Below are 144,179 nucleotides of genomic sequence, written 5' to 3'. Positions count from 1 at the left end.
AATACAGAACATGATTAATAGTCCACTTTTAAGTAAAAATAATAAAAAGTAGTAATAACTTTATATAGCTGCTTCGAAAATATCTTAGAATGTCCAGCTCTCTCTCCTAACAGATTTTCTCTGATGTGTCAGTATGATATTGTAAGGATGGAAAAATTTAGCCTAACTCTCCCTAGACTCTGCCCCCTAGCAGTGAGTAGGCAAAAGGTCACATTCTTGACTGTTTACAACAGGGCGGTTTACCGACAGCACCTGTGAATGAGTGAACACAAGAAATGAGCCTTGTCACACTACCCAGAAGCCCTAGAGAAAGCAGACTTCCTGGGCTAAGCGCGGGCTTGGATAGTTCAAATTGATTGGTCCACACTGAATGCTATGAGATGATTGGTTTGTGATGCGCGGGCTTTGTTGTAATCCTATAAAAGCTGTCTGAACCCTGTACCCATGGTTCCCAGTCCTCTACCCCACATGGAGTATGGCTGCGGACTCCAGTGCACTAGAATATAAAAGACCTCATGCTTTTGCATCAAGACCGCTTCTCATGAGTGATTTGGGGGGGGGGCGCCTTTCCTGAGTCGGGGCGTGAGGGCTCAACCCTCCGCGGGTCTTTCAATATAACTCTGGTGTATTTGCCTTGCAGAGTGTGAAGCTGAAGAGTCTAGTTTCTTTCTACAGGACAGTTTGGATTGGTTAAGTAGTACTCCGGAGCTTTGGTACCACTTGCTGATGCCAGTATCCTCTCTGCTGGGTCCAGAGCTCCTCTAGGCAGGGTGAAACTTATTTACTTTCTGATGCTAAAAACTACAGGTACTCTCTGGTAATACAGTAAGTAGCAAAGTTTGCCAATTTTCTGTCATTAAGGTAGCTGCATAATATTCTTTAAGAAATAATTTTATATTAATAAACACATAACTAGTCACATTTCCAGGTATAATATGAATTTTCAGTTCATATAATGTGTATTAAGCAAATCAAGGTACTGGCCTATCAACCACTTCAAACAGTTATCAACGCTTTGCTGGGTTACCGTGTATTGAAGCTATTTTTCTTCTCCACTAACTGAAGAATACTTTTACTAACAGGGCTGTCCTTTACTTCAAAGGCATTATGCAAGTGAGATTTGAAGTAGGGATTCTAAGAACAGGCCACATGGATCTCAGTGATGCTTCTGTTCTCTTCCCATTCTGACTTGGTCAGCTTCCAGTCATGGGAAATTAGCTTGTCTGAATATCACCATTTTTGTTTGCAGTGTCCGCTACACCTGCTTCCACTCAAGCATGGTGTAGCTTAAGGAAAGCCATGGAGTCGGTGGCACTCAGCCTTGACTCTGGTGGAACACAATCGTCCTCAGAGAGGCTGCCCTTGACCGATTTCCTTATAACCATGTGGAAATCTCACGGGCAATGAGCTACCCACCACCTCAGGGTGGTTCCTAGTGATATACTTCTAACCATGTTCTGTCTACAGCCTGATACCTTACCAGACTGACATATACAGTCAGAGGCTGAACAGTCCCAACATGATCAGCTTCAGACTGGAAAGCTGGGAAACCAGTAGTAACTCAGTGCTAGAAGCTGAAGCTTCAGAACCAGAGGGACCAGTGAAGTCCCTGGTGCGAGTCTGGGGACCTGGAAGCAACCCAAGGTTGCTGGTACAAGTCTGTATTCAAAAGCTGAAGAATCCAGATGATCCATGGGATACGAGAGCGACGCAAACCACACCTGCTCTGGAAGAGGTTAGCATGAGTGAAAACTCTCTTTGGTACACTAGAGAGTGTCAGCACATTTCAGAGAATATCTTCCCCACTTGGCTTTCTGACTTATACATTAACCATTTCTGGAAATTCTCTCCAGAGAGTGGGCAGATGGACAACCACTCTGGAACACTGAAGCCAGGAGCTTCCCTGTTCTTCTCCAGAGGAGACTTACATCCAGGACTCTTTGCTGCTGTCACCACCATCTAACTAGAGGCTCCGGACTCCAAGTAGAACTATAGTGATGATTGCTGTACTCTCTCGTAAGTGTTATGTTTCTGTCTTTATGCTGTAGCCATGCCTTCCAGAATGATCTTTCTGACCAGCTGCACTTAACCTTGCATTACATGGACTGCAGTTGTAAGATGTTTGCTTCCAGAGAATATTTGCATTTAGTCTCAAACAAACATCAAACTCAAAGCAAAAGACAGTTTCTCCCTTGGGATGTGTAATATAATGATTTTGAAAATAAAAGTGATAAGATGGAAATCTTTCAGAGTACAAGATATAACATCAATTTTGTATTTCTAGTTTATATAAAACTCATTAATGTCCTATTTTCCTGTTCTACCTGGGATCATAAAATTCTTAGCATATGTAAGTACACTGGAACATTAAAATATACTTCTCTGATGGGCATGAGGAGCTAAGACTGACTAAAAATTACAGCCTATTGGTCAGTGAGGCCATGGGAGAGGCAGAATAAGAAATGGAAATAATTTCTCCCATCAACTCCGCAGGATGTGTAATCCATTTGCAAGCTTCCTTACTTCTGCAGCCTAACGAAACGTCCATTCTACCACTCCTTCACTCTCTTGGGAAGACTCACATTCTCAGCAATCTTGCTCCTACCAAGCTGCTTGGCTCATCCAAGGGACAGGTCGAAACCCACCCACTGTCTCTCAGATAAGAGCTTTGTTCTCAAGCAGCTTGTATTGGAAACCACTGGTGTTACTGCTTATCTGTCTGCCAAGCCCAGGCAAATTGCTTACAATATTGCAGTGCAAATATCTGGTAAATACAGTTTCTGACACATCACAATTGCTCAATAATTCATACCTGTCATATTACAACCTGATTTTGGAATCCAAACGAAGCCTGAGATTCTGGAGCTGTTGATAGGTGCTCAGTCATGCTCAGAATTGAATTACGGATTGAGTCACCTGCTTCGCTTTCTGTCTCTCTAATCATTTAAACACTGTTCATTTGTCTCCACCGCCCAATGCACAAACTGTGCTCTCTTACCAATTTGCATAAAGTAAATTTCCAATGTTTCCTAATGTCTGCGCTAGCTGTTACTAGGGCTCCATTCATTGGAATATATCCTGTTATTTCAGAGAAACAAAAACCATCCCAATTCTTCCCTTAAGTATTCATTCAGTTCCTGTGAAAAGACAAGCTAATGGGACAGAACGAATAAATCCCGGACATAGGACTGGTGGTGCAATGTCCAGCTCCTCCTCAGAGAGAGGCTCAGAGGCCACAATCAGGTCCTGTCCAAGTGAGATAGTAAAGGTCACCCTTGCCTATTTTTGCTCTGTCAGAGAGAGAAGAGGCAGACCTAAATACACTCAAAGGCTCAGCCCAGCACGAAGTGGAGAATGTCAGGATTATATGATTGCTGCTGTCTCAGAGTTCCACTGGATTCTAAACAGAGTCCATCTGTAGGAAATGTTGAAATTCCACACTGAGAAAAGAGGAGGCACAGCACCCCAGACTGGGAGGGAGGCAGATCAAATTCAAACAAGGCGGAAGCAGGGTGCATGGCTTTGCATATGTAAATATCACTTGCACATACTCAGTGAAACAAAGAACTTCCTGAGCCCAGCACCAGTGTGAGCCCATTCAGTTTCCGCCTGAAAAAGCACAGATAAGTGACCACTGAGCTGGAATCTCAAGGATACATTTTTATTTCATATCCATTTATTAGGGTTAGGAGACGTTATCCCTTCTCCAGGGGACCATGTATGTCTCTCTTAGAGTCCTCCTTATGTCCTAGTTCCTCTGGTGGTGTGGATTGTAGGCTGCTGATCCTTTGCTCTATGTCTAAAATCCACACATGAGTGAGTACATACCGTGTTTGTCTTTTTGTTACCTCACTCAGGATGGTTTCTTCTAGTTCCATCCATTTGCCTGCAAATTTCAAGATTTCATTGGTTTTTTTTTTCCCTGCTGAGTAGTATTCCATTGTGTAAATATACCACATTTTCTTTTCTTCATCCAGTAGCTGATGGAAGCGGAAGCAGAGATTCATAGCTAAGCACTGAGCCAACCTACTAGAATCCAGTTGCAGAGAGGGAGGAGTGATGAGCAAAGTGGTCAAGACCAGGCTGGGGAAACCCACAGAGACAGCTGACCTGAACAAGGGGAGCTCATGCACCCCAGTCTGACAGCTGAGAAACGAGCATAAGACTGACCCAGACCCCCTGAGCATGGGTGTCAGTTAGGAGGACTGGGCAGTGTGTGCAGCCACTGGTAGTGGATAAGTTATTTATCCCTAGTGTACAGATGGAATTTGGGAGCCCATTCCACATAGAGGGATACTCTCTCAGCCTACACACAAGGAACAAGGCCTAGGCCCTGCCTCAAATGATGTGACAGACTTTGAGGATCCCCATGGGAGGCCTCACCCTCCCTGGGGAGCAAAAAGGGGATGGGATGGGGGTCAGTGGGGAGAATGGGAGGAACAGAGGGAAAGGGAACTGGGATCAATATGTGAAATAAGACTGTTTCTAATTTAAATTTGAAAATTGAATAAAAAACAGAAAAAATGTAATAGAGAGAAGAAGGGAATTAGGAAACTTTAATATAAACAGCGATTGGTTTAATGTGTGAGAAACACGCACAGCGGTGTGATGGAGGAGAAGCTGCGTCTTCAGAGACTGGTGAGTGCTTGGAGGGCACTGCAATGCTGCAGGCCGAGGGGAAGTCACTTCATCTCCTCACCAAAGCCTGGCCTCACCCGCCACAGCAGCCACCCCTTGCCCACCTCCCTGTCAGACTGGCATGTATGACCACAGGCGAGGCTGCTCTCTTGACAGCTTCCACCAAACCAAAAGCTAAGAGTGTCTATCACCTGATCATATTTAGGAGCCTCTATGAAAGCTTCCCCATCTTGCTGTAACCACCAATGTGTTTTAAACTTCCTTGAGTTGTGACTTTCTTTGTTCTGTTAAACTATAAAAAGCCACGAAACTGCTTCAAAATTGGCACACGGAATTGGGGTAATCTAAATAAATGTTCCTGCGCGTGGCCACTCAAAATGGCTGCAGAATAAACTATCTCTCATTTAAGATGAGAGCTGAGGTTCTCTGTATTAACAGGAGTATATTTCTCTGTGTCCTGGACATTGTTGGAATACCTTGCTCTGAGGACTGGAAGGCTAGAGGGAATGTGGTTGCTCATCGCTCCAGCAGGAAATAGGGTGAAGCCAACCAGTTCTTCAATATGGGTGGGAGAGAGGCTCATGGGGGCCTACCATTATATGAGAGGTTGATGGCTATTGTGCAAGGGAAAGCCAATTTCCTTCAGTGATGTGGTCACCCATGGGTTGGCTATTCATGTTCCAGTGGCTGACTTTACAGCGATTATAGCAATTAATTAATTAACTAAAAAAGGAAGTGTCAGGAGAAGATGGTAAGGGTAACACTCTCTTAGATCAGTGTATAAGCTGAGCTGGTTTGTTTTGTTTTGTTTTGTTTCCTGAGCAGGGTTTCTGTGTGTAGCCCGAGGCAGGGATCCTGAGTGCTGGGATCAAAGGTGTGTGCCACTATAGCCTGGCCTGCTGGTAGACTTTTTACTTGAGCTTTTTCCTCTCCCTCCCCAGCTCTAGGTCCTTTAGGAGGAAGAAGGGATAGTAGGTCAGAGCCAGATGGATCAAAGAGAGCTTGGAGCAAGGGGAAATGGTATGGCTGCAAGCAGTTGGGAGCACTTTACCATGGGACTTCCAAGGACTCTGTGAGTGATGAAGAAAGGCGAGCTGGGGTGGGGTGGGGTGAGAGGGTTGGAAAACCTTTGCATTCCCCTGAAGACCTCCCTGGAGGGATGCGACAGCAACGTGGCAGTCACTTTTCCACCACTCTCTGTCTGTATCCATCATGAGACAAGGAAAGTCACCCTTGAATCCGTTCTGTCTTGCTGGAGTTTAGGCTGTGAGGAGAAAGGGTAAACAGAGTGTGGGGTGAACACTGTGTTTCTGAGAGCATCATGTGTCAGTGATCTGGCTTGGACCAGTATCGGGGAGGTAGATCACCAAGTTCTCCTCCTGCAATACCCACATCTTGGAAATGAGGTTTACAAGATATTTTTATTGGACACTTGGTTTAATTACAAACTTCATTTTGTTCAAATGGGGTTGGCAGAGAGTAGGAATGAGTTCTAGAAAGATTTATTGTTAGCTTATGTAATTATAGAGTTACAGAGACTTTAGAAATCAAATAACTCAACCTTTTCATTTCATAGTAGCAAGAAAGAAGTCTCAAGAGATTAAAAGAGACAGATAAAGGCACAAATGGATTCATTTATTTTAATGTATTTTATGGTCTTGGTATAGTAGGCACATGTGTCAGACAGTGTTAGAAGAACCCAGATATCCTTTCCTCTAAGCCACGGATATCCGGTAGGCGGCAGAGCCTCAAATCCTGAGGTCCCACCATCTCCCTTACAAGAAAACGTTTCCAAGTATGTCTTTGATGCATAACCAACTGATCCACTTACTATCTATTGGACAAACTGAAGGAAGCCTGCACTGGATTATAGCAATCCACTACGAAGGTCTAGCGTGCCCAAGCTGGCTCTTCATCAACAGTGAAGATGAGGAAAATGTAGGTGAGTCCTGTAAGCCTCATTGCCAACTCTGCTATGGCAGAAGTGTTGAGTACCTGAGCTAGCTACATTCTTGTGCTGGCATAAGTCCATGCAGAGACAAACTTGATGCTGACAATGTGTATTAGGGACTATGGGTCTCTGAGGTGTCTGCATGTGTAGGGAAAAGGACACAAGCTGAAGGGAAAGTATACACATGTGGTTGAAAAATGATAACAAGAAAATGTAGAAGAGGTTCTGAGCCATGCTGAGGAGCTTAGTTTTATTCTGCTCAAGAAAAGGATTCTTCTTCGATGACTCTAAGAGATCTCAACTCTAATGTGATATAAAGCTTAAAATTGAGCATTGAATTTCTGCAGTATAATAGGCAATCATTAGCAGCAAAACATGGGAGCATGGGCTTCTGGCAAATTAGAAGCACAGGGGCGCTTATAGTGGCCAAATGATAGGAAGGTGATTAGAGATTTTGGTGGGTTTCAAGAACTTCTTTAAAGGAGTCCAAAGCTTTCGGATCCAACTTTGAGTTTCCATAAGAAACACTTAGGCTCTTCAGTGTCACAGTGGGGGGAAAATGGAAAAAATCTGTGGGAAGCCACAGTTCTGGCTCAAGTTCAAATAAGTTTAATGTATGGCAAGCAATGGGACCTCAGCCAACAAAGTAGGTCAGGGACACCAGAGGGTAAGGGTGCTTACATCACTCTGGGGGAGAACTCTTTTGGTAACTGCCCCCTAAGCTGTCAGGTGTATGTTTTTTTGGGTGAAGAATTCAAGAAGGGGGACATTTGAGATTCTCTGCCTTGCTGGGACTCTGACGGTCATTGCTCACCTGAGTCTTTCCTCAGAAAGAGAGGCTTACCTCACAAGAAAGGCTCTGTGTGTGTGTGTGTGTGTGTGTGTGTGTGCGCGTGTGCGCGCGCGCACACGCATGAGTGGCCAAGGGTGGCTCTTTATAGTTGATTTATTTTTCTGGTGAGATTGTCAGAGCTCAGGACTCCAGGTTTCAGTAGATGTTTACCCTTTCATCCCTGCTGTAAGGGTGAATCGGGTAAACTGGAATCAGACTTTATATGTATGTTTGGTACTTTGGAAGCATCACAAAAGATATCTGTTACCACTTAAAAGAGGGAAGATCCATTTTGGCGGAAGTCTCAGAGGTTGCTTAGTCATGGTTGCTTGGCTTTATGGGCTTGGACAGAACACTACTGAGGTAGGAGCATGTGGCAGAGGTGCAGAGGTCAGCTGTTGACGTCACCACAGGCAGGAAATGATGGGGATATTAAAGCCTCCAGCCAGGCCCTACCTCCATTCCCACAGCCTCCCCAAACGATGCCACTGTCTGTAGAATAGTATTCAGAACAAGAGTCCAAGTGACACCTCTAACCCATAGCACACATTTTACAACTGGATTGAGCAGTTGTATTTAAAGAGTGCCCATTAATTTATGCCACATCTATCTGGCCATAGGTCAGATATTAACATTTGATTTTACTTACATCATAATTTTGGAACTCATATTTCTATTCATCCTCAGCAAGTTTCAAGGCTTTTTTCTTCATGCCTATCTTCAGGCTACATTTTTTACCATAGGAACATGTGCTTGAATTTATGAATAACCAGATCACAGAAAATGAATGGAACCATAAATATCACTCTTAGTCAAGAACAATAAAGCAATATGTGGAATGTTGTGTTGTTTATAAAATAACATTTATATTACACATGAAGATATTTGTCAACTGTTGTTAGGTTAAAAGTGAGATACATAATAGTGTATAGTATATAAATACACTACTTTCTTAAAATGTTATTTTTTTGTTTGAGACCCATTTTCATGCATCTCAGTCTGGTTTTGAACTCACTATTTAGCTTAGCATGACCTTGAACTTCTGCTCCTCTTGCCTTCCTCCCTTCAGTGCTGGGATTGTAGGTGTGCACTGTATCACCTAGTTTATGTGACTCTGGGGATAAAAGCATTGTGTCAACTTAGCTCCATCTCAGGAAAAAAACAGGACATCTTTATTCAAAAGATATATCAACTGCTAATACCCATTTCGGAATATATTACTGTGGTTTTCTCCTCCTCCTTTTAAATTTTTTTTTTTTTTTTTAGTGTTTTACTTATTTGTATCAACATAAAAACCTACCCTGTAACATAAAAGGGAAATGACCATGGTGGTCATCTAGATTAGAAAAATGTCATGTGGGATTTCAACAGACTAGTTCACAATTCCAGGTATTTTTCTTTCAAATTTGATGACCTTAGCAGGGACCCCAACATACACATCATATTTATACATTCGACTGTTTCTCCAGTTAGGGCTTGCTGTCTTCAATGTTCTGTGTGCCTGGGAAGGAAGGTAGACAGGGCCTTCTGATCTGATATTATACTTACCACTGGGAGCATTTTTGGGAAAACAATTTTTTTCCTGAGTTTTAAAAGTCTACTAAGATTTTGGAATAAATAATAAATATAACCAAATTCCATGAAGGAGAATGTGAAGAAAACTTTGAGTCTAGACACCATTCAAAGAAGGACAAGAGAGGAAGACATCTCAGGAAAAGAAGGTGCATTTCTCCCCAGAGTGAGGTGGCCCCTTTTTTCTCCATCTCTTTCTAGAAACGTATGTCCCAGCTGTATTGTGTTCTGCAGAATCCCAGATTCTCTCATGCTATCTTTCTTTGTGCTAGAGTTTGCACAACTCTATCTAATTCCAGTTTCCCCTCTAATACTGAAAGCAGAGCCGGACCCTCAGCCATTCATTCCCGTGCTGTTTGTGTTTACTGATACCCTATGTGAATGTGAGCAGTCACCCTGCTCCCAGGGCCCAAAGCAGGGCGAGCTTCTTCTAACTGGTGCCATAGAAACGGCACCTCATCATCCTCGCTGCCTCCTAACAATGCCAAACACTAAGCAAAATACAAACATTCAAAAAAAATATTATTCAAGCAGTGCTATGCTAACAATCTAGCGCTGGAATTCAGGAGGGTGTCAGAGATAGCCAGAGAGAATTTACAAGCATCAGTCCCAAACAGACCCAAGCCAGGTGTGTGTCTAACCTACCTGCTTTATGACTCACAGAGTCCGTATCCTGGTGGGTCTGCAGGAAGGCAGAGCAGGTACCCTGGAGAAAATTGCCATGTCGTAGGAATAGACCGTACCCTTTCCTAGTTTCTCTTTGATTGACAGAAGCAGAGTTATCTTTAGAACATACGACTGTATTAAATGTATTTCAAGACTATCTCAGTACCATTAAGCTGGGAAAAGAGGAAATTCTTTCTATCCATTTTCCCTCTAATTCTCAAGGGCCTACTAGGACAGAATCACAGACTAAAAATAGCTTAGACTAACTTAGGCCCAGTTAGGCAGGCTATTTCTCCTGTTATACATAGCTTGTTTTCCTTTTTAAAAATCTAGTTATTGCAAATGCCATGAAAGCATGTCTGTGGTATGATCAAGGCAGACAAGGCTACTCGCAGCACTGCACTGAGTCTCTTCTCTGCAATCTGATCTCAGAATTCGGCTTTGGGCGAACACACGATGTTTCTCTCCAATCACGTGACCACACATCCACTTACCAGCAAGTCCTTTGTCGTCTGTCTGACTATTGACAGTGCAGTCAGCTTTGCAAACAACATTTTTCTCATCATCTAAATATTTTCATCATAAATAAAATTTTTAGGCTTTGTTTAATTTCCATATTTTGTAGGTCACCTTAATGTTGAATATTTCATAGTACATTTAATAGCACACATTTGAATGTTTTTTAATTATTAAATATTTTATTTTTTTATTCATTTTACATACCAACCACAGTTCCCCCTACTTACACTCATCACAGTTCACCCCCCCCCACTTCCCCAGCCCCCCACCTCCTAACCACTCCCCAGAAAGTGTAAGGACTCTCTCATGGGAAGTCAGCAAAGCCTGGCACACAAAGTTGAGGCAGGACCAAGCTCCTCCCCTCTGCATCAAAGCTGAGCTAGGCATCCCACCATAGGGAATGGGCTCTAAAAAGTCAACTCATGCATTAGGGATAGATCCTGGTCCCACTGCCAGGGGCCTCACAAACAGACCAAGTCACATAGCTGTCACCCACATTCAGAGGGCCTAGTTCAATCCCATGCAGGCTCCTCAGAGATCGGTCCAGGGTCTTTGAGATCCCATGAGCTCAGGTCAGATGTCTCTGTGGGTTTCCCCCATCATGGTCTTGACCCTCCTTGCTCATGTAAGCACTTTTTGCTGTCTTCGACTGGATTCCTGGAGCTTAGCCCAGTGCTTTGGATGCAGACACTGGGTTCCATCTGTTCCTGGATGGAGGTTCTATGATGACAAGTAGAGTAGTCAATAATTGTCAGAGGAGAAAGCCAGTCCAGGCACACTCTCCACTATTGTGAAGATTCTTAGTTGGGGGTCATCCTTTTGGATTCCTGGGAATTTTCCTAGCACCAGTTTTCTCCCTAACCCAATAAAGGCTCTACCAAGATATCTCCTTCATTGCTTTCTCTTTCTGCCTTTCCCTCAACTTGCCTATCCCATCCCCCCATGTTCCCATGCCCCCCACGCCTCCACCCCCAGTTTACCCATGAGCTCTCATCTATTTCCCCTTCCTAGGGGGTCCATGTCTCTCTCTTGGGGTTCTCCTTGTTACCTAGTTCCTCTGTGGCTACGGATTGATGTTTGCTCAATTATATTCATAGCAGCATTATTCGTAATAGCTAGAACTAGAAACAAGCTAGATGCCCTACAACCAAAGAATGGATAAAGAAAATGTGGTACATTTACACAATGGAGTATTACTCAGCTGTAAAAACAATGACATCATGAGATTTGCAGGCAAATGGATGGAACTAGCAGGGTAACCCAAAACCAGAAAAGCAAACATGTTACTATCAGTTTTTCCTGCCAGCCTGGTCCAAGTGCTGTACCAGCCCCAAATAAGACACAGAGAATCTGTATTAGATATAAAGCTATTTGCCTGTTACTAGCATTTCTTATTGGCTAGTTCTGTCTTACATATTAACCTACTTCTATTAATCTAAGAGTTTCTATGTGGTCTTATCTTACCAGAGAGAGGGTCCAGACCTCTTCTCTCCAGTCCCTACATCTTGACTCTCCTTACTACATCTCCCAGAATCCTCCTTGTCTCTTAGTCCCGCCTATCTTGCCTTCCTATTGGCCAACCATGCTTTGTTCATTAACCAATAAGAGAAACATGTTTACAGACTGACATCTCCCATCACTCATATTGGATATTGGATGTGTTTTATTTTCAGATATGCATTTTTTCATAACTTTCACAGCTATGATGCTTCCTTCAACACAAATGCTGCTACTGCTTGTTAATACTTTATCTGGGGTTAGACTTATTATTCATTGACACTTTTAAGTTCTTTTTTAAAGCACTTTCAATTTCTGCCAAATATTTGTTTTGACCATTTCTAAAAGAAATGAAGACTCAGTGTGTGTACATAGTGGAGAGAAAAACAGCAACTGTCTTTTTTATCACCTTAAGTAAATGGTGCTGAGCTAACCATTCAGCAATTTCTGACTTCTTCCTTCACTGGCTTCCCTCTCCCCATGTGTCTCAGGTTCTTCTGAGTGATGTTTTTCACTAAATGAATAAAGAATGGGATAATTGAACCAGCAAGATCCAAAGGATGGTTTTGAAATGTCAAAGAACCATCCAATATTATCTGTGCATTAGACACTTTTCCAGGTGCTGAGCATTCATTGGGGGATTGGAAAAAGTCTCTCATAGCTCTCATAGCTAATAAGGAAAGACAAGACAGCAAGTGAACAGTTCTGCTCCCATCAAGTAGTGATGTGTACAAGAAAACCAGGATACCAGGATACAAAGTTGTCTTGATTTCTTTTTTGTTGTTGTTGTGGCTGGTTTCTCGATAGCTTTGGAGCCTGTCCTGGAATTCACTCAGTTTGGCCTTGAACTCACAGAGATCTTCCTGCCTCTGAACTTCTTTCTCAAGAAAGCATGGTTTATCTTGAATACTCAGGGAAGCCATCTGTGATTAACATGCTGCAACCTAGAGTCATTTGAGAAGAGATCCTCAGTTGAAGAAGTCAGGTTGGTCCATGAACAGGTCTGAGGAGGACTGCTTTGATCATTAACTGATGTAGAAAGACTCAGACCACCATTGGTGGTACCAGTATGTGGGTATGGTGTGAGAAGGGTAGGTATAGCAGCAAGCAGCAGTGTGGGATCATTCCCTTTTCTCTGCTTTTCACTAAGGATGTGGTGTAACTAGCTGCTTAAATTTCTGCCTTGGATTCCCATCAATATGGACTATAACCTGAAAATGTAAGCTGAATAGCCCATTCCTCCCTCACACTGTTTTTGGTCAAGGTATTTCATCACAGAGACAGACATGAAATCGGAATAATAAAATGATGGGTACTACATGTACAGAGACATAACCTAGGACAAAGAGCACCACAGATGTCCATTGGGAGAGAACCTCTCCAGATCAAAGAGCAGGAAGAAAGTGGGTTTCACAGCAGAAGCACCTTTGGGGTGTTTGAGAAGCAGCAAGAGGGGTCCTGTAGATGCATGGCCACAACTTTATTCAATTCACTTAAAGAGGATGTTGGAATGGTTGTGAAAAATCAGAAGCTAGAAGGATGCCTTGTATTTGTATATGGGTACTCAATGTTATAAAGACTGTATTATAATTGTGACCACTGTAAAAATGCCAACAAACATTTTTTTCTGGGGTTAAAATAATAAAAACTCAAGTTTGTATGAAACTTGTCACAAATATGTTAAAACTGCTCAATAATTAAAAGTGAATAAGCACATCATTTATTTAAAACAGCATATCTAGATATAAATCCATGAGTACTTTTAATGTAAAATATGGTAAGGTTTATCTAAAAACATTGAGATGGGAATTTAGTTTTTTATAAAGACTACTGGATAAGTGAACAGCTATTTATAAAAAGAGAAAAGTTAATCCACACCAAATACATTATTAAATGAACCAGATATGTAGGTTTAAAAAAATAAAGTCTCATCCATACTAGGAAGTATAACTTCCCCCAACCTAGGATGTAGAAATAAGTAATAACTCAATACTGAGTCATGATAAAATTTACATAAGTTATACTGCTGTTTCTTGGCCAACCAAGGAGAAATCAATGGGTAATTGACTAGTGAGATTTAAATAAGTTATACACTGTCTCTTGGCCTTATTGGCTAATTGACTAGTAAGATTTAAATAACTTATTGCATTTCTTGGCTGGCCAAAGAGAACTCACTGGATAATTGCCTAGTGTCTCAATCCTGTGAGTATGATATATCATGTTTTGTGAGCTTTGCTTTGAGATCATATCCTTCTTGTCTCTGGTTTTCAGCAGTTAACTAGGATATGTCTACAGCTAAAAGGAAAATAAGATTTGCATAAGACTTGCCATGTGGAACAGCTCTGAACTCTGGAAAATATACACAACAGTCATCTGAGCTTGAGTGAAAATAGGCTCACCCTTGACCACATGAAGGAAGTTCATCTTTTATAACTCTCACCAGAGGACAGGAGAGGGTGCAAGTCTCTAGTGGAAATTCATCATTGTTATGGATCATTGATGACTGAACAAAATTCGGGGAAGTCCCAACTTCTGTGAAGTTTAAAGGTCATCATAGTAAGATGAATAAGCTTGGGCCAGTCTCTGGCATGAACTGTGAATAAGCTTGGGCCAGTCTCTGGCATGAACTGTGCCTAAATGGGGCAGACTCCAAGCATCAGTGCCAAATATGGAAAGATAGGATTGAGATTTCCAGTCAAGAAAAAATAGTTTGCAACTTAAGTTCAACCAAATTTCCTTTTTTATGGGGCTGGAGAGATGGCTCAGGAGTTAAGAGTCCTGGCTGCTCTTCCAGAGGACCTGGGTTCAGTTCCCAGCACCCGCACAACAGCTCACAACTGTCTGTGGCTCCAATTCCAGGGACCTGACACCCATGGAAAAGCACCAATCTACATAAAAGAAACATAAATAAAAATAAGCAAAAATATTGGACATTTCTTAAGTCTCTAAAACAGGGCAAGTTAATTAATGAACAAATAACAAGGAAGTTGTGATCTATTTTTAAAGAAAACAATCCCAACACTGGAGAGGTGAGAACAGGGAGGAGCTCTGGGGCTTGTTGGCCAGTCATAAGAGTTAAATTAGAAAATGTTGGGTTCAGTGGAGGATCGTATTTCAAAAAGTACAGTAGAGAGTGATGGAGGAATATGCCTGACTTCAGTCATGGCATGTGTACCCACAAGCTCATGTACATACATACACATGAATATGTGCAACACACACATGTATGTACATAGACACACAGGTAGAAATCAAGGTTAAATGGTCTTTTTCTTCTATTTTTTATTATCTTCTTTATTTAAAAATCTATTCAATATTTATCTCCATTCCATCCACATCTCAATTCTTTGTGTGACCTTTTACTAACTCCCAGTATTTGCATCTTGTGGTCTAGCTAATTCACAACCTTTTATTTACATACACAGAAAAATGAAATTTAGGGTCTGTATGTGAGAGAGAACATAAGATTGTTGTCTTTCTGAGTGTGGGTCTCCTCACTTATTGCTCTGTAGTTCCACCCATTTTCTTCCAATTATCAGAACTTCATTTTTCTTAGCACTAAATAAAATTCTGTTGTTTATTTTGCCATATTTTCATTTCCTGTTGGAGGACATCTTGTCTGGGCTGGATCCCTTTCCTGGCTGCTATGGACTAAGCATCAGTAATCTTGGATGTGCAGCCACGTCTGCATAGGATACAGAGTCCTTTGGATGTATGCCTAGGAGTTATTTCTATAGCAATTGCACTTGACACCTTAGCTGGTAGTGGGAGGAGAGAGCAAACAAACAATAACAAAATTTGTTTGAGAAATGCCACAATGAAGCAACTCTTAAGTAGGCTTAAATAAAAATTAATCAAGTATTCAAAGGAAACTATAGATGTAACAGAGCAGTGATTAAAATCGACAGTTCTGCTAAACAGTCACAACAGTGACACCGAGCAGTGATAAAATCGACAATTCTGTTAAACAGTCACACAGTGACACCGAGATGACAGAGCAAGACACAGAACCTACGCACAGACCAGAGAGAAAATGTTTAATATGAAAAACAGAAACAGTTTAAAGTAAATATATCATCAACAATCTATGCGACTATATTTAATAAAGCAATGGGTATGTGTTTGGACTTTGAGCAAGAGACGAGGGATGGATTGACAAACTTCTGAAAGGACACTGGCAAATTTTGTTCAAATTTAACAAGGGACAGGAGTTTCAGATATAAGAAACCTTGCATGTTCTGAACCTGTCGGTCTTACTCCTCAGATTTTACTCCAAAGATGAATCTCCAACAGTGAGACTACATACTCACAAAGCCATCCATCCTCTATTAATTCATCACTGACATCAGTAATAGGTCAAGTCTAATGGATAAACCTACAGTATTAGTACTTTAGATATTGTTTTACAAATTGTGGTTAATTTTTTTTACCCACAGACACCAAACTTCTCTTAATGGACCATGGAAATTCTGGTCCACATAGTTTCTGTTGCAATTACTTAACTTTGTGCTTGTACCACCATAATGGACATACAAATAAATGTGCATAGCTATGTAACAATAAAACTTTATTTAAAAAATAGATGATGCATCAAAATTTTCAGGTTTTAACTTGATAACTTCATTTACTGAGTGGAAAATTATATATTAGAGAAATTGAGGAGGATCTCAATATACTGACATGGAGTGATTTTTTTTTGAGGAAGATTGAAAGTATCAAATCTAGAATCATTTGAACATCAAAATAATCCACGATGATAGTGGATAATCTTCTAAATAAGGAACATATATTCATGATGTCATAATGAGTGAATAATAAATGAATAAATCATAAGGAAAGGAAAGTCATCTTCTATTACAATAGCTAACTAACAAGTGGATACAGAAGAAAGTAATGAAAGGAACTAAGAAAGAAACACCACTATTTTTCCTTGTCTTGGCTGTTATGAATGGTACAAATACTAATTTAAAAAAAGAGTCAGATGTGGTGGATCAAACTTGATTCCAGTGCTTGAAAGACAGGAAAGATGATTATAAGTTTGAGACCAGCCTGAGTCCTCAGAAAGAACAGACACAGTTTGGGTTGCAGAGTGAGACCCTGCACCAACAAATGAACAATCAAACAAACAAATGAATACACAAACATTAAAATAGTAGTAAGAAAGAAAAATCAGCATTTTGTGACTCTTAATATTTCTTGATTCAGGCAAGATTACCAATGGATGCTAAAACTAGAGGGAAAAGTTACGTGAGAGGCATAGACTCAAAGTATTATCTCATAAACTGCTTATCAGTCACAAAGACTGATGCCTTCAGAATGCTCCATCTTAACCATGTGACTAATGTAAATGTTACTAAACACAGACAAAGCTGATATCCTATGCTTTATAACATGAGTTATGTGATATCTCTTTCTAGAATGCAAAACCTCAACCTAATGATAAAATATCAAACAAACTTACCTAAAGGGATCCTACATAACAGTTGACCTGAACCCTTCAAAAATGCCAATGTTGCACCGAAGTAAGATAGGAAAGTTCCAGATCAAAGAGTCATGGAGGCTAAAGACAATTTACTATCCTGGATATATTGGACCAAAGGTTAAGGTAGTTGACAAAGGCACTATTAGAACATTTTGTAAAATAGGACTTGCACATGCAGATGAGATACTACAGTGTGCTGGCTTTGATAGTTATACCTGATTATTCTTTTTTAAAATTTTAATTTGTTTATTTTATTTATGTATGTGCTCTATCTGCATGTATCTGTGCATGCCATTTGTGTACATTTGTGTATCTTGTACCCAAAGTGTTCAGAAGAAGGTGTAGGATCTCCTGAACTGAAATTACAGACAGCTATGAGCCTCCATATGGGTGCTGGGAACCAAACTCAGATCCTCTAGAAGAACGGCAAGTGCTCTTAATGCCAAACCATCTTCCTAGTCAGTACTTTACTATTCTTGTTCTTAGGCAATTAAGCCTTTCAAGGTAAAAGACTTGATATTTTCTGTTTACTATAAAATGAGTTGGAAAATAACCAATGTAACTTTTTTGTAGAGACATGATGATATGTATTTATGGTATAAAATATAAGAAATTTGGAGGTTAGGATGAACAGTATGAATTCCTTTTATTTTCTAATTACTTATCTACATTTGTCTTTGAAATTGTTTTAGAATAGAAATTGGGAAAGAAATAACACATCAAACACCTCCTACCCCTGTCACAGCAGGAGGTTCTTTGAGAACCTGCCCACTTTTCAAAGACAAATTTACTTGTGATTTTTGATGAACTTACACTAGTTGTATTTGAAACTAGAATAACATAGTCATCAAATTTAGGCATTTCAGAGGAGAAAGGCCACTGTTCATTTCTCATTTTATTTAGCATGACGATCTCTTGTTCTACTCCTCCATCTGCAGACAGTATGGCTTTGCTCTTCTTTAGGGCTAGCATCTCAGTCACTATTCTATTGCTGCGAAGAGAAGCAATGATCAAGGCTACTTATAAAAGACAGCACTTCATTTGGGGATCATGGCTCCCGAGTGTTGTAGAGTCCATGACTATCATGAAAGTAGGCAGGCAGACATGATACTGAAACAGTAGTGGAGTGCTGATATGATGAGGAAATAACCACAAGGCAGAGAGAGAGAGAGAGAGAGAGAGAGAGAGAGAGAGAGAGAGAGAGAGAGAGAGAGAGAGAGAGAGAGAGAGCGCCAACCGGAATGGTGTTGGCTTTTAAACTCGTTCCCCATTGACACACACACACACACACGCACACACACACACACACACACCACATTTCCAAAGTCCATTCATGCACAGAGGAGTATTTAATTGATTTCATGACTTGGCTGGTGTAAAGAGCGCCACGATGAACTGGCTGTGGATGATTCTCTAATGTACATAGCTTTTGATGCACTCAGGAGTTGTATGGCTGGACTGTGTAGTAATTTTACTTTTAGTTTTTGAGTGACTTTCATGCTGATTTCCATGAACTGGATTACATTGCCACTAACACTATTTTGGGTTTGGGGGTCCCTTTCTTCCTTTTCTTGTTTTCTTGATGACAATCTTTGCCACTGTGATGAAACAGGACTTCTGTGCAATTCTGCTTCCTGTTTTACTGATGGCTAAGGAAGTTACATGTTTTTCTCACTTACCTATTGGTCATTTGCATTTCTGCATTTCAAAACTTTTCAGTTCAATTGCCTGCTCTTAATTTGTATTAGTTGTTCTTTTGATGTTTATGTTTTTCAGATTTTTATGTAGATGAATACTTGGAAAAGATATTTTCTCATTCTGGAGACTGCCTCTTTGACAATTATTACTATTATTTTCTTTGCTGTAGGAGTCTATCCAGAAAGACATATGCTTAAGTTGTGAAATATTTCTTCTATATTTTTCACTAGTAATGTCAATGTTTCAGGTCTTGCATTAAAGCCTTTGATTCCCTTTGTTTGAGATAAAATAGATTTTTTTCCAAACAAATACCATATTAACCACTTTTAGACCATTACTGTTACATTGGTACCATTTATATTTGGGTTCTATAATCAGAAATTAGTCTTTTACATATTGTTTGTAGTTGAGCCTAAAATAATACTTAAACATAATTATGTATACTATTCTCTGATATTATATAGGATAAGACACATGAAGAAAACAGTATACCATATATTAAATCAAACACAGAAGTAAAAAGATTGATCTATCTATCTTTCTATCTATCTCTCTCTCAACAATTGCTCAAACAATATAACATTGTACTTTGTTCCATATTTCAACATGAATTTCATTCACTTCTCCATTATTGTATGTGTATGTGAAATTAAGTGCCAGAGCCTGTAAAGGGCAGGAGAAGGTGTAGATACCACGGAGGTGGAATTATAGTGGTTGTGAGCTGACCCATGTGTGTTTTGGGAACCAACCTTGGGTCCTCTGGAAGAGCAACAAGCACTTTCCACCTCTAAGCCATCTCTCTATCCCTGAAATATCAGTTCTTGGAACATCAATCAAGTAATGCAGATATGTGTATAGAGGCAATGTTTCTTCTCAAGACATGTAGCTCATATTCACCTTCATGTTTCAGAATTTACAACCTATACATACCAGATGAAGCTATATGCTTGAATTACAAAGTCCAACTCTGAGAATGGTATGTTCTCTCATCCAACAGTTTTTAATCTTGAAAGCTGTTTCTGATCCCACCTTCTCTTGTCTTCCAGATCTGCTCAATACTGCACATGTGATTCAGGAGTGCATGGAGGGGAAGGCATCATCTTTTGTTTTTTTACTGGATTAACTACTACACTACATACATGACTATAGAACACAGGACTGTTATGAGTAATGCTTTTTCCTCCTTCCTGGTCCCACAGCTACATCAGCCCCAAATAACACACATAGATACTGTATTAGATATAAAGCTGTTTGCTAGCTCTGTCTTAAATATTAACCCATTTCTATTAATCTAAGTACTTCTACGTGGTCTTATCTTACCAGAGAGAGGGGCTGGCATTCTTCTCTCTCCGTCTTCCATCTTGAATCACCTCCCTACTCCTTCCTCTCTCCTCCTTATATCCTAGTCCCACCTATCTTGCTTTCCTATTGGCTAACAGTGCTTTATTCATTAACCAATAAGAGAAACATATTTACAGAATGACATCTCCCATCACAGGACATCAGAGATAGTGTTGTCTCAGTAATTATATCTCCTCACTCCTGAATAACATTCCATGACCTAGAGACAGCAAATGATATCTGACAGCACCCAGCTCAGTGAGGCTGAGTCACATGTTGTGGTGTGCAGCTGCATTCCCAGAACTAAAGTGATTGTGGCAGGAATATTGTGAATTTGAAGCCTTTCTGAGCTGTCTAAGTCCCATCCCCACAAAAAGAACAAATAAATTTAGGCTTTTGTACTTCCTATCTGCTTGTCTGTGTCAGACTTTGTGTTGCTGGGATGAGGTACTCATGTGAATAAAGAAGAGGAAAGCTTTGTTTCTGTCCATAGTATTACTGGTTTCCATCTACTTGCTGTGGCTTATTCGGTTGTCTCCACGCCTACGATAAGGCAGGCATCGTGGTCATGAAAGCATGTGGCAGGAGCTGCTTATCTCATGGCAGACCACAAGAGCAAGCAGAGCAGAATGTGAGTGGAGAATATGCAACTCCCCAAACAATGCTCTCCTTTCTCCAGCCAGGCTTGTTCATTGACTTTTCACTCTTTCTCAATAATGCCATCACAGTTTGCATCCACTGAGGGGTTAACCTACTGAGTAGGTCAGGGGCCCTAGAATGCAATCATGTTCCCCAAAGTCCATCAGCTGTTCACAAAGATGCCAACATATGAGCCTGTGGGGATATTTCATACCCAAACATCATATGGTCCTACGTCAGCATGTAAAACTCTCAGGGATCTCAACTCATTTATATACCCTGCTCCTCCTACCACAGCAAAACCTTTACATTGATCTATGCTAACTATATCTCATAAGAGGAAAAATGATATCTTGTTCTACCAAATGATAAATTAAAGTCACAGTATAAATTTAATAACTTTGTTCAGTGTGAAGGTTGTTATGTGTGAATGAAAAACAGTGTCGAGAAAAAGCACAAACAGCTCAACTAACTGCAACAACAAAACAAGTTCCCTGGGAATTCTTTCAAAGCAAAAAGCTAACACTTCAACAACCAACACGGATTTTTCCTACTTTTTTTCAACTTACAGAGTTTGAGTTGAGTAGCATATGTTTGAATCTTACATCAACAACTCCATTGTTTCCCATTGTAGTGTTCTAATGAGATCACCTGGACATTGTTTAAATGAAATATTTATTCATTAATTTATTTAAGTTTCAACGCTGTTGAGTACTCACAAATAACAGTGATCACTGTGTTGCTTATTTTTTGTCAATTGACCCAAACGAGAGTCACTTGGGCGGAAGAAACCTCAGGTGAAGAATTTTCTCCATAGGATTGGCCTGTGGGCACCTTTGGGGGCATTTTCTTAATTAATGACTAATGTGGGGGGCAGTCTCTGTGGGTGGTACCATTCCTGGGCAGGCAGCTTCATACTGTATGAGAAAGCAAGCTGAGCAGGCCACACAAACACAAGCTATAAGCAGTGGTCCTCGACCGCCTCCTCTGCCTCAATTCCCGCCCCCAGGTCTCTGCTAGAGTTCCTGCCTGAATTCCCTCAGTGGTGCACTGATGCAGAAGTGTAAGTCGCATATGTCCCCTCCCCAAGTTTCCTCTGGTCACAGCCCTTTATTACAATAACAGAACAAACTAGAATAACCACAACAAACCAAGATGCTTCAAACAGAATCTTTTAGCTGGGTATAATAACCATGAAGTAGGAACACTCTTAAAACATGATTTCACATATTAACAGGAAGCAGCTTTAAGTTAGTTTCTCAGGGTAGGCAAGACTTTTGAGGGTGTGTTGGTCAGCTTTCTGTCACTGTAAGGAAATACCAGAGAGGAACAACTGAACAGAGCAAAGACTCAAATTAGCTTCCTCCTGAGAAGTTTCATTTCGTGAGAGCTTTGTTCCACGTCTCTCACTGGGCAGTGAAGCAAAGGCTGCTAAAACCATGAAGAAAAAGGAGCAGAGCAGGGAGAGAAAGGAGGCGTGTCCAAGACACACCCTCAAAGGCAAGCTCCCACATACCACTTCTTCCGACCCAACTCTGCCTGAGGTTTCCAATGCCTGCCAGTAACCCTCGCAAGTCACAAGGTCATCCTTACACACACACACACACACACACACACACACACACACACACACACACACTCCAGGCCAGACTCTCATGAGCCACTTGTATCCCAAAGCCCCGCCTCTGAACATTGCATTGATTACCAAGCTTTGAGAAACTTATTTTATTTGTATGTGTGTGTGTGTGTTTTGTGTACATGCATGTTTGTGCAGCACACACAGAAGGCAGAAGAAGGCATTGAGTCCCCTGGGTCTAGAGTTAGAGGCAGCTGTGGGCTGCCTATGTGGATGCTGGGAACTGAACCCTGGTCCTCCAGAAGAACTGCATGTGCTCTTAACCCCTGAGTCATCCCTCCTCCTACTCCAGGTACCAAGACTTCTAGCCTGTGAGCCTTAGATGACTCTAAGATCCAAGATCTTAGGTGACATCTTAGATCCAAAAGGCAGTTGCCAAACACAAAGCTAGGTCCCCAGGATCAGTTCCTTTCCCCTGTTCCCCTTAGCGTTTGGCGAAGCCATTGGTTGTTTTATTTATAACTCTTCTGGCACCTCTGCCTTTCAATGCAATTGAATTGCTGTGACTCCCAGCACTCATTTCATTGTCTCTGGAAAGCAAAGCTCTTTCCTCAACCCAGGTGTGTAGGAGTATGGTTTTCCTGCCCACCACTGGTCTTGTCCCGCAGCTGTGCCAGCCCCAAATAACGCACAGAGACTCTGTATTTGATATAATGCTGTTGGCAAGGTACTAGTTTCTTATCGGTTAGCTCTGTCTTAATTATTAGTCCATTTCTACTAATCTAAGAATTTCCACGTGGTCTCATCTTACCGGAAAGAGGGGCTGGCATTCTGCTCTCTCCTGTCTCCATCTTGACTCCTCCCTACTCCTTCCTCTCTCCTCCTTGTCTCCTAGTCCCGCCTGTCTTGCTTTCCTATTGGCCAACGGTGCTTTATTCATTAACCAGTATGGGAAACATATTTACAGAATGACATCTCCCATCACAGGTGCAATGCACATCAGTTGTTTCCATGGCAAGCTCCTCACCACCTGAGTCTCACATCAATTAGCAGCTTCTCAGAGCCATCTTCTAAGGACCACCACATCAACCTCATTTATTTCTGTGAATTTTAATTGCCTTTAATTTAAATATATATTTGAGGCAGAGTCTGACTCTATAGCCCAGGCTGGCTTGGAACTCATATATAGTCAACCCTTTCCAGTCTTCTGCCTCAGGCTTCCAAGTAGAGGCATTAGAGGTGTGAGGGACACACTGCTTATTTAACCACGTGTGTCCTTCATGAGAGCACTGTGGTGACATGCATGGGCTTTAACTGTTTCTTTGACCCTGAATCCTAAAATGATAATTGTTATACTGGTGAATGAATGAATGGATTCTTAACTGACTTCTCTTAAATGAACTACTAAATATACTGGTGTGTGTGTGTGTGTGTGTGTGTGTGTGTGTGTGTGTGTGTGTGTGAAGTTCCGGCACAGGGAGGCTCTGAATGCCCGGGTGGAGTTCAGAGGTCAATTAAGTCTTTCTCTGGGAACTCCACTGGACATTTAGAGGCACAACTGAACCTGGAGCTTGTTGTTTTGCTAGAGTAGCTGCCAGCTAGCCCCAGAGACCCTTTTATTTCTTCCCCAGCACTGGAGTTATAGATGTCCTTCACTACTTCACTAAGGGGACTGCTATATGGATTCTGAAGACGCCGATTCATGTCCCCATATTTTTGCAATAAGCACTTAACCTACTGAGCGGGTTTCTATCCTATCCGTTCCTGTTGAGAAGGTTATAACTTGTTAAATGTATGCCAATTAATCAGATTTTGCAAGTCTTAAAGTAGTCAGGACGTGGGAGAAAACACACCAGGCATTGGGATGATGGAGGGAGGATTTTCCCTAAAGCAAGCGGGCATCATGAGAAAGTGCCCATTTTGTTGTTGGTTTTCTCAGGAATTAGGAACATTCTGAGGTGAGAACGCAGACAGTTCTTCATTTCAAAGGGAAGTCAAATACTTCGGAGCTTGGGAACAGGAAAGCAAACATCCTCCCAAAACGAAGGCGGCGTGGAAGGAGAGGAGCCTGTCTTCTGAGTACTGCTTAAAAGAAACTTCCTAGAAAGCCCTCCCTCGGCTTAGTTAATAAACCCACTTTGGGAGCAGTTAGCCCTCCCAACTCCAAATACAGAGCGTGCCTGGCTCCGCCTAGTTTAGGTTAATTCTGGCCCTGCAAGCTGTGGCTTCTAGACAGGGGTCCGCGAGTTTCTAGACGGTCCCTTCGATCCCTTTAAAGGTGGGGACCGTGACGAAGGGTGTGCCGGGGAGAAGGCGGGAGGCGAGGGCTGGAGAGTCGCGGTTGACATAGTAACTCTTCAGCTGCTCTCCCTAGCGGCTGCCTCCGCGGCCCCGCCTGTGCCCTCTGCCTGGGAGCCCGGGCCGCCTGTTGGAGCGGTCCAGATGCTCTCAGGTCAAGGTTCCCTTGGCTGTTGATCCCCCAAGCCCCTAAGTAGTTGCTGCCACCCTGGCGGGCAGGGAAGCCACTGGCAGAGCCCAGGCAGGCAGGCGTCTGCATCCCTTCCCTCATCTGCCCCTCCCGGGCATCGCTTTGCTCTGGGCCAGTTCGGTAGGTGACACGGCCCCTTCTCCCCAGGTCTCCAACCGCGGCAGCTGGGTACAGGCCGGCTGGGCGCTGTGCCATGAGCCAGAGCCCCGGGTTCGTGGCCCGGAGGGGCGGCTCTCCGCTGGCTGCCCCTGGAGCCAGCGCGCGGCGCAACGAGAGCCAGGACTATCTGCTGATGGACGAGCTGGGAGACGACGGCTGCCCGCAGCTCCCGCTGCCTCCTTACGGCTACTACCCCAGCTTGTAAGTGCGGGCGCGGGCGGCATGGGCTACAGGAGTGGGTACCGCGTGTCCCATCAGCGTGTCTCTCCAGACACCCAGACAGCCAGGGCCGTGCGCGCCCGTGGGACTGGGCTGGCTGCTGGTGAACACTCCAGGGGTGCGCTACCCTCAGAGTGAGCCTGCGGGGTTCCCGCTCCACCGCGGGTGGTGGGGTGCCAGGTCACCACAGGGGACCTGCTGCTTTCTCACCACAGGGGACCGACTCTTTGTTTGGTCAGTTTTTACAACCCTGCCACCCTGCAGCACTGCTCAACAGGCATGGTGGAAACTCAGAATGGGTTCCAGTTTTCTCTCCAGTGATTCTGTCTGTGTGGCTGAGATCTGAACTCTCTTTGAAGGCACGCTGGGACAGGAACTCGAAGAGTGCTCTCTGGCTCTGCTGCTCTGGTCCTGTCCTCGGGTCTTGTGCAAGGATTTCTTAGGGAGAAAGCGAGGAGGGAAATTCTGAGGCCAGACCTGTCCCGTATGCCCCGAGGCCTCTTCCTCACTCCGGAAATAGACCCACTCAGGGTTTTGTACCCAAGCAGGACACTGGTGAGCCCGTTAGGGGACAGACAAATAGGGATCAGCTCCTTACTAGCTCCTCTCAATAACCAATAACTGGGAGCCCTTATTTAAAAAAACAACCAACAACCCCCCCCTCAAGTCCAGGTTGGTGACGTGGAGGTGTGGAGGGACAGACAGCAGAATGGTGAAACAAAGTCTCCATGACTCCCTTGCCATCGTCCCCCCCCCCCCTGCCCCAAGCAGCGCAGGCCATGTCCACAAGTGCTATAGGCCCATAGAATTTCTGGCTCCTTGTACCTTTGCTTAATCTCGGGTTTCCTGGCCTATCACAGCCATCTCAAGCTGTTACCCAGGAAAGCCTTTCTCAGTTGGGTGGCCCCTTCTAGTGGAGGAAGGGTTCTATTCCTTCCTGGGGGCTGGAAGACCCTCATGACAGAGACTGGCTTTGGGGCGGTGACCAGGGCTGAAAGAGTCAAAGCCGTCTGTCATTTACTTTCCTGGAGAGAACTCAGCCCCAGGAAATGGGGCATCCACATTTTTCTCCAGTATGAGAAAAAGTTGGAAATGGTTCCATTCATCTGAGCTGTGCAAGTCCAAAGCATCTATGATAAACTGCCCTCTTTTCATTTCTGAACAATTATGATAAAATTCAGGCAATGCAAATTCATGTCTTGAGTTGTATACCATGTAATGGTCATATTTTGCAGCCACCGTTAATAGCTGATTTCAAGACATTTTTTGTCCTGTTATATTTGCTGCTCAATTATAAACCTCTCTTTCTCTCCCCATGCACTCCCCCTTTCCCTTACTTCCATGCGTGTACAGGGGTGGTATACATCTCTGAGCTCGTGTGTGTGAGTGTGTGTGTGTGTGTGTGTGTGTGTGTGTACACGCGCTTGGCCATGGTTGGTGCTTAGAGGCCAGAGATGGACCTACAGCTCTCTATATCATTTTGGGGGGGGGCAGGGTCTCAGTGATGTTTTTCTTAGACTGGCAAACATATGTCACTGAACCAAGTTTTACATGGGCACTGGGGATCCGAACTTGGGTTCTCAGGCTTGTACAGTTTGCACTATTCCTCACTGGGCCATCTCCCATCCGGGAAAGTTCCATCTCTTAGGATAGACAGACTTCTCACAGTTTGATGGGTCATATGCCCCATCATATGAACATAGAGGATTTGCTAAGACTCCAGTTCCTGGGTCTTAGGCACAGCTGAAAAGTCTGCATTTCTAAGTCTCCTGTGATGCTATATTTGATTGTTGACAGAGTACACACTAAAAACAAGAAGATGCATGGCAAGAAAAAAAAAAGATAGAAAATGTTGCCATTGTGAACATAGCTGTTTGCAAATTTGCTTTGAAGCTGGGGTAGGTGGTACACATCTATGATCTTAGCAACTTCAAGGCTTCAAGTTTGAGGCCAGGCTGGGCAGCATAGGGAGACCTTATCTTTAAATCGAGTTTCACAAAGTTCTAATGCTATTTAGTAACATCACCTGTTGGCTAAATTAAGTGATTTGATAATTTATCTGCATCTTCAAAAAATTAAATGGTCTCATTAACTAAACATTTGTATTTTACAATCTATTGTAATTGATTGCTTTGTCTTAAGGGAAGTGATTTTGCTTTAAAATTTATGGTTGTATTATCATCAGTGAGATTAAACAAAGTAAGAATTCCAAGTTGTTTGAACACTTTTCATAATGTCCTCCAATGTGATTTAATGTGTAAATCATGTAAATCTTTAAATTACCGTTTTATATATATAGTATAGTAATTTATATGCAATTACATGTTTAATAATCATATACTTAGAGAACTCTAGAGATATCCTACTTAGATGAGGGCAGGGCAGGTGAAAGACGGGATGCTGGGAAATATGGCGATGGACTTCAGCTGGTGAGGGCACCCCTTGTTGAGTCATGGCGAGAATGAACCACATGCCGGAATTAAAGCTTGTCTCCTCCCAGCCTATCGTTTCCCAAAGACTTCAGGGTTACTTTTCATCCAACGTGTTTTCTGACAAAGATTTTAGGTTTTGCAGTTGAATAAAACAATGCAGGCAGAAAAGACTTCCCTTTGCTGCTGAGTACAAATGAGCACTACATGAACTTTGAAATTTGTGATGGGAGTGCTTTTTGTTTCCTTTTCCAGAGTGGAATGTGTACCGGTATGTCTGTGGCAATCACTGTGACACCTTAGGCTATTTTCTCAAATCACTGACGTCCAGAGTTTTGTCAGTGGCCATTTCTGTGACATAAATTCACGCATCCTCACTAAGAAATTCTCTTTCATGTTTCTCTTCTTTAAAAGAATGTTTTTACATGGGTTGTGGGAAATTATCTCATGGAAGACCAATTGCACAATCTCAGGTCTTGGTAAGTGTGAATATTTTAAAGATGTTCCTTTTGAAAGAAAGATTCACAATTTCTTTCTTTCTTTTTTTCCTAATATTCAATTAGAAAACAGATGATATATTCTAATCAATTTTGACTGATGAATAACAAGACAGCCCCATATCCTGCCAAGACCCCAGGAGTTCCCTTACTTAAAGAAATGTCTCCAGTCTGTGAGTCTGAGCATGAGGGAGAATCTTATACATGTACACACATGTTAAGGTTTTCCAAAAGCAGTAGAGATTGGTTGATTTATTTCCATTAACACTGAGTAATAAACTATTGAATTGTTACTTATTACTGTTCGGATCATGAATAATGACATGGTGTGACAAATCAAAGCTACAGGCAACCTGATTAAGTGAGTAAAAAGCAATAGCAGAAACTTATGGTAGCATAGGGTAGGATAAGGGCACTTGCCTTCTGAGTTTTATCCCAGGACCCATGTTGTGGGTGGGGATTGGGGAGGAGAACTGACTCTAGAAAGATGTCCTGTGACTTCTGTATGTGTTCTGTGGAGTACATGAACCCCCAACAAATAAATGTAACAGCACCCTGTGGTAGCCAGCATATCATAATAATGTATTTAAAAATGTTTGAAAACATTACTAATTTGGTGACTGGGGAATAGCTCCACGGTAAGATGCTCACCAACATACTCAAGGCCCTGGATTGCTACGTGTCAGGAACAGAGATATTAAAATGTGGGAAAGGTCTTACATGCAAATGAGGCAGAGAACTAGAGCTGAGAAATAGCTTGAACGAAACCAGAACTTCTCACAATATGGAGAAGTTAGGCTAAGAAATGATGCCCACCAGAATAGAGTAAGGGAAATGCCAGGGAGAAGACAAGGCCCCTAGGAATTTCAATTTACTGGCCTACATACCATGTGAGCTTTTACTGTTTGTATGCCTGGTTGACTCAGAGATCCTTAAGCCTTGGGCTCTTAATATAGTAAAACACTAAAGCATGAAGAAGGAAGCTTCCTGTTCATGTTGACTACTCAGGAGATTCATCCAAGATCAAGCCTGCTAAAAATAGGCTCACTACAGCCAGTGACCGAGCACACAGGAAATAGTTAACTGGGAGAGAGTGAGCTAACAGCGGAATCCACTATACAGCAAACAGGATGACAGCATGAGGTTCTTAGGAACTTAGGGTACCACTGTAATCAGGGGGAAGGTGTAAAGCTGGCATGTGTAAAATGTCATGGTGTAGATAGAACCAAGAGGCTCCAAAGGACAGGGACAGGGATAGGACAGGACATCTATATAACAGCGGCAGAAAGCATTGCAGTTCCATTTTTAAAAGTTTTTAAAATCACAATTATTGGTTTATTTTGTGTATACATACACAAAAAAATATGTATATGGATACACCCATAAAAGAAAACAAAGTAATTCTATTTTAAAAGTTAGTTACAATTTTTTGTGTATGTGTGTATATGAGTATATGTGTGTGTGAGTATGAGTGTGTGTTTGTTTCTATGTGTGTGTAAATGTTTGAGTGTGTTTGTGTGTGTATGTGAGTGTGTGTGAGTGTGTGTGTATGTGTGTGTATGAGTGTAAGTGAGTGTGTGTATGTGTCTGTGTGTAACTGTGTGTGTAAATGTGAGTGTGTTTGTGTGTGTAAGAGTATGAGTGTGTGTATGTGAGTATATGTGTATGTGAGTATGAGTGTGTGTATTTGTGTGTATGTGTGTGTATGTGTGTGTAAATGTGTGAATGTGTGTTTGTGTGTGTAAGTGTGTGAGTATGTGTATGTGTGTGTGCATGTGAGTGTGTGAGAGTGTGTGTATGTGAGTGTGTGCATGTGTGTGTAAATGTGTGAGTGTGTGTGTGTGTGTGTGAGTGTATGTGTGTGTGTGTATGCATGTGGTCAAAGGATAATTACTTGGAGTCAGTTCTTATCTTCCACCATGTGGGTCCCAGGAGTTGAACTCAAATTGTGAGGCTTGATAGCAGGTGCCTTAACCGATAGACCTACATCACTGCCCTCCCCAACCCCAAATAATGTAATACTTGATGAAAAAATACCAAGCTGGAGGAATATAATGCAGACTGTCTGTAATATAACGGATGCTAATATTCAAAATTGAGAGACACAGCAGGCAGATGTCTGTGAGTTTGAGGCCAGCCTGGTCTATAGAGCAATTTCCAGGACTGCTAGGACTACAGAAAGAAACCCTGACTTTGAAAAACAAACAAACAAAAAAGACACAAATAAATAGGTAAAATAGAGATTTATTTTTCCATGTATTGGTGTTTTGCCTGCATGTGTGTCTGTGTGAGGGTGTTTGATCCCCTGAAACTGGAGTTGTAGACAGTATGAGCTGCTGTGTGGTGCTGTGTGGACTCTGGGCCCTTGGGAAGAACACCCAGTGCTCCCAGCCACTGAGCTGTCTCTCTAATCCCCCCAGCAGACTTTATCAAGAGTCATAGAACAAGGAAGGAAGCACCAACATTTGAATACATATAATGGGCAATAATTTCCAGAAATGTCCAATTGTTCATCAAGTACAATAGTAGCATTTCACAAAGAGCAGACAAATAAAGTCTGTCTTTTCAATTGCAAAATGCCCATGAAAGACAAAAGCAAAGTAAAATTAAAAGTTAATGAAAATATAAGGACTTGAAGTGAGTTTAAATTTTAAAATATTTACAATGGAATTCTCCCACAATGTGTTTGATACATAGGTGTAGGTGATATGTGGCTAATGAGAGCCATGTTTCTGTTTTCATTTTTTTCCACATAAAAGACATCATTTACACTTTACTTGTGATGCTTGTGATCACTATGTTTCATGTAGTTAGTATTCAAGGCTGACAGACTCTTTTGGAGCATAATTGTGGACAAAATATTTTTAAAGAGTAACATCATTGATTCTCAACTTTAGGGAAAAAAATCCAAAGAGATTTTGTGGTGTGTGTGTGTGTGTATGGTATGTGTGTGATGTGTGGTGTGTGAGTGTGTGTGTGTGCATGTGTGTGTGTGTATGTGTGTATGGTATGTGTGTGATGTGTGTGTGCGTGTGCGTGTGTGTGTGGTGTGTGTGTGATGTGTGTGTGCGTGTGTGTGTGTGTGTGTGTGTGTGTGTGGTGTGTGTGTGTTTTGTATGAATGGTGACTGCAGATTTGTACCCTGTGAGTGTTTTCCGAGGACACAGCAGGACCCTGAGTGTCTTTCTGATGGTTCCTTTTCTTACTGACTCTCACAGTGAGACAGGCTGCTCCCTGACCCATATGCTAGTCTGTTAGCTAGCGGGTTGGGATCCGCCTGTCTCCACCTCCTGATGTTGGATTTTGGGCTTACAGGTTCAGGCAACTATACCTGTTTTTTGTTTTCCTTGGGTTCTGGGGAATCTGAATTCAGAACCTCACATTTGCAGAACAAACACTATACCCACTAAGCCGCCTCTTCAACCCCCAAAGAGCCCTTTACATTCTATTGTCTATGAAGGAAAGAGAAATAAAGTAGTACTTGCTAGTGCTTGCTTTCAGTGAGAATTCTAATATCTGTTCTGTCCTTTGAAATGGTATTAATAACACTAAAGTCAAATCCTGAACTTAAAATCAGGCAAATAGATCATCTATCCTTGAAAACTTTAATTTCTCTTTTATTCCTGAGATAGAGTGTCACTGGGCTATCCAGGTTAACCCTGAACTCACAATGTAGTGTAGGTTGAACTCTCTGCTTCAACCTGCTGAGTGCTGAAATTACGGTTGTGTACCTCCATATCTGGCTGAAAAAATATAATTCTTGAAAAAACATCCTCAATGGAACAATTAAAAATGCAATTTATATATAGCATAACTGATAATACCCCAAATGCAGATATAAAAATAGTGATGAATATCAAATATTATTTAATGGTAAAATTATACATTCTGAAGCTGCATCTCAAGGGAAAAGCAGGTGTGGAAATCACTGTTGGTTTGGGTTTCCCAGTCTCATTTAGAATTCACCACCCACTAGAGCAGGGTCTTACTTTTGAGCTCATCATGAAAGATACAACTATTGTTTCAAACCTTCCCATGGCTTGAAGGAATCGATATCCACTGGGAGACTTGATCATTGTGAAACATGTCGTTTGGATGCCAACACTGTGGATGAATGATTCTCAGATGTGCTTAAAGGTTTATACTCATTAGAGTGTGGCTTACTTCTAAGAAAGCAGTGCATTGTTTTCTCCACACAGTTATCTTCCCTAAGTCATTAGAAGTAACTTCTCAGGGCAATTTGTCTTTTAGACAGGAAAAAAATCATAAAAAGGACATTCTGTTGAGTTCACTCTTTCTTTTTTTCTTCTGTTTCATTAAAATGCTAGATATAATTGGATTCAGTGAGTTAAATTGCCATTTGATTGCTCTTTGTTTAGGAGTGTTCTGTTGGTTTCAGTGTAAGGGAATATCTTCATTTAGTCACCATACCTCATTTAAAATTTGGTATGCTTCTCAAGACTCAATCCATTGCAGTCAGCCGAATCACATTCTTACACAAACAAGTGTCCCAGCTCTTCCGTACCACATGCTTGTGACACACTGGCTTCTGATTCAGCTAACTGAGGCTCCAGGAAGAGGAGAAAAGATACTAAGAAGAATTATATACAATGCAACATTTTTCTCTTTCTACAGACAACTAATCCAAAATATTTACATACATCTGAGGATCTAACATTTTTGGGATACCTACTCTGTAGTAAGTTTTTTTTTTTTTCTAGTTGTACAAATGTAATTTTCTCTTGAAAGCAGCCACTTGTCTATTTTTAATGTTTGTTTTATAAACAATGATGCTGAAATTTACAGATGTTAAGCCACTAGCAGGAAGTTGCAAGGCTTTAGGTTTTCACACGATCCCAACCCAGTGCATCTCAAAAGTACATCTGGACCACATGGCAGAAGGGCTGGCAGCATCCTCTGCCCTCTCAGCACCTCACATAATCATCCTTGTACCCATATTGGGGGCTTAAATGCCATCATCCCTCCATTCTGCTCCTCCCCTCATGCCATAGATTTGGAGAGCCACATGCTGGCTCTGATATATTGAGCCATGATCCCTGTGCTAGGCTTATTATAACCAAGTTATACCCAGGTGAGAAGAGAAGACAGACAGGAGGAAAAATGCCAGAAATCTGGACAGCACTGGGCATCTTTGACTTTGCTTTCTCATTCTATCAAGGTGTTCCTCATCTTTGAAGGTCAGGGTCAACCTGTTTATTCGCATCCTTTAATGGATTTCTGAATCTATCTAGTCATCGCTGTTAGCAAGATATGATCATGTCTAGTAAGGAGAATTTGTTGTGGATTTTTTTATCCTTCAGAGATACTAAGTCATTCAAACTGAAAAAAAGATGTGAGGTGAGAGCATTCAACATTCTTGTTTTACTGATATGAAAAAGATCCACAGATAAGAGGTTGATGGATGTGCCCGACATTACACAGCTTTCAGTTGGCAGGATGGGAATAAAGGGAGGACCCAAAGGCTTTCATCATTGGCTCCATCAGCAGTGAAATGAAGGTTTGGAAGATTGCCAGTCTTTTTCACCAAGAAAGACCAGTATACCAAAATAAGTGTTCTGTGAATAACTTGCAAATTTAACCAAAATCCACAAACTGATCATGACTCTTTAAAGATTATAGATGTTGTGTATACACAGTACATACATAGCTTAATCAAAGTTTCACATCTGAGTTGACCATACTCCCTCTAAGAGCCAAAGGCCACCTAACAAAAATCCCCAAAAGTAGGCTTGAGAAATCCTCTTTTGCTACAGGGTTGTTCAAGAGACTCCCCAAACACACAGGATATTACTATTGCCTTTGTTTACCACTCCTGCCCCTACAGGTGGAAGATAAGTTCTTATTGCTGAAGACATATGTACTTCAGACACAGGGCCCAGACACCCTTGAGCTGGAACTGTCCTGAGTGCCTCCTGCCTAAGGACTAGCACTCCTGGTACCAGCAGGCGCCATGCAAGCTTACAAAGGAAAGAGGCAAACAACAGTGTTATCCAGATATGATGCCTATGAACCACAACAATGACCAGCATAGCATGATAACTCTAATGCCGTTTATACCTTGAAGGTGACCAGCGGCCTCTAATTGGGCTTAAGATCTGCTCAAATTGGAGGGAAATCATACCTTGTACTGGAAACTTAGCCAATTAGCAATTGGTGAAATCACGGATCTTGGAGAAGAACCTACAATCATCACTTCACTAAACCAACATAATCCCTAACTACACTCTAATGATTTTTCCCAATACAAACAGAGAAGTGTAGCCTTTATCTCTCATCAAAAAAATTTTTTCTTTGCAACATGACAGAAAACCACAACCAATAAAACTGCCGAGTTGTGAAGCCCAATTCCAATGACTATGTCTACAAAACACTCCCACATAAGGCCCAGGGAACATTTCACAAGAGGGTCAGGGAGTTTGCTGTGAGACTGTGTCTCATAGTAATGCCAGAAGCTACACCCATAAAGTGTCACCAACATGGCTGCCTATCATAGGCTGAACAAGTACAGCAGCAATAATCATGCCAAAGGGGAAGTCCCCAAGGTCCCCGCCCTACACACAAAACCGCATGTACCCAAGAGCGAGAGAAGCCGTCCTCCCCAGGGAAGACCACACCAACTGGTATCCAGTACCAACTAGCCAGTCCTGGAAATGCACATGTACGCAATATTATACAGACTGAGAAGATTATATTTAGGTGTTTGCATAAACGACTACAACAACTATGAAAACAACAGGCTATAAATTTTAAAGAGAGCAAGTAGATGTGCATGGGAGGCTTTGTGAAGGAGGGAAGGAAGAAAATGGAGGATTTATCTTTTAACCTTAAAAACAAAGTGATAAAAAAGAAATTCCAGACATAAGTGTCCTTTTTCTAAAATGTGTATAAATTGTTTCTGTGTTAGAGAAACTGGCCTGTATGGCAGTGTGTGAGGGCTGGAGAGGTGGCCTGACAGTTAGGAGCTCATTCCACTATGGAAAAGACAGGAGTGTAGTTCTCAGCCCCTCAGAGGGCTCAGAACTCAAGCTCTAAGGTATCTGTTGCTATCTTTTGGCCCTCATGGGCACCTACACCTACATAGGCACATACCTACCCCCCTTAAAATCAAAAATACAATGAATCTTTGAAAAAAAACAAAAAACCAGTGTGGACCTTTAATTTACTGCAGTATTTGCATAATTTAAAAACTTTTTATATATTTTGAAATATATGAAGTATATTTTGGTCATTTTTTTCCTTTCTCCTAACACCTGCCAGCTACTTCCTACCCAACTTCATATCTTTTCTCTTGTTCTCAAAACAAACAAACAAACAAACAAACAGGATGAACAACAAACAACAACGACAAACTAAAACAATCAGTAAGACAAAAGAACAAACACCTCAAATCCAAAACCAGATTTGCTTCCGTTAACAAAGAGTTTGTGTAGTATTTACTTGGAGGCGTGTCCAGCCCCAAAGTCAATGGTCATGTGAAGATTGACTGCCTATTCTGGGCAGATTTCATTCCAGAAGCTCTGATTTTAGTGCATGGAGCACCCTGTCCTGACATGACCAGGACAAATCACACACAAATCATAGGAGGGAGAGCACCCCCATGGGACTTGCTAACACAAATTCCCCAAATTACCATAAGAACTGGAAATGAGGTGAGATCTAGGGGTACTGAAACTTCTCTCAGGGAGTTAAGCCGCTACAGATAAAACTCTCCTTCTTACTGCAATATTAGCTTTCTTTAAACAGAAATTTGCCTAGTCTCTGGGCTGTGTGAAATTCCTACGCTTATACGGTGCTGAGGGAACTCCTTCTGTAGGGTCTGGTGCATTCAGGGCTGGTCACTGCTCCAAGATAAAAAGGTCATTAGTTTATTTCAATAGTTGTTTAAAATTTTTAGATTCATCAGGAGCTGTCTTTGAAAACCATGACTACCACATCTCATTAATTCTCAGCCACTGTGATTTATAGCCCACCCTTCTAATTCACTTATTTTCAAGAAACAGTATTTTATATTTTATTTCATATCTGCTGAAATGGCTTTCAAGTCTCAGTTTATATGGATATGTCTTATGTATAACTCAGGAACACATAAAAAAGAGCACAGACATAAAAGGAATTTGTTACAGGATCATGAATGCTTCACATCCCGGAAGTGACTCTCTTGAGTCCCATTTCCACTCCGAATCTTCAATGCCCTTGTTTTCCACAAAGCTCTGCTATAAATGGTGAACCGAGCATTGGACTAAAAGCCATTTTATAATGTACACACATGCCATTGGAGACAGTGACAGGATTTAGAATGTCCACTGCAATAGGAGTTGCAGGCTGCTGGGAGCTGCTTGATGTGGGTCCTGGGAACCAAACTCGAGTCCACTACAAAAAACAGCAAGAACTCTTAAACACTGAGCCATCTCTCCAGCCCTTAGAGTAGCTTTCCCCCTCCCCAAGAATTCAAATAATGCAATTGATTGGTGCTATGCAATTAAACTGCTTCATAATTACATGTTTCCAGAATGCTGTTTAAGGAACCTGATTCACCACTGTTCCTTATGGACTCCCTACAGTCTGTGACGTACACACAAACACACATTTATTTATTCCTTAGGCCTGAAAAGAATTCTTCACACTGTTTCTAGGATTTATTTCTGAACCACTTCCACCCACGCTGAACCTTTGGAGGCTATTGCCTTTAATGTTCATACATGCACTAGTGATTAAAATTATGTCATGGCAATGATTGACAGCCAACAGAGCTACAGCAAGAAGGCTCACAATATAAGACATATTCAATTTTAGGGAAGCTAGATTAGAGAAACAAGGAGCTCATCACAGGGAGAAGCCACTCTCCCAGCAGTCATCAGTCACCTGTAGTTCTCAGTCCGGGATCAGACTCCGAGGAACTTTCTCTCCACATTTGTGTATCCACTGATATTGCCACCGTTCTGGCCTTTTCTAGAAGAGACACTTTCACAGCAAACGTCTTGTTATTATGGCTCTCATAATCTTTCTGCCCAGACTTCCATGATGTTCCCTGAACCACAGATGCAGGGCTGTGGCACAGGTATATCCATTGGGGTTGGGTCAGGTTCATTAAGCAGCAGTCTGGATGGACCCCATGGTCTGTTGGTCTTCGATTATGTCCAGTTGGGGTTTTCTGTAATGATCTCCATTTGCTATAAAGAGAGACTTCTTTGGTAAAGGGTGATAGCTACACTTACCTGTGGGTATGAAGATAGGGTTAGGATGTAGTAAGGAATTACACTCATCTAGCAAAATAGTGATTCTTTCTAAGGCCGGTGACCGCGTTTACTCCAAGAAGCTGGCTGGTTTTCCAGTACCAGGCATAACGTGGCTCTTGCTGAGTGGGTCTGAAGACCAGTTAGAGAGCTGATGGTTACTGGGACATGTGAGTACCATTTATGTACCTTGATGCCACCCTGGTCATTGTGATTCATAGATGTTGCCGCTGAATGGAACTGGCTCCCTCCTTTAGCAGCTTGCAGGGTATTTTTACTACTATGGAAGCTAGACTGAAGGAAGGAGGCTTTCAGGTTAGACCTTGTTCAAATCATCCACGTCCTGTAACCTAAGTGTGGGGTCTTCAGCAATGGGGGCTTACCCTCAACATCTGCGAGTCTCCTGACCAACTCTTTGAAAGATTTCTCATGCCTGTTGCTGCTGGCGTTTTTGTTAGTCTGTGGTTCTTTTGGGGACCATTGCCATATGTGTGTATAGATAAATACATGTTTATATATATATTTGTATAATTTCTACTAAATACAGAACACTATGATTCCTCGAGGCTTTATCGGATACGGGTACTATTTGCTCCATCTCCTGCCTCCTCCTTCTGTGTTGACCTCCTTCCTGTCCAGGAGGTCCCTCTGCACTTTTCTATTTCCTGCTTCATATCGCCTGTATCTTGCTATTTTCCTTCCAAGATTCCCACCCTGCTCTGCCCTGCCCCGTGGCTTTATCCTTCCCTGGTTTCTGTGGTTACTCCATGTTGTATGTGCATATCTAAAGATTTGGAACCCAGGACTGCAGATGAGAAAGGACATGTGGCATTTTACCTGGCTCTGGGTTACCTCACTCAATATGATCTTTTGGTGCCTCCATTTATCTGCAAATTTCATTATATCGCTTTTTTTTTCAGCTGAATAATACTCCACTGTGTGTATGTTCCTCATTATTACCACTCACTCATTGGCCCTTTTGTTTGTTCTCCAGGACAATGGCCAGCTCTGAACTAACAAGGCAGACTCAGCAGGCTGCATGCATGTATTTGTGCATTTGTGTGTGTGTGTGTGTGTGTGTGTGTGTGTGTGTGTAACTGATAGTCAAGGAAAAGGAAGCTAGCAGCTTGAGAGTTGTGGGACACAGGACCGGAGGAAGGGAGGGTACCCAGAAAGGGCTGGATGGGGGAAAGGGAAGGCAGAAAATGATTTCATTTTATTTTAACTAAAAATGTATTTAAAAGGAAAAAATATATGTCTTGGAACTAATGAAATTTGATGGCCAGTGGCCACTAGAGGTATAAGGAGGAATGAAAGGTTACAGGGGACACCGTTTTCACAGTCTGTACCAAATTCACAGGGGAACACCGTTTTCACAGTCTGTACCAAATTCACAGGGGAACCCCGTTTTCACAGTCTGTACCAAATTCACAGGGGAACCCCGTTTTCACAGTCTGTACCAAATTAAGGGGCTTGCATTTCATATTTTCTAGCCGGACCTTAAAATATTGCTGGTTCTTTGCTTTATTTACACGAACTCCTTTGAACCTCACAGGAAACTCAGTTGTAAGCATGTGGGAAGTGGGTATATGATTTCCACGTGTAAAGAGGGGGGATTCAGAAGAGTCAAAAGTCCTTTAGCTCTGCTTTTCACAGAGTTTATTATTTCACATGTGTTTCTTTAAAGTTTCACAAAGTGGCCCACATAAAATTTAAAACAGAATTGTTTTTAAAAGTTAGATATGTTTGTTTTATTTTATGCACATGAATGTTTAACTCGCATGTCTGTGTGTAGCACATGCATTCCTAGTGCCCTTGGAGGTCAGAAGACGATGTTGGATCCCTTGGAACTGCACTTACCGATGGTTGTGAACCACATGTGGGTGCTGGAAATGGAACTCAGGTCCTGTGCAAGAGCAACACGTGCTCCTAACCAATTATTTTGACGTGACTTACTGTAATTAACAATGGTAACGGAAATAACAATAGCTAACCTCCATATCTCATGTGCCTGGTGCAGTGTGAAACACTTTCCGTATATGAACTTATTCAATGATTGCAGGGCTTCCCAAAGGGATTCATCGCCACCTACATTTTGAGATGAAGATCTGATGTGTGTGGAAATTAAGAAACTTGCTAAAGATTTCAATTAACAACCCAATGCTGATCTTAGGCAGGGAGCCTCCACCGTTAAGACTGCTTCGATCAAACCCCAGTATGTTTGATCAATACTAGTTTATTCACTGTTTGGTGATTGTTGGAAATGTGTCTTTTGAAAAGGTGGATGAGAGGCTTTTGCTGCCCTGGTTGAAGGAGTCTTAGTTTGAGCTGAGACATTCCTGGCTTGAGAACCAGTATGGCATTTTGATGGAAAGAAATCTTAGTAAAAACTGTGGATATTGTACCTCTTGCCCCCGCAAAAGCCTACACTTGGAGGAAAGGCCATCGTCTTGGGTGGAGCTTCTTAATGGCGTTCTTTGATCATCCTTTAGGAGATTACTAGAAACCCTGATAACCAGGTCCTAGATTCCCGAATCAGAACTCCAAGAGATTATGTGTCACCTGTTGCAGAGCAAATCAGGAAGTTCCGGAACAGTGGATTTCTCATCACAGTCCCATTTGTAGCCTCTCTCGTGGGTCTTTCCTGACCCATTTATGGTTATTGACAGTTGCTAACACAACATGTAATAGTGCCCCCTGCAATGATGGAAAAGTTCTGGATCTGCTCTGCCCAATATGGCAGTCCTCTGTGGTATGGAAGACTTGTAATATGACAGTAAAACTGAGAAATTCACTTTTTAGCTTCATTTAATCTTCAGCAATTTCCATTGTGTAATGTGGTTGAGATTACACCAGGGCCAGCATGCTGATTAGTTTCTTGTGGACCTGGAAGAGGAAACATGACTAAAGGATGCTTTGTGTCCCAGGCAATAGTTTAAGCATTTTGTACACACAATTTTTTTTTTTGGATCCCATAGCAACTCTATGAAGTAGGCTTATTCTTTCTCTCCATGTTACAGATGAGTAAAAGAAAGTCTAAACTTAGGAAGTAACCCTTCAAAAGTCAGTTTTCAATTAGCAGAGCTGTGGTCCAAACCCAAGTAGTTTGATGCTCTCTCTGTGCTCTTGGGTAAGTAGGTGAATTTTATATTACCTTCTAAACCCAGATCAATGGGGTCAGAAACAAGGGTAAAGGTCATTTCCTGCTTGTTTTAATTCATAACAGTATTCTAAAATTGAAAGTTTTACATAGACAGGCATTTTCATATGGTGCAATAAATAAATAAATAAAAATAAAGAGAAAAGAGAAAAAGATGACAGCATGGTTTGCAAAGAGATTTACCCTGGGAAAATTCTTGGATCCAGGATGAGGTCATAGTTCTCTTGAAGGATGGAAGTTCCCCAACTGAACACTGAGTACACAAATCTCACTTAGGTTCTTACAAGTCCGGTTAAACGGGGTGACTTTCTGTAGGTTCCCTCCATCCTTCGCATACTTCTCTTTTTAGTTGTAGTCTTTATTTCTACATGTCTTTTCCTTTTATCATTTTCCTAGGATAACTAGAGGAAGAAGATATACAAGCACTAGAAACAGACAAGATCAAAGTATCTTTGAGGCTTTAGTATCTCAGGACATGCTTTGCTTTCAAGTGCTTTTTGTTCATTCAAGCAACCAGCTCAGTCCTTCTGTAATATGGAGTGCCTCTGGCCTTTGGGGGTGTGTCCCAGGTGATATGTTAATATGAATTTAATTTTTTAAAATACATTTTTATTTAAATTAAAAACAACCTTATTTTATGTACTCATCCCAGTTCCCTCTCCCTCCCATGGCCCCCACCAGCCCCCACCCCGGCTGCCATCTGCTCCCCAGGGAGGGTGAGTCCTCCCATATGGGATCATCAAAGTCTATCATATCATTTGGGGCAGGGCCCAGGCCCTCTCCAGTGGATATACTAATAAGAATTACATAAACTTGAAATATTATTTTTCAAGTAAGTTTTCGTGCATGTAAACATTGAATGCGTATATTCACATATATATGTACATAGTATAATGTGCACATATATACTTTCCTATCTTTCTATTCATGTGTTATGCAGTTATACATGTTTTAAACAATGATGACATTCTTACTTATACTTTATTTTTCCATTTAACATTATTATTATTATTATTGTTGTTTATAAGTTTTAAAGTATTTAAATTTAGCCTTAGAACTCTCTGAAAGTATTCTTATATTAAAAGAGAGAGAAATTGATATATGTATACACACACATAGAGAGACATATATATATTTCCCAGTTCATACCATGGCAAAAACCTTTTCTCTCTTTAGATTTTGGCCAGGTCATATATAGTATAAAAGGATTAAAAATAAGAATCACTCCTCCTGAACATACTTCAGTTTGCCTGGAAATTTAAAATGAATGTGTTATTTTTTAAATTTTTGTATAAATATTTGTATACATATTATTCTTGTTTTTGTATAAAAGAAACTTTCAAGGAGTTCATGTATAGAATTTACAAGTGGCCATCTTAACCTAAACCAGACTGTTTTTCTCTATTCTCACAAATTTTGTCCTGTACCAGAAACAACAAATGAGAAGAGACAGCCATTAGGACTTTGTAATTTTCGTTGCTATCAATTTCTCTAACTGGTTATGTAAAAGATGAGCTACTCAAACAGAGGTTATAGCATAGGAGGGAATGTCCCATAACTGCCAAACCCACTTAACATGACGATATCTTGTTGGCAGGTAGGTATCATAATTGACATTTATAAGGGTACCCTGTAGCCATCAAAATGAACTTGATCATTGTGAGCATGGATTATCAAAGTGGAGATGTACGCAATGCATTTAGAGAGGGTTTAAAATCTAATTCATTAAGTTAATAAAAATGTTCATGCATTGAGATATGGTAATAGAATAGAACATTCCTTTCTGTGGGGTGACTCATGGGCAACAATCAAATCAATGGGATGCTGCAAGGGGAACCAGTGCTGTCTACTGACTCCTGTCCACTTTGCTGTCTTGGTCTCCAACATCGGCTCTCCTCATGTTCCCAGTCTTTGTGTTTATCCCTACTGCTGCAGCTCTTCTCCTCCCTGGAATGGGCTATGCTTGCCTTGTTTCCATCAGGATTGCCCCCCGCCCCAGCAAACTCTCCTCTGCTTTCTCTGAGCGCCACATTGCTTCTTCCCCCCTCGTGCTTTGGAGAGACACCGCAGTACAAGGGCTCTATGCTTGAGGTGTATGGATATGGAGGGCAGACTCTTGGGCTTGGTACTATGCCCATAAGTTTAAGGACAATGTGATATCTAAAATATGCTTGATGCATGGGCACATGGGTGATTGAATCAGTCTTGCCAACTCAACATCATATGCCAATAAAAAGTAGGTAAAGAAATCCAATGTGAAGACAGGAAAGGTAGGGGACATACTGATGTGAAGACAGGAAAGGTAGGGGACATACTGACTTTCTGAAGCTGCCCTTTACGACAATGGCAATCTCTTTTTGGCTTTGATCAATAATTGCTATGGAGCACTATAGCCTTGTGTTCTTAAATTCTACCATTGTTAAAAGAGAAGCCAGAAATAAGATTTCATGTGGGGAATGTTCTGATTTGTCAAACATGGAATGATCCAAAAGGACAATAGACCAGATATAATTCCTAGCCTATAATTTTTAAAGACCTAGAATGAGCAATAGGTCAGTTTCCATGAGACTATAATTCAAGGATGAGTAAATTCTGTTCTCTCAAAGGCTAACATAATGAAATCTGTGATTCCATCGATTCGAAGAAAAGCAAAGTCACATCATCCCCATGTTCTACAGGTTTGATTTTGTTTCTGATGCTGGGCACACAACTGTTCATTTTTCACAAGATAGAACTAAAGAAAAAAAAAGATATTGAATTAAATGTAGATAACTGTAAGTTTACAGAGAAGTAAATCTTAAAACATCACTTTGATAAAATCCTGTTCATATCATCAAGAAATTTGCTAAGTTCCCTGGAAAAACATTCAAACAATGTCTCTAGCAGGTCATAATTATTAAAGCTAAAAGTCTATGCTCATAACTTCATGGGAAACCATTCCAGAGGACTCACTGAGGTAGAACAAGTTGAAGATTTACAAATGAAAATTTATTTATATAAAATTCTTAATGCTTTATATCCACCCACTACAGAATTAAAATGACTTACTCTTGTAGAAATCTGGTACAGCCTGCTGTAAGCACAAAAATTCCTTGATGTTTGTTTTATATTAAAAGTTTGCATCTGATTCCACAATGTTCCCATGCTAACTTCTCCCAGAGAGATGTAATGTGTTTATCTATAAGTTTGTGTGTCATTAGGCTGCACCACAAGCTCAGGGGTATTCGTTCCAAAATAGGGAAAAGCCTATGACTCACACTGATGACTGTGAACAGAAAATATCAACTTAACTACTCTCCAAGCTCAGACCATGAGCAAACACACAGCCCAGAGGACCCCTTCCCAGACAGGAAAAGGAAGTTATGGGAGCCAAGAGGAAGCCTTTAGAAGCTATAGAATGGTAGAGAGGGCCAGTGCTTGCTGAAAGACTAGGATGCCATGTCATGGAGTTGAAAAGGAAGATATTTTGGAACGGAATAAATAATACAGAGTTCCCATATGGCCCATGACCAGCTGACCCCAAGCCTAAAGCTTCCTGCCTTTGAAGAATAGAGGAGAAAGGCTTATTTCACCCAAAAGGGACTTAGTACATAGGTCACATGACAGAGAATGAGCTCTAAAACCTGCAGTTCCTCTGCTGTTGACTATGTTCCTGTGGCTTAGCACAGTGTGGGCTCAGAAACACAGACCAACCTGGAAAGAACCCGAACTATGGAGTAGGGCCATGATGGCTGTTTCCAGTCTTTGAAACCGAGCAAAAGACAAGTTTAGGAAAGGAAGGATTCAAAAGGGTGATGTACAGGTGCTTGACAGGAGGGCGGACTAGGGTAGGGCAGAGGGCCGATGGGGGTGGGGCCTAATTCTGTAAGGCCAATGGCTATCCATTTCAGCCGGAGTTCAGAAGATCTTTCTCACTACCTTCTAGTTGATTTGCTGTTTTTCATGTTGTTCTTTGATTTCCTTCCTTGTTCGGTATGTGAGGGTTCTGATTTGCCTCCTCTCCTTGCTTGGTTCTGGGCAGCCACCACCTGAAGAAACAGGCCAGGGCTGGGAACCGATGCTCCTCACTGTTGCTAGGGAAGCCCGCCCATCATAGTCCCAGATTCTTGCAGGTCTGGTAAAGTGGTAAACAGCACACCAGGCTGTTGTTCCTTCTGTAATGGGCTCAGTGTCACTGTTACTCAGCTTGTGAGTAAACACCAGTGTCCAGTCAATCCAACCAGCACAGCATCAGTGTAAACAAAGGCTTTATAAACAAGAGTGTGTAAGTACAAAACTTTAAAATGCTGGCTCCACTTCATTGCAACTCCCCAGTTAATGAAAAGGCAGAAGTAGAAAGAGGAGGCTTCCTCTTTTAGCTCTTCCTGGCGAAACCACACAGGACACAGCATGCTGCTGTCTCACACATCCATTGCACGGCACACTGTGGTCTGTCTGACTGCAATGAGGATTTCTGCTTATTTATAGAATCAATTGCATTGGTCGCATTAGTTTAGACTTCACCTCCTCCTAAGTTGAGTTTAGACAGCAGCATTTCCAATTCTTTATTACATGTGCAGCACACATGCATACTTTCCCAACATTTCCCTCTACTTTATGAATATTTGCAACAGTGTCTGGTACGAGGCAGGCACTTCACGTCTGTAGACTGCATCCTGGTGAGTCTCACACATGGGTGCTTGTGGTGCAAGTCACTCCTCAGGGCTCTGCTCTGATGCTAACTGTGGAGCCAAAATGGGTGAATAGAGGCCCTTTAGAAAGGTGCAGAATACTGTGTAGTTTTAGTGTCATGGCAGGTGTGTGCTGAGGCATCTGCAGGTGAACTGGCTGAGGGCAAACATATCCTGGAAATCTCTTTAAAAAGCTCTTTTATTGACTCATACTTTTAAATATCTATGCAACAATTTTTGTCTTTTCAGCCCACATCTCCTCTCTCTCCTCCTCCAACTGGAGGCTTTCTTCTCAACAAGTCCCCTTCCCTTCCCTCATGGCTTATTGTTGTCGCCCTTTGAGTTTAATTGGAATTTTTTTTTGTCTAAGTATGAACAGGAGGCTATCTACTAGAACATGCATAACTTAGCAGTGACTGACACCGCTACCTCAGCAACCATTGATTGCTAGTGTTTCCTAAGGCAGGGGTGAGGCCTTTATAGGCCCCTCACTCACCCATGGTGAAATGTTGAGGGGCTTAATTTTGTTCAGCTAGCCACAGGAAATTCTTAGGAGCATAGTGTAGGTGGATCCTAAAGTATTTTCCTGGAGGTTAATGTTCCAACCATGAGGTGGTATTGCTGTTTTAGACTAACATTGGTGTCAAAAGGAGCTGAGCTGATGGGTGGGCAGGGCAATAGAATTTGGTGTGCAGTTAAAAATTTGTATTCAGTCTGTGGTGGGATCTGTATGTTTTGTTCATCCATTTTGAACTGGAATACTGGCCATGACAGAGGTTCCAAAGAAGGATGACAAAGTCAAATGCAGAAGAAACAAAACCAACATTTAAAACAATGTGTTAGGGTCAGGGCATAACTCGTGTCCCTTGTGGGCTGGAGCAACTGTGGCTATCTAGACCTGCTCGGGTTCATCATTCTGACTTGGCCAGGGCAGAAGAATGGACACTATTTCCTTTCGGCTGCCCTTTATTCCCATTGGAATCCACATCTGGAATTTCTGCAAACCCAGACATAAAGAGTGTTTCTCTTTTTACATGAGTGGAATAAAAACATTTTCCAGTATCTAATTAAAAAACACACAAATGTTTCCTTGGTTCTGATATTCTCATTTTATATCTGCCATTTGAAACAGAAAAACCATTCTGAATAAAGTCTGATGGGATTCATTATTGCCCTTCATAAACATATCCTGTCATGTTCACATCTGTTATTCTCAGCCCCCAGAGTTAGGCTGAACACTGTCCACTGGGGTAAAACGTCTTCTGCACACCAGCAGAAAAGAGCAATGGGGGAGTTCTGTGCAGATGCACAGAGTTTGAGATATTTACATGTCATAAGATATAGATTTTATAAAATTGCACAATTTAATAGAGCTGGAACTTCATTTCTTTTAGAATTTCTTGTGGAGAATTAAATGATGTTTCCCCTTTCATCTGGACAAAGAATAAACAAATATAAAAATGAGAAGAAAAATCCCCAGGGAAGAACATGTTGTCTGACTTGGTGGCTTAGGTTTCTGTGTAGTCTTGAGAATGTGTGTATGAGTCCTTTAATTGTTTGGTACACATCTTTCCCAGAACATTTTTTCCCTCTTGAAATACAAACTATTGTGACAGAAGGTGATAAATATGTTGAGAGCCAAGTCATTCTGACAATTGTGAAAGTTGGCCTCCTGTGGCTGTGTCAACCTATAATTCAAACAGGGTAATGCTGTTTTCCTTTTATCCACTTTCTTTCTTATTTATTTCTGATGTCCAGAAGTGACCCAGACTTTGACTTTGTTGATTTTGGTTTTCTTATAGAAAATTGTAACTTTCTGGATCCTGTGAATAATGAATGAATATAGGTAAAGTCTGCAATGTTAGGTGTCAATCATGATAAATGGATATAGATAAAGACCGCAATATTAGTAGTGTCAATCGTGATGGATGGCCTGGGATTTCCAGTTGAATACCTACAAGATAACCTGTTATAGTTTCATAGATGCTGGGCAAAGACACTTAGTTACTTCTTGGTCTCATATAAACAGGTTTCTATTATAGTGATGGCAGCAGCCTGTTATGAGTGGTTTTTACACCGGCCTGGTCCCACAGCCGTGCCAGGCCCAAGTAACAAACAGAGACGCTGTGTTAGATATAAATCTTTTGGCCAGTTACTAGTTTCTTATCGGCTAGCTCTGTCTTAAAAATTAACCCATTTTTAGTAATCTAAGTATTTCCACATTGTCTTATCTTACCAGAGAGAGGGCCTGGCGCTCTACTCTCTCCGTCCTCCATGTTGAATCTCCTCCCTACTCCTTCCTCTCTCCTCCTTGTCTCCTAGTCCCACCTATCTTGCTTTCCTATTGGACAACAATGCTTTACTTATTAACCAATAAAAGAAACATATTTACAGAATGACATCTCCATCAGCAGCCAATGTATTTTCAGTTCTGGAATGATTCCTCATTCCCTGATTTCCTCAAGGAGACACATAAGGATGAGACAGTACACATTCCTCCAGAAAGGAGTGTGACAGAAAAGTTCTGTGATTAATTTACCTAAATTTACTGCAATGAGTAAGGATCTAGACAGGTTTTCTGCTCAGAGGAGGGGCATTCTACCTTGCAACACTGCTTGCTGAATGAACCATCCTTGAAGACACAGTTTGGGTAAAAGAAAAACACCGCCTTGCACCAAAATATGTAGACTTCAGACACATGTGTAGATAACTGAATCTTTGGGATTTGAGTTGCTAATTTGTAGGGCTGTTTTACTGGAAGAAGGAGCTGGGATTACTTGCATAATACTTGCAGAAGATCAAACCATCCAAAATTCTAGTAGATTGTCTCCAGGCTCCACTCAACTGAAGCTATAGAATGGGTGCCCTTCCAGGTAGAGACTGGTGTTTTCCAAGAACAACAAGGAAACAAAGCAGGATCTCTGGAGCATAGCAGAAGGTGGTGAGGAGTGAGCCATGCACAATCAAGCTCTAAGCTACCTATTTAGTTTTCTCCTCATAAACCTTGTAAAATGATTTTTATATAAAGTGATTAGAGATTGTCTATCTTTTACCAAGGAAAATTTACAGTCTTACTTTATATTTTGAGAAAAATAGAATTCTGAGTAGGGGATAAGGACAGACACTAGAGACCTGTTAGAGGACCTACTGCTGGAGAACATAGCGGCGGTGGTGGTAATACGAACCAAAATTTTGCATGATTAGATTCCAGATATATGCAAGACCACTGGGAAGCTGTTGTATAGATATTAGCTGTAGGGAAAAGAAAAAGAGATCAAGACTACTCCAAATCAGAATGTGGTGACCATCTGCTAAATTAGAGCAAGCTGGAAAATAAGGGAAAATGGAATCTGAGTACCACTTTGGACATTTAAATTGCAAATGCTTTTTAGATTTCCATATAAGCTCAGAGCAGAAGAGTCAGCAAGGCCTTGTGATATTCACTTATTTATTTCAAGTCGAATATTAAATGGGTTTTGGAGGCATGAGTCAAAGTAGACTAGACAGGATGCCCATCCTGGGACAACAATCAAAATAGTAATTAATTAACTGGCCATTGACCCTGCAGTATGAAAGTCAGTAATAACTTTGATCAAGTGTTCAGTGGCATAAAACATGGCCTTTCTGATAAAATAACTTGAAGAGAATTTGGGTGGAGGGAATGGAGACAGTTTTGAATTTTTTTCCTGTCTAGACTCTGCTTTCTTCTTTCCTCTAATATGGTCTGTTAAACACTATTGAGTCCCTTCTAACAACATCAGTAGGTAAGAGTTGAACTGATGCCTTTTAACTATTAGCATTTGTCGAAAACAGTAAGCTGAAAGTGTTGATTATAACAAAGAATAATGAAAAATGATTGTCTAAAATAAGTTTATTAACTAATAACATAATTAAAACTATAAATTAAGATAGACCTACCAGTGTTTTGATGTAATGTCAGTATTTTTCCTTGAGTCTTCTGTAGATTTTGTATTAGCATACTAATTTTTAAAATCTGTCTTTCACCAACCACACTCAATTGCAACATCTTTGATTTATACAATCAATCTTTCGATTGGGTAAAATTTTCTATTTTTTGATTGTGTAATGAGAAATTAAAAACTACCCCAAAGCAGCTCATGTACAGGAATTTTTCAGATTTTTATTTTTGCTGTCTTTTACAGCTCTATCCATTCTAATTAAATAATAATTTTCATTGTGACTCTTCGTTGTTAACTTCCTGAAATAAAAAGATGACTTCTCATATAATCAATGAGTCTCGTTTTCTATTTAAAACCCATTAACAAGTACACACAGCTTAGAGAGACATACATAGCCACAGTAAAATGCCAGTGAGTATGTTCGATAAACAGGACGCTGGTTAACTCAGAGTCAGATCAGCAGGATCACTTATGAGGACTTCACATATTGACCCCATGGGCTGGATCTTTAAATTGAGGAACTCAGACACAGAAAGGAAGATAAGGATTTAATTTCTACTGAAAATTTCTGGCTAACTTCCTAAGTTTATATCTTATACATTTTAAAGAAATGTGATGTTAATTACCTAAACATAATGAATGCCTTAGAGTAATGATTAAATCTACATTTTTGTTCTCATTTTTTATTGTGACAGCATACTCACACATGAGTAATAAACTATCTGATAGAGAGCTAATATCCATAATATAAAGGACTCAGAAAATCAGATATCAAGAAAAGAAATAATCCAATTAAAAATTGGGGTACAGATAGAATTTTCAAAAGAGGAAACTCAGATGGCTAAGAAACACTTAAAGAAACATTCAACATCCTTAGCTGTCAGAGAAATACAAATCAGAACTATTTTTATCTCACTCTTGTCAGAATGGCTGAGATCAATAAAAGAAGTGACACCTGCCTCATGCTGACAAGGATGTGGACAATGAGGAACACTTACCATTTTCTGGAGGGAGTACAAATTTTTACAGCTTTTATGGGGCTCAGTATGGTGGTTTCTGAGGAAGATGGGAACAGATCTACTTCAAGAGCCATCTATACCACCCTTGGGCATTTACCCAAAGGACCCTTTATCTTTCCACAAGGATACTTATTCAACCATGTTCATTGGTGCTGTAGTAATAGTAGCCAGAAATTGGAAACAACCTAGATGTTCCTCAACAGATGAGTGGATAAAGAAAGTGTAGTACATTTACACAGTGGAATATTCCTCATCTTTTAAAAACAAAATCATGAAATATGCAGGTAAATGGATAGAACTAGAAAAAAAATCATCTTAGGTGAGGTTTCTCAGACTCAGATTGACAAATATGGTATGTGTTCAAGTATATGTGAATATTAGCTGTTAAACTGATAATTGTCAAGCTACAATCCACAGAACCACAGAAGTTAGGTATAGAGTACAAGATGAGAAGGAACAGATAGATCTAGGCAGGAAAGGGAAACAGAGTAGATAGTTATGAATGGATTGGAGGTACTGGAGTGGAAGGATCAAGTAAGGAGGGGGAGGGGAGAGAGGAGAAGGAAGGCAGAACAAAGGAGAGAATACAATGAAAAAGAAAAAATTAATTAAGGGCCATTTTAGGAATGGTATGGAAACCCAAATACAGTAGAATCTCATATATATATATATATATATATATATATATATATATATATATATATATATATATATATATATATGCAATTGAAATGAAATTGCCAAATAATGGGGGATACAGAGCCCCAACTGGGCACATTTCTTGTTACTAAATGAAGTTTCTAGCACTGAGATTGAGTTATAGCTAATTGAGCTGTTGATCAAAGGGGCCCCATGGGACTTCCCAAATAAACCAGGCTGCTGCCCAGACTGTATGTTGTTCTCCACGAACGGGTGGCAATTTCCCGTTGCTGAAGACAATGCCTATGCAATTCACCGGGCATGGGAAAGTCCAAGTAGTGCCTGCAGAGAGCCTCCACCCTCACATGCTGCTGTCTTTGGTCAGTCTGCACACTACCAAAACAGAAATATAAACACCAACACAGTAATAAACCTTCTGACCTGCCTGCAAGATATGCTAAAGCAATGGTGGCACAAATTGTATAGCAGTAACTGCCAATATCTGATTTGAGTTAAGGACTCCATGAGATGGTACCCATGCCAAACACTGAGTGACCAAGAACCTGGGCCTACATAGTCCAGAGACCCTGGATAAAATCAAACAAACACACAACAAACGTAGCAATAAAATGACTCCTGATGGGTGTAGGCCTGGCCCTAAATGATGTGACAGACTTTGATGATCTCCCATGGAAGGTCTCACTCTCCCTGGGGAGCATAAGGTGGATGGGATGGAGGGTCAGTGGGGGGGGCGTGGGAGGATGGGAGGGAGAGAGGACTAGGATTGACATGTAAAATAAGATTGCTTCTAATTTAAATAAAAATGTTTAAAAAGTGACTCCTGATGACAATGTGCTATGTCCATAAATCAACACATTGCACACCACAAGAGAAGCTTTCTCCTACAGTAGATGAGGAGAAACACAGAGACCCAAGCCAGAGGGCACAGTTAATAAATAAAGTCTTTGTTTCATAAATGTGGGCACTTAGTTTGATCTACAAAACTCATGTTTAAAACTGTCTTCTGTGGTGGCAGGCTTCTGATTCAAGTGTGGTCAGGAAGAGGCAAGAGGACCCCCAGGCTAACTGTGCAACAGTCCTGCCTAGCTGATGAACTCCAGGTCAATGGATGGCCATCTCAAGGGAGGACAGCATTCCTGAGGGTGACAGCACAGGTTTTTCTTTGGCCTTTATATACATATGCTTACATGTATATGCAGTAAAAAAATTAAGGAAAAATGGTTCTGGGAAGATTGGTCAGTCGGTAAACCACTTGCTTCTGAAGCTTGAAAACCTGAGCCTGATACCCAAACTCAGGTAAGATGGTGGGCATGGTGGCAACACTTGTAATCCCGGCCATTACATGATAGGAGGCAGACATAGGCAGATCTCTGGAAGCTCTCTGGCCAGTGAGTTTGACCTATGAGGTGAAGTTCCAGTGCCTTAGAGAAGGCACCTAAGAAATGACATCCAAAGTTGTCTTCTGACCTCTACACACTTCTGCAAAATGTCCACAGGTCCATCTGTATCTACCTATGTATTCTATCTCTCTCATGCAGCACACATACATGAACTTCATACAATTGTGATAACCATGTTTCAAATACCAGATAGCAATATTTGACTTGGATAGAACTAATAAATATAAACTTACCTTCAAAGCTTGACTACGCATCTAGGCTACCAAGTGGGTGTCTAAGAGGATTGTTAGCTCCTGTATACAGAGCTTCACCAGATAATGCTAAACTGAGTTCAAAGATGTTTCCCAGTTTATATTCTACCAAGCAGGACATGAGTATCTTCCTTGGCCAACTCCTGAACAGAGCCTGTCTTCTCAAAACGGGTGTCTTCTGTAATGGACCTTTCTTACCTTTCATTACTAGATGCTACAGATCCAATGCTGAGATGTTAGCAACCTTAATTTCTCCTCTCAGGGATGTCTTCCATTTGTAGGTATCTCTAAGCTCAAATCTCTCTCTCCCTCCCTCCCTCTCTCTCATTCCTGTCCTGTTGGGTTAGAGCTCACTCTAGTAATCTCACCTTCATTTGATGACTTCTCTACAGATTCTGTTCCATATAAGATCATGTTTAGTGACACTGGTTTAGGACTTCAGTGTATCTAAGAGACACAGCATGACCTACTACAATTACAATTTTTTTTGTATGTCAATATTTTCAAATCTCACAGAAATGTCATGCTATCAAATTACAGTTTTAATTTTATTTATCAAAGCTTGAGCATGCTTCCTACATACATGTGCATTTCATCATCTTTAAATGAAACAGTGCAAAGCACTGAGTAGGGCAGGCAGGGTAGTTCAGCAGGTTAAGGGCACTTGCCACCAAGCCTGATGACCTGAATTTTATCTGGGACACTCATATTTGGAGGAGGGAACTGAGCCTGGCAAGCTGTCTTTGACATTCACACAAATTCTGTGACACACATACAGACACAGACAAAAATAAAATACATACATACATACATACATACATACATATTAAAATGAGAAAGAAAAATCTGTGGCTGATCTAGCTTTTTGACCAGCTCCCAGTCCCTGTCCCTGTCCCTGTCCCCCATGCTCAGTCTGCCTCTGCTTGCTCTTTTAATCTCTTTGGACTCGGTTTTCACGTTACAAGCTCTTGTTTATTTGATGTTGCTGTTATGGTCTCTAATCCATGGCTCACTGACTTAAAAGCATGCTGAGTGTGAGAGCTCACAGGGCAGAGGTGAGGATGTCTGTGAGTCTGAGGCCAGCCTGATGCAGAGAGGGAACTTTGACAGTGAGAGAAAATACAATACAAATAAGCTCTTAAAGGTAGCCCACCGGGCTTCATGAGCAGCTTTGAAGCTGATTGTTTTTTTTTTTTTTTTTTTTTTTTTTTTTGTATCTTGTTAAGTAACTCTTCCTTGCTTGGAGGGATGATTTATTTCGCCTATATTGTTTTCCAGAATCTTGGAGCTTTGCTTTTCTCATTTAAGTAGTTTTTATGTCTTTTTCCCCCTTTGGTTTATTTTATTAGGTGTAAAATTTTGCTTGTTTTTTCAATAAAGAAAACCATTTTTTTTTTCGGCAGTGTTTACTGAAAATTCTATTCTTTATCTAAGGGCCTGTAGCAATATCCCAGCTGTACATAAAATGTGACAGTTCACTCTCCTCTGATGGCTGCTTTGGTGTTCATCCTTCATCCTCCTGCTCTACAAATCTCCATCCTCAGTCTCACCAGCAGGAAGAGGCTGACTTACTTGGTCTTTTTATTTTAAGTTTCCCAGTTTCTACTGGTCCATTACGTTTCCTAGCTTTTAATAGTTTCTTTTATCAGAACAAGTTCCTCTCTATTCCTGGATGGGAAACACTTATTTTTAAAGGACCCTATTAGAAGCTGAATTTTATCAAGAGTTTTCATACAGCCTTCCTAAGCATTTTGTCAACATCTTCTCCCAAAAGAACACAATGGGTACTTTGGATATGTCAGTTTTACAGATATTATCTTCATCATGTCAATTAAGAAGCTGTGAGTCACAAAGGCTAAGGAGTAGGCCTAGATTTTCAGAAGCTAAATGGAGAAGGTGGACTTCAAACTCAGGTCTCTGGGTCAATTAATAATCAATTACATTGTATCAGGATTTACTTAATATACTGCTATTGAGCAATCTCTGTGATCCCTTGAAAATGACAAAATGAAGAGCTGTCACAGAAAAAGGAAGAAAAAATGATAAAGTCTCCATCATTTGCCTAGACCTCACTTTAAGCAGTGAGGCAAAACATCGGGTCATAATGTGCTAAGGTTGAGTGAACTTTTCATGCAATGATTTAGATGCTTCAGGCGATTTTATTGTATGATTAGCAGAGCATTGTATTGCAAGTTCAAGCACATAAACAGATTCAAGAAATATAGTGTACAACATGTCTGTGTACCCCTCAAACACATGCTTTGCTTCTTTCAATTATTATAGACTCCTATGCACATGTAAAGACCAAGGAAGAGCTCATTCTGAGACTCTGACTTATGGCTCTTTCATACTTGGATATGTAGGTAGTTTCCACAGTTGAATGCATTTCTGAGAGGCATTTCCCTGAGCAGAATGGGTGAGGGGTATTTCCAATATGTCTCTGGAAAAGTAGAGTTAACAGATAGACAAACACCAAACAACATAAAGTGTACTGAGCAAACATGTTTTCATCTCACTTTGAGTAAGATTGATAGGTCAAAGGGTACATGTGCTTTTAAATTCAAAAGAAATTATAAATGCACTTTCCAAAGTGGATAGGCAATTTTTCATCCCACCAGCCTGTGTGAGCTCCAGGTAGTCCACAATCTCATCAGACTGGCCTAGAAAGGACTTTTAATTAACCACTTCATGACTAATTATGTTGAGGGTCTTTCCATGTATGTGTGGGGACATTTGGATATTTATTTGTTTTTAAAGATTTATTTTTCTTTATGTGTATGCTTGTTGGCCTGTACACCGGCGTGTACACCACATGTGTGTTTCATGTCCTTGGAGGTCAGCAGAGAGTGTCAGATCCCGAGAACGGGAGTTAGAGACAGTTGTGAACCACTATGTGCTGGGAATCAAACCTGTGCTCTTATCTGGTGAGCCATCCCTGTGCATTTATTTTTAACCTTGTCCTATACACTATGCTCTGTGTCTTTTGAGCTCTTTCTGGATTCTGGAAAGAAGCTCATCACTGAGTGAAGGTTTTGTACGTATTTTCTCTGTAGTGTTTTCTTTTGCTCTGTTTTGTTTTTACTACTTCTTGCATGTTTATCATAGAGCAGAGGGTTCTAATTTTCTTTTGAGACATGGTCTCACTATGTAGCCCATGGTGTCTTCCAATGGACAGAAATTAGCCTTTCTCTGTCTCCTGAGCATTGGGACTCAAGGAGTACCCCACCGTGCCTGGCTACAAGGCTCTAATTTTAATGAAACAAAACATCAGGTTTGAAAGGGTTCACGTTTTTCAAATCTTATCAAAATCTTTGTGTAACCAAAGATCACAAAAGCTATCTCATGGTTTCCTCTGAAGCTTTATTTTTTTATTATATTATATTATATATATTATATTAATTCTTATATTATGGTGCCATTTTTAGTTAATACTCTTCTCTTTTTAGATTTATTTTATGTTTCATTCAGGAATATATTTCTTTTTTAGTTTCAGAATACAGGCTTTTAAATTTTAGTTAATTTTCACTTATTTATTTATAATTACACATATTTATAATCACTCATATTATTTCCATTTTCATTTTAGGAAAAGCACGGCACCAGTTTATTTGCTCTCTGAAGTCTTTGCTGGTGACCAGCAGACAAGGTAGACTGCACCACTAACCATTAGAGCTACACCTGCTAAAGTAAGATGCACATTTAGACACCTTTGAGGGAACCACCATTGTCTTGTCACCAGCAGGTTTGCATTCTTCTCCCTGGACCCAAGGATCCTATAGGGATTCTTTGGTCTATGCATAGCTGCTAAATTCTTGTTCTTGTATGAGACTTCCTCTTCTGACACTTTGCTGACCTTGACTGAGTGCTTGTTTAGAAAATAATGATTAGGACTGCACACAGCACATACCTAGAAAACACATACCTGTATATTAAAGTCTCTGCTCGTTGTGAAGCTCTCTAGTTATACAGAACAGCCTATATTCACACTAGTTTACCTTGCTTTTGGGTGATCCTACAGAGGACAAAGGACTTCTAAGCATCATGTGCATTGGAGGGCTGTGTTGATGGACAAACACCACTCAGTGCACATTCAAGCTTTTATCCAGGCCATTTAATTCATTTAATAACACTATAGCATCTTTCAGTTCCCTTAGGAGAGTTATCTAAGGACAGGCCTCTCATCCCCAGGATGTTGCCTCGGCGCTTCAACCAGACATTGCTTCCTCTACGTCTCCATCCTTCCTGGATAACAGATGCTGCACACGCATCATCCTATGCTCATCCACAGCACTAAATTTCAGGCAGTGGACTCTCCATCCTTCCTGGATAACAGATGCTGCACACACATCATCCTATGCTCATCCACAGCAGTAAGTTTCAGGCAGTGGACTCCCCGAATCTCTCTGTTCATCTTCAGCTCTTACTGAAGCTTGGAGCTTTTCCCAGCCTTTGCTCATGTCCAGTACTGAGAGCACATAAGTGCTCCGTTCCTTAGAAAAGGTACTTGCCAGTTCTTACTTTTAGCTGAAGTTCAGCCTACTAACTGTTAAAAGATGGAAAGTGACACCTATCCATCACCAATACTCCTACAGAATGAAGTGACAAATCATTGAATTTCCCAGAATATATTACTTCAGGGAATCAATAATGTGCAATAATTCTTGATACCAAGTGGTTTACAATGTCTTTTAAGAGAAATTATTTCTTTGTGTATAATAACTTTGTAGTCTGTAGGCTGATAAAATGGTTCAGTAAGTAAAAACACTTGCTGCCAAGCCTGAAGAACTGAGTTTGATCCCCAGGACTTACTTGGCACAAAGAGGAAACCAGCTTCCACAAAGTGTCCTCAGATTTGTACATGTGTGCCATGAAGCACGTGTACCCACTCACATACACAGATGCATACTCAATAAATAAATCCAATAATTAAATAGTTGAGCTTCACAGTCAAAATTCTATGAGTTAAAGAATATTTATTGACATGATTAATTAAGAGTTAATGATATAGCAATAATAAGATGATATTTACACTTTGTCTGTTACATGTGTGCCAAGAGTAAGGCTAAGTAGCAATCTGTTTCTACCCATTGGATGATAGACATAACAACACGTTCTGGCAATATCTACATTTTAAAGATAAAATTTAACAAATATTTCATAGTAAGATCATGTAATTTACTAGTATTGATGTACTTCCCTTTGCAGCCCACATGTGGTAGACATATTTCAATATCACAGGATCTCCACTGATTTTTTATCTTTTCTATTATATGAACTTTAAAATAAAAACTATACAAATTTAAGCCATTTATGTATGGAATTATCCATTAGCTAAAGATACAGGCAGACAAGTATATCTTGTAGTCTCTTACATTTCAGAATGGATCTTTGCTGTCATGAATTTGAACAAAACTGAAAAGAAAACTTAACAGCAGTGATTATTTATTTTGTTAAAATTCCTTTTGACAAATAAATAATTCCATGTAGTTTATCAATAAATTTAAAAATGTATTTTTACATTTTTGCCCTTTAAGCCCAAACAAAATGCCTGTGAAAAGAATTCATTCTATTAAATTATCTTTTGATATTCAGAATATTCTGGAATTTGGGGACGGAACAATAGCTCAGCTATCAATTGTATGTGCTGTTTTTGTAGAAGCCTTGGGTTTCATCCCCTGCTTTCTCAAGAGGCTGCTCACAACCACTTTTAACTCAAGTCCAGAGGATGCAACATGCTCTTCTGTCCTGTGTGGGCTCTTGCATAGATGTACACACCCACATTGAGACACACACATACACATGTGTTTCTGTCTTTTTTTTAAAAATGAAATTCTAAAAGGGATATTCTGAAATTTATACAAAGAACGATACAACTTGGGAATAACACATCCACCAAGCTAGCTCGGTGAAATGACTTTGCACTTGAAAGGGGAAAAAGAACAATTTGAATTCATTGGAGCTTACCTTTCTGAAAATCTAAAAATGTATCTTACATATGAGATTCTTGGGTAAAAGAGGCGTCACATTTAGCTACTGTTCAACGTTTAAGGCAGTTTCAGAATTGCTCTGACCCCATGTGTGCAGCTGGTACTGCGGCCAGAAAGAAGTTTCCCTATAGTTGCCTACTACCGTTTCCTACAATTGAACATTTCCTTAAAGATTGGTATTGGATGTTGAATGTGTCTCCCTGTTCCTCCCATTTACTATTTTTTCACCCCCCTCTCTCACACTAATCTCCTTTGTTTTCAAGGACATTTCATTTCTATCTTCATTTAATATATACATGGATAGAACCACTAATGAGGAAAACATATGATGCTCTTCTTCCTGAGTGGCTTAATTAGATTAATGCGATCTCCAATTTCCCCATAAATCCATAACTGCATTTCTCTTTATGATAATTTTATGATATGTGTGTGTATGTATGTGTGTATATAATATACATATAGGTATATATATCCATCTATCTATTACTTTCTTTATTCCTCTATATTTGGACCCGTAGCTGTTGTGATGTGAAAATATTTCTGTGGTATGCTGACCTTAGAGTTCTTGAGATACCCTAGGAATGGCATAGCTGATCTGTGTATCATTCTGTATCAAGAAAAATATTTTATTTAAAAGGTAATGTAGATAAACTGTAGGAAATTCATAACATAAGGACAAAGGAGTATGGGTTTTATAATGCTGCCATCTATAGCAACAATTTCATCCATTTTCCTGACAGTCTTTGCAGACAAAGAATTATGAGTAGCTCTATATACATGTGTATCATGCAGGTGGTCAGTATTTTGAAAAATGGATGATCCTGAAATACCCAGCCTTGAAACTGAAGTTTTTATAGAATTGTGCCATAATGTTACGGTGTATTTACATGTTAGCTTAGTGAATAAAGGAGGCCTGAGAGAGAATAAACTCCTGTCTTTCCATAGCGTGGGAGATTCTGCACAATGGTCCTGCCATGCCCAGTTAGTAACAGGAACACTGTTTTGGAGATAAAGCATGAATGAGGGGCCACAGTTGATGTCAAAAGTGCTGTCTAACCAAGCAGACACAAGCAGGCCCATTTCTGGGTAACCTCAAGTTTACTTTGCTGAGGACAGTGCTTTTCCTTTAAGATAAAGGCTTCTCGAGTTGGCAGTCACCACGGTTACATAACCACAGCAGATATGGGGCCAGAGGACTAGCAGAGATACATGCTTTGCCAAGCTGTTACAGGAAGGCGTAGAACTTTACACAGAATGACAATATCTATTCTCCATTAGTTTTGTGGTCTTAGAAAAATTTAGACATCTTTATTTCCTTCACAGGCTTCCCTTAAGTGATCATTATCAGTACAGCAGAATATTTTTGGGTGGCTTTTGGATACTTTTTTTTTAAATTTATTTTATTTTATATAACAAAGTCCATTTAAATGAAAACAAACATTTATAGACAATATTTGGGAATGTGGGCGTCGTTCTTTCCAAACTACTTCCTGCTGGTAAGGGGTGCTGTCACAGGGGATTTGAAGAAGATTCAGAAATCCTGGCTGTAGTCTGTAAGGCTGCTTTGTCCAGCTGTTTTGAATGTAGGATCACCTTGTACTCTGTTTTTTGGATACATTTTTACAAGCGCTGAATTGCTTAATATTTTCAGTATTTTTTTATTTTTTTCACCCAGCAATAACCATTTGTTATTGTTATTTAACTTAAGGGAAAATATAGATTTTTTTCCCCTCTGTTTTAAAACTCTCTACTGAGAATAGATGTTTGGATTACAAAGTTAGACTTCAACTTCTGATGGGAATCTGTGTTGTTGGTTCTTTTTTTAACTTTTACTGCAATTGATATAAAACGTTTTACAAGAAAGACGAAAGAATGGAAAGTTCTAGTAGTTGATGATGGTGCTGTTTGCTTGGTCCATTATGCAATGCATTTTGGAAATGATGCAGAAGAGAAGCTCCAGAGGAGAGATGCCCCGTATGGAACATGGAGACTGAGGGCCAGCCAACTTCCCAATAATTGTAATCCCATCCTTCTATCAAACCCTCATTTGATCCTTCCATCACTCTGGCACCCTCCTGACTTTTCCCTCCACCCTGAACAAGAAACAAAAATCATAAGGAACAAAGAAGAAAAAGCAAAATCCAACTGGGTATATTTGGTTCATATAAAATCATTTCCAGGGAGAATGGGTGACCCTAAGTTTGGAGAAGATTCTAACAGGTGTCCTGGTAAACTATTACATTAATTATAAAGAGGTATTAAAAAGCATGTGTGATTTAAATGAGCATTCTTCAAAGGCATAGCGCTAGGTTAAAAGAGCAAAGCGATGCTTTGAGCGTGCCCTTTGGCTTTAGGCAGTGAAAGGACACAGAAGGGAAGGGGACGCAGGGGCTGTCCTGGAAGACAGCAGACAGTTAGTTCATTCTGTGTTAGGGCTGCCAAGGTCTGACTGAGTGTGTGGCTGAGTGTGGCCACACGCTGTCCCCATGCTGAGCCTGCATCATCACTCCACCCGTGGAGAGTCAGAAACGAGAAGGCGCACAGAGAGACACCCTGGAGACCCCACCTTCTGCTTTCTGGGACCACAAGTCTTTGGACTCGGAGCTGAAGGACCCCGTCAGTTTCTCTGTGTGCAGATCGTGGGCCTTCTCAGCGCACTAAGTGACGGGTCATTTCTGTACAGCAACTCAGGATCGTTCTAGCAAACAGAGCAGACAACCCAACAGTGAGAGGCAATGAAGACTTCCATTCCACCACCAGACCAGCTCCGAGTCCAAGGGAGAACTTGAACTTTGCAGTACCAACAGAAGAGGGTGCCATTGAACTGGGAATCTTACTCCATGAGGAAAGCTGGGGAATGCAGTTCCCAGTTGCCCAGTTTTTATCAAGCATGCATCATTCTTCTTACCCCCAGTCATCCCATGAGCCTGCAGGTGTTTGAGTCTGCATTTCTGATAGGGCTGATGTTTGTTATCCATATATGCTCTGATGGAATGTGTCTTTGAGGGAGAGGACATGTTGCTTCCCCCCCTGCCCCCCCCTCCCTCCCTCCCTCTCTTCCTCCCTCCCTCTCTCCCTCCCTCCTCTCCCTCATTCTTTCCCTCCCTCCCTCTCTCCCTCCTTCTGTCCCTCATTCTTTCCCTCCCTCCCTATTTCCCTCCTTCTGTCCCTCATTCTTTCCCTCCCTCCCTCTCTCCCTCCTTTTGTCCCTCCCTCTTTCCCTCCCCCTTCCTTCCTTCCTCCCTCCCTTCCTCCCTGGCTTCCTCCCTCCCTCACTCCCTTTCTCTCTCCCTCTCTTTCTCTCTCATTCTCTCTCTCCCTCTCTCCCTCCTTCTCTCCCTCCCTCCCTTCCTTTCTTCCTCCCTCCCTCTCTCCCTCCCTCTCTTCCTTCCATCCATCCACCCATCCTCCTTTTTTGTTGAAATGGGAAGAAACATCTGGCTGACCTACTGGGCTAGGTGCCCCATAACATTCCGGGAGCAAAGGAAACAGTGTCTTCCCAACACAGCAGGAAGAGGCACATATGAACTCCCAGGGACTGTGATGACACGCACAAGACCTGCACAGGTTCAAAGCAGACAACATTCAGTACCAAGGAGGGGGGTGGACACATTTCACTAGTAACAGGGAAGTCATTTACAATCAATACCTGATGGGAAAATCGGTTTTCCGCCAAGGACTGACATTGGGTTTACCAACTACACTCCAGGCAGCCCATGGCCAGGAACAGTTGGGGTGTGTGTGTTTGGTGCGTGTGCTTTTAGTTTTGATATTTTTTGTTGTTTGTTTCTCTGGGGAGAGGGATAGAGAGAGAGATGGCAGAGACAGACAGAAGCAGAGACTCATAGAAACAAGAGCATGGAGGAGATGGGAAGAGCTAGCGGGATGATTGTGATCAAAGTATGTTGTATGAAAAAATGTAAATAAAAATTTAAAATTGAAGAAAGTTTGGCAGACCAACCAATCAACAAACAACACACATATACCCCACTCAGCCAGCCTTGTGGCCTAAGACAATTCTGCTTTTATCTGGCTGTAATGTAAGCCGGGGGGGGGGTATTGTCAACTAAAGGGTTATCTGGGAAAATATGTTGTTCAGATTTGATAAGAAAATGCCTCTCAATAGGATGAGAAATTGATTTACTTTAAAAACAATTGCTTTGGGGCAGTGGCACTTCAAAGTCTACTGAGTCAACAGCTCTGGGTGACGAGCATCTATTCCACACAGATTTGCTACGCTGGCCCCGGATTTCTCATGTGTGACTTTCCCTTCTAATTAAAGTTTCCCCTCCAGGAAAATGCAAGACAGATATTCGGCGAGGTTGAGAGAGACGATTTTCCAGCCTCATGCTGGCACTTAAGGCTGTGATTCTTGGTGACTGAAACTCCAGGTCCATGGGCACTGACCCCCTTTTGTGTTTGCTGGGTGAAGAAGTGATTTGCAAGTGTGTTCAGTGCAGGCAAACACTGAAGTGACTGGCACCGTGTGGCAGTGTATTAATACAGGATGGCTCGGAGGAAACGGGAACCTTAGGCAGAGTTCCGATTGAAACTTACCAGCACAGCAATGCAATGCAGTTAACAGAAGTGGTGTGAGTTGTTTCTGTAGGGACTGAAGCTCAGTTCTTGTCACAAAGAGTAAGATAATAACTTCTCTATGGAAATCCAGAACTTTTGTCTTTTTTTATGACAGGGTTGTGTGTGTGTGTGTGTGTGTGTGTGTGTGTGTGTGTGTGTGTGTGTTTTAAACATATATCTGGGTTATAACACCCCCCAACTCCCCTTCCTGTTCCTCCCAGTCTTTCACCTCCTCATACCACTCTTACAACTTCATGTCTATTGCCTCTGATCACGACTGCTTTTGTATGCATGGATGCAGAGCCATCTACCGGGATGGGGCCATTGCCTGAAGAAAATTGACTACCCCTACCCCAGCAGCCTTCTGCTGCCGAAGTTCCTAAGCTAGGGCTGGGGTTTCATGAGGCCTTCCCTATATGCTTCCTTTTTTACTGGCTTGATCGTGACTAAGTCTTCTGCAGGCAAACACAGGTGCTGTGAGTTCATGAGGGTGATGCTTATCCTGTCCAGGAGACACTGCTTTGCCCGAGTCCCTTCCAATCTCTGGTTGATGCATGCAACTGTATTGGTCTTTGTCTTGTGCCCAAGCTGAGGCTTTGCTGACTCAATGGTGCGTTTCCCTTTCCACTTTACTTTAGAGGTTTCAAAACTACATATATTGAGTTACCTTGCCAATCTTATTTTAAGTAGTCCTTTGACCCTTGAGTGTTGATTGACACTGTATTTCTTCCTTAGCAACATAACTAGTTGCTTTAGAGCCATGGACTGGTCACGGTAACACAGCTTTTGTTATAATTCTGTGTTTTGTTTTGGCAATAACTGGTTTAAAAAATACAGACAAGGGGCTGGAGAGGTAATACCTGAGGAAAGAGCATTTGCTGCTCTTACTGAGAACCTGAGTAGGGTTCTTAGCTCCCACACTGGATGGCTCCCAACTGTCTGTAACTATAGGTCCAGGGGATATAACACCTCCTTCTGGCCTCCAGAGCACCCACACATATGTGGCGTACATCCACACATACCTGTTAAAAATAAAACTTAAGGACCAATGTCATAAGACAAAAGAAGTCTTATGATAAAAGGGGAAGCCTGTGGTTAGCATCTTCACTTCTAAAGATAACATGGAAATGCCTGCAGAGGGTGAACCTCTCCAGGATGTTCTTCGACCTGTGCATTTGGGAGAGAACAGAGATCAGTAGATGCACAGGCATACGCCTTGCCGGCCTCCCAGATAGCTGGCGCAGCAACATGGAGTCTCACAATTGCAGGACTGGCTCATGGGGTGTCCCTGCTGTTCTCCAGGAAGCCCCTCTGCACCCTAAGTTTGAGGCTGCTCTGTTTATTAGGAACCTCCTCCAAGTGTGCCACAGGGGCGGTGTTCCTTCTTGCTTAGCTGTGATTGCACATGCCGGTTAAAACAGAGGATGTTTAACATGCCAGCCAGATACCTGCTACCTGTCTGGGTTTGAGAAACCAATAGGCCTAAAAACAACCCGTGAAGAAATTCTTCAGTGGGGAAGGGAGCTAAATGTTGCCAAGTTCCTTATTGCTTTAAAAGTTGGAGTTTATTTAACTATTTCTGCCACAGCAAGAAAATACTGAATTGGTGAAACATGACCACTTGCAAATCTGAGTTTGCGATCGTACATTTCTGCTTACTGTTCATGAAGTGACTGTCTCCATTGGCCCCACATTATGCTAGAGCTGTGGGTGAAATTTCCAAATAAACACGCGTACACATCAGTGCTCTCCCACCCGTTCTGTGAGAGGAACACTGTAGTTCTCATTTTGTTCTGGAAGCCAGACAGTCAACAAATGGTAAAGCTAAAACCAAATCCACGCCTGCTTCCTCTAGCATCTGTGCTTTTAGTTGTCAGCATTTGGAGTGTTTGAGAAAAATTTGAGCATAGAATGAGAAAATAAAAGCAAAGGATAAAAACTTCTTGCCCAACAGAGCTGCATCAGTTAGTATGGTGCTTGCCATGTGTACTAGTCAGGATTCTAGAGAAAAACAGAACGTATAGAATGATATATATGCATACATGCATACATACATATACACACATACATACATACATACACACACATACATACATACATATACACACATACATACATACACACATACATACATACATACATACATACACATACACACATACATACACATACATACATATACATACATACATACATACACATACATACACACACATACATACATATATACATACATACACATACATACATACATATACATACATACACATACATACATACACATACATACATATACATACATACATACATATATACACATACATATACATACATACATACATACATATATACATACATACATATATACATACACATACACACGTACATACATATACATACATACATACACATACATACATATATCTACATACATGCACACACATACATACATATACATACATACATATACATACATACATATATACATACATATACATACATACACACATACATACATATACACACACATACATACATACTATACTATACTATACCTATACCTATACCTATACCTATACCTATATCTATATCTATATCTATATATATATATAGTCTTAGAACAATTTACAGGCTGCAGTCCACAGTCTACAGTGTCTGGCAGTGATGGAAGGATGGGTTTGGTAGCAAGGTAAGATCAAGCAGGTGATGAGAGAGCTTCCTTCTTCCATGTCCTGTCTTTACATGGCTCCCAGCACAAGACGTGGTCCAGATTAGAGGTGGATTTTCCCAGTTCAGACAATCTGCATTAAAGGTGTGTCTTCCTGCCTCAAGGTTCAGATGAACTCGTATCTTTTCCCCAGCTCAAAAGATCTGGATTTGCAGTGGATCTTCCTACTTCAAATTAGGCAAAATTCCTCCATTTGGGGATTTAGTTAATTCCAGATGCAACAAGTCGACAACCAAGGATGCCATCACACTGAGCAAGCATGAGGATGAGGGCTCAATGCTCCAGCAATCATGTAAATTGTGCATATGGAAACTAGAGGGTGGCAGAGCAAACCCAGAAGCTCATGGACTGGCCAGACTCGAAGACTCAGGGAGCTTCAGGCTCAGTGAGACACCTTGTTTCCAAAGGCTCAGGTGAAGAAGTAATTGAATAAGACAGCTGCCATGAGCCTCTGGCCTCCACAGCCTCCATGGGCCAGCATAGCCCCTCACGTGTGCTTACACACACACACACACACACACACACACACACACACACACACACACACCATGCCATGAATCTTACATCATGATATAAAGAGTAGCATTAAGGAAAAATTTGTGGAATATGGATTGATCTTGAAATCCCTTGGGGTTTATTACTGTTTATAATGCTTCTTCAAACTCCACTTTCCCTGTCTAAGACATTAGAGATATGCACTACAGAAAGATCTTACTTGTTTCAAGAAAGTGCATCAAGATTCATACATTTAGCCTGTGACAACTGTAAAACTGACTTTCAAAGGCCGGCGGTCTAAAACCCGGTGTGTGCTTAACGAGGGTGCAGTCTTCCAATAAGTGAAGCTTTAAGTGGATAGTAATTTTATGTGCATGCACGTAAGCATGGTTGCGTGTGCAGTGAGCTCGCTCCCCCAACAAATCATCTTCATGGAAAGATATCTGGAAGCCTCACAGTTTCCTGATACTGTAAGCTCGTGCCATTTAAAGCGGAACTCTCCCATAGAGTGGGATCACTAGATAACACTGTAGCTATGTGTGGTTTTTTTTGAGAAAAATTATTAATTCCATCAGCAATGCACGTTGCCTTTCTTCTGCGTCTCACAGGCGGTCTTTTTCTTTATAATCGTAACTGTTCTGACTGGAATAAGGAAAGGAATTCTAATTGTGCTTTGGATATAAATTTCTCTGATGCTGGCAATGCTAAGCATTTTCTTCATGTATGTATTGTGCAAATATTTGTTCACATTATTTGTTTGACACTGGACTTGAACAGTCACGATTAAGAATCTTTGTAGTTCACAGTCGACGATGTAGAGTTCTATTAAGCTGAATTCCACAAATCACCAACTGCATAATAGTGCTAACTGTAGGGCCAGCCCCATCCCATTTCTTCCATTAAGTAGCAAGAGGCTCGGCAGTTGATGCAGGAAAACGCAGGGCCAGGATTCCTTGCTCTCACTGTTGTTTTGCGTGATTCCTCCAGGTGGCACCGAGTGTAGACTCAGAGCTTAGTTATAGTGAGTCCTTGAGTGATTTCCAGCTTAGAAACCAGAATCTCAAAAGCCCCAAGTGACTCGGAAATTACCGGGCTGGACCCTAGTTCTGAGACTCGAATTCCCAAAATCATAACCCTGAGCTTTCATGGTGGCCAAACAGTCCCATTTCTCCCTTAAAGTTTAAGCCCTAGGTACTAAGCAACGAGGGTCAACTGATGTTAGGCATCTAAGCCAGGTCCCAGACTGCCAGTTAAACAAAGCCACAAATCCGATTTCATCTTGAAGAAGGGAACTCTGGTTCATGAATGAAGGAAAAATTTCAGGTTGCTGACTCACACAGGAAGGGCTTTTCTGTTTTGTTTATTTGCTTTTGTTTTGGTGTTGTTTTCTAGTGATCTGTGCTCCCTGATAGCTCTCCTTCTTTCTTAGGTTCGGCAACATTTCCTCAGAAGGTTTTCCCGGACCCATGGGCTAGCTTCAAAACTGCCTGCTACCACTGACTTGCACAGCACATCATGCCATTAGTACACGAGCCGGCATGTTTAATCTTTTCTCTTTTCTATCTCATCCCATCTTGTCTCACTTCCCATGTGCTGAGCACAGGAACTAGAACACCCTGGTATATGTATCTGGCAAAAGGTGGAAAAGTTAGATCAACAAGATGTCTCATGGAATAAAAGCACCTGCCGCCATGCTTGTCAAACTCAGTATGACATCTGGAACTCACATGTGTCTAGAAGGGAATAACTGACCCATGTAAGTTGTCTTCTGACTTCCACATGTGTGCTGTGGAACGCACGCACATACACACTCCATGAAAGGACAATATTTAAGCTGTTGAATAACTGATTCAATGCAATTGGTAACTAATGTTTAAAATCAAACCTGATTGGTAAATAAAGATTTTGTGATATTGGTTTCAATGTGTGGAAACAATATGCTGTTCAACCTTCACATTCTTTGTGTCTGGATTTGCTGACACACAAAAGTTCCTGTGGATAGAAGCTTTTACAGTGGCTCCTTGGATCTAGCCCTGGTTGGTGGTAAAGGTTGAAAATATAAGAAATGGCTCTGGAGTCTAAGCAAATGGCCAGACAATCCCAAGTTTTTCTTCAAGGCCAAAAATATTACTTCTTCAAAAGGATATGTAGCTATGTTCAGCAAAGCAGACAAGCACCCCAGTGTGTGCAGTGTGTATGTGTGTGTGGGGGTTTGACTAGGTTATCATTCCTAAAGCAAAGGGGCCTGCACTTCTCTTTGACTGATCAGAACTTCAGTTCACACCCTTACAAGGTTGACTGGTTTAATTGATGCAGTTGAGAAGCAGAACACATTTTTTGTTTTAGCAGAGTAGCCACTTTGAGCAAGTATTTTGATTTTTAAGAAGTCATGGTCCTGGAGGAATTAGAATTTCTGCCAAGCACTTGTTCAGTTTTTTATTTGAATTTGTCTTCTTTGGTAGAAAGGTCAGTAAACTTTGTTTAGGTGTCCCACAGGAGCACCCTCCAGATGTGTCAGTCATGACTGTTTATGGGAGCCAGCATCTTCAGTGTAGACTCTTCACGGCCATTTACACCAAACCTGAGACACGAGGCTACCTCTTTCTCAACTACAGACTCTGATTTGTCCATCCAAAGCCTCGTGTGAACACGAGTAGGAACTTAAAATTCAGAGGGATTAATTTTGCCTCAGAGTCTCACTTTTAAAGAAGGTAGAGGATTTGGCTGGACTCAAATGCCTTTCCTGACAGAGCTCAGACAGGTGAGAAATGGCGCCACACCAGTGACTCAGAAGAAAGGTTCCCTTGGCATACTCCATGTATGTTCCCGCCAGCCATTTCTGAAGGAGTTCACCACGCAGCGTGGGCTGGTGTTGTTGGTTTGGTCAAGAGCAGTGGATGCTGTTATCTCTAGGCCACCTCTGCATCTCACACTTGTGATGACTGGCCACCTCCTTACATCACTTTATACTTGCACCTCCGTTGACCTGGTGTAGGCATTATATTGTGCTGTGCTGGAATTCTCCACACTCCTAATGGTTCCTTCATTAAACCCACTTCATCCAATGTAAGTGCACTCTCATTTTCCGTTTTGGAATCTGCCTTATACAGATGTTATTGAGGAATGGGAAAGGACCTGCGTGAAATACGCAGCACTATGCTGTTGTTGATAATAGAAGCAAAGGGTTTGAATTTCTTTCTTTGATGACATAATTGGGGTATATTTTGTTCCTGTTTTACACAAAGTTTTTAATAGTCCCAAGAACACTCATTGACATAGGTAAAATTGAGTGCCTGTTCTCAGAACTCTACCAAAGAGCACTTCAAAGAAGACATGGCACATAAAATTAACTGAACTCAAAACTGGAAGATGAGAAGAGAGACTAGCGTATGCATATCATATGTAGTTCTATAAAAAAAGCTAAGTTTCTATAACTTTCCAGGTGGTTTTTCTCTAACAGTTTGAGATCCAACTGGATTAAACAAGACAAGGACTGATGATTAACACTAAAACATGCAACCCCAAGTCTGTCCATGAACAAGATTTTTTTTTTTTTCCAGTTACACTTTTTCTACCTCTGAACTGAAAGCGACAAACATCCCAGGCTCAGTTTTGTTCATGGAGCATTTAGGCAGTCAGGGACAGAGTGTGACGGGTCAAGTAGAAAGTTTGGGTTTCATGAGATGAAAGGGGTTCATGGGAAAGCAAAGAACTGAGTGGGAACAGAATAAACGATTGCTGCCTAGGAAACTCCGGGGTTTAGGCAGGCTGGTGATGCTTTGTGAATATCGGGGTTTAGGCAGGGCTGGTGATGCTTTGTGAATATCGGGGTTTAGGCAGGGCTGGTGATGCTTTGTAAACTATCGGGGTTTAGGCAGGGCTGGTAATGCTTTGTGAACTCCCAGGGTTTAGACAGGGCTGGTGATGCTTTGTAAACTCCCTGGGTTTAGGCAGGTGTGGTGATGCTTTGTGAACTACCAGGGTTTAGACAGGGCTGGTGATGCTTTGTAAACTATCAGGGTTTAGGTAGTTCTGGTGATGCTTTGTAAACTCCCAGGGTTTAGACAGGGCTGGTGATGCTTTGTAAACTATCGGGGTTTAGACAGGGCTGGTGATGCTTTGTAAACTCCCTGGGTTTAGGCAGGGCTGGTGATGCTTTGTGAAGAGGGGTGGCCACACTCGGGCTGGAAGAGCAGAGCCCCTGGGGGCTGTTCCTTCTATCTTGAAAGGTAAAACACTCCCAATGGGTGGCATTAAAAACTCCCCAATGAGCTTGTTGTTTCCTGGAAGAGTACAGAATATTACACGGCAAGCCTTTTGGGTGTTTTTTCGTTGCCACGTCGTGCCTTAGCCCCTCCTTCTTTGCCATAGCATTGTACATTGTGATTTCTTCCTGTGGCTTAGTGCAGAGTGAAAGGCCGTGTGAACCTGGTTCCCTTGACAGGGACAGGAGCCCCTCATTTGTCAGTTGTGTAAGGAGCAGCAGTCACAGAGCTGCACTCTCCGGAGTGTGTAACTGACTGATGAATGAAGAGAAACAGTTTCTGTTCCCACGGGAACAAGGCGAACACACTCTATATTTACTACTTCCTCAACCCCCATAGAGGTCCTGGAATACACAGAGAGATTAACTAGACATGCCCAAAACAGCGTTAGTATCGGTAATCATAATAAAATGACTTCCATCGTTCATCCTGAACAATGATGATTGCAAACCCACAAACCCACTTCTTGTATTGATCAACAGTTCCCAAATAACCAAGTCTAATGCCTCTGTGCGCTATTGCACATGGAATAAAATGTAGATTCCCAAATATTGTGTCTTTCCATTTTCCTAGACGGAACATATGGAACCTTCTGTTGAAATTGCTAACTTTGACTTTAGTAGATAGTTTTGTGCTTGAATTTATGTATTCACAAGGGTTTTGCAGGAAACAGAAATCAAGCAACAACAAAAAATGCAAGCTAAGCAAGGCACTTGCGTGGGGCTTAGTTGTACACGAGCGCTTCCATTTGATAAAAGCACATCATCTTGGCACAGGAAGTAGAGAAAATGACCGCACATGCTCTGGCCCCAGCACGCAGTCCATTCTGTTCAGCAGCTAATTCACATTGCTGGCTTCTTCAGCAGAGATGGATTATTTCGTCACTCACTATCTGGGGCAAAAGGCACCATTGTGCCAGAGAAAAGAGTCATGGAAATGAGGTACGTAAGGCTGCTTTCCATGACCTATCGGGAGAGGCAGTGGTTAGTTTGGATTATTTCCTAGAACTGTGACTAACATATTGTAATATGCAAATATTTAGAACAGAGATGAAAATGTAGATTATTAAACTTTTAGCCATATTGCTGAATAAGTAGAAAATTATGTGTGAGTGATAAAAACGTCTGAGTGTCTGTGCATGTGTACATACTTAAAACAGAAAAGATGATTTTTCAAAATTACTCTGTAGTTGAAATGAAAATAACTCTTGTTGACACAGTGCTATGGATTGAGGAGTTGTTTTTCCAGTAGGTGATTGGTCCAGGCTGTGTTTTCTATTAAGATCAATTTTACAAGACAGCTCTATAAACTCCATTTTCAGAGAGGTTTTGTGGTCCATTAACACCTTTTATGTTCCCGGAAAGGACTGAAATGCTCTTTATTTTGAAAGTTGCTTTCCTTACTTTGAATTTACAGTTGGAATCCAGGGATGAAGCAAACAGCACTCGTAACCAAAAATCAAACACAAAATCAAACCAAAGCAAACCAAAGGCCGGACCTAATTGCTTCATTCCACTGGAATGAGTAGGGTCAGATGGAAGCAATGTGTGTCTCCAGCACAGAGCAGCCCTCCTCGCTCTCCCTCGACTTGGGAACTAGCTTCATCGTGCCTAAACTTGTTGTTCTAAGGTCACAGAAAATGCATATGTAAACATTCTATACTTTCTTTTTCTGAAACTACATAAAAAACAAAATGAAAAGCCCTGTTTTTAAAATGAAAATGTGTCATAAATTAATGTCACTGCATGTCACGTATATTTGTAGCACAGCCATTAGGACAAGACAGAGTGGCTTCTCCCTGGAAGACAGCTTCCAGTTCCCATGGGAACGCCTTTCTTCAGGAAGCAAGCCTGAGTGTGGAAGGCTCAGCTGAGGGGAGAGGGCATGTCCCAGGACCAACGACTTGCCAAAATAGAACATGACATTTTTGTTGGCAAATAAATAGTGAGATAAACTGTTATTTTTAACTTTAAGTGTATCAGTACTATAGCATATTCTAGTTCAATATAAACTTAAACATATTGTAAGAACAAGCACAACTATGGGAACCAAGCTAAAAAGTGAACTATAAATGAAGTTACTGAGAAGGTGTTTTCTTAGAAAAGCAAAGCCTCCTGTGCTAACTATTGTCTCATTCTGAGCTGGTGAGGGTCTTTTATTTGAATAATTAATGGAAAACTCTAGGTGCCTTGCTCTTCTAAGTGCCTGTTTATGAGGATGTAGATGATTGCTTTTCCACCTTCTTAACTTTAATAGACTCTTAAAGTAATACGTCGAGACCAGCTGGAGTAGTTGCTTGTTCTTATTCTAATGGATAAAGAACAGAGCTGGGGGCTGGAAGGGGGGCTCAGTGGTTAAGAGCCCTTACTGCTCTTCCAGAATACTCCGCTCAGTCCCAGTACCCACACCAGGTGGCTCGCAAGCACCTGCAATTCCAGCAACGGGGGTCTCACTCCCTCTTCTGATCTCCATGAATACCTGTACTCATGTGGCATATGGGCGTGGTGGTGCACGCCTTTAATCCTAGTGCCTGGAAGCAGAGACAGGTGGATCTCTGTGAGTTCAAGGCCAGCCTGGTCTACAGAGTGAGTGCCAGAAGCAAACATTTTAAAAATGAACCAAAAGAGGCTTGGTCCCTGACCGTTTGGCACTCGGTTCTATTTTATGCCTCTTTCCCATTCCTGCCATTTTTCATTGTGTCCTGAGTACATTGTGTCCTTGCAGTCCGTCTTACCCGTTTAGATCTCATTTCTCACTTCCTTTCGCATTTTTGCCTTTTCCAAACCATACAGCCCCTTCACCCGGCACCTTTCTCTTCCCTCATCTGTGAGCTTCCTGTCTGCAGCAGAAATCATGGAAGACAGCAAATATAGACCGCAGGGAGTGAAATCATCCCAAGGAGACCATCAGAGGTCGGAAGAGGGAGAGCAGGGTGAAGAGGGCTAGGAAGGAGGTGCGGAATGGCTGTTCACATAACCTGGCCCCTGGTTCCTCTTCTCCCTCACCCAACTTGCTAACATGGAAATGAAGCCTTTCCCAGAAACTCCCACCCTACTCAGTAAAACACACTTTGGCAAACCAACATTAGTCCTTCTAGGGGCAGGTTGACCCTCCGTGGGCACACAATAGTGGTATTTCTTTGGAGACTAGAATCACCTGCTCTGTGTGAAAATTGAAGTAAAATACAGAGATCAAAGAGAAACCAGCAACTCTGGATGGAATAAATTCTTTGAATTTGCCTATGTTCATTTTTATTTTTTATTTATTTTTATTTACTTTTTTTCCTGAATTTTTTTTAATCTAAATTTGAAACAAGCTTGTTTTACATGTCAATCCCAGTTCCTGCACCCTCCCCTCCTCCCCTGTTCCCCTCACCAACTCCCATCCCATCCCCTTTCTGCTCCCCAGGGAGAGTGAGGCCTTCCATGGGTCATCTACAAAGTCTGTCATATCATTTGGAGCAGGTCCTCCCCCGTGTATCTAGCCTGAGAGAGTAACCCTCTATGTGGAACTGGTTCCCAAAGTCCACTTGTATACTAGGGACAAATGCTGATCCATTACCAGAGGCCCCATAGACTGCCCAGTCCTCCTAACTAAGACCACATTCAGGGAATCTGGGTCGGTCCTATGCTGGTTTCCAAGCTATCAGACTGGGTCCATGAGCTCCCCCTTGTTCAGGTCAGCTGTTTCTGTGAGTTTCTCCAGCCTGGTCTTCACCCCTTTGCTCATTACTCCTCCCTCTCTGCAACTGGATCCCAGGAGTTCAGCTCAGTGTTTAACTGGGTGCCTGCTTCTGTTTCCATCAGCTACTAGATGAAGGCTCTAGATTGGCACATAAGGTAGTCATCAATCTCATTATCAGGGAAGGGCATTTAAGGTAGCCTCTCCACTATTGCTTAGATTGTTAGTTGGGGTCATCCTTGTAGGTCTCTGGACATTTCCCTAGTGCCAGATTTCTCTTAAAATGGCTCCCTCTATTATGGCATCTCTTTTCTTGTTCTCCTCTATTCTTTCTCTGATTCAATCTTCCTGCTCCGGCATGTCCACCTCTCCCCTCCTCTTCCTGCTAACTCCTTATCTCCTTCCCCCATGCTCCCAATTTACTTGGGAGATCTTGTCCCTTCCCCCTTCTCCAGGGGACCATGTGTATCTTTCTTAGGGTCCTCTTTATTTCCTAGCTTTTCTGGTGGTGTGGATTGTAGGCTGGTGATCCTTTGCTCTATGTCTAAAAACCATATATGAGTGAGTACATACCATGTTGTCTTTTTGTGACTGGGTTACCTCACTCAGTATGGTTTCTTCCAGTTCCATCCATTTACCTGTGAATTTCAAGATTCCATTGTGGTTTTCAGCTGAGTAGTACTCCATTGTGTAAATGAACCTTCAGTTGAGGGGCATCTAGGTTGCTTCCAGGTTCTGGCTATTACAAGTAATGCTGCTATGAACATAGTTGAACAGATGGTCTTGTTGTATGTATGTGCATCCTTTGGGTAAATGCCTGAGTGTAATTACTGGATCTTGAGGTAGACTGATTCCCATTTTCCTGAGCAACTGCCATACTGATTTCCAAAGTAACTGTGAAAGTTTGCACTCCCATCAGCAGTGAAATGTGCCCCTTTCTCCACATCCTCTCCAGCATTAACTGTCTCTGGTGTTTTTGATTTTATCCATTCTGACAGGAGTAAGATGGTATCTCAGAGTTGTTTTGATTTGCATTTCCCTGATGGCTAAGGATGTTGAGTACTTTCATAAGTGTCTTTCAGTCGTCTTAGATTCCTCTATTGAGAATTCTTTCTTCAGTTCTGTACCCCACTTTTTAATTGGATTATTTGGTGTTTTGGTAACTAGCTTCTTGAGTTCTGTGCATATTTTGGAGATCAGCCCTCTGTCAGATGTGGGGTTTGTGAATAACTTTTCCATTTCTGTGGGCTGTTGTTTGGTCTTGTTGACTGTGTCCTTTGCCTTACAGAAGCTTCTCAGTTTTAGGAGGTCCCACTTATTAATTGTTGATCTCAGTGTCTGTGCTAGTGGTGTTATGTTCAGGAAGCAGTCTCCTGTACCAAGGTACCTCCCACTTTCTCTTTGCATTCCCTATATTCTTAATCTCCACAGAGGAATATAAAAAGACATTGAAAAAGGGATTATAAGGAAACATATGGGCCACAAGATGTCTCAGTGCAAAAAGACCCTGGCCACAAAAGCCTGAAGGCCTGAGTTAGATTCCTGGAATTGATGGCAGAGGGGAAACAAACTCCTGAACACAGGGTGTGTACCTACATCACACCACATACACACTCAGTGGTATAATAGAAATAGTAATAATTAATGATAATATATAATAATATACTGGCTAACAGATATTTGAAAGGAGTCATGTGAGAAAGAGATTTTGAAAATTTAAAATGTAGTAGCAGAAAAAATTCATTAGTTTTAATCATAGGATAAAATCTTCTGGAATATGATGCACAGAGATAAATAATTAGAAATGAGAGGAAATGGTAATAAAATTAATGAGCAATTATGAAACATCCAACATCCAAACATGAGGAGTTAAAAATGGAATGCTAATGTAGGAAATACAATAGTCTAAGACCCATGACAGGAATGCCCCTCAGAGATGTAGAGGATGAAGAACTCCCTTCATGAGCCAACTCTTAATTTGCGGGCAGGAGAGACAAAGACATTAGCAAGAACTCAAGGCACATCGTGTTTCTCAGTAGTGGCTTCATTGAGCCACACTTTCAATTACATTTGGTGATAGGATTAAGTAATTTTAGACATGGCTCATCTACAAAAACTTTGTGTCAACTTCCCTGCCAATTTTATAATTTCATTTTTCCCAACAGCTGGATAATACATGTTCTATTAGGTATATGCACCATATGTATGTATGTGTTTTGAAATAATAAAATTCTTACATTATTCTCCCCTTCCCGTTTCTGTCTCCAACTCCTTCTATGCATCCCCTTCTTCTCTCAAATTCACTGCTCCTTTTTCTTTAATCATTGTTACATACATATGCACACACACATGTACATATATTCCTAAACACATAAATACAACTTGTTCAGTCTGTATACTGCTACCCAAGGTTACACGATCTCAGGACTGAACACTTGATATTCCTCCTACTTACTTACTATTCCTGTGAAGAGACACCATGACATAGCTCTTATGAAAGAAAACATTTAATTGGGGCTTGCTCGTGGCTTCAGATGCTAAGTCCATCATCTTCATGGTGGGAACATGGCGGCAGGCAGGAAGGCATGGTGATGGAGAAGTAGCTGTGGTAAACATCCTGATCCACAGGCAACAAGCAGAGGGGGAGATGGGCTGGGCCTGTCGTGAGCTTTTAAAACCTCAAAACTCACCCCTAGAGACATATTTCCTTCAGTATGGACACACCTACTCCAACATGGCCACACCTCCCAATCCTTCCCAAGTAACTTGTCAACTGGGGACCAATCACGCAAATATATGAGCCCATAGGACATTTTTCTTCAAACCACCACATTGTTGGATAACCACTATGTGCGAAGCCCTTTCCACGGGGAGGAGCATTTTCCCTGCTCCCATCGTCCTTTCTGTCTTTCTCCAGAATTGAGCTTTCCCACTCCTGTGGTAGCATGTCTATTGGTGTTGTCCTTATGAGGTCTCATACAGCCTGCTCCTTTGGCCTTACAATCTTTCTGATCCCTTTTCCACAACAATGCCTGAGCTATTCATCATTTGATGGACATCTAGGCCGTTTCCATTTCCTGGCTGCTGAGTTTAGCATCAATAACATGGGTGAGTGGGTAACTCTGTAGTAGAACATGCAGTCCTTTGGGAAATAGACCCAGAAGTGGGACCGCTGGATCATATGGCAGATCTATTTCTAGCTTTTTGAGGAGCAACCACTCTTTTTTCGTAGTGACGGCACCTATTTGCACTCCCACCAGCAGTGAGTGTCCCCTTTCCCCACACCCACACCAGAGACAATCCTGTTTAGGCTAATGTCTACTGTCCGGAATGTTTTTTCATAGATGTAAAATCCAGTTTGATAAGATACATTTTTTTTTTCCCAGCCAACCACACAGGTAAGGCATCTACCACCTTACCTGGAAGCACTGGCTAAGAAGTTTGTTTTGAAGATGATGGGTAGAAATGAAAGCTCACTGTGAACACGGCAGTGTGCCATACAAGCTCCTTGATGAATCTCGGAGCTGATGAAGTTTCACTAAGTTCCACTCTATGGTGGTCATCCCTACTACAGACATCGCTGCCGGGAAAATTGATAAGTTCTAAGAAGGAAAGGATATTAGGTTTTCTAGACATGGCTACATTCAGGGAAGGTGGCTTGTGAAGTCTACCAGTCCACTGGTGCTCTCTTCACACTGGAGGGTCTGTCGGTATTCGTTAGAGAGGATATTCCATTGAACATTTTTCACAAGGAAGCTACTCATTTAGCAGCTCTGTTTCCCGCATTAGGCCCCTCCAATAACCAGGTAGGTTCGCCTTCAGTTCGGCAACCCCATTCCACTTTGGGGTTCCAGGAAGTGATGATAACAAGGCTTGAACCTTTCCGCTGAATGAGAACTTCTGTCACAACATTTGGGTCCATAAAGGATCAATTTCTTCTTACAGCATTTTGATCAGGACAAGGAGTCACCTAAGTGTCCTATGATAAACTGAAGGCCTCAGTAGAGGCCAGCAGCCTCTTTGGCAATAACCCCCGCCATGGAGGTTTCCTTTCTTCCTGGATTCCTGATCATGACTCCATGTTTCCAGGGATGTTGCAGGCTGGTAGAGTCCATGCATTAATAGTCTCAGTTAGAAACATTCTCCCTCGGCACGTAACCGATGCCTCAGCTGAAGACAGCTCCTGTGTACCCCCAACCTGAGCCCAAGCTCCCAGACACATCCTCTTCTGACTCAGTCATGCTTCTATTTTTGGCATGCCATTCTCCCCCAGGAGTTAGGCTAGATGGCCATGTTAGAGGCCCATCACAACAGCTAAGTGGCAGGTAATGGGAAATGTGTTGATTTCTGCTTTTAGATAAGATTTAAAGAAATAAAAAGTACATTTATATTACTGTCAATTTTCCTGGAGCAATGTACTGCTCTATGATAGGAATGACTCAGTAAACACTGAAGGCTTGAGTGAATTTCCTATTCTCTTCACTATTTTAAAATGTTTTCATGTTCTCTGTTCTAATTTCATTTATGCTGATGTCACAGATACCTTAACCAAAAACAGTTTAGGGGATAAGTGGTTTATTTGGCTTCCGATTACAGGTTTAGTCCATCAGTAGAGGGAAGTTATGGGTGCAGGTACGTAAGACAGCTGTTCACAGCACAGCCACAGATGAGAGCAGAGAGAAACAAATGCACCTATGATGCCTACTTTCTTGTCCCTCTGCTCTCTCTTATGCAGCCTAGGGATCCCAGATAGGGAATGGCACTGCCTCCAGTGAGCTGACTCAACTTACAAATAAGAAAATCCCCCAAAGTCATAACACAGGCTAAGAGCATCTGGATAGTCCCTTCTTAAAGCTCTCTTTCTAGGTGACTGTAGGTTGTGGCAAGTTGACATGTAAAATTAGCCATCGCAGTAACCAATAGCCTTTCCCAAGTGTTTACCATCTGCAGTTCGGAAATACTCACTAATATCTTTAAGTGAATGACACAAGAAAAATGATGACAATCGCCAAGGACTCTACCTCCGACTGGAAAGTTAAGCTCTAAGTGTTTATCTTTCTTAAATAAGAAGTTCTTAGAATTTATTAACAAATAAATTCATCTTCATCTTATCAGCTAGGAGGTCTAGAGATGCTGAGGCAACAGCTAATATACTTGAGGATTGCATTAGATGATTGACAGGTCATTTGGCACAAGAGAATGCTCTTAATATGATTTCTTCATCATCTTTCTGCCTTATTGCAGTCGGGGTAATGAAAACAGACTGACTCACCGGCGGCAGACAGTTCTTCGTGAGAAGGGAAGACGGTTGGCTAATCGAGGGCCAGCATACATGTTTAATGACCACTCGACAAGCCTGTCTATTGAGGAGGAACGTTTTCTTGATGCAGCTGAATATGGCAACATCCCAGTGGTGCGGAAGATGCTAGAGGAGTGTCTCTCCCTCAACGTCAACTGTGTGGATTACATGGGCCAGAATGCCTTGCAGTTGGCAGTGGCCAATGAGCATCTGGAAATTACAGAGCTGTTGCTAAAGAAGGAAAACTTGTCTCGAGTTGGTGATGCTTTACTCTTAGCCATCAGTAAAGGTTATGTACGGATTGTGGAGGCAATCCTCAACCATCCAGCTTTTGCTGAAGGCAAGAGGTTAGCTACCAGCCCCAGCCAGTCTGAACTCCAGCAAGATGACTTTTATGCCTATGATGAAGATGGGACTCGGTTCTCCCATGATGTGACACCAATCATTCTGGCTGCCCATTGCCAGGAATATGAAATTGTACACACACTCCTGAGAAAGGGTGCCCGGATCGAACGGCCTCATGATTACTTCTGTAAATGTACAGAGTGCACCCAGAAACAAAAGCATGACTCATTCAGTCACTCCAGATCCAGGATTAATGCCTACAAAGGCCTGGCAAGTCCAGCGTACCTGTCATTGTCCAGTGAGGATCCAGTCATGACAGCTTTAGAACTCAGCAATGAGTTGGCGGTGCTTGCAAACATTGAGAAAGAGTTCAAGGTAGGTCACTGACAGCAGAACATAATCAAGTTCACGTGCTAAGTAGATCTGCAAGCAGTGTGCTGTATGGTATTCGAGCCAGGTATATCTAATTCCTCCCGAAGCTCAGCAAAGTTCCGTAGAAATGGCCATTTCAGCTATATGTGGAAGAATGAACCAGAATTTGAAAGGCTCATAGGAAGAGAAAGTATGGTGTTGGCTAACTCAAAGAAAAGGTATGCTTCCATGAGCTAATTACTATGTATGTTGATATTTTTTGGAGATATGTGTGTGTGTGTGTATGTGTTCATGTGAGCTTGTACAAATGTGTACATGTGAGCTATGTACATGTGTGTGGAGGCCAACAGCTGATACTGGCTGTTCTTCCCTGATCATTCTTTTCCCTGTTTTTGGAGGCAAGATCTCTCACTGAAGCTGGAGTTCAGTGCTTCTGTCTGTCTGAGCTACTGCTGGAGTTACAGACATGTGTCAGTGTGCACAGTTTGTTCAATTTTCAACAGCATGTTCTGGGACTCTCAATTAAAGTCCTAATTCTAGTGAAGCAGGGACTTTATTGACTGAGCCTTTTCCCCATCCCTAATTTACCTTTCATTCGATAAGTGCATTGTAACTGTTGTAATGATCTACTTTCTACTAGATATTTTGTATTTGTCATGGCCCTGATTAGTTTTTTGAGAACTGGGGAATAGAAAGGTTTGGTAGGACTTGACTTCAATAACTGGTCACTGGCAGAGTTAGAATCAGAATACAGCTTTCCTCTAATTTTCAGTTTCTCTTTCTTAATAAAACATACCGTGTCTGTGTGTAGTATACACTGACAGATGCCATTGTGCTATAGCAGTCAAGGAAACAGACTAAGTTCCTACTAGGCTTCAGCCAGCTCTCTTGCAGGTGGCACTTCAGCCATGTATGGAGCAGCGATTGGGATTTTGGAAGGCTGAGAATGAGAGAAAAGGAGCAGAACAGTCTTGTAGACATGAGCGAAGCAGGCATGTTGAACTTTAAGCAGACCCTCACTAGAGGTGGCTGAGGGAAGAGGCGCTGCTAGATCCAGCCATTGTCTACATGGCGCCTGCCACATTTGGGGATGATGAAAGCTCAGATTCCAAGTCAAGAGCATCCACATGCTGCTGAACTTCCTGCATGGGTTATCTAGTCTAATTGTGCTTGTCATCTTTTGTATTGCTTTTTCATGGTTATTCATGTGTATGTATGTCTGTGTGTGTGTGTGTGTGTGTGTGTGTGTGTGTGTGTGTGTGTGTACATTAATGAGCATGTGACACCCAGAGGTTGATTTTGAATGTCTTCCTCAGGCAATCTTAACTTTGTTTTGTGGGTGTGAGAGAGCTTGAGTGAGCCATGGCAAGTGTATGGAGGCCAGTGGTCAACTTGTGATAGTCATTTTTTTCTCTCTATTATGAGTATTCTGGGGATTGAACATAAGTCAGAAGGCTTGGTGACAAGGTCCTTTACCTGCTGACTGGTCTCATTGCCCTGGATCTTTGGTTTGGAGACAGGATCTCTCACTGTACCTGGAGCTCCTTATTTGTCCAGACTGGCTGGTCAGGGAGTTCCCAGGATTTGCCTCTTCCTCCCTTCCCCGGGGAGTAGAGGTATGCACATCCAGGCCTGGCCTTTTCACGTTGACGGTGTGGTTGAACTCCGATCTTCAAGCCTGTGCAGCAAACACTCCATGGCCTGAGCTATCTCCCCACCCATACCTCGTCACTGTTCACTTTACCAAACCAAATGCAGCTTTGAATCAACTCATTCTTATCAAACTCAATATTCTATACAAGCACATGATAACTTAATTGTCTCTATTCTGTGTGCCTTGAGAAGGTGGTCTCTATACCACACACCTTGGGACACTGCAGTCCAGTCTCCCCTGGGTAGCTTCCTGATGTCATTATTGTTGAACACAGGACACAGGGAAGGTAAAACTGCATAGATAAAAGAATTCACCCCACTACCATGATATACACACAATTTGAAACTTGGAGATCTCTGTTTCTAGAATTGTCCATCCATTGATTTTATTCTGACCATTATTAACCGGGATCTGAAACTTCAGAAGGTAAAGGCCATGGATGAGTCATGTTGATGCCTCTGCATTCAGTGGTCATTGTTGATACCTTACATCCCTCACTCTAGCTGGCCTCTCACTCAAGAAAGGTGTGCTCTTTGGCAATGGTGGTAAACAAAGAGGCAGTATATTTAATTCCCACTGCTACACTTAACCACACATGTCCACTGATAGTATTTTAGCACTAATCTACATGCATTCTACCATGGATCTTTCTCTTCAGCAGCCAATGGAATGTGGAGAGACACAGAACACCCCCAGGGTTCACAGAGACAGATTAATTATCAGAGGAAGATCTCATATTACTTGATATTTCATTCTGTAAAGGAATGAAATAACTTCAGGAATTGGCCTTAAAGAGTAATGTGATATCTTGACTATTGTAATCTTAAAATCAGAGTAGAGCCTTGGCAGCAGAAACAAAACCAGTAAACAGGCAAGCAACAAACAAACGAACAAAACAAAAATGGAAATGCAGAAGTTTTGTGTTAATACTATAGAAGAGCCAATTTTCCTGGATGAAGTCAAAGCTTAAAGCAGGGGTGAGAGAGGTCAAAGACATCAGGGCAGGGTGGCCTTGTCAACACACACACATCCCCAGTGCCCTTATTTCCTTTTGTGCCTCGATGTGTTTCTGTGAGCCACGTGTCTATAAACTCCTTTGTGGACTCCTCTACCCCTTAGGTTTCTTGTAGTGATGCAGCGGTCCCTTTAATGTCCCCCAGCTCCTCATTCATTTCCTTTAAGCAGCAAGGGCTGAGCATTCTTGTATTGTGAAGAGGAAGTTCTTCTGCAGCATTTCCCGCTTCATTGTGCCTCCCTAGAGGGCCATGCAGTGACATGCACATGGCCCTCCAGATGCCCCTGATGCAGAAAAGAGAATGAGCAGGCAGAGAAACTACTGTCATGTCTATTTTTAAGTCACTGCCATGTTCTGCTGTATAATGTTAGAAAATGTCAGGCCACTTGCCTGCTTGACAAGATAAGTATCTTCCAAGAAACTGGTTGGGTTGAAAAGTAGCATTTGTTAGTACTAAGTGGTGTGGCTACTATCAGACCTTATAGGGAAACAAAGGGTGCCACTTCCTTGAGATACAGCCTGCGAGGCAGAGTCACAGCACCAGAGCATAGAGCTAAAGCCCAGACTAAAGAGGAAGGAGAAAATGTATTCTTGTTGAGATTTATGAATTATTTTACATGATTCTTATTCTACTTTTATGACAGAATAGCACTCACTAAACCAGACAATGAGCTGCTGTGTTCTACCTCGTGTATCTATTAAGCAGTAAGCAGGAATTCAGATACAGCTATGCTTTATATCCTTCCACATTCCTTTACATGTACCAGCAGAGTGTGCTGATTGTATATTGTATGCCCCATACTACGCCAGCTTGTGTAGACTCAAATGAGAAGTCAGACACAGCACTCGTCTGGAAAGACACTCAGATCATCTCACAAAAAGTAGCCTTTCCATGTATACCAATGAGAAGTGTGCTGAGAAGTAGATCGTCCACAGGCTTCCATTCATAATAGTCTCAGAAGACCTCTAGGAACAATCCTATTCGAGGAGGTGGAAGATCTCTACACAGAAAACTTGAACTATCTGAAGAAAGAGATGGAGGGAGACACTTGAAAATGAAACCATTCATGCTCGTGGATTGGTAGAATCAATATGGGGAAATGACCATTCTACCAAAACCAGCTCACAGATTAACAACTGTGGAGAGAGGGTTTGGGAATGAGCCTCCTTGGTTGGTTCTGCAATAAAAATTCTTTGGCCCTAGAAACATACATACAGGCAACACAGAGCTGATCCACCAGGCTGTGATTATGTTTTTATTCTTTTAGTGCATGTAATAACAATGGTTAATGCACCATGAATTTGGGAGGAAGTATGAAGGGTAAGTAGGAAGGGTAGGAAATGGGAGAGGGTGAGGAATTACATTATTATGCTTTAATTAAATAAAAATGGGAAAATATGTGATCCTGTTGAAGAGACACAGAAGCGTAAAGAAACAAATGCAGCAAAATTCTGCCTGTGTCTCATTTGTGTTCATGGCAATGTGTTTTCCTTTTGCATTTCCTGCAAATGCAATGGATGGATAGAGGAAGTCTCCTTCCAACAGAATTTAGGCCCATGAGAGTTCAGTCAGAGAAAGAGGTTTTGTGTGTGTGTCCTTCCATGCTCCTTCAACTTCATAGCTAGAATGGGACCTGCAAGAATAAACCCTGGTCATTAAAGGCTGCAACAAGTAAAATGGGCTGCTGCTGAGGCTGAACACACAGCAAAATTAGCAGCATGTGGGAAGTGTCTTTCCTTAATTCTTACTTGAGAGTGTGTATGATTTATCTTTACATTTCCCATAGGGCAGTACCCACTTATCACTTGTCCTCATATCAGAGCTGTGGTCAGTATGCCCAGACTGAAACTTGTTCCCAAACTATATCGGGCACCTGCCATCATCTGGAGGACAAGCCTCTGCCCTGATCCTGATCTTCGGTGTATTCTCCCTTTGAAATCCTCTAGCTTAGCCAGACTGTGGCATCTAGCCTGGTCCTGGTGTGTAGAATGTTTTCCTCCTCACTCTGCTGCAGCTGGTCAAGGAGGACCAATTTCAATGTCACTGAGCCCTCTTGAGGGTCACTTGGTGCATATTACAAAGTTGTTTTGCATGTATCGCTTATCAAGCTGTGCTCCAGAGCAGCGTGGCTAAAATACGAGCTTGCCAACTGGTACCCAGAATCACAGGTTTCTTCAGGGTTTTCCCCACTTTACCATCTAAAGGGCCTGTGCTTGATCCCTAATGTAAGAAATAACAATTCCTTAAAAAGTTAGTTGATAGTCTGTATTCCCAACACCTGAGAGGCAGAAGCAAAAGGAAAGGGTTCAAGGCCATCTTGACGTACTTGTGAATCACTCTAAAAAATAAAATAAAGAAAGAGCGAACAGGAACTAGGGAGGGAGGGAGGGAGGAAGGGAGGGAGGGAGGGAGGAAGGGAGGAAGACGCAGGTAACTGTCACATGCTTGCTTTTCATGTTGTCTTTTTAGATGCTCCGGGTCTCAGGGGTGTCAACACAGCACACAGTCTGCCAATGTTCTATCAAGTACATATTTTAGAACTTAATGGTGAAGTTCGACCATATAGGGCAGGATCTATGCAAAGCACTGTAGTCATGTTGCTGAGAAAATTGGCTCTGTCTTATTTCTCACAGATCAGTTGGCCAGTTTGGTGCAACAAAATCTTTCAAAATAACTTTGGTGGTTCTTTGGGCAAATATCATTATTCTAGAGTCTTGAGAAAAACCTTCATGGTGATAAAATACCTCAGGGGGCAGACAGCTAAAAGATAATGAAATGTATTTAAAATAAAATACAGTGAAACTAAGCTGGGCATGGGCTCGTCCTAACCACCACACTTGGGAAACTAAGGGGGAAGGGTCGCTGTAAATTTGAGAGCAGTCAGTTTTCTGTTGCCTAGCTACAGTGTGAGACCCTCTCAGGTATTGCAAACCTAAAATTTGATGTTTTTTTTTTTCTTCTTGGAATGTACAATCCCTCAATTATCTGAAAACGTAGGCCAAGCAAGGCAAAACGAGCCAGTTTGTCCTTGTTTTAACTGCGTGTATCTTCTCTAGAATGACTACAGGAAGCTGTCCATGCAGTGCAAAGATTTTGTGGTTGGTCTCCTGGATCTCTGCAGAAACACGGAAGAAGTGGAGGCCATCCTGAACGGGGACGCAGAGACTCGCCAGCCTGGGGACCTCGGCCGTCCAAATCTCAGCCGGTTAAAACTTGCCATTAAATATGAAGTAAAAAAAGTAAGGTTGGGCGTGAGGTCCCCTGGTTACGTCAGTTCGTCTGGGCGGACATTCAAATAAGCATGAAAGTTTGGCAGGGTTGGATAGAGCTGGGGTTTTCTAACCAGCAAGTGCGTCAGGAGGCATCTCAAGGAACTGGATGCATCCAGTGAGGCATGGAACACAGGGCTCGTCAGTCATTAAAACCCAGGGAGACCCTGTATTGCAAAACAACAACAACAAAATACAAAACTCGGTAACAACAATGACTCCACACATGGAAACCCTAAGGCATTTTCTTTATGAAGGGAACAAACTTAGTTACGGTATTTCAGATACCTCTGTTTTTTCCAATCACTTTCTGGTTTCCGATTTGGAACAGCTGCTTCAATTTCATTTTTTTGGGTTAAATCATTCCAGGGTCTTTGTAGAATACTTTTTATATTCTTTTTTAGAGAGTGATCCCTACTCTTCTGACCACTTTGCTAAGGCATGAGGATTTTTAAAGTGTATGTATCTGTGCATGTGTGCGTGTGTGCGTGTGTGCGTGTGTGCGTGTGTGCGTGTGTGTGTGTGTGTGTGTGTGTGTGTGTGTGTACTGGGACTGAACTCTGTTCTTCTAAAAGAGCTGCAAGTACTTTTAAACACAGAGCCATCTCTCCAGCCACTAAAAAGTTAAAAAAAAAAAAAGCAATATATGTTCATGGAAATTATCCAGTACAGCTCAGCTACCTCTTAGTCTGTCCAGTGAAATGCACAGAGTAACCAAGCATTGCCGTTTCCTTCCACAAACTCTCGTCCGGGCTTCTTCTCACACCATTCACTGTTGTTCTATTCATGGAATCAGTGTACTGTGCAATGATGCTTATTCTGTTTCCAAAGCCTTTGGCCATTAAGACATTTTGACTATTTTTATATAGTAGACATCTTTAAATGGCTTACTTGTTTTAAATCTGCAAATAATTCTTGGATGTGAAATTAATATGGTACAATTTTTCTTTAAGTGTTATTTTTTATTACATTTCAGAATATTTTGTAACTTTTCCTCTGAAAGATAGATCCAGTTCCCAGGTCCAGCAGTGGTGAGAGAGGGCTCACCCCTCCCCACAGTGACTGTTCTCAGACTCAGCCATTCTGAACAGATAGATGATCTGTAGGCGTTGCTATCATTGTCTTTGCCATCCATAAGACTCAGCTGAAGTTTTTTATTTGTTTGTTTGTTTCTTACATAACCCGGTGTTTTTCTTATGCAATTTTATTTTAGAATATTGTGTTTTTGTATATTGACTAGAGTTAACTGCTCTTGTATAGAATATAAATAAATATCAGGAAAACACATTATTCAAATTAAATGTGTGAGAATAAAGAATTGTAGAAACATTATAATTGAGAGGTTAAAGGAGATAGCACAGGGCGGGGGTGGGGGGTTCCCAGTGGAGCTGGATGGGCAGAATTGACACAGGTGCAGAGCGCTATCTCTGTAGGAAACACAGCATTCCGCATCAGTGAAGGGCAGATGAGGTTTGCGTTGAGCAGTAATTTGGGGCTGGAGAGATGGCTCAGAAGTTAGGAGCACACACTGTTTTTACAAAATAACCAAATCCAGTTCCTACCATCATATCAGATGGCTAATGTACTGCCTATAGTGCAGCTTCTAAGGAGTCTGATGATCTGATCCCCCTCTTCTGGTTCTGAATGCATTTGGAATCAAGGATGCACATATGCACATGTGTGCATGCATACACACTCACACACATGTACACAGGCATGCATATACACACACTCACAGGCATGTATGCATACACATTCACAGACATGCACACACACACAGGCATAAACTTAAACACAAATCTTTATAAATTAACAATATTTCCAACTCTAAGTTAGGATGACCTTAATCTTGCTCTTACTTGCTTAAAAAGTTAGGTCATAAAAACACCTGTGCAGAAAATGCTTGAGAATTTCTCTGTACTGTTAAGAACCGAAGCAGTGTCTGTGCTTTGAAAGAGAGGCCAGTAGTTACAGGGGAGAGCTGCTCAACAGGAATATTTGAACACTATGGAAGAGATTCAGAACTGCAGTGATTGATGCCTTCGGTTAGCTTTCTTGTTTCTTCCTTAATTCTAATCACATTTTCATGGGAACACATAGAAAGAAGTGTTAGACTCCAGAGGATAGCCTGTGCTTCACCTGTCTTTAATCAAACTGTTTGTCGTATGCTGCCTCACCGCCAGTTTGTAGCTCATCCCAACTGCCAGCAACAGCTCCTCTCCATCTGGTATGAGAACCTCTCTGGTTTACGGCAGCAGACCATGGCAGTCAAGTTTCTTGTGGTCCTCGCGGTTGCCATTGGACTGCCCATCCTGGCTCTCATCTACTGGTGCGCTCCGTGCAGCAAGGTATGTCTTCGAGGCCTGCTACCCATTTGCAGTTGAAATTCTGGTTGGCTGGCAAAGTTCCAGCTCCAAAACAAAAATCTTATTGAAGTACACAGGTTTAAATAATCTTTCTGCTTGAGAATTTCAACAAATACGCCTCCATGCCTTTCTACATACACCACAACTATGCCCTACCAGCTTTTTTTAAAACCCACATAATTCATTTAGAGCTGCCAGTATGTGCATGGGTGTAGGCCATCTCCTGGAGCACGGGTGTAGTCTGTCTGCTGGAGCACCGGTGTAGGCTGTCTCCTGGAGCACAGGTGTAGGCCGTCTCCTGGAGCATGGGTGTAGTCTGTCTGCTGGAGCATGGGTGTAGGCTGTCTCCTGGAGCACTGGTGTAGGCTGTCTCCTGGAGCACCGGTGTAGGCTGTCTCCTGGAGCACCGGTGTAGGCTGTCTCCTGGAGCATGGGTGTAGTCTGTCTGCTGGAGCACGGGTGTAGTCTGTCTCCTGGAGCTCAGGTGTAGGCTGTCTCCTGGAGCACCGGTGTAGACCGTCTCCTGGAGCATGGGTGTAGGCTGTCTCCTGGAGCAACGGTGTAGGCTGTCTCCTGGAGCACGGGTGTAGGCCGTCTCCTGGAGCTCAGGTGTAGGCCGTCTCCTGGAGCACGGGTGTAGGCCGTTTCCTGGAGCACGGGTGTAGTCTGTCTCCTGGAGCATGGGTGTAGTCTGTCTCCTGGAGCATGGGTGTAGTCTGTCTGCTGGAGCATGGGTGTAGACTGTCTCCTGGAGCTCGGGTGTAGGCTGTCTCCTGGAGCACGGGTGTAGACTGTCTCCTGGAGCTCGGGTGTAGACTGTCTCCTGGAGCTCAGGTGTAGGCTGTCTCCTGGAGCTCAGGTGTAGTCTGTCTGCTGGAGCACTGGTGTAGGCTGTCTCCTGGAGCACTGGTGTAGGCTGTCTGCTGGAGCATGGGCAGCCTCTTAGTGTCTCCATCTTTGAAAACAAATGCATTATTCCACTCCCAGCAGCCAATAGCTCTTCAGCTTCCATGGGACTTTGTGACATTCTGCTACCACCCCAGCCACATGTTGAAGTTTCATCGGGCTTGTTTTGTGCAGGTCTTGTGCAAGCTGCACAGCCACTTTGAGCTCATGTGTGCAATGACTCTGTCATGAAGACACACTCTAGCTACAGTAATTCACCCTCTCTCCCTCAAACACACTGTTCTCCCTTTCTATCAGGTGTCAGTGCGATATAAATGTCCTATATAGGGACAAGCACTCCTCAGACTCGTATTCTTTTTTATATTGCTTATTTCCAATGGGAAACAAACAGACAAACAAACAAAAACACCCAGAAAATTCACCTGAAACAGAATACTGGCACTATTTATGTGTGTAATAAACTATCACTCTATTATTTTCTTATTTTTTTTCCTCTAGGCATATAAATGCACACAATCTTATACATTTTAATGAAGTCCTATCTTTATTGAGCTCATCTGTCAAAGGCTTCCTAAATTCAATCGTTATTCTTTTCTCTGTTTCTCCTGAGATAGTTTTTGAGACGAGAGAATCATTTTGTATGCATATTGCCTCATATGACCAGAGAACAAGATTGTGGATGCTGCCATGAGGCCTGTCTGAGGCTTGTTTCAGTAAAGGGTAGCTGCATCAGGGAGAAAGCACACTAGGGATGTGCACCAATGATCTCCAGCTTTCTGACATAAACTGTTTGCCCAGGCTTTGCTGAAAACTGAGCCTTACTTTTCTGGTGAAAGTTCAAGTAGACTGGAGACTTCCTTCTTAGGACTGGGTGTTGAATTTAGAACCATGGACATGCTAGGCAAGCACTCTACCATTGAGCTATGTCTTTAACTTTCTTTGAATTGTTTGAGATAGAGTCTCACCAAGTTGCCCATTCAGGCCTTGAACTTGCAATCCTCCAGTGAAAGTGCCCCATAGCTGGACCTACAGGTCCCCTATACTAAGCCTGGGAAACAGCAGCTTATCATTCTGCTAACAGGAATATAAATTCAGAGGCTGCATTGCTAGCAAACATTTCTTTGTATTTTTGAAGCCACCTTTCTAATTTGGTGCAAGTTACGAATCTGAGAGTTTGACTGAAATAATTCAATGATAAATGTCTTATGGGCCTGTTTTGTGTGCTGGGTAGATACATCACGTGACCAGTGCAGTTCTTTGACACAGGCTGGACTGATTCTAGGCATTTGCTATGAGGGAGAGAACACTTGTCCTCATTTCTAGCATGTTGTCTTATCGCCCAGGGACACTGCCAGCATTTTAGTCACTGAGGGACCTCATACTGACTCATGTTAGCATGCCTGTACAAAGCCTCTTACAAAATGGGAACTTCCTGACTAGTTATAGTAATGATGTTAGGGGCTGCTGGATACATTGCATTTTCTCATGAAAGTAAAATTCATAGCCATGAAATTTCTTCCTTATAATGTAATGCATAAAACCCAAACTTGACCATATACAAAGTACACATTGATAACATTAATAATAATAGATCTATTAGAAATGGTATTTAGGGCTGGAGAGATGGTTCTGCTGTTAAAGGCTAGGCTCACAAACAAAAGTATAGAAATGGTATTTATAGTGCAGGTGTTCTTATAGAAAGTTGTATTCCCGTGACAATTACTTGAAAAGCCTTTATCATCCCTCTCTCTCCCTCCCTCTCTCTCTCTCCCTCTCTCTCCCCCCTCTCTCTCCCTCTCTCTCTCTCTCTCTCTCTCTCTCTGTGTGTGTGTGTGTGCGCGCACGTGCGCGCGCGTGTCTATGTCATAGAACATGTCAGGAGGTCAGAGGGTAGCTTTGTGGAGTTTGTTCCTTCCTGTCACCTTTATGTGGGTTCCAGGGATTGAGCTCGGGTTATCAGGTTTGAACAGCAAAGACCTAAAAACTTTTTACCCCCCCAGCCACCTTGACAGCACCACTCCCCCTTTTCATAGGAATGACAAGTTCTTCTTAAATTTAAATTTTCTTGTTTCACAGTTTCAGATATTTATATAATAAATCTTAGTCCCTTTTTACCCCTCCCCATCCATACCTTAGTGTAAGATTTGAAAGCTCTGCATTACTCAATACTTAAAGCCCCCAGTCCCTTCCAGTAGTAATAGTACAAAATATTCCCCAAACACACGTCATAGCCAGACGCTAAGAAAAGGCCTCCAGAAGAGTGGAGTCTCATGCTGACATCCAATTCTACAGCTCAGAGCACATAAGCATAGGGAATCTGCCCAGAGTTGCAGCTGATAGTCGGCAGGCCTAGGACTAACTTTTAAGAAATATGGTTTACAGCTAACTGCTGAATTCTCATATTCTTTTTCAACGTCCTCTATCTTCTCTTTCCTTTTGAGTTAGGGTTTCTTGCCAGTGTGTGTTCTAGCTAGCCCTCCTCTGCATCTGTGTGTATAGTATACCACGCTTCTACTTTCCCAAGTCTTCAAGAGTTGGAGCACAGTGTCTGAATCATCCTACTGCTCACTCTGTGGTCATGCAATGGTGACAACATGTTTGTTTGATTTTTGAGAAAAGATTTCTTGGTGTTAACAGTCCTAGAATTCACTTTGTAGACCAGTCTGTCCTTGATCTTGTTGACATCCGCCTGCCTCTGCCTCCCAAGTGCTGGGATTAAAGGTGTGTGCTACCACCGCCCTGTCTGTGATGACTTCTGTTTGTTTCTTTCTTTTCCTTTTTATTTCTTTTTCTCTTTCTTTCTTGCTTCTTTGTTTTCTTTCTTCATTTCTATCCCTCCTTCCCTCCCTTTCTTGTTTTTAGTGAGCTATAAAATTTTCACCTCTCCCCTTCCCTCCCCCCTTCCCCCTGCCCCCATGCTTCCAATTTACTCAGGAGATCTTGTCATTTTCCCCTTCCTAGGCAAATCCATGCATGTCTTTCCTAGGGTCTGTAGATTCTCTGGGGTTGTGGACTGTAGGCTCATTATCATTTGCTTTATGTCTATTATCCAGTTATGAGTGAGTACATATTGTATTTGTCTTTATGGGTCTGGGTTACCTACCTCAGGATTATATATTTTTCTCCCAGTTCTATCCATTTGCCTGCAAATTTCAAGATATATTTTCTTTTCTTTTTTTCCTTTTTCACTGAGTGGTACTCCGTTGTGTAAATGTACCATAATTTCTTTATACATCTTTTTGGTTGAGGAGCATCTAGGCTGTTATGAATAATGCTGCTATGAACATAACTGAGCAAATGTCCTTGTGGTGTGAGTGCGCATCCTTTGGGTATATGCCCACAAGTGGCATTGCTGGGTCTTGATGTAGATTGATTCCCAATTTTCTGATAAACCACCATACTGATTAGCAAAGTGGCTGTACAAGTTTGCCCTCCCATCAACACTGGAGGAGTGTTTCCCTTTCTCCACATCCTCTCCAGCAAAAGCTGTCATTGGTGTTTTTGATCTTGGCCATTCTGACAGGTATGAGATGGTATCTCAGAGTTGTTTTGATTTCTCTGATGACTACGGATGCCAAGCATTTCTTTTGACCATTTGAGATTTTTGTGTTGAGAGTTCTCTGTTTAGATCTGTACTCCCATTTTTAATTGGACTTTTTTAAAATTGTTTTTGGTGTCTAGTTTCTTGAGTTCTTTGTATATTTTGGAGATTGGTCCTGTGACAATTTTGTAGAAGTGAATAATGTCCTTTTCTTGTAAGCAGTGAGTAAAAATCATGATACCTTTTCTAGCTTCTTAAGCTTTGACTATTTGTGGTTTGCCTCAGGTTTACACAGTTCTCAAATTTCAATTGAACCTTAATTATCTGATTTCCTTCACTATTCCCTGGTGATGATTCTTTCTGGCATCTGTTTTCAACCCTGGTTTACAAACACAGAGGCAAGCACAGGTTAAACAGGCATTATCAACCCTGGCTTGTAAACATGGAGGTAGGAACAGATAAAACAGGCATTATTTTTATTTATTTATTTATTTATTTTATATAACCAAGTACATTTAAATGAAAACAAACATTTATAGACAATATTTAGGAATTTGGGCATTGTTCTTTCCAAACTACTTTCTGCTGGTAAGGGGCGCTGTCATGGGGGATTCTAAGAAGATGCAGAAATCCTGGCTGTAATCTGCAAGGCTGCTTTGTCCAGGTGTTTTGAATGTAGGATCACCTAAAACAGGCATTATAAAGCATTTTCCTCATATCTAAAAATCTGTTTTGTTGGCTGTTTTTTATCCTTAGAATCTTGATGATAAAGTGTGTAACTTTTCTCACTAGCAACAAGCTAAACATTATTCCTAGGCCATACAGATAAGTTATTTTAATAGTGAGAGGTATTTTTGGCTAACCTGATGCTTTTGTTTAAAATATTTTACATTTTCTTATATAGCCACAAAAATATAGATGGGATTTTAGGACTCCACATCTTCACAAAGGCCTTGTTTCTCTCAGGTGCATGAGGATGAAAACCTAGAAGGCCGTGGCACATAATGCTTAGGGGCAAAGCACTTCTTTTAAATGATTTTAAATACGTAATTTTTCTTTTGTTAAAGGAAGTTTTTGGTTGAAATAGAGTTACATTGATTTCTCCCATTCCCTTTCTCTCTCCAACCATTCCCAACCACCCTACCTGAACACTTCCTATGATCCCACATCTCTTAAACTGATGGCCTCTTTTTCTTTATTATTGTTACATACATTTATATGTATGTATGCATATACACAAATATGTAGAAATACAGCATGTTGAGTCTTTTGTGGGGGCCTCATCCTGAGGGATGCTAACTCTCCTCACAGCACTCAATACTTGCCTATAGTTCTTCGTCTATTGCCATTTCTTTTTTTTTTTTTTTTGTTTATGCAGCCATTTCTAGAAAAGGGTCTTTTACAACAGACTTTCTGTGTTCTGACCTTTACAGTATATCTGTTGATTTCTGTGTTGTGTCCAGTAATGGCTCTCTGTGACGGTCTCTGGTTACTGTAAAGAAAGACTTCTTTCATGAGGGATGGCAGGCTACACTTATCTGTGGGTATAAAGATACAATTATAATGGCGTAAGGAATAATGACTGTCTAAGAAAGTCTGGCCTTCGTGACCCATGAAAAGCTGTGGCAAGTTGGCCAGGTTTCTAGTATTAGGCATGATTCTTCTCTTCTGGAGTGGGTCTTAATTCTAATTAGATAGTTGTTGGCTATTGCCAACACGTGAGTGCCACCTACTGCATCTTTACCGATGTCTTGTCTCTCTGGTAGCTGTCATGGTCCATAGGTATTGCTGTTTGGTAGGACTGTTTAATTGCTTCCCTCTCATGGCAGCCTGTGCAATAGTCTCTGGTACCACGGAAGCTACACCCAAGACAAGAGGCTTTTCAGGTCAGACGCAGCTTGAATCATCATCCAAGTCCTGTGTTCTAAGTATGGGTTGTCTTCGTAGGGACTACCCTCAGTCTCTGAGAGGCAACCAAATACTACATCTCTGACCTATATACAGTTTGGAGAAAAAGCTGAGGCTACTTTGACTAAGCATTCAAAAAGTGATTTCTTGTGCTTGATTACTTGGGTTTTTCTTAGTGTATGGTTCTTGTGGAGAGTATTGTCAGCTCAGGTCACATATTGGCATAATTTCCTATATGTTGTATATATAGTGTAATTTTGGTGTATTAAAACAGTATGATTCCTTGAGGCTACATCAAATATCTTTGGTGTTATTGTATTGTCCTCCTTCTGTCCTCTCCAGTTGGAGCCCTTTTTCCTGCTTCCCATTTCATATTATCCATGTTCTGCTAGTCCCCTCTCAAGACCCCCATGATTTCCTTATATGTTCCTATTTTCTGTGGTTACTCAGTGTTGTATACTCACATCTAAGTATTTGGAGCTAGGGAAGGTAGATGCAATTCTTGTCTTTCTGGGTCTAGATTACTTCACTCAATAGAATAATTTCCAGATCCATCCATTTATCAGCAAATTGCATGATTTCATTTTTCTTTACATTGTGCATACATGCCAAATTTTTGTTATCAATTTACCTGTTGAATTATATTTAGACTTATTCTCTTCATTTCATGGCTATTGTGAATTAGGTGGTTGTATACATTTCTGAGCAGGCTTCTGTGATGTAGGATGTTGAGTTCTTTGGGCATATGCTAAGGAGTGGTATGCCAAGCTGTGCCACATGATAGATTTACTTTTAGTGTTTTAGGGGTTCTCCATACTGATTTCCAGGGAGGTTGTATCAGTCATCAGCCTTGTCAACAGAGATTGAAGGTTTCTCTTTCTTTACAAACTTGCTAGCATTTATTGTAAATACTTTTGTTGATCTTAGTCATTTTGACTAGGATACTATGAAAGCTCAAAGTTTTTATATTTCCCTTTCCCTAAGTGATAAACACGTTTTGAGCTATTTCTTAGCTATTTCTTCTATGAAGAACTATTTGTTTACGTCCCAAGCCCATTTTAAACTTTTTAAAAGATGTTTTGAGATTATAATACATAATTTCCCTCCATCTTTTCCTCCCTCCAAACATTTCCACATGCCCCTCATTGCTATTTTTCCTTTTTCAAATTTGACCCTTAGTTGATATATATTCCTAAATACATAAACACAACCTGCTTACTCTGTATAATGCTATTTGTTTCCTTGACTCTTTGTTTACCGTGTTCTTTATTTTATTTTATTTTAAATACTTAATACTTATTGTCAAGAAATCATTGGTCAATTTCTTAAGGACAAGAAGTTATTATGGGTTTTAAATTTGGCATTTGGTGAACTATAGAAAAAATATTGAAAAATCCATAGGCAATGAGTTGCTCTCTGGGATTGGTATAAAAATAGAAGAGTGGAATACATTAATTCATGGATAATACATAGACAAAATATTGTTTGTAGTTTTCTAAATATTGAATGAATACATTTGTTTTCTGTGTTCTTTGTTTATTCTGGACATTAATCCTTTGTCAGGTATACAGCTGGCAAAGACTCCCATTCTGTGAGTTGCTCTTCACTAAATTGTCATTTGTTGGCCTTAATTACTTGGCTAATGGAGGCACGTTCAGAAAGTCCTTTCTTACATCTATGTCTTATAGGTTACTGTCAATGTTTTCTTCTAGCAGTTTTAATGTTTCCCGTTTCAAAGTGAGGTCTTGCATCTAATGTTTTGCACACCATGATAAGCAAACCCTGGCCAACAGCCTGGCTAGTTAAGGAAAGTAAACAACAAGGCCAGTCAAGGATCAGCTAGTGGGTCCCTCCCTCTGTCTCTAACCACGCCTACTGAGCAGAAGTGGTCTAAGACTGACCCCTAAACACCCTAGCTTTTACCTCCAGGCTCTTTCCTGTTACTCTTGTGGCCCCTCATGACTGCTGTGTGTTGTCTGTGAATGTCAACTCTGCCATCCCTTCTAGCCTATTGCTAAATAAAACAAAAATAAACCCCAACTATTTGTTATAATAACTCCTTAATTCTTCAAGTCCATTGAGACATACTCAAGTCTCCACATTTTAAAGAGTGTGGTGTGGCACATGCCCACGTGTCTAGAAGTCAATGGCAGAGGCTGCAGGATCCAACTCAAGGCTACCTAGCCAGAGCATGGTCAGTTTTCTGTAATAATAAAGGATTTGGGGATTCAAATAAACTGTTCTAACTTCCCGGGAACTCACTTTTTGTTTGCTTTCATTTGTCTGCTTGCTTTAAAAGTCACCAACTTTTTAAAATTTTCAGTGTACAAAAAGGTGTGTTTCATCATATTTTCATAGGAATTGGGTATTATATATGCTTATCCCTGATTTGGGTGGGTTTCATTTATCATTTTAGAGGATGTCCAGAGCCTTGAGGTATAATCTAGCTCCTCCCTCTGCCTGGGCACATTTCAGACAGAAAGTGATCCAATAGTGTAGCCACAAAGGAGGCCTTATCATCTCTCTATTTCATAAGAAGGATCCAGTTTTCATGTAAGGCAAGAAGTGTGCTCACTGTCACCGAGCAAACAAGATGATGAAGGATCAGATGAAGGCTTGACCCCAAAATGCTGAACTTAAAGTCATAGTCACTTCAGCCTGTGCCTCCAGTATGTCCTGTCCTCCAGGGGACATGTTGTGCTGATCTTCATGACTTTCATGCCCTGGTAGTATCCACAAGACATCAGCATCGCCCTGAGCTCCATGTATGCCTGCGAAACACATGAGACAAACTCAGGGTCCAGCTCTATAGTGCAGACCTGTTTAATGTTTTCATTGCTGCTTTCCTGCTTTAGGCTCACTAAATGAGTTTGCTGCTCATGAGCATCCTCAAAGTGTCATCGGCATTTGAACCAACATTAGCAATACCTCAAGAATTCCAATGTTCCTTTCCTAAAAGGCTTATTTTATTTATGCGTCTGTGTGCATTTGGTAAGTCTTCCATATAGGTGTGAGTGCCCAAAGAAGACCAGAAGAGGGCGCTGGATCCCCTGGAGATGGAGTTACAGGTGGTTGTGATGCACCCAATGAGCTTGTTGGGATATGGATGTGGGTCCTCTGGAAGAGCAGCAAGCACTCTTAATTGTTGGGCCATCTCTCCAGTTTGAGAATTTAAATATTCTTGATAGAGAAGTTAGTTTTCAATTATTAGAAATATCAGAAGGTAGAAGAACATTGCCAAACTTTTACAACAGCATAAACATTATTGTTTTGTCACTAATCACAAAAATCTGTATGGCAGTTTTAGGAGAACATTGAATATGCAGATGTTTATGAGAGAGGGAGAACAAAATTAAAAGTTTTCTGTTGGTGTGTGTTGTGGCAGATGGGGAAGATAATGCGTGGACCATTCATGAAGTTTGTGGCACATGCAGCCTCCTTCACCATTTTCCTGGGGCTGCTCGTCATGAATGCAGCCGATAGATTTGAAGGCACCAAGCTTCTCCCCAATGAAACCAGCACAGATAATGCGAGACAGCTGTTCAGGATGAAAACATCCTGTTTCTCATGGATGGAGATGCTCATTATATCCTGGGTAATAGGTAAAGACTGATTTTCTGTCTTGTTCCTTTTTGCAGCCTTAGTGATTGGCCTGAATCCTGTCGATTCTTCCACACAATTGGTTATACAAGTGTGTGCAGCAGGAAACAGTGTTCCACTCACCGTGACTTCCTTTGTGATCTTACACTGTTGCTATGGTGCCCTTATTACCAATGTCAGTCTCTTTGTATGCCCCATGATAATTGAATTGCCTCCCCCAAAATGAAGAAAAGCAGCAGGATTTAATCAAACCCACCACCAATAAGCAAAACCTCCCATGTGCAGTTTGGGATAGCTTTGATTTCAAGCATGAGAACCATATTTTGTTATCTTGGGATTTAATAGAAACTAAAACTAGTAGCCATTCATTTTGATTGAAAATTTATTGTGTGCCAGGAGTTGTTCAAAGCCCTTGACATACATCAAGTCACACAATGTTTCTGTATCTCAGATTTCCAGTCTGACACACACACACACACACACACACACACACACCACATCTATTTTATTGAATTATGTGAACATTAAGTAGCTCACTTCCTCGGGTGGCTTGTGAAAGATGAGGAATTCAATCGCAAGTACTACAAGATTTGATTTGTCCTTAGAAACCACTTATACCTTCGGATTGTCACTAAATACAAAGAAACATGTCTCACTTGGATATTTATTAATAAACTTATTCAACAGAAAGTGAACTGCCATTGGGCAATAAGGATAATAAATTAAATGGGATTTGGTATTTCCATTCAAGGAAGTAATCTGAGAAACAAATGTAAAAAATCAATAGTTAAATCTCATGTATGAAAAAATGCTACGGTGGGGGGGCTTGCTAAGATGCTACAGAAGTACAGACTGGACATTGGAGTATCAGTGAGGAAGGATGCAGAAGGACCAGGGAAGTCCCTCAGTGAAGGCTTTGAAGATAAAGACATGCTAGCCAGACAAAGCATTTGGGGAATAAGGACACAGAAGGCCTGCAAGCATTAGGTGTTGAGATGTGGAACTATATATAACAAGACTGGACCACTTGAAATATTGTGAGTGTGTCCTAGCTGGGGCCTGGGGGCTCCATGGATGTGGGTGATGGATGTGAGTGATTAAATGGCCAAGGGTGATTTCCTGTGACTGGTGATGTGTTCCGAGCATGTTTCAGAAATGTCTCGGTGGTTTTGAGGTAGAGGGAAGCTTGAAGGTGGGTGGGCCCAACTTCGGTGAATCTAATGACAAGAGTCAACTGAGTTCAGCATGTGTGGGAGAGGACTGGGGAGTGGTTTGAAAGCTAAACTGCGAACAACTTACTAATAGCTATGTGTCTACAGGGAGGGTTGTGGAATAGAAGGTGGTTACTGTCCCATAAAGGATTGGGGTAGAGATGTCTATGCTTAGGATGGAGAGCATTACAAACTTCTCCTTAAATGTATGGTTAATGTCCTAGCATTTCCAGGGATAAATGGCAACTGAGTCATAGGAAGAATGCCCCTGGAATAAGCCTGGCCATAGATAAATTTCCAGAAATTCTTCCTTCCCACGTGACCCTTAAGGCCTTGAGTGCACAGAATCCCCTGAGTGGAGCTATGTGGAGCATAGAACTCCGAGTGGAACCACGTGGGGGAGTATAAAGAGAAGACTCCCAGGCTCTTCATACAGCGCCTCCCACAGTCTGTAAGGTCTACCCCATCAGCTGTCCATCTTAGTCGCCCAGAGAAACACCTGCAGTCAATTTCATGTCACTTCTAGGGCACCCATGTCTTCTAGGCATCTTCATATTTGAGCCCAGTAGATGATCAATGGAAATATTCGGAAGTAGTGTGACAAGTACAGTATGATCATTCAACAGCTATGGAGTTATTCAAAACTTCATTTCATAGAAAAGTTTCAAGGGAATTTCCCTTGCTTTGCTTACAATAACAGTGATCTAAGACACATGGCAGGACTTGACTTTCCTTTAACTGTTTTCTAATTTAATTAACAAAACTAGGAGAGACGGATCTTATTTCTGTCCTATGACTTAAGAGTTAATACTATTTTATAACCTCTGTGTTATTACACTAAGAGCTATGAGGGATTTTAGTATACTACTATAAGAAAAATGTACAATATAGGAATAGAAGCACAGGACAGGCTCAAAGAGTCTCAACTAATTATGATAATAATGAAACTTTTCAGTAGGTATTATCTGTTTTAAATATACAGTCAGCGTTTCCTATTAGACAAAAAGCGTCTCTTCAAATACAAGACATAATTTTGAAAAGACAGTAAGTTTTATTGATAGTATTAGAGATAATGAATGCCCATTTCATTCTTTATCAAAATTCTTTTTCCTGTAATGTGATTTTTAGTATAGAATTAGACAATTTTTCCATGAGAAACCAAAACTGAGTATATTAAATTAACCTTTACTGTTATGAACAAAAGCATTTTCCATGGAAAAACTGTCCTGCTAACCTTTGTATTCTATTTCAGAAATTATGTTACAATGTTTATTTGAAGAGAAAACAAAACTAAATCAAAAGAGACAACTATGTACATGTAGAATATGTGAGGTTCCTGGCCCAGTTTCTGACATTACTATTTATTTTCTTGCATTTTTGTTCTTGCAGGAAAGTCACAGAGGCTTCTAGAAATATTAATGAGAAATAGTCTATGTAGGTCACAGACTGGATGTGTTACAGTGCTGGTGGAAAAGACTCATGCTCTTTCTTTTTAACAGAAAACAAATCTGAGTGATTTCCATTTGGTCAACACGGGAAAGCTAAAGAATAAAACAGATGTTAAAGAGATTGTGGCAAGGCTGAATAACCGAAAACCAATGTTGGTGTGAGGTCAGGCAGGAGCACAGGGCAGGGGCTGTGCTTGAGAGTGTTTCATGTTCAGAAGTCCAAGGGTTGATTGCCATTTGTCACCCACCCTAAGCTGCCGAGAGCACAAGCAATTCTGGGTTGGCTTGAACAGGGTAAAAGCGTGGTCAGGGCTGTCATGGCTCCGATGCAGAGACCATGGCTACAAGGCTGACAAAAAACGAGGTGCTTGCCTGTCTGTCACAGCAACTGTAGAGGATGACTCCACAGAGTTGAGTTGGCTTCAGAGGACTTGCGGGAGTTTACTTTTTGTCACTGAAGGTGATGGAAGGAAAGAAAGGGCTTCAAGTTTATTCCATTGGTGGCGGGGAGGGAGGGGGGCTGGTTTAGAGCAAAAGATGACATAACCTGGAAGGAGGCGGGGCCAAGCAGGGCACATTGAGGTTCAAACCGCTGTAGCTTCCTGGGTGAAGCATGGCTCTGCTAAAGAAAAGCAAACTCAGTGAGCAGGGCTGCTCTTTAGAGAAATTCAAATGCACAGAGACCCGATAACAGTCTCCGCTGCCCCAGAGTACAGGAATAGAACGAGATGTTCTCTTGGAAGAGAGAGTGCTCACACTCTGGCAACAGAGCAAGCCTCCCTCAGAAGCAGTAAGGCATGGGTTCCAGTGCTGTCTAAGCAGTGTGGTCTCCGCAGAGAATTCTCCTTCGTGGGGGAGGAGCCAGACTAGATGTGGGCAATTTCAAAGGCCCCTAAGCAACAACTCAGGGGATGGGGGTCTCAGAGAAGGGATTGGACCGATGTACTTCCTTCTGGCTGAATCGCTCTGAGTGCTAGCTGTGGTTTGTCAGCTCCAACAGGAGCATAAAGAAGGTGGAGCCCAAGCATGAGTTGGAAAGGAAAGCTTTGAAAATGACTGGGCTGTGTGAGTTCTAATGTTCCCTTGGTCCCTGGGCATTACTCTGAATCACCTTAGTCTTTGCTAAGGTTGGGGAAACTGGGGAATCATGCCAAGAACAGATGTCTTTAGGATTTTCCATCCTGTTTGTTGCTTTGGTCTTGAACTATTTCTTGTTATAAGTTTGTAAGAGCTCATAGGAAGTCAGTGATAATGCCCCCTTAACCTAAAGTCACCTAGTGAGAGTATTGAAATTGTCTGCCTGTAAGACCACATTCTCCATGCTGTACCGAGAAAGACGTACAATGTGCTGGTGAATAGCAAAGACCAGGGCGTTTTCTTCATCAGATAAGGCTTCTCAGCTACTCTACTAGCATGATGTGTGATAGACATGAGATGAATGTGGAGTAGGCAATGCTGAAGGACAGGGGAGAAGCCTGCTTCTCAGTCAGGGCAGGAAGTTCTTTGTGAGAGAAGAGTTGAGCTGTGGATTATATTCCCCATGGGGCACTAGGAAGAGATGGAGTATCAGACAGGACAGCAGTTTTAACCTCTTTCTAATCAAGTGATATCCTTCAAGTTAAGAAATAGAATATGTGAAAATTATGAGTAAATCAAAGAAGCAAGTGCTCAAAGTGTTTGTCATAGTTTCTTCACAAATGCCAGTGTTGTGCTCTACTTTTACACATATTATTTTATTTTTACTGTGGTCTTGTAAAGTTGGTATACATTGCATCCTCATTTTGCAAGATACTTTCTAGAAAGTTTAAACACTTTGCCAATGACTCTGCAGCCAATTATTGGCAAAGCAAAGTCTCACAACCAATTCTCCTAAACACTGCATGAAAGTTTTGGGAAACCATGAAATACTGTTAACAATTTCATCAAAAATTCAGCTATTGTTAGCTCTACAAGTAGCTACTGTAATTTTCTCTAGTCTTTCTAGATGCTAGTTTTTAATTTGTTCTCAGACTGTATGCCATTTAATCTTTTAAATTTAACTTTATGGTGTGTGTTCTAGTTCCCCAAGATACATGTGGGAAGATGAAGCACACAATAATTACACTGAAAGAAGTGTGATTTTATTAAAGTTTCCTTGTGAGAAAAAATTGTGAAAAGAGGGGAGAGAGAGGGTAAGGACTGCCAAACCAGGCGCATGTCAAGCCTTGAGCGTTGGTGCTATAGTTGGAGGTTGGCAGGTAGTTCCCATGACAATAATTTGTAAGATGTCCTATCAAATGTCTGCATAATTCCACTGTGAAAGTGTGAGCACTTCCATTTTGAGTGTTGGGAATGTTGTGTTTGGGTTATTATAACGAACATCTTAAGTATTTTTCCATGATTAGAAATAAAGGGTAAATGTGATGTTTTTCACGAGATCCTTGATCCATTTTACTTTACTAGATTGCTTTCAGGTAATATGGTGATTTTGTTGGACGGGTTTCTGGGGGGTGGGAAAGTTGTGGCTGGAGAGGAAGGCTAAGGGGAAAATTTACAGAGTTGTGAGTATCAGGTGAGACCTTTCTAAATTATTCTTTTTCTTTATGAAAGAGCTAAAGTTAGAATGAAATTGATATATTAATCCTTTACCAGTACAGGCATGATATGGGCTGAATGTAAAGAAATTTGGACTCAAGGCCCCAAAGAATACTTATTTGAGTTATGGAATATGCTCGATTTTGGGATGTTGGCAATCTTTGCGGCATCATTCATTGCAAGATTTATGGCATTCTGGCACGCATCCCAGGCTCAGAGCATCATTGATGCAAATGACACTTTGAAGGACTTGACAAAAGTCACACTGGGAGACAACGTCAAATACTACAATCTGGGTGAGTTTGTGTTACTGTGTAAATACTGAAGATAAAGTATTTTCTTGTGAAGGAGATAAAAATAGTAGTAGGAGTTTTTCCCAGTTCACACAAAATTGTTTATTGATGGCATTTATATTTGAAGAATAACATCGTTATCGGAAAAACTGTGCTTTCTGCCTCTGCATTCGATTGATCTGCTGCCTGGAAACTTTCATTATCCACAAAACCCATCCCCATGACTTGTTGGATCAATTGGATAGCTAACAAATCCACTGAGAATCCCTGTATTGTACCTTTTAATTATGTATTTTTATGCTTTCTTTTTCTTTTTAATGGGTCTTTGTGTGTATTTCCCATATAAGACCGAGGGCTCATAGAGTCCAGAAGAAGTTAGATCCACTGAAGCCAGAGTTACATACAGGTGATTGTGAGCTATTCAGCATGGGTGCTGGGAAACTGAACTTGTATCCTTTGCAAGAGCAGCAAACACTCTTAACCACTGAGCCCTCTCTCTAGCCCCAGATCACAGGAGACAGTGATTCAAACATGCTGGCATAGGATATCTGTATTTTAACCACCATGCCTTCCATATCGTGAAAGAATCCCCTTCTTTCTGAGGCCTCCAGTGAAACATCCATATTTTGGCTATATTTCAGTCTGTAATGGTGCCAGAAATCAGGGATCATATTGTGCCCCCCATCTACTTGAGTAACCTGTTGGTTCTTTTGCTTTTAAAACTCACATGTGTGTTTGCTTGATACATAGACCTGGACAAGCTCCATTTGTGACGCTTCTGTAAAGCGGCTCTCAGCGGTGACAGTGGAGCAAATATGGCTTCCTAATGCAGGCTTGGTCTGAGCATTTCACAGATCACATGTTGAAAGACAAAGAGGAAAGCTCCCATATGCACTGTGTACATGATGAAGTGGTACTTGCCTTTAAGTGTGAAAGAGGATGATTATTGCAAAAACATGATGAACATCATGCTACATGAAGCAAACTGGCAGGGAAACATCGCATGTACTTACTTACATGTGTCTCATACGAGTAGAGCCTAATGGTGGTTGGCAGGGATGGAGACATGCGGGTCAGAGAGAAGAAAGTACTGTAGTTAAACACAAACCACAATGCTGGTGCTCTGCTATAAAACATGGTGGCTATAGTTTACCACAGTGACCACAAGAGGGAAAATTGCTGAGACAGTAGATTTTAAATGTTCTTACTACATTGAAAAAGTATGTGAGGTGATTGATATGTTAATTATATTAATTTAATTATCACGACATGTCAACATGTGTGACTTTGAACCCACATACACGAGTTTTAAAAGTTTATATTTGGATGTTTTCCCTTTTAAGATATATAAATTGTATCCAAGTAAATGAATTTTTGAAGTCTCCAGGAGGGCTCTCGGGCACTGAAAGAGCTGAGAAATAAAACAAAACAAATGGATATATAGAGTGGGGTCCCAGTCATCAACTCTAAACCCAATAAAAGGGCAGATGTCATGAATCAGAGCCTGACAGTTCCCCGAGACAGAGTCTCTGAATTTCTAAGAATTACCATCCAGTTTTCAGTTAGTGGCTGGCCCGGCAGCGTTCTCAATGAGGGGTGTTGAGGGGTGGCTATAAGTAGTTGATCTTGAGGGATGTCTCCGTGGGGACAAGAGAAGACCCACAAGAAAGAGGGTGATACCAACCCCATGGTCATAGTAGACGTGGTTAGCATCCCAGGTTAACATGCCAGGTGAGCTATTTATTTCCCCAGGGGAAAACTGACTAAGGAATAGAAATAAATTTCAGTATTTACCCAAGCCCTCTCAAAGAAACTTGGCTTAGGGAAAATACATCTATTAACTTTGGCTTAATGTCTACATCACTTAAGTGTATTCATTATTGGTTTTAATATTTATTTCAATCCTAAATTTTTATTTAAGGAGTTTTAAAATATATCAAAGGATATCTATTTTTGGTAATACTCAAAACACCATAGAAAGAAACCATTTTCATAAGTTCTGTTGTGCTATATCCTCTCCAAATTCCACTTCTCTGAAAATAACCAAATGCAAATTTATAACCATATTTTCCTCTTTCTTACACACTGTTTTGCATTTCTCTTCATAATGGTTTCTTAAGTGGTTTTTGATGGCTCAATGTAATAATGCCAGAAGAAATTATTAATGAATTATAGAAAATTTTGTGGCAAAAATAGATTTACTTTGCTGACCAATAGAAAAGATTTCTAGTAAGTTTAAATAGCAAGAAGTGCATCAGCATCAGATGACATTATTTTGTATAGTTCAAGATTGAATGATAAATGCTATAATTTAGTAAGTGCCAGATGTTTTTAAGCACTGTCCATATGTGAATTTATTGAATTTTCAAGGGCAGATGAGAGCCATGGGAGCAGAACTCTCATTGTTAGGGAGGTAATAAAGCTAAGAGGGTTATTAGTCTAAGTTCTTTCAGTTGGAGATACGGCTATCAACATGGAAAATTGTTCAAATGATCTAACAGGGAGGTTTTTATTAATTAATTAATTAATTAATTAATTTTATATAACCAAGTCCATTTAAATGAAAAAAAAAACACTTATAGACAATATTTGGGAACTTGGGCGTCATTCTTTCCAAACTACTTCCTGCTGGTAAGGGGCGCCTAACAGGGAGTTTTACAGGTTAGGAATTATATTTTATTGAGAATTCATAGCAAAACCACCTCAATCAAATCAGAAGGTATGGAAGAGACTTGAGAATTTCTTCAGAATGGAGACTTTCACTTGATTATACATTTATTATTCTCAGAAAAGAATTTATCTAAATAGGCAACTGCTAGGAATAACTGTAATCCTTATCTCTGATTTTTTTTTTCTAGCCAGGATAAAGTGGGACCCTTCTGATCCTCAAATCATCTCTGAAGGTCTTTATGCCATTGCTGTGGTTTTAAGTTTCTCCAGAATTGCTTACATTTTACCAGCAAATGAAAGCTTTGGGCCTCTGCAGATTTCACTCGGAAGGACAGTAAAAGATATCTTCAAATTCATGGTCATATTCATCATGGTGTTTGTAGCCTTCATGATTGGAATGTTCAACCTCTACTCTTACTACATTGGTGCCAAACAGAATGAAGCCTTTACAACGTATGTGGTCCTAGGTATTCTGATGATGGAATTTGCAGATTAAAGGGAGATCTGTTCAATTAACACTCACATTCATAGGTCCATGCTGTGATGCAGATACCCTCTCTAAGTCTGTTTCAGCAAGATGAAAAGGTTTCAGAGTGACGTGTAAGACCAACATACAGGAAACCTCCTAATATAAAGTCAAATAACAGTTTTAGAGCCATATTATATGGTAAATTCCTCCTACACATAGAACTATTATTGACAGTGCACAAAAAGAAATTCACAAAGCTAAACAACATTCTGGATATTGTGTAAGTGCTGACATTGCTTGCTAAGTAGCATCCACTGTCCTAAATCTTGTGCCTTCCTCTTTTATGGGGACTGCTGGGGCACTGGGTGTGTGGGGAGCTCTTCCCCTACCTCAGTTTCCCAGAACTTACCAATGAGCAGCTTATAAGTAGCAGCAGTGGCACATTATAACTGACATTTGCCACATGCACAATTAATTTAAATAAAATGTGCTAGAATAGACTTTTAAATGTCAGAGCATCTATGTCACACGACAAGCGGTGTTTGAAGAGGAACCTACTATTTTTAATATCCTTCTAAAGTGCAATGTTTCAAGAGAAAATTACACCAACTGAATTAAACATATGGGCTTAACTCTGGACAAATAATTATGCCTAAAACATCACAATTCTTCCTAGGGCATGCCAAGAATTTTGGTGTCATTGCCTATGTTTATATTGTCATGTTTCCTCATATGTATTATTATTTTCTACTTATTTTGGGTGACTTTAAGGACAAATGAAGCAGAAACTAAGATGACTCTAACAAGTTGTATTTCTTTCTTTCTCTTTTTTTTTTTTTTTTTTTTTTTTTTTTTGAGTCAGGGTTTCTGTAGCTTTGGAGGCTGTCCTAGAGCTCGATCAGTGGACCATGATGGCCTCGATCTCACAGAGATCTGCCTGCCTCTGCCTCACATGTCCTGGGACTAAAGGAGTGCCCCACCATTGCCTGGCAACAAGTTGTATTTTTGCTATTAAGTGATCCATTTAACTTTTCCAACATCAAATTCATCAATCATTTAAATACCAACATCTGTAGTTATGAACTTATCCCATAGCCTTTAATGAGTGTCTACTGAATGTTAAATCGTGAGCTATGTGCTTCATATACACAGTGTCACACCTTTGTAATGAATCTAGAAGTGCTATTTTTCCCATTTTACAGACAGGAAATTGAAAATTCAGACAAGCAAATAATTTTGTCATGAGTATCTAATAGTTTATAAGGATATTGAAAGCACTCAGATTTATGATAATGCTATTATCATGTATTCATACCTTTTCTCATATCCTTCTTTTTGTTATTTTACCGCCCCCCCAGAGTTGAAGAGAGCTTTAAGACACTCTTCTGGGCTATATTTGGGCTTTCTGAAGTGAAGTCCGTGGTCATCAACTACAACCACAAGTTCATTGAAAACATTGGCTATGTTCTATATGGCGTCTATAATGTCACGATGGTTATTGTTTTGCTAAATATGCTGATTGCGATGATCAACAGTTCATTCCAGGAAATTGAGGTACGGAGTCCATATGTTCTTATAGTCCATGTTCACTTACCAAGTATTGCAAGGACCAACTCTCAGTGGGATGAAGCACACCCTCCCTGCTTTGTTATTTCTCCACGTCCCTGCTTGCTCAATCAGAGTTGGTCTAGGGATGCAGAAAAGCTTGACTTTGCTTTTTAAACACAGTGTTAATGGGGTGTGCTGAATCAGCAGAGTACAAGGGCCAGAAGGATGTAATTTATCACTGTGAGGCCATCTGTCTTGGGAATTAGGGTATTTTTTTTAGCCATAGCCTCTTCCGCCTAGCCACACGGTGTTAGAAGAACCCAGTAATTCTATATATCTGTGCTGAACAGTTGTGTCTGCCTGTACAGGATGATGCTGACGTAGAGTGGAAGTTTGCAAGGGCCAAACTGTGGTTTTCCTACTTCGAGGAGGGAAGAACCCTTCCTGTGCCCTTCAATCTTGTGCCAAGTCCGAAGTCCTTGCTGTACCTCCTACTGAAGCTTAAGAGATGGATGTCTGATCTAGTCCAGGGTCATAAGAAAGGCTTCCATGAAGACGCAGAGATGAACAAGGTGAGTAGCTTGATCATCTATCTCCATGGTCATAACTGTTTTCGCCATGGTCACCAGATTTCCATGGGTAAACCACGCGTTCTCATTCCTAGCAATGGCATATATGGTGGTCCTTGGTGACGGTTTAAAAGGGGGCACTGGACATTTCCTACTTAAAAGAGTGTAAGAAGAATGAAATGTCGCTAAACGAATGCATTGTCTGGCACAGACTGAAAGCGAGAGTATTTGGGTCCCTATTGTGCAGCTGGTGCCTTAAGTTTCTCGCTTCACTGTTATCAAGAGCTGATAGGTGCATCTGCATTGCAAAGTTCCGGAGTGATGGTTGCTCACACAGCCCACGGGAGGCCAGTGTCTGCAGCAAGGTGCTTGATGAAGGAAGGTCTAAGATTACTGACTGGAAGTGATAAACTCAGTAGGCAAAGGGATCTCAAGCAAGCACAGATGAGGAGTAGTGCTCAGATGATGGGGTGGGAGGCTGTTAGTGTGTACAGACATATTTGAAACACACATATAATGCTGTGTAGGCATCGCATTAGAGAACAGCATTCCCTGCACAAGGTTTCGCCAAGTGTCAACCAAGAAGGAGTGTTAAGTCACTAGCTTCTTCTAATGGAGATGGATGAGGGTTGGCGCAGGTATGCATAAAGTGTATTTGAATAATTAATGGAGCTGTCAGTTTCTTCTGAAAAGTGAATTTGACGGGAATGAGAATCTTTTTTAGAACATTCACTTTTGGTAGCTATTACAGGCTGTTTTGGCTCTTCGAAAATGAGAACAAAGGCAATGAGTGAAAGTTATATATAGTTCAATTTTAATTTATGAAAGAACAAATTCATAACAATCAGATCTACCTGGTAAAGCAGTGAATAATCTTAGGAAGCAAGGTTCCCCTAGAGTTATAGTCAACCAGTAAACTACGGATGTCTGACATTAAAAACTCAAAGCTGTTTCTCCCTAGACTGGCGGAGGGTGGATGGAGGGGGGAATTGGACTGATTGATTTTAGGTTGGTTACTTGCAATGTTAAGGTCCTGTCATTGGATGGAAAGAAAATGTGTTTCAATTAGTGCTAGCTTTGGCACCAGTGATGAAGGGCTCAAAGTCAGGGGTGAGTTACATGGGTTCTAGTTTCCTCACAAGCAATAGGAATAAAAATTCCATCTATGTTGCAGAGATTAAATACAATAAATATTAAAAGTGCTTTGAAATTTTTAAGTGATTGAGCACAGAAATTTGGGGGAAGCAGCATCTATGGGCTTCCTCCAGACGGCTAATTTACAGGAGTCAGGGGCTTAAGTAGAAGACAATTTTCTTTACTCAGTGTACTTAAATGTACAGTTGTCAGGTTTGATTAAAAGTGTAATCTGGTAAAATTTAGTGTTTGAAGAAATGTTCAAGAACTTTCCAAAAGGAAAACTCAAAAAGGATATGTTTCTCTCATTGAAACTTGCCGGAGCATTAGAGCGGGGTAGCTTCTGGAATGGAGACTAAAAATTGGCAATGCTATTGGACTCATCTTAATGTTTATCTTTAAAAGAGAAATGAAGAAAAGAAATTTGGAATTTTGGGAAGTCACGAAGACCTTTCAAAATTTCCACTTGACAAAAATCAGGTAAGATAATACTTGAAAATAGAAAGTCATGTTTGGATTGCCCAGGATTGGAAGTATCTTGCTAGAGAAAAAGACCAGTGTTTGCAAGCAGCATTAGGGACTGAGTAGCAGGGGCTGCAGAGAGGATTAAGACCATAGGCTACTCTTGCAGAGGACCCAGGTTCAATTCTTAGCACCCACATGGTGGCTCCCAACCTTCTATAACTCCCAGGGAACCTGATGTCCTCTTCTGGCCTCCACAGGCATTGGGTATGAATAGTCATTCATTCAGGCAAACCACCAACGTACATTTTCAAACGTAAAAAAAGAAGTAGGTAGCAGAGAGCAGGAAAAGAGATGCCTTCATAGAGGGAGCCATTATAGGATTAAAGAGAAATCTGGCACTAGGGAAATGTCCAGAGATCCACAAGCATACCCCAACCAAAAAATCTAAGCAATAATGTAGAGGCTACCTGAAATGCCCTTCCCCTATGATGAGAATGATGACTTCCTTATATGCCATCCTAGAGCCTTCATCCAGTAGCTGATGGAAACAGAAGCAGACACCCACAGCTAAGCACTGAGCTGACCTCCTGGAATCCAGCTGTAGAGAGGGAGGGGTGATGAGCAAAGGGATCACATTAATGCTTTTAACAACTGTTGTACTAACTTTCAAAGTCTGTAATTGAGACCACACCTATGTTCATTTGCAAAAGGAAATTAGTGTATGTGTAAGTAGTGTGTTAACCACGAATCTGTGTGTGTACGAGGCTAGTGAAAGGAAGAAGGTGCTGGGCCAGAGGCGTATGTTCACTGGGCCGAAGCTCAGGTGCAGAGCGCATAGCCAGCAGTGTCTGAAAGGCCCCGCGAAGGTGTTTGCAAAGGCACCAGGAGGGCTCAATAGATGTGGCCAGTACAGTTTGTAATGAGATAGTTATGTCGAGATCCACCAGCTTCCTAATTTAGAGACACTGAGTCCTCAGTGATAAGATATTTGCTCCCTTCCCTGTCAGTTATAAGTCACAGGGTTTCAGCAGACATCAAAGAGAAACTTGGCAAAATGAATGTGGAAGGAAGGAACCATGTTCAGGCGCCCATAACGGAAACCGCAAATCATGATGGGCGATGCACAGGAGTTGCTTCTGTTTCTCCTGTCTTTTCCCTGCCCCAGTGAGACAGTGTGTGGTGCTTGTTAAGGGTGAGTGGCTGAGATCCTCCTGGAGTTTTCTTGTCGTGACAGCTTTACTTCATTACACTCCCTGCTAACGTCTCAAGGAGGAATGTGTACAAAGAAGCGTGGCCTGTTTGCTGAATCCCAGAAGTACCTCTATAACTTGTTATTCTAGTTGTTCAGAAATGCATTGTGCAGCCACCCTAAGCAAAGGCCGAGAGGAGACCACTGAATTCTGTTTTGAACTGAATATTTTATGTCTCATACCAGAATGAGTACATACTTAAGGTCTGTGTGAGTCCCAAGACTCACGATCTTACCATGTCAGCTACAAGCCTGTCAACTCCTAACATCTTTAAATCAGAACCTGATGGGTAAGTCTAGAATAAGAGGGTGTGGGCCAGAAGCCCTACTCAGATTAGTAATTTCTTGGGGAGGAATTTTCCTGGAACAGGATCCCAAGCAGGAAGGATGGTAGTAGAAGGAGGTGTGTGTGTGTGTGTGTGTGTGTGTGTGTGTGTGTGTGTGTGTGTGTGTGTGTGTGTTTACATTTTAAGGAATTGTAGAAAAAGAAGGGAAGAATGTTATGTGGCTCACAGCTCTCTGTTCACAGCAGAAGCTTCTTGCTCTTGAACTTGTGGTGATGTTATGACAAGAATACTTTGAAGACAGCATATTTGAATATTTTATTAGGGATTTCCTCATGATACTGAATGGCTGTAGGCGTTATGCTTAGAAACACTACCTTGATGGCTCCTCCCTCGTTTGTAGAAGGCAGGCATCAAGTGCACTGCTATCCCAGAGGCATTTGGAACATCCAGTCCGTTAGTGCAGATAAAGTGCTTATGACAATATCTGTGGCACGGTAGGAAATAGCAGCTATCTAACATTTTAATTACCATTGCAAACATAAGCAGAAGCATACAGTTACAGTCACACAGGGAATCAGAATGGGACTAGGTCTAAAAGTCCCAGAGAAAGGGCACAAACAGAAAGTGAAAGGAGCCCAGTAATGTAAATAGGCGTAGCTGGAAAAAAATAATTAGAAATAAGTGAATTAGCAAGTGGAAAAACAGTAATGATAATGGAAAATCATTATGCGATTTGGAAGCCAGCATACATTAATTGATAAATGACACTAGCATTAGCATATGTATGCTTGGCAGTACACACACACACACACACACACACACACACACACACACACACACACACCACCACCATTATATTGATGTTTCCCATTACACTCCAGCTAAGAATTTGCACAAAATGCTTGCTCTTCTCAGGTTGGTTTCTCACTTACAGTTACTACAGCCTCAGGGGGTTACTGAAAGAAACTGAACAAAGTATGTAGCAAGGCACGTGGCGGGAATATGCTTTGCTGCTTCTGTATGAGTGCCTTCCTTTTCCCCTCCTTCCCTTTCGTTGGGGAAATCATACTGCCCCTGAAAGGGTAACCAATCCCAGGGCCAAGAAGAGAGTGTGGTGTCTGGGCAGTGCAGGTTGTGCCTAAGTTGATGCGGTTGTGGAGTTTGGGGTGAAATGTGGATTCCGATGCCCGTTTAACAGCTGGAAGTACTTTGCATGCGGTTGTATGCTATGGTAGCCACAGAGATGTGTCATCCCTGTCTTTCTTCATGACTGGGTTTGGTCACTTTGTGGTCATCCTTTAGCCAAGTCATCTTTGTGATCCTGTCACTCCCTTGCTAGGAGTGTGTTCTTTAGGTCCTCGGTGCTTCTGTCCCACAGTGACCTCTTACCCCATGTAGTCTAGACACTGGAGTTGGGCTGGACTCCATTGGGCTGGCTGTCTCTTGTAGGCAATCTTTATGTGGTTCCTTCTTTCACAGACCAGCCAGCCTTCAGTGTCCAGGCAGCAGTGTTTGGAAGGAGAGGGAGAGACTGCATTGAGGACAGAATTAGCACAGCATGGAAAACACATGAGCAAGGGCCGTAATAAAGCCCATTATTTGAATGTGACATGCTCATACATGTAATTCTGGATACATCTCAAACTTCCAGTGCTGTCTTTGACATTTGCATCCCGGCTGCTCCAATCAATGCAAATGTCCATTTTCCTAACCATTTGAGCCTCTTGTTTCAAATGATTTTATTTGAGAAAAGTAGTTTTAAAAAGTCGGCCATTTATAGCGAAAGTAACCTTTCCCAGTGTTGCTGAATGAGGTTCCTCTGAGAACATGCTGTCCTCCTACAGGTACAGATTCAAACGCACACAGTTCAGTGTTCACTACCCAACAGCTTGGCTCGGACTTTTTATAGTCTGTCCCTAAGATGGCGGTTTGTGTTTCACCCAAGGCCTCTTCTGACTGCTTGTAGGTTTCAGGGTTTAGTTAGCCATGGAAATGCTGTCCTCTCATTTATCCTGGGCTTCATAAAATCAACAGGGCGAGCCACGTAAAACTTCTCATCTTCTGTCACATCCCTTACTTCCAGTGTGGCCTGGTTTTGAGGGAGGCTAGTGATAGCTTTTCAGACACACGGTGCAAAAGAAGCATGTAACTGAGACCCAGACTGCCGTTCACCATTACACAGGCATGAATTCGGAGTGATAGCCAAGAACAGGTCACTGACAGGGGGTTGGTGTCACAGTGGGTTTTATGCTCTGCCCTGGGTTCAGTGAGTGTATGTATGTATGTATGTATGTAAGTATGTATGCATGCATGCATGCACGCATGTATGTATATGGTTATATATCCAGGAATTGTGGTTTTAGCCACTGCTGAGGGTAGGAGCTACTTAAAAAAAAATGACTCATCCAAAGAAGCTAGCAGATAAAATGCTTGATCTTTCTACTTGATCTTGTAAGAACTCTCAATATGATTTCTTTTATACATTAAAATATGACAGCAGAGCCTGAAAATGTGTGTATTTATTAAGCTCTGGGGAAGCTGAGTATGGTAGCCCTATATCAGGACCATTCATCTATGAACAGTTTTAAACCAAATAGAAGATACTTATGCCTCTCTATAATAACAACAGATATTGTCAATGCCTACCATTCCAAGCTGCAGAAACCATACACTCTTTCTTTTGTAATATTATTTTCTCTATTCTAAACCCGAGGTCTCTGAGTGCTGAGAGGTGAAGTACTTTGTCTAGATTCCAGCCTTAAACAAGTGGCAGTCAAAATCCAAGTCCACAGCCTCTTAGCTCTAAGGCAGGAGGTTCATCAGCAGTGCATGCCGTGGTCCACAGCATCTTAGTTCTAAGGCAGGAGGCTCACCAGCAGTGCACCACTGTGGCCCACAGCATCTTACTTCTAAGGCAGGAGGCTCACCAGCATTGCCACTGTGGCCCACAGCATCTTAGTTCTAAGGCAGGAGGCTCACCAGCAGTGCGCACTGTGGTCCACAGCATCTTACTTCTAAGGCAGGAGGCTCACCAGCAGTGCACACCGTGGTCCACAGCATCTTAGTTCTAAGGCAGGAGGCTCACCAGCAGTGCATGCTGTGGTCCACAGCATCTTACTTCTAAAGCAGGAGGCTCACCAGCAGTGCACACTGTGGCCCACAGCATCTTAGTTCTAAGGTAGGAGGCTCACCAGCAGTGCGCGCTGTGGTCCACAGCATCTTACTTCTAAGGCAGGAGGCTCACCAGCAGTGCACCACGTGGTCCACAGCATCTTAGTTCTAAGGCAGGAGGTTCACCAGCAGTGCACCACGTGGTCCACAGCATCTTAGTTCTAAGGCAGGAGGCTCACCAGCAGTGCATGCTGTGGTCCACAGCATCTTACTTCTAAGGCAGGAGGCTCACCAGCAGTGCATGCTGTGGTCCACAGCATCTTAGTTCTAAGGCAGGAGGCTCACCAGCAGTGCATGCTGTGGTCCACAGCATCTTACTTCTAAGGCAGGAGGCTCACCAGCAGTGCACCACGTGGTCCACAGCATCTTAGTTCTAAGGCAGGAGGCTCACCAGCAGTGCGTGCTGTGGTCCATCTCACCCCTGAGTTTTGTGAGGCCTAAGTATATCACCTCCATCTTCTTATGTCCTTGTGTGTTTTTCCAGGGCCCTGGCAATTTAATACTCATAAGGACAAGAAAGACTTCCAGAATTGTCTGTATGTTCAGAAAGGCAAGACATTTCAAAGACGGGAGCTTACTTCTGTCTCCAAATTAATAACACAAATTTTATTTACTCTTTCTCATGGTATCCTAAGGTTTGTAGGATAAAAAAAATGCTAATATGAAACAGGAAATGAAAAAAGAGAAGGTATAAAGACTGTGGAATGGACTTGGGTGTAGTTCATGGAACAGCTGCTACCTAGCACTTGCAGACCTATGAGTTTGATCTCCATCCTCCATCTTGCCCAAAAATCGCACAAATGCAGTAAAATGGTTTTTGTTTGTTTGCATGTTTTTTGTTTTGTTTTGTTTTTGTTTTTACAACAGTCCATGCTTCATTCTGAACTGGAGAAAGCGAATATTTACAGACAGAAAGGGTAAAGCTTGCCCTCGCCCTTGTGCCTCTAATGCGGCGGCATCTCTAAATTTTAAATATTTTTCAGATTGCCAGTTGAATTCCTATGTATAAGCTACAGGGCAGACACATGCTGCCCCAGCTCTCTACATTTTAAGCTGGCTGGGCAGTGGCCATGGGGCCAGATGATAAATTAGGATTTTGTGCCACCAAGTGGTGACAATACTACTTTGCACTTTGGGTACATTTTCTCTTACACATTATTTCTTTGCCTTATTTGATTAAGGGGGGGGGGGGAAGCAAAATGATCGTTGAGCTGCTATGACGTATTGAAAAATAGCAATATTATTTTTTTCTAAAATAACATATTTATGTCCCGATCCTGATACTTCAAAGCAAAATAGGCACAAAACAATTGGCATGAATTAATTAATATCTGCCTACTTATGAACCATGCTTTTGCTGTGAACCCTCCACGAGGACACATTTGATTTGGGCTCGTTACACAGGGGTAGAGGCTGCTATCAACACCTACGGTTTATGAACCAGGCATACTGCTAAATATTATACAATGCACAGGACACTGCCCACACTGAAGATGTTTCCAGGCTATGATACTGCTGTGACCGAGAAATCAAGGCTCTGTCCCCCTGGTGGACACTTGGGAGGAAACACGGGGACATGCCACAGCTTTGGTCCCTGAGGCCTTAAGATCAGCACCTTAGGAAGCCACGTGTGTGTTTTCCCACGCAAACCAGTAGGCATTCCTTCCTGGCACCCTTACCATGTCTCTGTGACCAGTCTATTACAGTCAAGATGTCTGCTTATGCCTTAAAAGGATTCCCTGTGTTTCAAATGCATGTTTACCATGAAGCTGAGCTACTACCACCGGGCTAAGCTCTCATGTTTGACATATCTAACCTCACAAAATCTACACACACCAGTACACTCATTCCACTGGTGATAAAAACACACCCAGCGTTTCATCCCTTATACAAGCTACATACAAGGTGGCCAGGGAAAGCTTTTCTAGAGAACTCAGGCTTTAAGGCTAAATTTCCGTGACACAACTGAGCAATTCTGCTAGCACAAGGAAGGAAAAATTTTAGGCACTGGAATGGCAAACACACAATGGCCATTGATTTGGAGAGAATGTGAAAATGACTCATTTGGCAGTCATACAATATTGGGTTAAGAGGATTGGCTCGTCAGAGTATGCAGGGCCATAGATCCTCGTGCTCCAAGGTTGCAACCCACACGAGTGTTCACCTTGTTATCTCATTGCCACCTGCCTGCTTGCTGCACTGGGATGCTTAAGACAACAATGATCGTGAAACGAGGCTCTCTACGCAGTAAATACGCAAAAGGCAGAAATCAGCAGGACTCCTTCTATCTAGGTTCTTCACTCAGATTGTGAGCCTTCCCTGACCAGAGGAATGGATGCTGGCTTGAACCTGCCTCCCCACGTCATGCTGATTTCAGAAACAAATGTACTTTAAAAGCCAGGTTTCCCATTGTGTCCTGAAATGCTGCAGATGCTGTGTTGAAGTGTCCTGGCGTTTTGCGATTTCCTAAGTTAAGCAGGGATAGTGGACATCACATAGACCACACCCTTCGTTATCAAGGGATGCTAGCAAGGCTAAGTGTACTGCCTAGGGCTCTTCAGCAAGTGGGGAGGGGCCAAAGCCATGTGAGAAGCTGTCCCCAGGTTCCCACCAGGTCCACTTTTCAGTTACCCTTACTGCATATTCTTGCTTAATTTGGTAAATTTCAGCACAGTATCCTAATTATTTTAACAAGAGTTAACACATGGATATTTTGCTGAGATTTTCGAAGGGGGTTTTAAAACAAAGAGAGAAAGTACTGCTTTCAAATTGCACATCGTCTCCATGATTCTCACCGTTGCCCCTGTGTTCATTCACCTGCTGATGGCATTTTGTTTGGCCAAGGTGATTTATGCTCTCTGTCAGTATCTGCAATCTGACATGCAAAAGACCCTTGGTGCATGTTTGCTCCAAGGATAAATGTGTGAGCATGCAATTTAACAGGGCATGTGAGTCAAAATGGCTCCTTTATGTATGGATACATTCTCTTACATTCAGTACATATTAGGTCACATATGTAACTAATAATGTCACATTATTTGCAACACAAATTAGGTAAGAATTTCTCTGCTGCTTTAAAACAGCATATTGGTATGAGAGAATAATTACCTGGAAGTGAAAGCAATTAAGTTTCCTGATAAGCACTGGAATGTCACCAGGAAATGTAAACCATGAATGACTTCCCAAACAGTTGGAGAGATTTTATTCCACTGGAAGGCAGTTTGTCCCCGTGTTATGCACATTTAGACATAGTCTATTTTGCTCAAGTCCTTGTTTTTATTTGATGGGAGATGCCATTCTCTAAATATGTTTCTCCTATTGGTTAATGAATAAAGCACTGTTGGCCAATAGGAAAGCAAGATAGGCGGGACTAGGAGGAGAGAGGAAGTAGTAGGGAGGAGATTCAAGATGGAGGGTCTACAGGGTAGACGCCAGCCTCTTTCTCTCCAGTAAGATAAGACCACGTGGAAATACTTAGATTAATAGGAATGGGTTAATCATTAAGGCAGAGCCAGCCAAACATTAGAAACAGGCCTACAGCTTTATATCTAATGCAGTGTCTCTGTGTGTTATTTGGGGCTGGCGTGGTGGTGGGCCGGTGGGGAAAAACTACTCATAACATTTATTGTAAAAATTATTGTAAAAATCAGTTTTTCCTCTAAAACAATGCATTAAAGCCTCTTAGCATACTAATATTGTTGGCTCTCACATTTATTGTATATTAACAATATTAATTATCTTTCTTAAAAAGTGCTGCTGCTGCAATGGCACTTTGGCAAAGAGTACAATGAACGGGAACACTCTCCAGGTCCCCACATTGAAATGGGTTAATCAGAGCTTCCATGGAACCTGAATTCTGGTGCTCTGGTGAGACTCAAGGGCAGGTGTGAGTGTAGCAATCAGACAGACAGTGGCTGGGTTCTCACCAGCAGACGTTCACACCATCACCATGGAGTTCCCAGCACATTGGCTTCTCCTTCCACCACACATCCACCTGTTGGAAGGCTGCAACATGACCCTTAGGACAAAGAGACTAGAGCCACCATGTCTGAGAGGATCCTCACACAATCTCCAGTGGCAACAGAGTAACTAAACACCCCTGTAGGATCACCTCTTGTATCTTATAAGATGGGATGTTAAGCAATTAAGACAAATGACCCTATACATACAGATATTCTCATTGAATACACCAGACTATTAGCTCACCTATGTAACTAACAATATCTCACACATTGCTTGCTATGAGAATTAAATGAGGATTTCTAATTCCTTTTGTAGCTGGCACACAAACAGTCAAGTATAAGGAGCTCAGAAGACTTCCACTTAAATAGTTTGAGTAGCCCTCCAAGACAGTATCAGGTAAGCACAAACGTCAAGCTACATTCACTATGTTTAGGATCTCAAGCTCTGCACTTCGTTAAATTAAAATAAAAGACCAGGCTATGTTTTAAACATCAGAAGGATGTATCCATTTAACATGTGCTTATGGTATAACTATAATATACCTGGTACTTTCTACGTGAGGAATATGTAAGTAGATAATCATATAGCTTAGAGCCAAGAAAGAAGTGCTGGAGAAATATCTTAACTTAGGAGCACACAATGATTCAGGGGGTTCCTATCACCCCCATGGTGGCTCACAACTGCCTACAACTCCAGCTCCAGGGCATCTGACCCCCTCTTTTGATCTCCAAGAACACCTACACTCTTGAGTATATATCTGCACACAGATATACATACATATACATTATTAAAAGTAAAAATAAATCAGTAAAAATAAAACCAAAAATCACAATTTACCTCACAGTCTCCCACTGTGAAATAAAGATGGCTTACTTGTAAATATTACATCTGCTGGTAGTTACGTATATGCATGTGTACGATTTTATATGTGCTAATATTCTGTAATATGTGTGGCATATTATACAAATGAATTAATAGTAAGTTGTGTAATAGTGTATGCTTTCACTCTGCAACATATATACCCATGGCTATCAATGGATGTATCCTTTTATTGAAATAAATGATAATTTATTAAAATCATTCACCATTGAGGGATATTTAAGGTTTCCTTTCCTGCCTTTGTAAGCAACACTATTTAAAACATACACATCTACACACCAATTACATACATTCTTATGTGAATTTCTTTCAACTTTTAAATTGGGTTTTATATGGCAAGACTGGGTTTAATAATGTATATACTTCCTACACAATTGCTGCATCTCATATATTGCATTTAAAATATATTTATAGTTATACATAAAACAAGGATCTAGACAAATTTCATTACATCAAAACTGATGGTTCTTAAAGCAACCATACGATCTAAAGTGGCTACAATTCTTGGTGGGGTAGAAGACATAAACAACTAGACAGTGTTTAATTCCTTACTTCCTCAAAGAGCTCTACACTGGCAGGAAGTCCGTGTTCTACTTTCAAATAATACAAGAAGAGGCACAACGTATTTGATGTTTACTCTCTATTCTTCCTCTTTTTGAGCCCAAGTAACATGTCAGTTGCTTTAATAAGAAAAATAAAATATGGAGATACATACTCCTTGTGTGCTAAGTCTAACCTGAGCTTTTATAACCATGACTTCTAAAGATAGATAGACCAGAAGTCTATTTCAAATGAGATGTTTGCACAAACACAATGCTGAAATGGATTTCTCCTTTCTCTGTCTAGAAAATCATGAAAAGACTCATTAAAAGATATGTACTGCAGGCCCAAATTGATAAGGAGAGCGATGAAGTGAATGAAGGTGAGTTGAACATAAGGACAAAGCTTTTCCTGTGTGTGCTGGGTTGTGTCCTGGTGTAAAGGTGAGAGAGGACTGGGCATGGCGGATGAACCTCAGGAGGCCGTATAGAACAAGCTCTCTCCATCTGTATTGTAACTTACCCCACTGTGGTGACAACCTGCTTGGTAAAGCAAGTCAAGGAAAGGAGGTTTATTTTGGTTCACTGTTTGAGGTGACAGTCCACCTTTCTGGAGAAGGACAGTTTGACGGTACTGTCCACCATGCCGGTGAAGGAGTGGTGTGGCGGGAATGAGAGGCACCTGTCTGTCTGCCGCCAGAGAGCAGAAAGAGGTGAAGGCTGTGCTCAGCCCACTCTCTCCCTTTATTCTGCTGGGATTCTTGTCAGGGAATGGTGATGCCCACAGTGTTGGTGGATCTTCCCACACCAGTTACCCCAAACCCTAGTAGGTTACTCCGTACTGGTTCAGCTACTAGTCAGTCTCCAAGGTGGTTCTAGATCTTGTCCAGTTGGCAATCAATATTATTATCCCTCATCGCAGCCACCAAGGCCACAAAATGCCAGGGAACAAGTTACTTGTCTCCAGATGGCACAGACTAGATAAAACATTCTTACTTTCATGGGGTCCTTGATGAAGGCTCCTGGGAAAGGTGAGAGAATGATCTCGCAACTCCACAATATTCTCCAGATCACTAAAATTCTGCTGTAATTACTTTTCTCACCTGAGACAATAGAAGCCTTCTCACATCAGGAAGTGATTTCCCTCGGAAAGATTCAGAATACAATCTGGACCACCTTTATCCCACTCTGGAATCACTAGTTTGCTTTCGTAGTCATGGTTGCCCTCTCTCCTCTCTCCCTCTGCACAGGGGAACTGAAGGAAATTAAACAGGACATCTCAAGTCTCCGCTATGAGCTCCTGGAAGAAAAGTCTCAGAACACAGAAGATCTGGCAGAACTTATTCGAAAACTCGGAGAGAGATTGTCCTTGGGGCCAAAAGAGGAAGAAAGCCACAGATAATGCAAAGCCCCTCAAAAACGTATATTTATTTCTCCACTTGAAGCCATATTATTTTCTGATTTATTTTTCTAAGTGCCAATGATAAACAGTATGTTAACGATAGCTTGGATCTTCTAGAGTCCTACGATCAACATTTTTTGGTGATTAAATTATACTGTTGAGGCTAAAGATTACAGGCTGTTGAGAAGTCTGCTCAGTTCCTTGGAGCTTGGTTTCTGGGTAGCTTTCTTGCAGTCGATGGTGGTGGGGGAGTAACTCTTGTGCTGGTGTGAATGTCTTGTCGTGTCTGTTTGGGGATGGGCCTCAGATGGCAGTGGGGGCAAGTTTATGTAGCTCCCTGTGTGGCTTCCTGGACAGAGTGAATTCAGGCATCTTCCTTCCTCTGTTGGGGACTTCCAACCTGGATTATGGAAGAAAACAGTCTATTTAAAGAGCATTGTGACCACCATCTAGCTACTTAATAGAATTGATACTGCCTGTCCACATGAGCTTAGAGCCCTGTGTGGTGGTGAACACCTGTCAATCCAGCACTTGGCAGGGAGAGGAAGGTTTAGAATTCAAGGCCAACCTTGGTTACATAGAGAGATCCCATGGGCTATATGAGAAAGTGTCTAAAAGTCGAAACAAAATAAGCTTATGCCTGTGTCCAATTTTCTGCTTCATCTGTTTCAAAACATTGCACTTAACAATGGAAACCTGTTTTCTTGGCTAATGTCTGAAACACAAACCAGTTCTCTCTCTCTCTCTCTCTCTTTCTCTCTCTCTCTCTCCCTCTCTTTTTCTGTGTACATGCACACACACATGTATGTGACTTTTTGTGGTACTCATACACATGCTTTCTTTCTTTTATAAGCTAATCTAAATAATCAAAAGCTTTAAATTATGACTTTTTGAATTGTAACCAAAAGTTGCTATTCAATAAGAACTGTTTTATTACAATAGTGTCAAAGTCCCAAGTACTGTAATCCGTTGGTTCAGTGACAGCACAATTCTATGCCATTTCTGGGGGCAATTACAGACACACCTGATGTTCATTATATTTGACTATAAGCAGCCATGTGGGAATTTGCAAGCATCCACTCCTTATCCCCAGTGTGTTTTACTCTTTCCCCAAATATGTGAACAAAGTTTGTGTGTTCATCTCCATTCACTAAGTGGTGGTTGTGAATTTATTGATGCTGTGATCCAGCATCTTAAATAATTAACAAAACAACAATGAAGGATCATCATGCCATCATGCTACCCCCAAAGATTCAGCCTTAAGGTGGTGCCTGCCCTTAACCATAATGTTGCTTTGAATTGAGCAGAAGGACATATCTGACTTCCTTTAAAAGTGGAGAGGACAGAAGCCCTGCTCAGCCCCAAGTGTGGCTGAATCAAAGAACACATGCAGAAGCAGCTCATAGCACACAGTTGAAATTTTAGATTCAGCTTGTGATATTTGTGGTTGTTTCTGATTGATACATTACACTGATAAAACAAGTCCATCTTGAAGTGGTATATGGCAATATTTAATTAGTGATTGTGAACCTCCACACACACAACAACCTCATACCAAACTGCTGTATCTGCATGTTAACATGATACAATATCCATAGACATTGTGTGTTGCACTGTTGCAGAGATTGGCTTCCAGGCCAAGGGCTGTGGAACAAAGAATAGACTGGACTGCAGAGGTCTCCAGAAGAGATGCTCAGACTCCTGTGTCTCCAAGTAGATTAATCACTTTGGAAGAGGGCTGCATGGCTGCATGGCTGTGCGTTCCCAGGAGCAGGGCGGCAGGGCTGTGACTCCCCAGTGAAAGGCTGTAAGCACAGCTGCTCTATGATTCAGAATGAATGTTACAAGATTAGCAGTTTTCTCCGAGGGCAGCTGCATACAAACCTGTTCTAGTTTTCCTTCAGATGGAACATTAAAAAAGACACCAAAGTATATGACAAGTTTCACGATTCCAACCTTAGCTTCTTTAAGGCATATTGCTAAAAGACTGACCCTCAACTTGGCAAAATTTTCAGGATCCCTGGGGGTTTTATGAACACAAATCACCGAAGGCCATTATTCACGTCACAGATGCCCTCACTGGCCAAAATAAAGTAAGAACATACCTACCCCAGTTGCCCTGGGTACCACCTGGAGGAGTGATTAGTGAAGTCTGGCATAGCCAGCAGCTGTTCCCTCCTGCCTAGTCCTGACCTCTCCTCACCTCTTACAGGCAGCTTTACCGCCAGTGAGCAGATCTAAAGCTGTTGCATATTCATGCATGACTTTGCCCCCTCATTTCATGGCTAACTCTGAGAAAGGGCACACAGTGTGATTTTACTAGACGTGTTTTGAATGTGAAATATCCTGCTCAGGCTTGTTGGTTTGAACACTTGGTCATTAAAGGACTATGTCATCTGGGGATTGTAGAACCTTAGTAGGTGAGAGCTTGATGGAGGAAGTGAGTCATTGGAAGGCAAGGCATAAAGTTTATAGGTCTGCCCTTAAGAGTGTTCTCTGGTTCTCCTTCCCCTCAGATGTGATGTGAAGGGTCCTGCCACATGCTACAGCTGGAAAGGAGCCCCTGCCAGCGTGAGATTCCTGCCGTGATGGAATTAGACTCCCTCAAGCCATGAGTGGAAATAAATCCCTTCCACCACAGCACTGCTTCTAGTCACTGGTTTAGTCACAGCAACAAGAAACGAGCTTATGCACTAAACATGGGGAACAGACAACCATGAAGGAACACAGACGACTAAAGAGATTCATAGCCCGAGTCCTTACTTTTAGTCATAGTGTGCTCAGCTGACACACCAGGAACTCTTGAAAAACTGGGATTATTAAAGCAAATGCATCATGTGTGTATGTGTGTGTGTATGTTGTATGCGTGTGTGTATGTGCATATGTGTTTGAGTATATTAGTGTGTGTATGTGTAAAATCATTCACATGACTGCTTGACTTTTCTCATTTATTACATATTTGTATCTATAATACTTCCCAGATATCATTTTTTCCATTTTTCAAATCTTTCAAGCTCTTAAGTGCACTGATTTTTAGATGAATTTTAGATATTGTTACAAACAGCCATATCCATGGATTTATTACAAATAATACTCAAAAACAGCAACTTGCTCCATCCAATATAGCTATTCAGTTTCATCATCTCCAGCTACACACTTTATTTAACCCTTTTTAGTTCTGGATCCCAGCAGAACCAATTTTGAAGAGTCACATACACATCCTCAGAGTGAAGCTGGTCATAATAACTATAAAACAATCTCCCAAATTTTACAGTCGACTTTTATGGAGGGATGTGTATAACTAAGTTTATGCTATCCAGTGTGGCCATCCTTTTTAAATACTATGCCATTCTGTAGATAATTACTATGAATGGGTAACCAGTGGGTGAGTCCTCTTTTACAGATTCTTTTGAAGATGACATGGTGGAGGTCATCTTGTTTGATAGCAGAGGGAGTGGGTCAAATATTTATATTAAAAATAATACATCATGAGAAAGTATAATGCTACATTGGACTGTCTAATTCTGTTTGGGCTGCTGTTAAATGATATCATTATCCACACCCTGGAGAGGAGTACCTGGACGGTCAGGGAGAGTCCGCTTTCTGCTGCATGATTGGCCCCTGCTCACTGTATGCTCACATGGTAGAGGGGCCATGCTGTTCTCTGGGGTCTCTTTCACAAGACTCAGTTGCAGTCATGACGCACCAACCCTTGCACTGACACTTCCTAGCACGCTCTTTTCATGTCGCCCACAGTGAAGAAGTAGATGGAGATGAATGTTGGCTGTTCAGTGCACTTTTCCATGTTTAGTCCCAGCACATGAAACAATGTGGTTCTTTTTACCTCAGTTGGTCCAATCTTGAGACTCCAACAGAGGTGCGCCCAGAGTTGTGTCCTAGGCGGTTCTAGATTTACTCAAATTGATAATCCATCTAGACTCTCTCAATTACCTCCACAGACACCTTCCTTGTGGTTTGGGAGTCAGGCACAATATTCAGACCACTCATAGGGATGTACACAATCTCTGTTTCTTATGCACTCCTGGTGGCAAGGGCTATTCCTATCTGTTGATAGACTGTAGGGAGAGTGTACAGAAGGGGGTGGATGACATGCCCTGGTGTGTTGATAGACTGTAGGGAGAGTGTACAGGAGTGGGCGGACAGACATGCCCTTTAGGAAACACAGGAACACCATGGCTGTTTGTCTAAATATATAGAGGAAACCTTGATGTTGACATTCAGGAAGTGAGTCTTGAACTTCACTAACTGGCATTTGATTCTTATTTTTGTCCATGAAAATAGACTCTCATATTGCCACAAGAACAACTTTTAATCAGAATAATTTAAATTCCTTATTACCATGTGTTGGTCTAAAGCAATGTGGAGATCCTTCACTGGGCCCTAACCTTTTCAGTAGGCTTTGATTTGCTGTCTGACATTTACCCTCCTCTTTTCTTCTAAAGGTGGACTTCCACTAAAATAATTGGAAAAGGTCAAATTTTAGAGTGTTTGCTTGTATCTTAAAAAGGATCCACTTGTGTTCACTTTGTTGCTATAATTTGTTAGCATGTGGAGGAGTATACACACACACACATCCATATAACCTGACATGTATAGTAAATAACAGTACTACATACCTATACATGTATGTGTATGTGCTCAAAGACATTTACCAATCAAGCTGTGTGTGGCATCATATGTATTTTCTTTTTCTTAGCACTTGTCAGTTCCCTTTAGATTTTTATTATTTCAATAATTTACTATCTTCTTTAGTCCCTGTTATTTCCTCTTTTAAGATTATCGAGGTCTAACAGTTCATAATATAGATCTAAAGCCAGAATATGTGGGCTCAAATCCTCTCTCTGGCAATTTTCAGCTGTGCATTCTTTGCCAGTTTCCTAATTATTTTGGTCCACGGTGTCCAACGTGTATAGATGGAGAGCGGACTCCATTTCCTGCACTGAGTTATGTTGAAGAGAGTTTCGGTATTTTAGATTCGGACAGTAGTACTTGGGATATAGTAAGTCTTCAGTTAGTGGAAGCAATTTTACAAAAATGATATGACTCAAAAAATTCTTTTTCTAGGGCTGGGGGTGGCTCCATTGATAGACTGCTCACCTAATGGGCACGAGGCTCTGGGTCTGAACATCAGCATCATAACTGGGTGCCATGGTGTGTGGCTGTGATCTCAGAATAGAGAGGCAGAAGAAGGAGGGTCAAAAGTCAAAGGTCATCCTTGGCTATATAGTAAGTTCAAAGCTAGCTTGGACTACACGAGACCCTGCTTTAAATAAATAAATAAATGAAAAAGGAACACTAGATGAACAAACTCCCCTTTGCATTCTTTCTTAGCCTAATCCAGCTGAAGCCTCATAAAGCCAAGTGCCATTCAGGGTGTTGACTTATGCTTCTCTGATTAATTCCTTTATCACGCCACGAGCTCTGAGTTAAGGAACCTGAGGCCCCAGCTGGAATTAGTAGAGAAGAATGACAGAGCAGTTATGTCTGTTGAGTACAAGGCTGGCCTTCAGGCCACATGCCTGTCATACTTCAAAAATAGATGACTCACATTTGAACAGTATTTGGGGAAATTTCAAGGTGCTTTTGATATTTTTCATCCCGATAATGCATTCTTTTTAAATAATGCCATCTGAAGGTTGTTTGGAATGAGGGCTATGTTACATCCTGTTCATAAAACTTTTATTGGGAGCTTGTGACATTTGTGGGAATGTTCCGGGTATGGCTGTCAGCAACAGAGACAAAGAGTACGTAGTTCCTCTGTAACGGATGTAGGGGCAGCCAGTGAGGTGCAGGGTTCCTCTTCCCTGAGGAAGCTGTGAGCCTGAGGGAGGCTTTTCTGGACCCTCAGTGGAGAAGGGGATCTGGGCAGATTCTGGATTAAGTCTGTGGTGTCTTCTGTCTTGGAAGACACACTGGGCACTGCTCAGGTGCCAGTGGGCTGACTCCAGAGTGTTTTCAAGTCCCCCCTGAAGTGTTTTAATCTGTTCCCTTTGTCCTCCTGTTTAATGGGAAAGCCAGCCATCCCTCAGCTTCAGAGAACAGTAATTCACTGACACATGACACACATTTGCTGTTAACTCACCGATTGCCACCTACTGGTTGCTTCCGCAGCACAATCCAGTCTCCATTGTCATCACCAACGGGAAGGGTCACATCTGGGCTCTGCTGACTTTGTCATGTCCTCACACAGCCCATATCAGCATGTTACTTCCCCTGGATGCTATCTGTTCCAGGACTTACACATCTCCAGTAAGTCATGTGTGACCATGCAATGTATGTAAGGTTTCTCTATTGATGCCCTGGCATCGTCATCATGGTTTAGGAACTCAGGGAAGCCCATAGTGAAATCTGTATGTGAATCTTCCAGTTCCCCAGCGACTTTTGAATATTCCTCCATTTGGATGAATCAATATTGATAAGTGATGGATGAAAGCATTTCATATATAAAAAGACCCAAAGTTCGGTTTTGGTGTAAACTCTTGGGTGCTTAGGCCTGAAGTTGTGGCGCTATGTGATCGTGGCCATTTCCTAGGGAGATTAATTTATGCTAGGAATTAGAGTTCAGACGTGAACATTAATCTGTCTGTTGCAGCCTGTGACCAACAATACAGTCTGTGTCATTGTGAATTCCCCCTTCTCCAGTCATGCGCCAGGACTGTATCCTTTGAGTATTTTACAGCGTGTACGGAGGATCACAAGTCTACCCATCAGACAAGCATGGTCTGCTCACTTCATAGGGTAGCACGGTCCTCACAGTGTCCTGGCCTGTGCTCGCAAGGCCAGGGTCTGATGCTCACTCCCATTCGAGGCTCACCAAGACGCCTAATTCAACCCATGCAAGGAATTCATGGCTTATTTGGTCATTTCATTTAAAATCATGACCGTGAGTAAGATGGTCCATGTCCTACTATAATTCTGAAACATACATCTTGTTAAACACTGTGAGCCCTCAGGAGAAACCCTTCATACATGCTTGAGGGTGAGGGGAAGAGGGTTTTCCAGTGGGCTAAGATGCCATTGGAGAGGGCTCTGCTCTGACTGCACACAGTTACCTGTATTCCTTCAGTTGACGTCACGGCATGCTCTGCTGTCAGCGAGGCATCTCATGTGGGCACTCTGCATTTCCTTTCCATTTCAAAAAGATTATACACAACGGCTTACTAGCCCTGGCCCAGAATACGTCATGTGGACCTTTGAAGAACAAGATCTAGATGTCAGAACCACTGAGGGCAAGTGTAAGGAAAGAAGTAGAATGTGGGGTCATTTTGTTTTAGCCACTTTACCAAAAAAAAAAAAAAAAAAAATCAGCAGTGAGTGTCCTGCCTGAGGGGTGGGAGGGAGGGACTGGATACCTAAGGGAATGCAAGAGCCTGCGTACACTTCACACAGCATAGCAAGAAGCATCCTTTGGGGGGGGGGGTCTTGGGTTCTGAATTCATATTCTCATGGTGACCACAAACTCACTGCATAACTCCAAGAGATGTATGACCGATGGAGTTATTTCACACAGAGGTCTCAGCACATTCCAATAGACGCAAAGATTGGTTCACAAATGGATGTGTTCATTGAATGAATGGCCTGGTGTGACTTGCCAACCCAGTAATGCTGGGAGGAGAAAAGAGGGACAGGCCCCAGGCAGAGAAAGACTCCACAGGATATCAAGTCAAGACCTGCTGGCTCCATACTTTAGCAGGGGCATCTCAGTAAGGCCCTCAGGCTGCATGGGCACCAACACTGCATAAAGGCCATGCACACCCAATGCTCTGGCAGCTGTCTCCGTCTTTCTGCACAAACCTGGCCAGATGTCGGTTGTTTCCTGTATATGTGCTTGACGGGCAGATCACATTGTTTCCTATCCAGATGTGGAGGTCACAGTGACACAGGTCAAGCAGGCTGTGACAAGGAAAACCTGTGCACTGCCACTAACTTCCTGCTGGGAAATCAGAACTGGAGAACCTCCCTGAGGCCCTGCCTCCTCTGAGGTTGGTAGGGAGGCATGTCTCTGAGAGCTGCGGGGCTGAGCATCATTGCCAGGAGACAGCCCCTATCTGCTTCTGATGTGGTCTCCCCAAGATACCCCAAGTGATTTGAGGTGCTATGTACAGCTTATTAAACTATCCCGGGACAAGACTCAAGGCGTATATCCAGGTTACTGAATGCTGGGGTGAGACACACGCCGATCACTCTCTGGGAGGCAGTGAGGAGATAGACAATAGCTAGGGGCCAGAGCCACAAGAAGACAGCACCTCCATTCTGTGAGCAGTCATTATCTCCAAAGTCCCTGGTAGTCTTCCATCCCGCATCTAACTGCTGTTTTCAGTGGGAATCCATTTCTCTTGGGCTGTATTTCTGACTTTTCCCATCCTCCCCTGTTCCCCCCACCAGCTCCCATCCCATCCCCTTTCTGCTCCCCAGGGAGGGTGGGGCCTTCCATGGGGAGGGAGTCTTCAAAGTCTGTCACATCATTTGGAGCAGGGCCCAGGCCCTCCCCCATGAGTCTAGGCTGAGGCCATACGACTATCTGTAAAAATCAGCCAGGTCACTGAATGATGATCACTGCCACCTTGGTCACCTGTGTAAGGCTCCCTGGAGCATCTGTCCCCACCGGCGATGTGGGCTGTGAGTGGCAAGTTCCTGACTCAGTTGTCCCATAAATATCCTGAGCACTGTGTGTGCTAGATGCTGCCTCAGGTGAGGCAAGGGAATCCTCTGCCTTCCCACGGGCCAGGAAGCTGAAGACCCACCCCACCTTACGTAAAACGTGCACTTTTTACTACAAGAATGAAGAAGGGCCAGTGAGTTCCAGTTTTAACTAGAAAGACACTGGAAGGTGGCAGAGAAATGAATGGGGGTGGGGGGCAGGAGGGAAGAGCCTCAGCAGGGGGGAGGCCCCAGGAGGGAAGAGCCTCAGCAGGGGGGAGGCCCCAGGAGGGAAGAGCCTCAGCAGGGGGGAGGCCCCAGGAGGGAAGAGTCTCAGCAGGGGGGAGGCCCCAGGAGGGAAGAGCCTCAGCAGGGGGAGGCCCCAGGAGGGAAGAGTCTCAGCAGGGGGGAGGCCCCAGGAGGGAAGAGCCTCAGCAGGGGGAGGCCCCAGGAGGGAAGAGTCTCAGCAGGGGGGACAGGAGGGAAGAGCCTAGGCGGGGCTCCCAGGCAGGGGCATGGGTGTGCCTCAGTTGGAGCTGGAGAGCAGGGGTGGAGGGGAGGGGAGCAGGGGTGGAGGGGAGCAGGGGTGGAGGGGAGCAGGGGTGGAGGGGAGCAGGGGTGGGGGGGGAGCAGGGGTGGAGGGAGGGGAGCAGGGGTGGAGGGGAGCAGGGGTGGAGGGGAGCAGGGGTGGAGGGGAGGGGAGCAGGGGTGGAGGGGAGCGGGGGTGGAGGGAGGGGAGCGGGGTGGAGGGAGCGGGGGTGGAGGGGAGGGAGCGGGGGTGGAGGGGAGGGCAGGGGTGGAGGGGAGGGGAGCAGGGGTGGCGGGGGAGGGGAGCAGGGGTGGAGGGAGGGGCGGGGTGGAGGGGAGGGGCAGGGGTGGAGGGGAGGGGGCGGGGTGGAGGGGAGCGGGGGTGGAGGGGAGCGGGGGTGGAGGGGAGCGGGGGTGGAGGGGAGCAGGGGTGGAGGGGAGCAGGGGTGGAGGGGAGCAGGGGTGGAGGGGAGCGGGGGTGGAGGGGAGCAGGGGTGGAGGGGAGCAGGGGTGGAGGGCGCCATCTATCGGGCTCGATGGAGGTGGAGGAGGCCACACAGGGCTGTGGTTTCCACTGGGATCCAAGCACGAAGCTGCCGGATGCTGAAGTCTGCTGCTTCTTACCCTGCTGAGGACGCTGAGCCCTCCTTGCCTGATCTCAGGCGGCATTGCCACCGCAGTGCAGCTGAGTGTGATGCAGGGAGACCCCGCCTGTGCGATCTCCCACCCACAGTGCGGTCCTTTGCAGACCTCGTACTTGCGCCCCCCCACCCCCATGGCCCTCATCCCACTCTGCGATCCCATCTCTCTTTCATAGTTCCTTCAAAGGACTGGCTGGATCTGGCACCCACTTCGCTGTGTTTCCTCTGACACGGGCTCTTTGGCTATGAAATTGGACCTAGTGAGGGACTGCTTTTCTGATTGTTAGAAATCTGCGCTAGAGCAGCCTGGTGCTGAACGAGAAACCTCTGTGCCTCGTCGTCCTGCTTGTTCTGACAGAGAATAAAACCAGCAAAGAACTCCCCTCAGAATCCCTTGGTCAAAAAGAAAACGATCCAATTCTTATCACATTAGTTTATTTACTGAATGTGCACACACCGTGTCCATGTGCCACAGTGCACGGACAGTCAGAGGACAAAGTTGGGTCGCTCCTTGCGTGTATGGGAATCCGGGTATTGAAATTAGGCTGCCGGGCTTGATGGCAAGGGCCTTTACTCACCGAGTCACTCGTCGGGCCCAGAAAACTGTTTGTGAAGTAACTGTGAAAATATCTTCGGGTTACTCACAGAAATTGGCTTAAGCCTGCATTTCAGGCTGTACCACTGTAGCTGGATTGATGTGAGCCCACTACACGGGTAGGCTGCATTCCAGTTCACTCTCTATCGCCACCGTGTGGTTATGCACAGGTGATGCCTGCAGCCCTCCATTTAGCTGGCCTGGCTGGATCTGGGCGGTTGAGCATCAATCAGCACAGTATGTCAAGCAGTTCGGGGCACTGTGACACAGACTGGCTCTATAACTGTCTGAGGTCACCCTCAGGTTTTCAGTGCTCATAACCCTGGAATTCGAGATGAGCCCTGACAACTGTGAACAGCAAATGTAGTTAAGGCCTGACTATTAGTTCTTTCCACCAGTGGTTGGATGGCACCAAGATAATAATTGAACTGTGAATGTTTGTGTGCTCAGACTTAGTACGAAGCACAATACCATAGTGTGTGTGTGTGTGTGTGTGTGTGTGTGTGTGTGCACGTGTGCGCGTGCGTGTGTGTGGTAGATGTGCAAAGGCATTCACCAGTGTGCAGGTATTGAGAGGGGGACACGGGACATCAGATGTCCTGTTCCGTCACTTTCACTGTCGTGGTGAGAAGAGGTCTCTCACTGAACCTGGAGTCGAGCTGGCACTCTGCCAGCTCCAGCAATTATCTCTCTGCCTCCCACAGCACTGAAGCTACAGGTGCACACATGGCCACACCCAGATTACTTTACCTGGGTGTGTGCGATCCAGACTTGGGTTTTTACACTTACATAACAGCACTCTTACCTCCACAGAGCCTATGTCTTTAACTAGTTTATTTTAATCACTTAATTGTTGCCATTAAAAAGTTGTTTTAAGTTGCATAATATTTAGAAATAATAACAACAGTTGTCATCTGTTAAACACGGGGCACAGGCAGAGTCTGTGGTAGGTCTTCCTCTATTTGCGTTACTTATCCAGATCTTTGTGAAAGCTCCATCATGTGGGTGTTATTTTTCTAGAAGAGATGACAACATTAGAGCTGGGTCAGATCAAAGCTACACAGAGGACCCGTGGTAACTTTGGGATTGAAGTGCAGGTTGGGGGGGTGTGTGACACGGGACAATGACAGCAGGCAGGCGTGGGAAGCAGAATGGTACTGTGGCATGATGGCTGCAGTTGCCTTTCTTGCATGTTAATGGTGTTGAGGCAGGTCTGTTGCAGCATTGTGAGACTACTATGATACCTTCAGCTCCTACTCAGGCAAGAAAAACAGCTCGCTCCTCACACACAGATCCAGGAGAAAACCAGTAGCGTGGAGGGGCTGTGACATCCCGACGCCGTGGAAGCATGAGCCCCAGAGAGAGCCTGGCCTCGCATCACTGTGCTCAGGTCTAAGATAGACAATACGTTTACTGTGATTGGACGCAAACACCTGAAATATAATGCTGCTGATATACAGAGAACAGGCTGGCCCCATTCACCGAGAGACGCCTTAGGCTGAGGCTGCTCTAGTGTGATTGTCCCCCTCACTATCAAAAAGGGCACAACAGACACCATCTATACTGGGAACCCAGAGATCAAGGCTTCCCACTGACCACAGAACTTGGGGCTGATAGCCTTTAACCCAAGCCAGGTTTAGCTCCCATCCTCAGCATCCAAGTGGGGACACATTAATGGTGGAAAGCAGGGGAAAAAATTATCCAATGAGGTGACATTGGGAGAAAAGGGATTCAGTGCCCCCCATTCCCTCACGGGCCCATCTTTCGGGTTCTGAAGTGAGGCTGGAGCTTATATAGAGGGCCAGGGGTATGCACATCAAGCAGTCCAGTGCAAGGTATGGCCCCACCCACCATTTGCCTGCCATTGTGTGGTTCAGTTACAGACACACACAGAAGCGGATAAATGTGCAAAGCAAACATTCAGCTTTTCTTCCCAGTTTTCCTTCCTTTGACTCAATATGAAAAAGGGCCATTGAAGTCACTGTGCCCTCTCTCCGTCTGTGTCCTATTTGCCTATTACATCGTCCCTTTCCCTAGAGCAAGGGACAAAAAGACTGGCCTGGCCCTGAGTGCTCATCCCCTGAATCCTGTTTTCTCTGATGTGTCTGTCATTCTGCTTCACACATGATTTTCTCCATTCTCACAGTGGTCCCCACATGGAGGCCAAGAGAAAAGAAGACGAACCATTGTTCTAAAAGCCAGACTGAAAGCCCGGCTCATTTAAAGCAAAGACTAGTACTTTCTGAATGCCAGAATGTAATGACAGAAGAAGAGACTCTCTAAATGAGAAAGTGTTGAAGTCATTCGCAAACTCAGGTCAAGTTGCTCCTGTCTATCTGCAGGGAAGTTAGTAAAAGAACAAATTGTCTTCCCTTCCAGGCGAGGACAGAAACTAACAGCACCACGACAAGGCGAGTCACTAGAGGGCGCCATTGCCCATCCTTGCAGGTACATTCCTTGCCCAGGATATCAGCCTATGGCCCCTAAAGGCAGACAGGTGCCAGGTCCCAGAGTTCCAAGACTGCAAAGCTCTACATGAAATTTAGGACATCACTAGGAACATTTTCCTGCATGCTACAGGCCTTACTACAGATACTTGGATATCTTTCAGGGTGCAGGGTTTTGTTTTGTTTTGCTTTTGTAAACTCTCTAGAAAACAAATCACTGCAATGAGACACAAGAGCAAGGTGAATAACAGCTCATGACATTGATCTTGGAAAAGATTTCATTTACTGCTCTGGGAAGAAAACATTAGCCTGTAGGAAATCAGCTTTGCCCAGTTCTGCTGCAAGAAAGGAGACTCAACTGATATAGAATGATCTCTGATCCCATTCCCATCCCCCTCACCCCCCATACTAAATTCTATCCAAAGACCTTACTGTATGCGGAAGTGAAGTGAAGTAAGGGGTGGTCAATACAGGAGCGCTGAGCAGAGGGAACACTTAGTACAGTGTATACGTGGCTGGGTAGACGATGTCCCTGCTGAGGAGCAAGGGGCTCTGGGAAAACCTCAGCCCCTTGGCCATGATCTTCAACTCTTCTGTGCCCAGGAGACAGGACCAGATGAGCAGTGAAGAAGCTGCATGGGCTTGGGAGAACGATGCCATGGGGTTCGAGCAGAGGGGATTTTAATTAGGGAGAGGAAAGGAAAGGAGAGACCTCCAGAGACAGGAGCAGCAGGAGAGAGGAGAGAGGGGAGTGAGGGACAGAGGGGGGTCAGAGAGGGGACAGACAGAGAAGGATGGGGGTGGGCAGGACCCTTTTAAAAGGGAACATAGCGAACGCGCTCTTTGTGGCTGTAGCTGAGGGTATACCCTGTCAGAACCCAAGGACACTCCAGTACGGATGTCTGAGTACTACTAACACTTCTCTATTCCTTGCAGTGGTTACAGCTTCATCTTTGCACTGGCTGCTTCAGAAAGTTCTGAATAACCCTGAATAAAGCAAGTAGGAGCTGGCTCTCATGAGGGCTTACAGGTGAAACTAAGCTATAGAAAGCTGAGGACGGATCAGTTTTGAGGAGAAGGCATTAATGGCAAGATCTGCTCAAGTGTGTCATTGTCTCCCATTAGCGGCAGTGTCTGCCCTGTGCCATAATTAACTTGGAAAAAGAACTGGTTAGACTTAGAGATCTTCCTGCAGCCACAGGGTGGGGGTGAAACTGACAGAATAAAACAGCAGAGATGCCCTAATGGCTTTTCCACATCCAGGTTGATTGACTGTTAAGCAGAGAAGGAACAGCTTGTACTATTCTGGGTAGCATTGGTAGCACGGGCACTGTAATTTGTGACAGCTATAGGTCATGTATCTATTTTTCTGTCTGACAGGGACAAGGAGCAGTTGGTGACTGGCACAAACCCCGAGTGCTCCTTCGAGCTGTGATGACCAGGACAGAGCCTTGGTTTTCCTGTGTGAGCCGTAGAGGAGCCCGTGTGAGTGGCGTTAGCTGCGCTCTAACTGCAGGTGGGAACGTGAAGGTTAATGACTGTGAGAACACAGGTCTGCGTTTCCTTCAAAGGATAGAGAAAAGCAGCAGAGGATGGCTGCCGCCTTTCTCGCGCTCCCCACTCCCGCTGTGGCCACCTCTAATTCAATTACATCGAAGCAGTATCCCGAGAGCTCTTATCCAGTGTCCGGCTCTGTGCTTGGCACCGAGGGCTGAGTGGACCACGGCATGCTGCATGTCCCTCCGCAATTAGCTTACGACGGGAAATAGACTGTTGATTAAGGTGGGTGTTAAATACAGACTTAAGCACAAGGCTGCGGCATGAGGTATAAGAGTGCCCTTGGCTCTCTAGCTGATGGATAAGGCAGATTATAGCTGAAGGAGATAATGACACAGCAAGGAATGCAAGTAGGTTTTTCAGCAAGTAGGTGCAATTTCTCCCACCTGTGAACCAATTGTAACAGTATGGATGGGTAAGATGGATGCCTCGTGTGCCTTGGATCTCTCTTACCAGAACGTAAGGCTGCCTGCCTTGTGGGTGTCCCCAGTAGCGGTCACACTCTTGTGCTCTCAAGGACTCTCTCAGCCTCACTGTGACATTAGGGTTTGCACGCACAGCTTCATTTCACTTTATTATTGCTATTATTTACGCTTGCAAGGTTTTATAGTTTATAATATTTCCTTTGAATAGGAAGAGATCCCAGGGAATGTAGTAAGTTAGAATGCCCTTGCTTTTGTGGGCCAGGAATGCAATGCTTCCGTTGAGAAAGGGGACACTGAAGAGCACAGTTGCCAAGTGACAAGGTAAATGAATGTAGATAGAGTGGACACTTAAAGTCAAGAACACAGGGTGTCATCTTTCTGACATATTCCAGTTCTTAGCATGCTTATTCAGTCAGTCTTTGCTTTCCAGGAATCATTTTCTTTTTAAAAGTACTTACTTTTTTGTCTATATTTTATGTATATGAGTATTTGCCTGCATGGATATATTTGTACATGTGCATTCCTGCTGCTGGCATCAGACAGAAGAGGGCATCAGATCTCCCTAGAACTGGAGTTTCAGAAAGTTGTGAGCCACTTGATGGGTGCTGGGGATTGAACCGAGGTCCTCTGTAACAGCTGCAAGAGCTCTTAGCCCCAGAGACCTCTCTCCAGCCCCATGAATACTTTCTTAACTTTGCCCATGACTGCACAGGGCCTTTCCTTGGCTCCCTGTTACATCCCAACAGGCAGCTCTGTCAGCATACGCCCACAAAATGGCGAAGGAAGAAGGGTTTCTGAAGAATAACCACACACATAAAACATGAGCAACATATGCAAAGAAAATAAGCCCTGTGTGTCATGAGATACCCCACGTCCTTGGAATGAAGCCATGGCCTCAGAGCTAGAGGGAAGTAAGTGATAAATACATAGAAATAACTAAATACTGAGGCAAAGCTGCAATGGCCCATGAAGAAAATGAGCAGAAACTTTTAAAAGAAACTTTATGCAACAAATGAATATTCCGTAGTATGGCAACAATTCCCTTTATGTTACTAGACAACCTCTGTGGTCACTGATGGAATCGACTTGGACTATGGAAAAGCAAAGTTATTGAATTGCACACAGCTGTCACACTGAGCCTCAAGACTGCAGGAAAACCATCAAGAGTAACTCCAAAGCCTTGACCTCCGGATTAGTGCTATCGACCACACATTGAAATCTCTTCAGTTTGACCAAGCAGTTTTCCCTGCTTGGGTTTATCATGTCCACCAGTGTGGAAATGAGACCCACACTCCAGAGAGCAATCGGGAAGCTGTCTCCCGTGTCCCTAGCTCTCTGTTCCCTGTCATTCTAGGTTCGGCTTAGCAGTCAGCACATACCAGGATGCCCTGGGATGTAAACAGCAGAGGCTCGCTGCACACTGGGTGATGATACACTATAGATGAGAAGATAAACTACCACTTAGGCGGCCTTCACACAGAAGGGCCACATGGGCTCAGGGCTTGTGGTGTGCCACACAAACAGGAACACTTTACTTAGCGAGAGCTTGGAAGTGTTAGCCTTAGCAGAGGGGACGCCACACCTGGGATAGAATCCAACCTTTTCCTTGCGAAATGGGTTCAAGCTGTGACCTGCTTTTCTCAGCCACCCTGAACCCAGCATTTGATGACTTACAACTGATGCTGGAGGAGGTCGATGAAAATAGAGGGTCAGTGTGGGTCTGACAATACTTGGCATTAACGCAGAAACTGACGGCAACACTCTCATGTAGCCATAGACGCAGGGGACTAGAATTAAACATCCGCATATAGCCATAGGAGTGTGTGCTTTAAAAATCAAACTATTCCCAGGCTTGAGGGCTCTGGCAGCAGAACACTCCATGGAGGGTTACCAGAGGCCAGTCTGCCAGGGGCTCTCACCTAGTCCTCTCCATCAGCCTTAGGCTATGTGAGCTCATCCTTGAGGCATGACTAGGGGACCACTTTCTAGCAGGGACAGGATGGACCACATACAATTTGACATATTAAACTCATGTATGTTTTGGACTCCACAGCGCTCTCTCTAGGAGATGCAACAAGTTCTGATGTCAAAACATTTTTAGTTTTCTATCCACATCCATACACATTTTTAACCCAGTGCTTTTTTAATGTATTGAACCACGGACATAACTAAAGCCTCAAGAAACAAAGTTCCATGAAGGACATTTGGGGGAAGGCAGTGCATTGATGATGTCATACCTATCCCCAGGTAAGGAGGGGTAACGCAGGACGTGTGTAAGGGTGCCTGGAGGTTAGTTCAGTTGCTGGAGTGCTTTCCTAGCATGCATAAGACCATAGGTTCCATCCGCACACAGGAAAGCCAGAAGTCAAAGGTTAGCCCTGGCTCACAGCGAGTTAGAGGCCAGCCTGAACTAGAAGCAAAACATGATCGAGAGGCATGGGACACTCAATGACCACTGTGCTGATGACTGGCTGGGTGGATGAGGTGATGATGTTTGCCTTTTGTGTGTGTACTTCATAGCATCACACTGAATAGGACAAACACCTGTGCTTTCATCTGCCAATTTCAAATAAATAAATGGAACTGAGCAAACAAGCCCCAATTATTTCTTTCTTAAAATCAAGAGTATTTCTACTAAAACAGGTATTTAATTGTAGCTCACACAGAAAGTATTTAGCACAGCGGGACTTTCATTTACAGGTATTACCATTAAGCCCCAAAACATCTCTTCCTGTTAAATCCCAAAGCCAAGCGGGTAAGGGCAGTGGATTTAAAACCTAGTTAAGACCACACAGACTGGTCTGGGGTGGGCTGTATTTGGGAACAGGCCTTCAACTCCCTCATGGGTCATTTACAACACTATTAAGATTGAAACTAAAGGGAGGGAGGGACACAGAGAGAGACCACACAGAACCACGGTCAGAGAACTTCCCTTTGCTTTCCTGGTTGCCAGTTGATTTTGGAGCTGATTTTGAGTAAGAACCCTGATGGTAGAGGCTATTCTTGCATGTTTATTGTCCTGTGGATGAGAAGAGACTTAGGAGACAGAACTCTACATCTAAAAATACAGGGGTAGAAGGAGGAGAACTTATTTCTTGAAGTTATTTACTAGAGAGTTGGGTACGAATTCCAGCAGAAGTTTTGCTTAGGGAAACCAGGACATGGTTGGTATCTCAGCACTCAGAAGGCTGAAGTGAGGTTTCAAGGGCAGCCTGAGCTCCTACGGAGTTCCAGGTCAGATTGGACTGCAGAAGGAGGAGACTCTGTCAGAAAGAGAGGGAGGAGAACAGGATGGGGGGGGGGGGAGGGAGAGGAGAGCAGACTAGACCCGGTCCTTAATGGCATGTATAGGATATTCCCCAATGTTAGCTTGGGAGCACCAAAAGCGGACACCAAAGTAAGCTTTCATGTACAAGAAACTTATTGTGGGGGCACCTGTAAGGACAAAGGAGGAAATGAGATGCTCGACAGAGACACGAATCTGTGGAAACAGTGAAGGGACTCAAGGCAGTAACCCACCATGCCCTTCTACCTGTACCCCCTTATCTCGAGACTTTGAGAATACTGGAGGACCAGTCAGCAAGCAATCTGTGGGATGGAAGAAGAATGCTGGTGGCCTTGGCTAAGGCCTTGGCAACTCAGAAAGACGCACAAAGTGTTGAACAGAACCAACTGAAGGGAAGGGAGGGAGGAAGGATAGGTGATGGCTCTCACCCCTTCTCTGCTCTCTCTCCTTTGTCTTCAAGGGTTCTGTACCAGGCCCGGCCCCTATTACTTAACAGAAATTCCTCTGGGAATGAAGAAATTTTAATAAGCTATAATCTTTATCTTTATTAAAATGGGCTACAGCAGATGTATCACCAGAGTTCTTAGAACTCACATAGTATGGCAGTGGACATTTTCCTCAGGAAAAAAAAAGCCATTAAGTCAAACTTTTGACCCTAGTCACAAGGACGGTAGAGAACCTCTGATTTGTCCACGTTTGATGAAAGCATATGCTCCTGTGAATGAATGTGGCCTGAATTCTAGGATCATCAGAGCATATTAGAAACAAACGTCATCCCTTAAGCACATTAGAAATCTGGTGGACTAGAATTCCATCAGCATACCACACATCTGAAACTGTAGTCACACTTTCTAAATACTCAAAATGTTCTACTTATTTATTCTCCGTCATGAAAGCCTCCTCTGACTGACCCAGCCAGTTTCTTGACCCTCTCTGGGAGTCTGTTGTAACACTTACACATTGCACAAAAATGACTGGGTTTGTGCCCAGACTCCCCCTCTCTGGGTTTGTGCTTCCTCTGGGTAGCTTCCATGTCCTTTTATTTTATGTCTGCATCAATGATACCTGGTGCACACTAATGTTTTAAAAATATTTAATGAGTGAAAATATATACTCACTGTTAGGAAAAATACACTCTTAAATCATAAGAACATGGATGAGTTAAAGCGACAGGAATGCCATGTCTATGAAATCTCCACAATATGGTCCCCTGTATAAGGGACAGGATGTTGATACGACTAGGCGGGTGGGGGAGACTACATATGGTCACATCCTAGATGAAGAGTTTCTGAACCAATGGATGGGGCAGGACGGAAAAGCAGTTTTCTCTAGGACAAACCCCATTAGGTTATCTGATCCTAAGTGGTTAACTCTAAACGTGTGCGTATGACCATCACTAGATGGACTCAGTAGACGGCCATGAATTCAGGAAGGGAGAAGAGAGGACATGAGAGGAGTTAGGAATAAATGATGTAAATACGTTGTACTTGTGTATAAAATTCTAAAAACAAACAAACCAAAAACCAAAACAAAACACCAAAACCAAAGCAAAACAAATAAAACTGAAATGTAGTTGAAATAAGCTTGAACTAAGCCTTGTTCTTTTGTTTTAGATTCTTTTGGCTGCAGTTGACTTAAGACATATTTCTTCCAACTTAACAACCAAGGTTTTAAATTCATTATTTCTCAGTTTCACCACTGGTAACATTTAGGGTCTATAGTTACCTGTTTGGGCCTTTTGTGTGCACTGTAGGATGTTTAGAAGATTCCTGGTGTCTACCTGCTGGCTCCTGGGAACATCCCCTTTATTGTGAAACAAAACTACCTCAAGACATTGCCAAATCATCCTTGGATGTATGAAATCTTCCTTTATTTAGAATTACTCTTAGATGTGCCCAGAATTTTGTTGTAGAGAGGGATAGGAGGGTGAAATGAAATCTTTGTCCATGACAAATTAGTTGGTGGAAAATGATATGATTCTTTATATGAAAGCCAAACCCCAATCCGGCATATATCAAGCTAGTATAGAGCCTGTTATAAACATTGGTGGGAGGGATTCCACATTGTTGACATGTTTCTTAGGACATTGTTCAATTTGGTGCTGGAGATGGATGACTTTGGGAAGATGTGTCATTTAGCAGAACTGACTGGTTACATGAGACACAAGAGGTTTGCTTCAGCATGTCTAGCTGCTTCTTTGTTAGAGCTTATGCTTCATTTTCCTAGGTCCTTGCTTGGCCTCCTTAGACTCCAGTTGTAATAATAACCCGCAGATGTATTTGATTGCTCTTCTCCTTTCTGTGACCTGATACCTAATGTGGTGGTTAAAACAAGAATGGCCTCCATAGGCTCACATATATGAACACCTGATCCCTAATTGGTGGAGCTATATGGGAAGGATTAGGAGGTATGGCTTTGTTGGAGAAGATGTGTCACTAGGAGTGGGCTTTGGGGTTTCCAGAGCACCACCAGTCCTGGTTAGCTGTCTTATCTGTCTCTCTGTCTCTGTCTCTGTCTCTCTCTCTCTCTGTGCGTGTGTCTATGTGTTTCTCTATGATTATCTGCCTTCTTGTTGCTATCTCAACACATAAGTTTTTGGCCTGTCTGCCTCCCACCATGAGACTCATGGGCATACCCTCTGAAAGTATTAGCAAGTACCCAATTAAATTAAATTAAATTTATAAGTTGCCTTAGTCATAGCATCTCTTTAAAAGTAATTAAAACACCTGAAAACTTGAGGGAGAAAGGTTGATTTTGGCTCACGATGAAGGTGTATTTCTTTTTAGTGCAGTGAATGGCAGTGGGACCATAAGGCTGCTTCTTTTATGTTTGTAGAGCAGGGAGAAGAGGTTGGGAAGGAAGAGTGGCCAGGCTAGGAGTCCCAGAACCCATCTCCAGGTGAGCTACTTACTCCTTAATACTCCAACACCTCCCCAATAGCACCCTGTGCCAGAGAACAGGTCTTGGTTCACATGCGCCTGTGGGGAAGTTTTACTTCTAAACCACAGCAGGTAGAGCATGGAGGCCGAAGCTTTACAGGGTCGTGAGAATGAGATTCTTGAGCAGCAGAAATATTTCACTGTAGCTTACAGTGCCTGCGATAATTTCACTTCATTAATATTTGAATCGTATTTTTAATCCAATAAATAATGTAAGATTATAATAACATTTCCCCTCTTTGGGTGCTTTCAGAAAGGCGGCTTTCACTGTTTACGCTAACCTAAGGCTTCAGGTGGTGCAGGGCACAGAGGCTTCATCCTTGGTATCGCCTCTCTTCATGATTTTGTCTTGTGTCACCATTGACAAGAAGCAGCCATGGATCCTTTGTGATGTCAGCTGGCTTCTCTGCTGCTCAGACATTTGCTTGGGCATGTCCTGAAATTCATCTCACCCTCAGCAAGAGTGATCTTAAACATGGTAAATCTTCTAGAATGTTCTAATCGTCTTTAGCTGGAGTTTGACATGAAAATGGATTTTGAGAAAGGCAACAAAATCTGAATCTACATTTTTGACAAGTCACTGAAGAACATACTAACTTATTTCACAAACTGACAGTGTTCCTCGGATTTCATCATTTAGAACAGTTTTCCCTCAGTAAATGTTTGCATTAGTCAAATCTTA

At 42.2% G+C, this 144,179-nt stretch overlaps 1 protein-coding gene across 2 annotated transcripts; it reads left to right on the top strand.

The window, feature by feature from the left end:
- The first annotated feature begins 24,697 nt into the window (after positions 1-24,697).
- On the top strand, positions 24,698-122,591 carry Trpc6 (transient receptor potential cation channel subfamily C member 6). Of its 2 annotated transcripts, XM_051199128.1 has the most exons (13): positions 24,699-25,259; positions 79,516-80,290; positions 86,014-86,196; positions 88,410-88,574; positions 98,333-98,549; positions 103,843-104,076; positions 106,932-107,196; positions 108,571-108,766; positions 109,129-109,332; positions 110,869-110,943; positions 119,914-119,994; positions 121,324-121,399; positions 122,267-122,591. In XM_051199128.1, the coding sequence occupies exons 1-13, from the start codon at positions 25,093-25,095 to the stop codon at positions 122,416-122,418; spliced, it is 2,790 nt and encodes a 929-aa protein (XP_051055085.1). In that variant the 5' UTR covers positions 24,699-25,092; the 3' UTR covers positions 122,419-122,591. The 2 variants fall into 2 exon arrangements, with proteins under 2 accessions (XP_051055094.1, XP_051055085.1); XM_051199137.1 differs by lacking the exon at positions 119,914-119,994 and having other exon boundaries at positions 24,698-25,259.
- The last annotated feature ends 21,588 nt before the right edge of the window (positions 122,592-144,179 follow it).

This window comes from Phodopus roborovskii, unplaced genomic scaffold (assembly GCF_943737965.1).
Source record: "Phodopus roborovskii unplaced genomic scaffold, PHOROB, whole genome shotgun sequence".
NCBI lineage: Eukaryota > Metazoa > Chordata > Mammalia > Rodentia > Cricetidae > Phodopus > Phodopus roborovskii.
The sequence above is the reverse complement of the archived record's forward strand: the minus strand, read 5'-3'. Positions and strand labels throughout refer to the sequence as shown.

Bases quoted from the DNA above. Each gene is read 5' to 3' on its own strand.
- Trpc6 (XM_051199128.1), top strand. From the start codon at position 25,093: ATGAGCCAGAGCCCCGGGTTCGTGGCCCGGAGGGGCGGCTCTCCGCTG. The intron at 98,550-103,842 runs GTAAAGACTGAT...TTACCAGTACAG, and splicing joins CATTATATCCTGGGTAATAG to GCATGATATGGGCTGAATGT. The intron at 119,995-121,323 runs GTAAGCACAAAC...TTCTCTGTCTAG, and splicing joins GCCCTCCAAGACAGTATCAG to AAAATCATGAAAAGACTCAT.